Raw genomic sequence first — 144,179 nt, 5'->3', positions numbered from 1 at the left:
CACTGTGTCCACCTCGGCTGCCTTTCAAGAGAATTATAGAATAGTGCAGTACTGAAGGTCATTCAATTTTCTTCAAGAACAATATATCTGATGCATAGGGGAGCAAAGAAGGTTAAGACAGATTCTTGAGGACCAAGGTAAAAATGAAACACTACTCTATGGAATAGAATGGAAGATGGTCAAAACACTCAGGAGATCAGGGTGCATCTGTGGAAGGAGAAATTTAGTTAATATTTTGGGTTGTTGATCTTTCATCAGTATGATGGTAAAAAATACGCGTTTAGAATCAAGGGATTCTGATGTAGGTAGGAAGAAACTGTTTCTATTTGAAGGAAAACTAACAAATGTTAAATAATTCCAGGGTCGGATCTGTTATTGACTTAATTTATAAACCATGGATAGCTAATCTGTAGTATAGCTGGATGATGGTGCTTCAAGTATCTTGATTGTGATTAATTTTGTTGCCTTCAGGCACTATGGATAGGCTACATCACCTCTGTAACAGTGTTGTAATCAAGCATAATATTAAAAATAAATGGTATACCTAGTTATGCTAATTGAATGAATTGTTCAATGATAGTGCAATAGAACATCAGAACTATACGGACGTTTCAAGGCAGTAAATAGAAATCAATGAAATGATTATAACCACAAAGTAAACTAGCTGCATCTGGCACACTATATATTTACATTAGCCAGAGCATACATTGTATTAATTAAGTGTCAATAGTATTGTGGTAATAAACTCCAATAATATGACAACTTGCATGAATATCTAGATATTAATCTTTTTTTAATAAAAAGTATACTCTCCTCCCCCTCTCCTGGCATTTACTTATGTGACAAGTGATGATAGCTGTGCTGGTTGATGGTTAGCATCACCTGTGACTAATCGAACGTTTGTTTGTCGTGGGCAATGGTGATATCTGCTGAAACTGAACTAATAAATCTGCAGCATATTCATTTTCAAAATGACAATCATCGGGTAGAAAGGCAAGTCTTTTGCATTAACAAAAATATATTTGACAGCTGGCTGACATCAAAGGAATTTACACATAATCTTATCATAGGCTTGACTATCAGTCAGAATGGCTGGTTAACATTTGGTACTTGACCTATTTATGCAGTAATTCTAATGCAAGTGTTTGAACATGTTCAGAAGATTAAAGGTTTTGAACGTAACATTAAAACATTGAATGAATATTGTATGTGGTGATTAAATGGCAAAAGGATTTAAGAATGCAGTCAAGTGTTGACATCACGAGGGTAAATGGAAGTGGAATAAAAATCAAAACTCAGCTAATTTCTCATTATTAACCCTAATATAAAGCAGATCAAAAAAATAAATAATGGAAGCCTGCTTCCTGCAGTTGACCTTTGCCTGTGGTTTCCTGGGTCTGAGAACAGTGGTTAGGAAATATGGTTAAAATTAAGTGGGCATGTTACAAACCTTTACCCTTATTTTACTGGGTCCCTAGTTGATGGCAGTCATAACCAAATTGTGTCTACAGTACAGTGAATCAGCCCGTTTTGTATTAAGGATTTCATAAGGGGCAAATACTAGTCCCACAGAATCTACACAAGTTGAAACAGTAGGGATGGGTGTCCTGATTGATCCTGGATGCTAAAGTTTCCCACTTTAGATCAAGGTGGCCGGCCTGAATGTGTTTGGTGTCTAGAGTAATGAGAGAAATATGGAATCCAAGAACCACAAAAGCTACAGCTTGGGATGAGGCCTCTCGGCTCAGTCTGAGGTTTTTGAGCCCACAGTGTCTATGTTGCTTCTATACCCGGCTTTTTTCACCAAAGATGTGTAATATATTTTTCCTTTTAGTAATATTCAGTTCACCTTTGATTACTATAATTGAATCTGCCTCATTACTGGTCTTTTGGGAAAAGGGGAAGTACAATGGGATCTGTGGGTCCTTGTTCATCTGTCAATGAAAGTAAGCATGCAGGTACAGCAGGCAGTGAAGAAAGCGAATGGCATGTTGGCCTTCATAACAAGAGGAGTTGTGTATAAGAGAAAAAAGGTCCTTCTGCAGTTGTACAGGGCCCTAGTGAGACCACATCTGGAGTATTGTGTGCAGTTTTGGTCTCCAAATTTGAGAAAGGACATTCTTGCTATTGAGGGAGTGCAGCATAGGTTCACAAGGTTAATTCTCGGGATGGGGGGACTGTCATATGCTGAGAGAATGGAGCGGCTGGGCTTGTGCACTCTGGAACTTAGAAGGATGAGAGGGGATCTTATTGAAACATAAGATTATAAAGGGTTTGGACACGCTGGAGGCAGGAAACATGTTCCCGAGGTTGGGGGAGTCCAGAACCAGGGGCCACAGTTTAAGAATAAGGGGTAAGCCATTTAGAATGGAGATGAAGAAACACTTTTTCACACAGAGAGTTGTGAGTCTGTTGAATTCTCTGCCTCGGAGGGTGGTGGAGGCTGGTTCTCTGGATACTTTCAAGAGAGAGCTAGATAGGGCTCTTAAAGATAGCAGAGTCAGGGGATATGGGGAGAAGGCTGGAATGGGGTACTGATTGACGGTGCTGGCTCAAAGGGCCGAATGGCCTACTCCAGCACCTATTGCCTATTGTGGCGCTGTTACAAAGCCTACCATCACCTGCGCTGTAGATCTGCCACTGCTTGTGCTTGCCATTCCGGAGGCTTTCGGGGCTTTTGGACTATTCCAAATGTGATGATCTACAGGACATTCTTAATGGGAAAGTAGTGGGGAGAAAGGCATATCATGCGTGGTTTGAAGAGCAAAAACGTGTAGTTTACAATGCCAAAATTGAAAAGTTGTACAAAGTTGCTTATTGGTTACAATCTGAGGAATATGATGATGCCACTGATTATGATATGCCAATGTACCAGCAAGCAACTGATCTTCTCCATAAAGACTTGGTCTTGCTGGAAATTGTAATTTATTTACCTGTCTGTTATGGACTTACAACATATAATACAATAATATTAAAGTTCTGATCTTGAGAATATCACATTTTTGAATTTTCAAGGCAGTCTCGGTGTTTATTATTATTTCGGTCACAACGGTCAATTTTGTAATTAGCTACAATTAGGTAACTAACTAATCATATGCTTTAATTTCAGGTCATCCAAATAAGATGCTTCATATTTGTTTCAGAATATCTCTATAATTAAAAGTCTCATCTTGACCACTTCCTGTCTGCGCTGTATATTGATTTTAGAAAAATGCTACCCTATATCGCTGTGATTTTTTGGCCATCTTATTCACAGTCCTCCTCTGCTGAGCCACCCCTGTGGATTTTTCCCATCGATGAAAAATAAAAAAGTTATGAGTGTTTACAAAACCTTGAGATCAGCTGATTGGTCCTCTCGCCTGTCAATCACAGTGGTGAAGGTAGCGCCCCTTCCGGGGGGGGGGGGGGGGCAGGACTATAAAACCCCGGATGCCTGGACGTGAGTCAGTCACTCTGCAAGATCGCGAGGGAGAGGCCCCGACTGTCATTCTAAGCTGTGAATCAACTAAACTGTGGGTCTGCAATGTAGTTGCAATAAATGATTTGTTAGCCCTTAATGACAATGCCATGAGCTCTTTGGCCTGCTGCCCTGCCTGTGCTTAAAAGTGCAATGCTTAATTGGAAATGAAATGAAATGAAATGACGATGCCAAGAATTGTTTAGCCTGCTGCCCTGCCTGTGCTTGAAACTGCAATGCTTTATTAGGTCCAAATGTGTTTGGAAGGAATAAATGCTTTATTAGGTCCAATTGTGTTTGGAAGGAATAAATGGTTTATTAGGTCCGACTGTGTTTGGAAGGAATAAATGCTTTATTAGATCCGACTGTGTTTGGAAGGAATATATGCTTTATTAGGTTCGACTGTGTTTAGTCCAAAATTCCCGCTCATTACGTGACTTCCACTTAGTGGACAGGTCACTCTGACTGTGTAATTTCCAGTGAGTGCAGAGGTCGCGCTGATTGCGTAATTTCCGGTAAGTGCAGAGGTCATGCTGATTGCGGAAGTTCCGCTGACTGCGGAAGCTCCACAGTGGAGAGGCCATGCTCAGCCGTGTGAGTCGATTCAAGAAAGTTTACTGGCATGTGTGTGTGTGTGTATGTGAGTGTGAGTGTGTGTGTGAGTGTGTATGTGTGTGAGTGTGTATGTGTGTGTGAATCTGTGTGTGCGAGTGTATGTGTGAGTGTATGTGTGTGTGAGTGTATGTGTGTGTGAGTGTATGTATGTGTGTGTGTGTGTGAGTGAGCGTGTGAGTGAGCGTGTGAGTGTGAGTGAGTGTATGTGTATATGTGAGTGTGTGTGTGTGAGTGAGTGAGTGTGTATGTGTGTGAGTGCATGTGTGTGTGAGGTGGAGGGTGTGGTGTGAGTGTGAGTGTGTGAGTGTGAGTGTATGTGTGTGTGTGTGTGTGTGTGTGTGTGTGTGTGTGTGTGAGTGTGCGTGTGTTTATTGGAATTGTTGGAGAGGTGAAATATTGCGTTGGGGGACCAGCCCTCCGTGTGAAGCTGGGACCCGACGGGTTCCACTTAGTCTAGTAATAACTGAAAATGCCATTCAGTTCTCTTAATTTTTAAGAAAGTTATGGGCTTTTGACTGTCCTCGATCACAGCTTTTGTGTTAAGTCAATGGAAAAGCAATAGGGAACAAGATGCTAATTTCTGAGTATGAAAATTACCATCACTTTTTTAATACTGAAGATATGAAAGTGAATTAGGTATCAAATTAAAGTTATTTTTATGCTTTATCTGATGGGATAAATTACAGGCTTGATTTTTAAAATCTCAAAATTTTCCCATCTACCCTTTACTGCTCACTGCATCCACCTCCATGATAGTGTAATCCAGAACTTAACCATTTGATGTGGTTCTTTCTAACCTTGTTGTCAATTTTAATTATTTTGCCACCTAACTATTTCCACATGCAACACAAAGCAATATAACTTTTCCCACTCATTGTCTCCTTCACAACATTAGGTTATTCCAAAGAGCCTTACAGCCCAACAAGTTGCTCTTGGAATTATCATTCTGTTGGAAATGTAGCCAAATTATCTGCAAGATCCCACAGAATGCATTGTGTACATGATATATAATTCATAATGGTTTTTAATATTGATTGAGGGATAAACGGTCATTAAGACCAACTCCACTATGAAAATACATCAGTAAAGTGCCTAATTTACTTCACTATTGCTGCTGTTCTGTGACCTGTCCACTTCTGACTTTCCAGACTGGTCTGGATCGTGTAAACACAATAGATTATTTCAGTTCAGATGCTGGTTTAATCTTGACTCAATTTCAATTCTAGTTCAGTATAATGAAGCCTGAAGTGAAACATAGTGTGTCATTGTTCTTATTTTCTGTCAACACGTTTAGTGAATAAATAACACTCAGAATTTGGTTAACATCAGTCCCTTGGCTCAAGCTTTGAAAAAATCCCCACTGCCTCAGTCTGTTATTTCAATCTCCCCACTTACCCCCACCACACCTCCCCAGGGTCTGTATCACTGCCAAGGCTAATAAATATTACCTTTCCTGATTTCTAATAAAAAGGTGATGGTGAGCCACTTTGAAATGCTGGTTCTACTGTGGGGAAGACATTTATGAATTTAAACTTCTGAGTCAGTGGTGTGTGAACTGGAGGGGAACTTACTCTTTTAGGCTTATTAAGTGTTTTTGGAGTAGCCTTGTAGGTGATGCACACTGCAGCCATGGTATCTTGAGAGTGGAAGGAATGAATAAGTTAGGATTGTGATGAGGGCCAACTAATGCTGTGACCTTTCTGTATATGGTAGCCCATCTCTCCTGAACTGTGGACAATGATGTTGCAGACCAGTAATGCATAAAACGAAATTGTGTGAAATTGCATAGTTACAACCACGACTGCCGTCTAAAGAATTTCATTAGCTATAAAGTGATTGGGAACTATGCTATGTAAGAGCAAGTCCCTTATTATTTGCAGAGGTTACAGAGAGAGGATTGGTCCCCATCTATCTTGTTTGGATTGAGACACAAAGATTTTTGCCTGCCCTATGAGCCTGGCCATGTTTCAACCTCAACAACTCAGGACAAGGGAAGATTTAGAGTTGGCTGTACATAAGATGCCTTATGTGGTTTCTATTCTTTTCCTCTCTTACTGTTATCATGAGAATGGTGAATGAGTTAAAACATGAACTCACTTATTATATTGAATGGTTTGGTATGCAAATACATCACCTCGCATTTCAATAAGTACAAGAAGACATATATTTTCTGTGAACTTGCAGTCACTCATAGGAATAAAAGGTAGTGGAAGGATGACATAGCTTTATTGCTATGTGTGTCATGACCCATGTTTCAGTTAAGCAAAAACAAATCAAGCATTGAGGCAGTTTGAAGAACCACAGTGAGAATTATTTACAATTCATTTGTTGGGCTGTGACTTGCCTTTTTGATTTTTTTTAAAAACAGTGTGCAAAGCTACAATTTCTGCAAGCAAATGATAACTGTTCCAAAATCACCCGATCTCTGGGCAAGTTTCCAATGCCACTTGTGCCTGTTGGAACTTGAAATAAAACTCTGCCAAAAAAGAGAAACCAAGACCATTGTTTTCTCTACAAAGGTATTATTCGGTTTTGTTTTTGAGGATAGGCTGAAGAGAAGGCCATTCAACTTTGGGGTCTATTTCACCATTCAATGAGGTCATAATCATCTGTGCTTGCACTACTTTTTCCTGCATGTGTTTCACATCCTTTAATATAAGAAGTAATGGGTAATGTTTACAATTGCACTGGTGGCAATGTCTTTCATTATTATTGTCTCATTTTTCATAAGTACCTGGAGCCACATGATGGAAGTTTGTTCCAAACGTTTGCACATTGTGGAGGAACTGCAAGCTTTTTAACAGTTTCAAGTGAATGTTTCAACCCTTTTGTCATTTTGTTAGCATTTGGAAGAAAAGTTGGTCTTTGTTTCTCTACAATTATTAGTGATAGTGCAAGTCCAGTGAGCTAAGATTAAAAAGCAGGACTTGAGCCTATTAGAGCATGTCAAATTGGTTGAAGAGGGAACCCTGAACAGAAAAATTGAAGGCCAATTGTAGAAACTGCCAGAGGCAAGGAGAACAGACAAGGAAGGTAGGGGCTCAACCCAAAACATCACCAGCCTGTTCTCCAGAGATGCTGCCTGACCTGAGTTACCGCAGTACTTTGTGTCCTTTTGTGTTTTAATCAGCATCTGCAGTTCTTTATTTCAACACTATGGCATTAATTCCTTTGTTTGAAAGCATATAAAACATTGCAGTTACAATTTACTTTAAACACTCATCATATTCTCACCATAGGGGTCATAAATGCACTGGATTTTCAGTTCAATTCCTTGTTTGCAAGCTTTCCAAAGCCAAAGCATAGCGTTGTCTTGGAATGATTAGTTCTTTGGAGACTGTTAATCAGCTATTATCTGGGTTTCTGAGCTGATATTTATGCTTCACTTGTCTAACTACTTATGCAAACCTGCAACTGACAATCCGCGGGACCACCCTGTCTGAGGTCATTTGTTGCCAACCCAGCCCTGATTGATCCTGGTCTTTTCTCACCTCCAGTTCTTCAAATCCACCCACCCCCATCCTTTACTTTCAGTCTGAAGAAGAGTCCCAACCCAAAACATCACCTATCCCTTTTCTCCAGAGATGCTGCCTTAGCTGCTAAGTTACTCCAGCACTTTGTGTCTATCCTGCTTGCCCATCCATTTCCAAGGACACAATTCATTGGGATCCAGTGAATAATAAAAACGCTTCATTTGAAGTCCATTTTAATTAAAATATTTTTGATAAATACTGGCCATTGAAGATATACATTTTACCAAGCATGTATCATTTGTAAGTTTTATTTTAGTGAAATTGCCAGCCTGAGGAATGTATAATTGACATAAGCCAGATCATGAACTACCTAGCATATGGCTAGTCCTGTAGTTGAACTAATTTACAATTATGATAGTCACCTTTTTGAGGCTATTCATTTATTTCAGCTGTCTGACCACTTAAAAAGCCATAGTATCCGACTATGGATGATTTGAGTGAAATGAGTTTGGATACTCTTGAATCAATATTGCCAATAATAGCTCAGAAATCAGACTTGCAGCCCATTGGGTAAAACCTGATATCTATATTCCACACAGTTCTCTTTCAAAGAGATTCTATGTTTTATTTAAAACATCTTAAATATTTAAAGATATGGATGCATTTTCCAAGTTTATTCCCCACAAAATAAATGATCTTCCTGAATATCTCTCAAAGAAACCCATCAGCCTTGAACTTTGGATAACTCTTGCTAAATCATGAAAAAAAAACTCATTTAGATCCGAAGCATAAATATTTTAGCATTCAAGGTCTGATAATTTACCCATATCCTATTTTTGTGCTGGGAATGCATTGTTCCAATTTACATATATGTTACTGATGGTTTGGACCTAACTAGCTACAATTTAAAAAATAATTCTACATGTAAACTAGCCCCATTCACAATACCCTTATTAGATCTCCACTACACATTTGAATTCTCAATTGCTGATGTACAACGTTATGTTGTTTCAGAAAATGGAAATGCACCTATACAGAATTCGCAAAACACTAACTACATTCAGAATACTCACAACAAAATTTCTTGATCACATGGAGTTTGGTGCCAAAGACATTCAGCTCAAACTCAATCCCATGAAGTGCAAGTTTCGAGACCCGGACGTTACCTATGTCGGACATGTTTTCACAAGTGATGGTCTCAGACCAGACCCATCAAAAACTGCAAGCCTGTTTCATATGCTTCTCGCATATAATTCATATACTGATACTGAACAACGTTACGCCCAGATTAAAAAGAATTGCTTGCAGTGGTTTTTGCCGACACAAAATTATGGACTTTATTTTTGGGAAGTCTGTGACTATAGAAACAGACCACCAGCTGCTGGTCACCATCTTGAATAAACCCTTTCATGCTGTCCGGCCCGCCTGCAACAGATGATGATGCCGCTGCAGCGGTTTGATTTCAACATTGTCGATAAAAAAGGCAAGGACATGCACATAGCTGACACGCTATCAAGGGCCCCATGCAAAACCAGTGAACAACAACTCTCTGAACAGGACCAGTTCACAGTAATGTAGGTATCGTATATTCCTACTGATTGCCTGAGCAGCCTGACAGAACACACGGCTGCTGACAAAACTTTACAATTGCTGTCTGCAGTCATCTGCCGTGGCTGGCCGGATAAACAGCACAACACCCCGCTCGCAATCCGCCCTTACTTCCTGGTTCGCGACGAACTGGTGTTACAGGATGGGATTATAGTCAAGGGTCACAAGGCAGTTGTCCCAGCTGTCCTCCAGGACAAGTACTTCGACGCCGTCCACAGTGGCCACCCCGGCGTGGAGGCAACTCCACAACAGGCACAAAACATGTTTTACTGGCCTGGTATGACCAAGTACATGCGTGACAAAACTGAAGTCTGCACCATCTGCAAAAGCCTGACACCACATCAGCAGAAGCAGCCCTTACTGCCGCATCCGGTTCCTCCTCTACCGTGGTCCACGATAGCCACTGACATATTCGAATGGCATGGGAAGCACTATCTGGTTCTTGTCAACTCTTATTCGGGCTGATTTGACATCGATCTACTTCAAACCATCACATCTGAAGCGGTTATCCAGAGTTTGACCCAGCTAATTTCTGAGTATGAAAATGACCATAATTTTTTTAATACTGAAGATATGAAAGTGAATTAGGTATCAAATTAAACTTCTTTTTATGCTTTATCTGATGGGATAAAGGGGGACACCTCCCGCCCATGTTTTGAGAGGTGGGGACAATCCCCCCCCCCCCCCCATGTTTTGTAATCTGGAATTTGAAATTCGGTGAAAAAAAAAGTTACCATTAAGCGCTTGTTAAATGTCTCTATTAACATCGTATTAACATGATGTGTCACCAATTGTGTTTTGACCTTCAAGTATTACTGAAGGTATTCACGGAGAATTTCTTAAAGCTGTCTGATGCGGGTACAATTATCATTTGAACTAATTGGATGTACTGGTGGATGGGAAAGATTTAAACAGGTATTGGATTTAAACAGGTCAGGTCATTAAGGGCTCCGGTCAAAAGGGTTTCCTGGCTGGCTTACAGGTAAGTCCCTCATTCACGGTCACTCACGTTAGTATTTTTTTTTCCATCTCCCTCTCTCTCTCCCCCCTCCTAGGTTGGTTTTTCTGTTTGCCTTTATTTGCTTCCGTTTTATTTGTTTAAGTGATATTTATCACATTGTAGCCTTTGAAAGATTCAAGTAGGCATCAGACACTTTCTAAGGTCTGAATCAGCCCGTTCGCGGGGTCTTTCATCGCCCAGCGCGGCTTAAAATCAAACTGCTGCATCGAGGCGATCAAGGCTCCCAATGTTGAAGCCTCCACTAGCCAATTTTAAGACACGCCAGGCAATGAAAGGCCCCGCAAACGGGCCGATTCAAGCCCCACGATTCGGGGCAGATGAAGCTGCTGTTGCTGGAGTTTGTGGTCGGTCACCAACCAGGTCAGCTCCCAATGTTACCGTCCACAGGGCACACAGCCGAAGCCTCCAAGTCCTCGCATGTGTGTGTGTGTGCGCACATGCAAGAAATTGTGTCCCCCCCAAATTATGTCCCTCCCATGTTTTGAATGACAGTGCTGGCTCAAAGGGCCGAATGGCCTACTCCTGCACCTATTGTCTGTTGTCTATTAACGAACTTCTGTATAGCGGATTTTAGTTATAGCAGAGCGAGGATCCCGTTGCACCACCTATCCACTTCCACCAGTTACCCAATAAGATGATGTTACGTGACATACATCTGGTTATGGGAGCAGCATGAGGGTGTTTTGAGTACCAGACCCGCCCTTGGTGCACCGTGTGTGGGGCCATGGGCTCTGTGGCTCCCTGGCCTGTGAATTCCCGCTTGTTTAAACCACCCCGTAAAAAAAAACATACGTTTTGTCCCTCCCAGCCTTGGGTTAAACTTTACTCTCTCACTCAGTTACAGTTTAGTAGACATTCAGCAACAGCGGACACCATCCTACCCACATTTGGACAGGTACACGGATAGGATAGGATAAGTTTAGAGGGATATGGCCCAAAACTGGCAGGTGGGATGAGTGTAAATGGATCATGTTGGTTGGCATGAACATGTTGGGCTTGAGGGCCTGTTTCCATGTTGTGTGACTCTGACTCACTGTGAGTCTAAACAAGAGCAGTTACAGATCAGGATGGTCAAACAACTATTTTTTTAAAGCAGAAGAGAGATACAGGTTGAGTAAACTGCTGCTTGAATTCTAGATCAGAAAGCATACAACTTGAATCAAATTTTAAATTTTATGATTCCAAGTGGTCCAACATTTTATTCCTTTGGATTTCCAATTGTTTGTGGTACTACCCACCAGGGTAGTTTTTTCATAGTTTAACATAATAGAAGCTGATTAATTCTGAAAACTTCAGCAGTAGATAAGAATTTAAATGTAGATCAGATTGTTACTTATAGACTGACCTCTTTAAAAAATGCATCATTTATTAGGCGATAGGTGGCTTCAATTTTAAACTGTCAACCGATGTTGTTCTATCTTACTCAAAGGAATTTTAATTACATTTGGGAAAATAGATGCTGCAAATAAGAAACTTGTTTAAGTAGGTTAAATACAAGGACTGTAAAAAGATGCAATGCTAACTTTATTTCTGGGTCACAGGAAAATCAAGTTACAATGTAATAGTCTATTTTTAAGATGAAATAAAGCTAGTGATATATTTATAAGGAGTTGAGAACAGTTTTGGTGTGTAGAATCTACAATAAGAGAACATTCTGGAAATGGTTAGCAAGTTAGTAATGTATGAAGTGCAAAACAGAAGGAACAAGTAAGGAAACAAAAAGCTGTTTAATAAAATAAAATAAATTAAAGCAGTTTGCTATTCGTCTGGAACGAGTATTTTGGCATTCTGAATAGTGGGAATGGTAGGAGATAAAATGGTAAGTGTGGCATTTCCAGTTGCTGCATATGAGGAGGCTGTGGGGAGGGAAGAGAGGAAGTGTGGGTCTTGGTTGAGGAATGGTCTAACATTTCTTGCCCCTTTCACATCTTCTTTTGCTCTGCACCATCATGGTTTATTTGTCTCTGTCTCTACATCCCAGGGCAGGCCCCTCCTTTAGTTCTGTTCTCTACCACTTTTCATTGCAGCCGCATTCCTCATAAGCTGCTGCCTACGCTAACCTTTTCAAATTCTGAGGAAAACCATTGACAACCATTGAAAATAGTACTCCTGTTCCCTACACAGACTAAGACTGGCCTGGTGATTATTTTTGGTATTACTGTTAACTTCCAGTAACTGGGGTATTTTACTTCTGGTTCGTGATTTCAGACATGTTTCTTTAAAAAAAAGAATGTAAATTGCCAGCTGTTCACCAGGTAACACCTTGCTTCATCTCTGCTGATACATTATGTTTCATTTACTTGAATATTTTCTTATCTTTGCATTAAGTGTTAGATGAGTAACTGTTTGCCATAAGCCAGTTGATTTGGGTCATGTTGCAAACGGTGAAATTTTAGTTTTCTTCCTAAAGTAAGATCGACAGGTTTGTTTTCAAATGAGCATGCAATGAATGATAAAGTTACCCGTATCTTTTTAATTCAGTCCATCATGATAAAGTTTGCATATTAAATGTTAACTTTTGTTAAAGTACAATATGATATTCCAGTTGATCTTTGTAGTGTCAGCTATGACTCAGATGGTAGCACTCTCAAACTTGCAGTCAGTAGGTTTCAAGTCACACTCCAGAGACCAGGTTAAGACACTTAGTGTTGTACTGATGCTGAGGTATTGCTGCATGGCCGAAGGTAAAGGCTCTCAGATGGGAAGTTACATTGAGGCTTCAGCTGTTCTCTTAAAATAGTGCAGTGATATTTAAAGAAGGGCTGTAGAGTTTTCCCAGGTGTCATGCTTAATATATTTTAATGATCCAACATCTTTAAAAGCAGATTCTGATTGTTACCATACTGCTACTTCTGGGAGCTGGCTCTGCCCCAACTGGTTGTCCTGTTACTGCACCACAGCCAATAAAGAACTTTTGAAACATAGTTGCATTCATAAAGCTATTTGGAACATTTTGTGTGGGGAAGTGAAAGGTAACATGTAAATGCAATGTCTGTGTCTTTTGTTTCAGAAGCAAAATAGTGCAGATGTTGGAATTCTGAAATAAAACATGAAATGGTGGAAAGGGAAGTCAAGCTGGAGGTTGAAGAGAGATTTAATAGAAATGTATAACAGTTTCGAGTTTCCTACCACCCTCCAAAGATGTACATGTTTGTAGGTTAAATAGCATCGGAAAGTTGTAACATTTACAACTTCAGTCGGCTGAAGAGCCTGTTTCTGTGCTGTATATCCAGTCTAAAGTCTCAAGACTCTTAACGCCAATGCAGGGCTAATTTCCTCTTCAGTTTCATTGACCCACCTTGGCTTCAAAATCTTCAATGTGCCCCAAATGGTCTTGGTGTTCCAATGGGATGCAGCATCTGTAGAGAGAGATTTTGCAATGTCACTGATGTGCTTAATTTCATGGCCATGTAGATTTTCTCCAATGGTGTTAAAGTAGGATGAGTTGGATTCAGTCCTAACCAAGCCTGGTTGCCGAGGCTTACTTCCTTTACTCTTTGGTAAAAGTAACAAGTGAACAGAAAGTGTTGGAAATACTTAGCAGTCAGATAGCAGCTGTAGAGGGAGGGGAATTAATGTCTCTGGTCAATGAGTTTAAGGAACCAAAATGTCAACAACCTCAAATAATAAAACTGGTTCTCTTCCCTCATGAGTAAAGTATAATAATACAAATAACTGGGGAGGAGCATTATCAATAGAATTATTTTCAAGGTGAAATACCTAGTGTTAGGAGCTGATTGCTACATATTAAATGGGGAATAATGGATGCATGAGAGTGATGCTGCAGTGTAATGAAGGTTAAATATTATTGAATAACATAGAATCATAGCCATTTTGAGAACCATAGATTAATTTGAGCCTTATTATCCTTTCCTGATAATAAGGAATTGCTATTCCAACACAGGTTTCCATGAGGCATCTTAGTGCTAAAATCAGTCCTGATGTGAACCTTCTGTTCCAGCACTTTACAAACTCCAATGATGCCAGTTTCCTCTCTCAATGCCCTGAGTTGAGATTGCTTCCATCTGAGTCATAGCTGATGCTTTAAAGATCAACTGGAATATCATATTGTACCTTTACAAAAAATGAATATTGAATGTGCATGCATTAAAATAATGAGGTGAATTAAAAAGATATTTAAGTAATTCAACATTAAAATTTAGCTCATTTACATGCAAACCTGTCTGTCTTGCTTTATGAAGAGAACTAAAATGACATGATGTGCAACATGACCCAAATCGACGTGTATTCATATTGTTGCCCACCTAATACTCAATGCAACGATAAGAAAATATTCAAGTAAATGAGCACAATGCATTCCATTAGAGATGGATCCAGATATTATCAGATGAACAGCTGGCACATTTCATTATTTTTTGGGGGAAAAATGTTTAAAATCATGACACAGATGTAAAATACCCCAGTTACTGTCAGCATCCGCCCACGGTGTTCCAGATCATGTTTTGTTGCACACAGAGATTCCACAGAGAAACTCCATGTATCACTATCCGTTGTCTTCAACATCCAGATCTCACTACTGCAACACTGAAGTGTAAGTCTGTCTGTCGCTCAGATGCTGAAGTATTCATGACCTTGGTTAACATCCAACTATGGCTGATGGAAAAGCAATAAGCACATTGACTAGAATAGGATCACTGACCATCACGAAAACAACAAGTCTAGTCAAACTTTATATTTACTTTCCTTTATTTGACAGTATAATCCTACTTTTTATGGTAATGTGTTTTTTTTTAACTAAATTATTAGATGTCATCGTTTTTAATCTGTCCCACCAGTTTTTAAATCATCATCAAACAGTGAAAATGCTACAGAATAGTGATTTGTCAAAGGCTATCGGGACACTGCTCATGGTGAGGAAAGGGTTTAGCAGCCTGGGCATCATGTGTAATGGCCTGGCTTGCATTAGGACTGTGGTGTGGAGGCCACCAGGATGATCTATTCCAAGGATGATGTAACTTGCGAAAGCAGTGCATGCATGGTGGGTCGTATCTAATATGTTGAAATACAAAGCAAGGGCCTGCCAAGAGTTAACCTCTACAAAATAGAAATCAATGAATGTGGATCAAGTGTTCATCCCTATTGATACAAGGATCTTGCAAATTAGAGGACAGTTGGAGCCAATGGAGCTCGACCCTGGCATGGATCTGTCTTTGTGTGAAAATCAATGGAAGAAAGAAATACGGATTCAGTTAATTAAGGGCCTGTCCCACGAGCATGCGATTGCATGCGGCAATCGCGACCAAACCGGAAGCGGGGGCCGCGCGGAGGTAGAGTGATCCCGTACGAGTTGACGTGAAGTTCGAGCGAAGTCCACGGGAAGTTCGTGCTAGGCGTACGCCGTCAAGACGCTGCGTACGGCGTCGAGACGGTGCGTACGGCGTCGAGACGGTGCATACGCCCGTCGAGGTGGTGCGTACGGCCTCAATGTGGCTGCGGGCCGGAAGGCCGTTGCCACGCAGAATTGTTGAACAGTGTCAGTTTTTCGGAGCCTCGCGCGATGTCGGGACCAGCTCCGCACAACTCCATACGGCTCCGGCGATCGAATTGGGACCGGCCCTGCGAGGCCGTACGGCTCAAGCGACCACGTTAGGTCGCGCTTGCCGCATGCAGTTGCATGCTCATGGGACAGGCCCTTTACTCTATTTTCTTTCTTACAATTAATTTTGGTCTGGTTGCAGTTTGCACGCTCCTAAATTATCCCAAAGAAACAGTGAAAGGTTAACAATTTATTGAGCTAGAATACTTTATTCTTTTATATACAACAATGTAACTGTTTTTGAAGTCTCAAGAGTTACATAAATCTTGTTGTAAGTTGGGAACAGTAATAATGCGTTATGGATGGCAGAAGTCTGAAATTAGTTCAGACAATGCTGGAGTTTTTGGCAGGAGCTGTGAAAAAAAGCTAAGTGGATTGAATGTTTCAGGTCCTGAATTATCATCAGTGTTTAGCTTTGTGTATATGGTAGCTAGATGTGTAGCTTTGTGTACCAGCTCCAGCAGCTGAGGGGTCGTTCCACACATGCACCAAGGAGATCAAATCTGATTAAAAGCAAACTACAGTGCCAATGTTTTTCTTTGGTTGAGTTATTTTACCAGGAGGCACAATGTCCATGTGTACTTTACAGTGGAATTTCCCAGTCAAGAAGAGTGTGCTGCTAGAACATGCTAACAACCAGATATATCAGGTCAGACACAATAGGCCTATCCATGCAGTGTCCATCAAGATGCCACTTCCATTAACTTCATTTGCCATCCATTTGTTTAAAAGTTAGGTTTTGCTATGAATTTGAGGACTACTTTGTGTGTGTGTGTTTTGGGCTGGGAATTGGCTGTGGTCCCTAGCTACAATTCCTTGAAGGGTCTCATTCAATACAAACCCCCAATATCCAAATTCCTACCCCTCCACACCCTTCTTTACATCAACTTAGCTGCCTCTCATCTAATTTGTAGCTCTGGCCATACCCTCATTACATTCCACCATCTCCCCCATTTTGTCAATTCAATTCAATTCAATTTTAATGTCATTGCAAAGATACAAGTATGGGTACAACAAAATGCAGTTTAGTGTCAGTCCGTAGTAATAGTGCAATATAGAAATAAAAATACAGAATAAGCAAACAATGTGGACGGAGAGACTGGAGAAATCTATCGGCGGGACTCCAAGTTCAGCAATGTGATAGTGTTGTTGTAGAAGCTGTTCCTCATCCTACTAGTACGAGACCTGAGGCTCCTGTGTTTGCCCTCCTCCCTGATGGGAGGAGGGCAAACAGTCCATGGTTGGGGTGGGAGGGGTCTTTGATGATCTTCCCGGCCCGTCTCAGACACCATTTTCGGTGGAGGGCATCCATGGCAGGGAGCGGGGCACCGATGATGTACTGAGCGGTTTTCACCACCCGTTGTAGTGCCTTCCTGTCCGCTATGGTGCAACTGCTGTACCATACCGCGAAGCAGGTGGTCAGGATGCTTTCGATGGTACAGCGGTAAAAGTTGGTCAGGATCTGGGGGGACAGGTGAGCTTTCTTGAGCCTCCTCAGGAAGTAAAGGCGCTGCTGCGCCTTTTTGATCAGCTTGGAGGTGTTGAGGGACCAGGGCAGATCCTCCGAGATGTGTACCCCGAGGAATTTGTAGTTGGAGACGCGCTCCACCTCAGTCCCGTTTATATGGATGGGGGTATGTCTGCCCCCTCTGTTCTTCCTGAAGTCAACAATAATTTCCTTCGTCTTCTTGGAGTTGAGAACGAGGTTATTGTTGGCACACCAGGTTGTCAGGTGCTGGACCTCCTCCCTGTAGGCTGACTCGTCGTTGTCACTGATCAGTCCTACCACCGTGGTGTTGTCGGCAAATTTAATGATGGCGTTGGAGCCATTCTTAGGGATGCAGTCATGGGTGAAGAGGGAGTAGAGGAGAGTGCTGAGCACACAGCCCTGTGGCACGCCGGTGTTCAGTGTTATAGTGGAGGAGGTGAGGTTGTTGACCCTAACAGACTGTGGTCTGTTGGTGAGGAAATCCAGTGTCCAATTGCAGAGGGAGGTGGAGATGCCAAGTCTGTTGAGTTTGGTGATCAAGCTAGCGGGGATGACAGTGTTAAAGGCAGAGCTGAAATCAATGAACAGCATCCTGATCCATGCCTAAAACTGATTCTGGAGGTCCCCATCTTAGTCCACTCCCCCCCTCCCCATTCCATCAGTACTAACACCACTACAGCATTAAAGTTGTAGGCAGCTTGACAAAGCAACCCATCGTGCCTTAAGAATAATGATTATGAATCTTGGCCAACTATTGTCACCAAACTTTGGAATTACTTCAGCATCTCTACAATGACTTCAAACTTCACAACATATAACTATTCACTATCTTACATCTTGACAGTATAATCAGTTAGATGATGAAAAAACTGAGTAACACACCTGCTCTGGGTCATAGGCTGGGTGAGTGGGCAAATGTTTGGCTGATGCAGTATAATGTGGATAAATGTGAGGTTATCCATTTTGGTGGCAAAAACAGGAAAGCAGACTATTATCTAAATGGTGGCCGACTAGGAAATGGGGAGATGCAGCGAGACCTGGGTGTCATGGTACACCAGTCATTGAAAGTAGGCATGCAGGTGCAGCAGGCAGTGAAGAAAGCGAATGGTATGTTAGCTTTCATAGCAAAAGGATTTGAGTATAGGAGCAGGGAGGTTCTACTGCAGTTGTACAGGGTCTTGGTGAGACCACACCTGGAGTATTGCGTACAGTTTTGGTCTCCAAATCTGAGGAAGGACATTATTGCCATAGAGGGAGTGCAGAGAAGGTTCACCAGACTGATTCCTGGGATGTCAGGACTGTCTTATGAAGAAAGACTGGATAGACTTGGTTTATACTCTCTAGAATTTAGGAGATTGAGAGGGGATCTTATAGAAACTTACAAAATTCTTAAGGGGTTGGACAGGCTAGATGCAGGAAGATTGCTCCCGATGTTGGGGAAGTCCAGGACAAGGGGTCACAGCTTAAGGATAAGGGGGAAATCCTTTAAAACCGAGATGAGAAGAACTTTTTTCACACAGAGAGTGGTGAATCTCTGGAACTCTCTGCCACAGAGGGTAGTCGAGGCCAGTTCATTGGCTATATTTAAGAGGGAGTTAGATGTGGCCCTTGTGGCTAAGGGGATCAGAGGGTATGGAGAGAAGGCAGGTACGGGATACTGAGTTGGATGATCAGCCATGATCATATTGAATGGCGGTGCAGGCTCGAAGGGCCGAATGGCCTACTCCTGCACCTAATTTCTATGTTTCTATGTTTCTATAAACCTAATTGGACACTGAGCAAATATTTACCTATGAAAGTTGCTGAGTAACTATAATTACTGCAGTCAGCCAGGCTGATCCTCTGGATAGAGATGGGAGCTGCATGATGGACATTAACCGACCACTCATTCTGGATAAACCAAATGCTGGTTTAGACCGGAGATAGACACAAAATGCTGGAGTAACACAGCAGGACAGGCAGCATCTCTGGAGAGAAGGAATGGGTGATGTTTTGCGTCGAGACCCTTCTTCAGACATATGCAGGAATGCAGAGATGGGGCAGCTGGTAGTGTCGCTGCAGTTCCAGTGACCAGGTTTAATCCTAACCCCTGGTGCTGTCTGTGTAGCATTTGCACATTCTCCTTGTGACTGCATGGGTTTCCTCTGAGCCCTCTGGTTTCCTTCCACATCCCAAAGATGCTGTTTGGCAGGTTAATTGGCCAATCGCTCTTCATCTGTAACTGAGTTGCAGAATCCAGAGGGAGTTGATGGAAATGTAGGAAGAAAAAAGGAATTAGTGTAATGGGTACTTCATGGGCAATGCATACTTAATTACGTTCTATCAGTCTCTATGCCTAGCACTGAAGGAAGATGAAGAGAAGTATGGGGATGGGTTTCTGCACAGCCAAACAAATCATTCAGCTGTGAGTTAAGTTTTAAGTTAGACGGAAAGAAGTCACCCACAATTGTTGCACTAGTACGTGTAGCTTGACGCAAATGTAACGGAAAGTCAGTGGAATTCAGAATAAGATTGAAAAGATGCAGGTAATGAACGTGTATTCTTTAAGTAACTCAGCAAAACAAGGAAGTAGCAGTCTCTTTCAAAGAAAGGAAAAAGTAACTTACTTTGAATAAAATTAGATGTTGTTTACCCAGTTTATTGCATCCTTAGCTTTACAATCAAAGCCATGCAATACCAAATCAAGGATTTGTGTTAATCCTCTAATAATCAGTGGGTGAGACTCAGCTGAAGAATTGGGATGAGTCACATTTCTCCAGACAAGTGCATGCCTGCCCATCCCTCTTCTACATATCCTTGACTTCTGAATCCGTACTGCAGTGCAGAAGTACAGAAACATCTGACCTGCAGCGCTGCTGGGCTCACCACCAAGTCTAGAAGCAACTCTGGAATACAATGTACTGATGGTTCAGATGCATTAGGACTGAATGTATGATGGTACACTGATTATTTAAACAAGGCTTCTACCCTTAATAGAAAAATTGTTTTCATTTCACGGTATCTTTTAAATTGACAACACATGAATGCATGAATGAGTTTTAAACTCATTTTGGTGTTTATGTTTATTTATAAATCCATTTAAATTGCTTACAAATATCACTGATCTTTAGAACCATTTGAAAAGGTCTTTGAAAGCAGTGAGCTGTCAGAGGCCAAAATGGAAGCCTCTCGTCCTGTCTGCACTGGAAATATCTCAGCAAATAACCATGGGATTAGTGAATGCTGAATTGGAACAAGCATTATATAGACCATTTAATATATTTTGGAACAGCCCTTAAGTTTGATGCCAATGCCTTGAAAATGTGGAGAGAAGTCACCAAAGGTGATGGACTTACTGCACATACAACCTCAGGCACAGACGAGCGGACAGCATCGCCACAAAAAGAACACGCTTTTTTAAGAGCTTCTTCCCTGCCACAGTGAGACTCTTGGCCAAAACAAAATGAACTGATGTCCTGACCTACCTCATAGTATATCATATTATATCATATTGTATTGTCTCCTGGGCCTGTGCAATTTACAATGCAATCGACACTTTTATATAGGGTTTGTGCAAGTTACAATGCTCTCACTTTCCCCTTTATATAGGGTTTTAGGCACTTTCTCTTTTTTTATTTCTAGAGAAGCATATGTTTTTATAGATTATGTGTCTTTCTGTGTGTCTTTTTAATTTGACTTGACTTGACTCTCTGAACAACCGCACAAGAGTTCCTATGTGTGTAAGCACAAATGGCAAATAAGGTTTTTGACCTTTGACCTTTGACTTCCATTACGTGGAGAATTTGGTTAACATGGATTAATTTCTCAGAGCAGAGAACATTAAGGGAAGATTTATCAATACATCAAATAATTTAGTAATAGTAAATGAAAACTGTTTTCACCATCAGAAGATTAATAATAGAAAATACAGATTCAAGATCATTAGCAAAAAGTAATAGATAAAAAGCTGTTTTATATTCCAAAACACACGCAGATGATCCAGTGGCACAGCTGGTAGTGCTGCAGCCTCACAGTTGCAGAGACCCAGGTTGATCCTAACGTTGGGTACTATCTGTGTAAAGTTTGCATGTTCTCTTTGTGATCACGTGGGTTTCCTCCGTGCGCTCCAGTTTCCTCCCACAACTCACATCTGTGGGTTTCTAGGTTAATTGACCTCTGTAAATTAGCGCAAGTATGTTGGGAGTGGACGTGAAAGTGGGATAACATTGCATTAGTATGAACGGGTGATCGATGGCCAGCATGGACTCGGTGGGCTAAAGGGCTATTTCCACACTGCATCTCTAAACTCTGTAAACACTCTACAAAGGAAATGCGTGAGAATTGCAAAGGATGAAAACTACAGAACTATTTGGAGTGGAAAAGAGTGTTTGATGATTGGATAATTATTTGTCAAGTGAGTGTTATATGGCCATTTGTTCTGCCGAGCTGTAGTGTTCTATGACTTAATGGTAACCAACATGTCAACTTATTAAAGCCTGAATGTACAGATATGTATTTTCTGCTGTTGAAGATTTCTGAATAAGCAGGTGTTTTCAACAAATGCGTTTCTTAATAATATTCCTTTCAAAACCGATAGAGCACTCTCTGAGAGACTGTTTTCTTGAATCCAAATTGAGTAAATGCACGATGCCATGACAAAACAGTCTCTGCTGTACCATCAATTCAAAGTGTACAGCTGTTAATGGAAGACTTGTTCACAAGCCAGTGTGTTCTTATATCCATGGCAATGGAAGCCTGCTTCTATTAAGTATGCCATAAAAAGGAGAGATTTTGGTGGTGTATATTTTATTGTCTGCCTCTCCTGCTTCTCCCATCCTAAATGCTACTTGTTCATCTGTCTCCAACAGTCCGTTCAGTGTAAACATCATGCTTCAATCTCTTTAGCAAGTTCTGTTGTTGTAAGTATCAATCAACAAATTTCCTAATGAAATTGCCTCTGTACCTGAGCACATTGCATTTCTGGTCTCTAGACATGTATTTTCTGATCAACGCATAATGGCACCTAATGCTTTGTGAAATTAGCCTGCTGCATGTTTCCAGGTGACATTACCCACATTCTGTTTCTGAAACATTCGAAAGAGTTTTCTTTTTGGGTGTTTAGCACTCATGATAACCCAAGACGAGGGGAAAAAAACTAAATGTTGGATTGCACATCTGGGAAATTGACAGGATTCCACAGGAGAACCTGGAGAATCTGTGGGAGGTTGTTTTGACCCATTAACCAAGAGGATGTAATGACTATAAGCAAAAACAATGCATAGAGGTTATCTGTCAATACTGAACGAAGGGGTATTAGCCTAAAATAAAGGAGATTAGAATTGCTAATTAGAAGTTTGGAAAAATTCATGCAGGGATGAGTACACCAAAGTTCAGTTAATCTTTCAGGGGTAAAATACTGGACATTTCCTGTGGATGTTCCTGACAAGCTGGTGTGTGATGTGGGTAATGGGGATTAGGTGTTTCATCTGTTTACCTTTCATTGACGTAGGGATTTGGAATTATATATTTGGCAGTAACAATAATGTACAGAAGTAACAGCAAATCGTTTTCTTAGGCTTAGTGAATTCAATGATTGAAAGCCTGGAAAACCTTTGGCCCACCAAGTCCACGCTGACCATCGATTCACACAAGTTCCCTGTTTATGTACTTTTGTATCGGCTCCCTAGACACAAGGGATATTACAAAGGTCAATTACTCTTGTACGTCTTTGGGAGGAGGATACCAGGGTACTCAGAGGAAACCCACAGCCATAGTGAGAAAATGTAAACTTCACACATACAGCACCCATGGTCAGGTCTGAACCTGGGTCTCTGGCGCTGTAAGACAGTGGTTCTACCATGTATGAATGTTGTGTGTTTTTCTGGAATTTATGCAAAATCCCAATTTGAGTTAAATGTACTTTTACTTTTGTGTTGGGGTTTCCTAAGTAGGATTTCACAGTCAATTAATTTCTTCAGTCCACATAGCTACTTGTTTACATTAAATCAATAATTACTGTTAATGAGTTACGTGCCGTAGACGGAGGTTAAATAGTTTAGTAACCATTGATTAATTTAATTATCAAAGCAAGACCCAGACTCCAAATTAGTTCTAAAAGTGATTTACAAGCAAGAATCAGTTTTGAAATTCATTTAGTTTTGTAATACAGGAATCAGGCCCTTCGGCCTACTGAGCCCACACCAACAAGCGATCCCCGCACAATGAAGAATTTTGCAGAACTTGCATGCATCAGGAGACTACTTAACTGATATGCTTTGTAAACTGACAAGAATATACTTAATGTCTCAAAAGAGATCTACATCAAGGTGACTGTTACATGTGGAGATATAGCTAATACGTATTGGCCATGAGATATTCTCAGATGCAATGGCTAAATAAACTGAGAAGGAAGTGTGACATCTGTTGTTACTGAGAAACAATAAAGGTCGAGGCATTGGAACAAGGGGTTAGACATCTTGAATTGCCAAGATGTTTTGATCAATTCTGACATAGATAAAAGGGGGACCTGTAGATTAAATCCCAGAATGAGATCAAGGGAGGTTACAGACTGAATATTTTGCCACACAGAACATGAATCATGGACAAAGCAATATTTATTCTGCCAATCAACACTTTGGGTGTTTGTGTATCAAAGAACCACCTCCCACAAATCTGATAATAAAAAAGTTTTTTTGGATGACTAGATTTTGTCCTCTGTGATTTTAGAATATTAATGTAAACACCATATCTCAACAACGATGTTGGTATTGATACTGAATATGTGCTCCCATTGTTACTGTATAATTCTATGGAACCATTTGTTCACATACAAAATATTGAGGTTAAATATTGGAATTGCATTTGATCACATTTTTATTGACCTGAAAGTTGTTTAAACGGAAGTGTTTTGACTTAGGGAAGATTCTTATCATCTCCCAATGTGTCTGCTTCTGTTGAATAAAAGACATGTTACATCTACAGATCTAGACTCTGAGTAGATTTTTGAACCACAATTATCTTTGTGTGTGAACCTTGCTATAAATTGCATCATGTCAGGAATGTCTGAGAATTATTTGCAGATTATTCAACAATATATTTTATTTGAGTACTACTTCCTCCTTCTGCCATTTGAGGGTTCAGTAGATTGTAGTGAAACTGGGAATGTTTTGATGTTGGAGGATAAATGAATATCATCCAATAGATGTCTTCCCCAAAGTTTGGGACCAGGTACAGAGTGTCGTAGAGGTCATTGTATTTGATTACAGCCCTTAAGATGTAGCTGCAGTTCCATGGTAAGCTACAAAGATATGAACATTGCATATTTGCATAACATTAATTTTGTATTGCTTCTGATGACAATTATACCATCTGTTTATAATTCAATTAAATGAAAAAATGCAGTTGAAACGTTTTAATTAGACAATCGGTAGAATATGGAACTCATTATCATCTTAAGTGGTTTAGCTAGACAGGTTGTGTAGCTATTTTGGGGTATTTTGGGAACTTGGGGTATCTTTGGTGGAAACTTCAGGCCCGGTGCTGAGTCCAGTCTGCAGGTAAGGCGACGACAATGGGCTGCAGGAGGGCGGTGGAGTGGCAAGGGTCGGCAGGCAAAGCGTGGGAAGTCCCGGTGGGCGGATGGTCGGTGGGGCGGCGAGGTTCAACAGGTCTGGTGCAGCGGCGAGGTGGGTAGGCCCCAGTGCGGCGGTGAGGTTCGGCGGGGGAAAAGGGTTAAATAAATTACATACCTTTTGCTTTGTCCTGCACTTCCAATGATCCAAGGATCTGTGGAGCAAATTTCTCTCCACAACGAATATAAACCTCACCTGCGTTTTAATCCCCCCCCACCCCCCACACCACCAAAGCCTCCAGAATCGCAAGCACAGCGCCACCGATGGCAGGTTTTGTAACAACGCCACTATCACACAGCGCCACTGATGGTAGGTTTTGTAACAACGCCACTATCTCAAAGGTTTTATACACCTTGGTGGAGCGAGCAGAGGCCCCCATAGATCTTGAGGCCCTAATCTTAAACTAGTCCAGCTTATACGTAAATCCAGCCCTGGATTCCCTTCATTGGTTGAGGTATTGAGTATAAGCATTAGGAAGATAGTTGCAGCTTTATTGAAATTTTGTTTGGTTGCATATGGAGTACAGTGTGCAGTTCTGGTCACCCCACTACAGGAAGGATGTGAAGGCTTTGGCGATGGGGCAAAAGAGGTTTACCAGAATGGTGCATGGATAAGAGGGTATTAGCTATAAGGGGAGGTTAACACACTTGAATTGTTAACTCTCAAATGTCGGAGGGTGAGGGGAGACCCGATAGAGGCATATATAATTCCGAGAAACATAGCTCAGGTAGACAGTCAAAACCTTTCCAGGTTCATTAAATGTCAAGAACTAGAAGGCATACCTTGAAGATGAAAGGGGGAAAGTTTAAATGAGATTTGTTCAGGGCAAGTTTTTCTTTACACAGGGACCGATGATGCATAAAATGTTATCAGGGTAGGTGGTGCAGCCAAATAAGATAATGTGATTTAAGATTATTTCAGATAGGCACATGGATATGTAGGGGATAGAGGGATGTGGAGTACATGCAGACCTCTATCTCCTCTAAGTTTAACTTGATATCACGTTTGACATGGTCATCACAAATCAAAGGGCTTGTTTGTGTGTACTTTCAGCTGTAGTTACACCACACCCAAATAAGCATGTAATCCCAAGGCATTGCATACAATGACTATAATGATGGTGATCCCGTCTCCTGCACTAAAGTATTCAGTGTAGAGATGCTGCAATCTGAGCTGGTGATCACTGTGAAAAATCAGCAAATAAAATTGACTGTTGGTGTTTATAAAGATAATATCCTGGGGGAACTGTTTAATTCACATGAAATCTTGACATGCTGTGTGATTTGCTGCATTTTTACATTAAAAAGAAATAAGACTGCAAATCACAAACTACTTTTCCTTCACGTTGATTATAGTATTATGCACTAATGGAAATGGAGAAATTATATCCATGCTTGAATGTCTGGTCCAATTTCCCAACAAGCGTGCCTTAACCAGGAAGTGAGCGTAATACTTCAAAAATTGTGCAAAATGATTGTTGGGAGCAACTTAAACATGAAAAGCTTCTAGTTGGTCCAATTGCCAGTCAGTGGACTTTTTCCAATAGGTCCTTGGGATCTCCACCTCAATCAGAAAAGTCAGAGAAAATATTGCTGGAATTGTCTTCGGCAGAACAATTGAAGCATGGTTTGCTCTGTTGCACTAGCCAAGATATTATTTCGTAAAATAAGATTTAAAGTTACCATTAGTTTTGCCTAAATCTAGCATCTCCCCTAGTCCTGGTGCCTCGCTCAATAGTAGTGATCCCAAATTCTTCCAACGTATCCACTTATATTTTCCCCTAACTGTTCATATATCCTCACATTTGCATCTAGTTATAGCCAAATGACAAAAATAAAGCATATTTGTATAGCACCTTTTAATGTTACTAGTCATCCCAGGGCTCTCCACATCTGTGTTATTAAACAAAACAACAGCAGGTGCTGTTAATGCAAACGATCAAAAACTGGGTCAAAACTATCAAAATGGGCTTAAAGACACGAGGAAAGAAGTGGAACGTTTAGTGAGGAAATGCCAGAGCTTAATGCCTTGGCAGGTGCAGTGAATGATTCGACGATGATTTACTTTAGACATCAGCATTTGAACAGGGCACATATTTTGGCATGGCTTAGGCATGCAGGAGATTTTGATACCAGATGACATTGAGACCTTGAAGAAAATGGAAACAAGCTTGAAAGCTTTTAAATTGAGGTGAGATTTAACCAGGAATCCAAGATTTAGCGAAACCTGGGGATGTTGGCAGACACAGGGTTAATAAGCAGATCTTCATGAATATTAAAACATTTTGGGGAGAGACATCCCAACCACACGTTTTAAGGCTATTTTGAATAGTGATGTCTGGATTGAGTGAGAAGATACTAAATTGAGTATAGCAAATTACAACATTATTAGGCGGGATCTTAAGAGGCTGCTACATCGGGTAGGTCAACATCTGACGTGGTAGTTGTTTAAAGGCCAATTGATCAAGATTCAGGACTGGAATATTCCAGTAAGGAGGAGGAATATGAGCAGGATAACAGCAGTGCTGCACCTTATATTTCATATTCATATTTCGCTTGGGCAGCTTACAACTCAGCGGTTTTGATCTCTCTAACTTCAAGTAACCTTTCCATTCCTTCTCTCTCTGTCCCTCACCCACCCTAGTCCTCTTGCTAATTTCACCATTTGTATTCCCTTCATTATCACCTCATCCCCAGCCAACAATGGACCATTGTGGGCTCCGCGTTTCCAGAGTCATCGATGCAGGCTCTGTTTTGTTCTGGACCTTCCCATACCTCTAGTTTCCTACTCCCTGACTCTCAGTCTGATGAAGTGCCTTGACCCAAAACGTCACCTATTCCTTTTCTCAAAAGATGCTGCCTGACCCACTGAGTTACTCCAGCATTTTGTGTCTATCTTTAACAAAATGATTCCTGGATTAGAGAGTATTAGCTACAAAGAGAGATTAGACAGATTGTTTTCTCCGGAATGCTGGAGGTTGCAGGAGACTTGATAAAAATTATGAGATGAATAGATCGGGTGGACAGTTGAATCCTTTTTCCCAAGACAGTAATATATCAAATAGTAGAGGTCACAGGTGTGAGAGGTCAAGCTTAAAGGTGATCGTGCAAGGGAAGTCTTTCACACAGAGGATGGTAGGTGCCTGCAACATTATTCCAGGATGATGGTGGAAGTAGATACGAACATTCCAGTGCTGCACTGTTCTTAGTTTTTTTCTATTATAGTATAAATACCAAAGGATTTAACTAAGGTATTTGGAATATTCAATTCTAGAGGTAACAATGGCTTGGATGATGGTTCCAGCAACTGTTAAACTGAAACAGAGTAGTCTTTATTTGTTGTAAATGTGGAAAGAGCAGCGTTTAATGATTGTGCTGATATTAGGTCAGACCTCATCTCAGAATCAAAAACGACCAAGGTTGCGAACGGACTTATTCAGTGAGTTGCCAGGGAGTGGGATGAAACAAAAAATTGATCGGGGAAATGTTGTCAAGGAGAGTGACTTTGGCCTCCTCAAGATTTTGTTGTGCCAATAATGAATAAAAAATCAGATTTGTCCTTTCTATTTTCTTCGCCCCTCAGTATTCTGAAACCAATCATTAATCAATAACACACGTCCACATAGTAATACATTGTTACTCTGATAAAAGCGAGCAAGAGACCATGTGATAGAGAAAATGCAAAATAAGTGAGAGAAAGAAGATACATTGCTGTCAGAAGAAAGATGTAGCATTTTTGGTTTTGGGTGTTGCCATGGGGGATTAAGTATGTATGTTCCAAATGGAATACTTTACTTATAAACAGTGTATCCTCGGGCTCACCTTCTGAAATTAAGTTGAATACAAACAAGTGAGAATTGGGTCTGTGGGTAAAAACATAAATGGCTAAAATTATGGTTTCATAATCCACTGACTGGCAGCCATACCTTGAGGACATTTTCGTGATGTGCAAGTACAGAGAAAATTGCCTCTCAATTTAATTATAGTCATACTGCATTAATGTTTATATGCAATAATCCTGCCAAAGACATCAATTTCCTGGCTATCAAGGACATCCTGGAGATAAGATTTCAATAAATATAGCAAGCGATAAAAGTCATAAAAGGTTAATATTTTACATCATCATTGGCACAATGTTCCCTCTAGCCAAGCTTAAAGTAAATCCCTCAATACAGAACTATCTATTGAAAATCAGCATACTCATTTGCAGTTTAATATAATTTCATTTCAGCAGTTCTTCATTATGGGTTTGTTTTACAATAGAAATAATGGCACAAGGTACATTTTCTGCCACTAGATGTCACTGAAACTCATGAACAAATGTGATTGGGAGTCTTACCTAAAAAAAAATGTTTATATTGAAGAAAGCCTCCATCAAGGCATTAATCCTTTTGAACCTATCCTTCTGGTGCTCTTCATGTTCGCAACCTAGTCAATTTTCAATGTTAGATGCTCCATTTCATGTAACTCACCCATTGCTTTGTTTCATCGCTTTATCATTGACTGAATAAACCAATTGCTTTCAGTAAGAGGACAGACAGACGTGATAACTAGGACCAGATTACAGCCCCTTGAATTTGCTCTGTTGTTCAATAAGATCATGGTTGATCTGATCTTGGTCGAAGCTCCATTCCCCTGCAGATGATGTGCACCCATTGACTCCACTGCAGCAACCATTTTGAATGAAGTTAATTTGAAACTGAATAATTCAGCTTCACCACTGCCCATGAAGCTTGAATGGAGCCAACTGGTATAAACACCAAGCTATGTTATGTCAAACAACAACATCTCTATCAGGTTTCATAACACTTTTTAACTGCTCCTTTACCCAGCACAGGAAATTCATTGAAAAATGAAAGGTATATTTTAATTTAAAGATAAATTTACCATTGATTCATAATGTTACTTACAAATCTAGGCTGCAGCAAAAAGAAAAAGTGGACAAAAGATAATGACCAAGACAATGGAGAGGTTCTGATGAGTCCTTGACCTGAAATATTAACTTTCTTAATCTTTCCACAGATACTGCTTGGCCTTTTGAATGTTTCCAGCAATTGGTTTTCATTGAGGAGTTTGTTTTAATATAGTCATAGAGTCATAGAATGATACGGGTTAACAGGCAGCAGTGTAACAGGCCTGCAAACACAATACACACAGATGCAATGCACACATTTTAAATATTATTACTTGAAAATCAATTACATTTTGGAATATTGATCCAAAGATGTTACAATCCACACAGATGAAGTTAGCATTTTAAAGTCAGAGATATGGTTCACAATAATAACAGCATGCCATTAAAAATGCTCTTCCACCCCATGCAACAACCCCAGTATTTTTACAGCCTTTTCACTGCGACTGGTTCGTGAAGTTCTTGGCAGATTATTGATTTCTGAAGGTTATGTTGGAAAGAATCGCAGAACAATGCAGCACGTCAAGGAACTGAGAATCATTAACTCCATTTTATAGATTTCCATGTTTAACTGTGCGTGTGTACCACAGAAGGTACTGTAGAATGATGGCAAACCGTAACTGTTTTATCATCATTGCAAGTATGAAATCTGGGCCAATATCCCATTTGAGAATTTTAATGCACATTGACATCTGTTATCCCTAAGATGATGCTTCTACTTGAGCCAAGAGGGACTAACTGTTGAGAAATTATTGCTCGATTGGTGGGAAAGGGCAGCCAATGTTACTGGTGCCCATATTGGTGAGAGGGGAAGGTGTTAAGAACGACAGGTGGCTATTCTGCAATAACTAGCCTACTCATAAATAACATAACAAAACATAAAACAATAATGCCAGTGTGTAATATTGAAATACTGAAATAGAAATGTGTAAGAAGTTAATTGTAAAGCTAGTTCTTGACTCTACAACACAAGGACTTGAAACATTTCTGCATCAGCTACATAAATGGGATCCAGGTTTCTAAATAGTCACACCCTTATAAACAATTCATACATGTAGAACAATCCCCTTCAGATATTTTCAATTACAAATCTTTGTTATTCTGGAGAGCTGATGCCAAGTTCTGTTCAGGACAGTTCTTTACAATTAAATACTTAACATCCGGCTCTTAAAAGCCAACGGTTATATATCTGCAATTATAAAAACCATTATGCTTGAAATTATGTTGTGCAGCATTGGTTTGAAACCTGTATGAAATTAATTTCAGCAATGTTTAATCTATTTACTTTAAATGAAAAAATGCCTTAATTAAAACAAAAAACGAAATTGGACTGCAGTAAGCAATCATATACCTACATTGTAAAGCTTAATTTCAAGTTCACTGTGTTTATTTTACAAACTAATATCAGCCTTACAGTTCAGAGGTTCGAACAACAGAAGAATATAGTGATATTTTTTAATAAAATGCATTCACAGTTGATCCCATTTGCGAATGCTCGGATTTATGGAACACCCCTATTCTGCAACCCTCCCTCACTATCCCTGCCTCTGCCTCAATATTTACATAACACAAATTGGTTAACTATTTGAGAATATGCAAGTTTAATTGTTAATGATTCTGATAATTCAAATATAAACTATTTTGGGGATTGAGTCACACTTAAATGTAGCATATGATCAGTAAGATGATTAATTGATTATATTAATGTATATAGCTTTAATAAAGAATATCTTAACATTTTAATTCACTGACTGACAATAAGTTGCTCATGTATTGATACAAAAAGTAGACTTGCATATATTGGATGCCCTTCAAAACCATTAATAGTGCAAAGCATTTTAGACCCCTATTAAGTACTTTTTAAAGAGTGTCCATTGGAGTAACATAGGATCAGAGTTATTAGCGTGGGTTTTCTCCGAGATCTTCGGTTTCCTCCCACACTCCAAAGACGTACAGATTTGTAAGATAATTGGCTTGCTATAAATGTAAATTGTCCCTGGTGTGTGAAGGATAGTGTTAGTGTGCGGGTATCACTGGTCGGCGCAGACTCGGTGGGCCAAAGGGCCTGTTTCCGCACTGTATCTCCAACCTAAACACTTACGAACATAAGACAAAGGAGAATGTGTGTGTCATATGACTCATCCAGCCTGTCCTGCCCTTCTAAGTGAAGACATTTCATCTCAATTGTAAGTGTCCAAGTCCTTATCCCCTATGTCCTTTAATTCTAGGTTATTTGGCCAAAAGGAATCTATAGGTAGATGCTTAAAAAACGGTTCATGTTTTAAAAACATTTTTGTGAGATTTCATCTAACTTGCAGAGGTTATAGACACATTCCAGTCAACCTCCCTTCCCAGGGTGATCTTTTATTTCCAGGAATGAAGACAATGAATCTCTCGAAAGTAAATATATCCCGCATTAGGTAAGTGACACAACTCCTGATGTGGTCCCACTAAAGTCCCATGTAATTCCAGCAACACTTCCTTGCTCTTGTACTGTTATGTACAAAGGAAACAATGGAAGCCAAAGTGGAATGACAAGAATATCTTAAACAATGGCCTCACCATTGACCATATGGAACCACAACTCAGATTGGGTAAACAAGAGACCGCAAAATCTTGAGCAAAAAACAAATTGCTGGAGAAGCTCGGCGGGTTAGACAGTATCTTTTGAAGGAAAAATCGACAGGTGACGTTTCAGATTGGGACCTTTCTTCATTCTCAGGGAGTTTGATCCTCTGAGTTCCTCCAGTACGTTGGCTTCACACAACTGAGGCTAATGACCAATTCCATTCCTCATTCATTCCCTGTAACCTTGATTTTCTGCTTTTAACTGAAGTGTTGGTGTGGAGAATCACATTCAAATTATTTGTCCTATTTACATTTGGCATGGAAGGAAGCCATGTAGCTTCTATGGAATCTATGCTGGATCCAAGCATTCCAATCATTCCCATTTCCACACATCTTTCCCTGTAATTCTCTCTCATTTGCAACAAAAACAGTGGGAGTACACTGCAGATGCCAAGACACCTCTGAATATTCAAACACCTTTGTTGCGACATACAAATTCATAAGGATGGCTTAAAAGCTGAGGACGGAATGCAGACACCAATGTTGAGGGGTGGCTTTCTAGATTTACAACCAAGAGAATATTAAATTACCAGATAAACTATGTACTGAATTGCAGGGATATGATCTTAATGATATGTTAACCTGCAAGATGGCAACTTAATGGTTTTCCAGATCTCATCCTGGTATTTTCAATGAGAGGCAATAAACGTACACATCCATCTATTTTCCCCAATGGTTCTGATTAGAGTGTCCCACACCTAATGACTAGCTTCAATAACCTTAAAGTCTCCTTGCAAGTTAACCTGCAAATGGGGTGTTTTGCTATTTTGAGATTTGCGTTTAATTTTAATGTATCTATCCACATAGTTTTTTAACTCCTGAATATTTCTCAACATAAACATAATGAGATTTGACACATCTTTACTATAGAGTTAGTTTGTAAAGTCATACAGTATAGAAATGGACCCTTTGGATCCAAATAGTTGTTCAATAAAATGCCCAATTAACAAATTTACCTTGAACAGGGTAACATTTTCACAGTCTCCAGTTCATGCAGTGCAACAATGAATTTGTCTAAATATTGCTACTATTACAAAGTTAGTTTTGCCATATGTATACACAAAGCCTTATCATCATTGTTCTCAAAACATTAAGGCTAAACTATATACAATGAATGGTAGGAGCAGAGGAGTATGGTGTGCATCTCAAAGGATCCATGAAGGCATTACGACAGGGAGATTAAGAAAAAGCCCCAACGTGCTGCAGTAACTCTTCAGATCTGACAACATCTCTGGAGAACATTCTGAAGAAGGTCCTGCCCCAAAACATCGCCTATCCATGTTCTCCAAAGATGCTGCCTGACCCACTGAGTTTTTTTTGTAAACCAGCACCTGCAGTTCCTTGTTTCGTCAACAGGCAGATAAGATGGTTAAGCAATAACCAAAGTTATCATGCAATAAACATGATTTCACTAGCTGGGGGAGATGAGCAGGGAGGGCACTACAGTTATAGTCCAATTAAAAGCAACAGCCTCTTTGAAGATTTGTTACTTCATGTAATGGCAAGTGCAGACATTAATTTGATTTGTTTTTGCTATATTTTACAATAATAATGTTTAGCCTTAAAATATAGAATTGCATTTATTTAAAAGGGTAAGGAGAAGGTTGAAGAAAGGTTCCAACCCAAAACGTCGCCTATTCCTTTTCTCGAGAGATGTTACCTGACCCACTGAGCTACTCCAACATTTTGTGTCTAACTAAAGAGAAGACATGCAGTTCTGCAATTTGTGTGATTTACAGAAATGTTTTTTGAACATTTCTCATGCAACTGGCACCCCCCCCCCCCCCCCCCCCCCCCCCCCCCCCCCCCCCACACCCATTCCCCATGGATGTTGGATAGCTGAGAGTATACTGCATGTAAATCATTAGCTCAGGCACAGCTGTATTGCTGTTTATCGTTTTGGTTGCAAACACCATAGGAAGGCCATGAGAAATTTCTCCAGGATTTCAGAAATGGAGAATATCAGCTTTGAGAAGAGATTGAATATTTTGTTTTCCTTGGAACAGGAAAGGCAGTGGAGGACCTGTTTGAGGTACTCAAAATTGAGGAGCAGTGCTCGTGCCAAATTGCCAACATTCCTCCCCCCCCACGACCGCATTTACCTATTGCAAAGCTGCATCTAAAGAATAAATTTATCTGCTGCAAACCCGTGCATTACTTTCTTTCATGGCTTTTGTGACTCAGCTTCTCTGGGCTCAGCACCAAAAATATACAAGGGTCTACATTGTCTCTTTCACCATTCCACTTCTCGCATGTTAGCTCACCAACAAGTTAGGCAACCTACCATCAGCTTCTCTACAACAAAATAGAGATGATGGGAAGCACTCAGAAGGCACTGCAGCCCCCATGGGGAGAGAAACAGATTGGATGATTTGGGTACTTTTTCTTCAATTCTGGATTTAAATAACTGGATTTGCACCAAAAGCCTGTTGGAGTGATAATCTAGATATTTCATAATTTCCTATCCTTTCCTCTCCATGCTACAAAAATGACAGAGGATAGCAACTCTCAAATTTCCTGACCTCTCAGTATCAAATATTATGTGGTGCAGACAACGGCTGAAATTCTGTGGCCTTTTCTGCTTACGATAAAATCCAAGCACTTTCATCACATTTTATTGAACCCAAATAAATATATTTGTACATCCTCGTTCATTCTTTCTGTGTTATACACAATCGGAGGTTGAGACAATTAGTGTACCAAATTGTTCTATGAAATACTTGCAATTTCTAAGGCAGAATCCTATTCCACTGCCTATCCTCTTTTGGCTGCTGCATATCTACTGTTTTCACGATTCAAGAATTTCTGGCACCCATGCTAAAAATTCTTAATACACCTTGATAATGACTTATTGTGAGAACAGCCAATGTTGATGAGCTGCATCGGTATTTGTTCTTCCTTTGTAAATCAATATGCATGGTCCTGACGATTGAGCCACTGACCTATTGTAGATGATATGTAGCAAGATAAAAATAACACAGTCTGATGACCTTATTAGACAATACATTTATAATATCCCTCTGGGGTGCTGAATATAACAGCAAGGGATTTAATGAAATGCTCTGTACTAGATCCCAGGTTTTGTACAATGGAGGAGCATACTTTAGTGGTGATTCATAGAACAGAGTAGGCTTTGTTTCTGGTTACATCCACTGGTGTCAGTACCATGCACAGGCACCAAGCCCCATTAATTTAGTCAACCAGCCACAAGAATGTGCCAATTTTCATATTTTATAAATTCATGGTTTCACTGATGCCTCAGAATCTAATCATAATATATTGTTCCATTTTTGGGCCATCTTTATGCACTAATAATTTCAATTTTGACCCACCTTCATACCTTTATGATATTATATTTGACAACCTCAAGTGGACCGTATACCATTTTGGTTTTCTGAAGAGGATTTGTGTAATGCCTCTTCTGGTCTACAAACTGACCAGCGATCCCCACATATTAACACGATACAATACACACTAGGGACAATTTTTACATTTACCAAGCCAAGTAACCTACAAACCTGTACTGTGTGTTGTATAGTGTTAATATGCGGGAATCTCTTGTCAGCGCGGACCCAGTGGGCCGAAGGACCAGTTTCCGTGCTGTATCGCTAAACTAAACTAAACCTTAACTGCGGTTGGTCAGGAAAATTAATGAATCAGCAGAGGCATTTTGTTTTTAGTCCTGAAATATATTGTAGAGGCATTGCACAAATCATCTTCAGAAAACCTAAATGGTATACATAGGAAACCGAAGATCTCGGAGAAAACCCATGCAGGTCACGGAGAGAACGTACAAACTCCGTACAGACAACAACCATAGTCTGGATTGAACCCAGGTCTCTGACGCTGCAAGCACTGTAAGGCAGCAACTCTGCCGCTGCACCACATTAACACATATCACTCTAAAGAATTTGAGATCCTATTGATTCCATGTGAAGAGGGTCCCTACCTGAAATGTCATCTATCTGTTTCCTTCCACAGATTCAACTTGACCTGTTGAATTCCTCCAGCTGTTGGTTTTTTTGCGTAAGATTCCAGCGTCTGCAGTCTCATGTATATCCTAGCACTAATTATTAAGCATTAATAAGATTTAGTTTGACTTAACCTGAAATTTTCTTTGACAATATTTGGCCATGCACTGAAAAACCTGAACATGTCATTAATAAAGGAATTATACTGGTAAAGTCAAATCCACTACTGTTAAATGATAAGCCTAAGAATTCTGGTGTATTTCTTTAGGAATACATAGCTTTGATGAATGTGTGGCTATCAAAATAAATGCATAATAACGGAACGGAGTTATATGAATTAAAGTACTGTAAAATGTTTTCAAACAGAACTTTTTCTATTTTATATATGTTGTTTGTGACATATATAAATGACTTGGATGTAATTGTAGATGGGTTAGTTAGTAAGTTTGCAGATGACACCAAGATTGCTGGACTTGTGGACAATGAGGAAGGCTGCCAAAGTATACAGCTACAGAAATAGGTTTTGAAATGGCAGATGGAGTTTAATCTGAGCAAGTGATGTTGCACTTTGGGAAGTTATATATCAGTGGAAAGTATACAGTTGGTGGCAAGACTAGAGGGCATAGCTTTAACGTGAGAGGGGCTAAGTTTAAAGGAAATCTGCAGGGCCATTTTTTTTTATGCTGAGGTTGGTGGGTGCCTAGAACGCGTTGCCAGGGTGGCAGTGAGGCAGATAAGATAGTTGTATTTTGGAGGCTTTTAGATGGGAATATGGATACAAAGGGAATGAAGGGATATAGATCAGACAGGTGAGATTAGTTAATCTTGGCATTATACTCAGCACAAACATTGTACCAAAGTGCCTGTTGCTGAATGGTACTTGCCTACGTTTTATGTTCTCTTCTTTCCTGAAGAACACATTCCAACTGGAACCTACAGATGTGGATATTAGGTCTTATTTAGTCCACCATTCCACACATTCAATCAAGACATTGTCACAAAATCTCCCATATTGCCTTACATTTTGAGTATTCAGGAAAAAAATAGATGCAAGTTTTTTCCCCCCATGCATTCCTTTAAAAATGAGCAAGGGGAGAGAATGAGAAATAAACTGTACATCGAACACTGATTTACATCAGACTTATATCCAGTTTCAAAGTGTGTTATATCACCACTTTGATTCACAGTCCATGTAACCGTGGTTTCAGAAAAATGATGATGACAATCAGTTGAAAGTATGGTTGTTATACCACCAGGGGGCAGTTTCAGCAATCTTTTACCATCGCACCCCATGCTCACAGAATCAAAACACCTTCAACACTTGATATTCTTGACAAACTATGAGAAAATACTTAAGTTAGCTGTCTTCCAAAAGAAAATGGGTTATTATTGGAAAGTAAATACTTAACTTGCAGTTGAAGAACTGGGAATGTGTGCGTGTGGACCAGTCATGCCACAGATATTCACTACATTTCTGCCCTGTATTGAATGCCTGCAAGAAAAGCGGCCAGAGGAAAGGATTGTGTGAAATCTGTGCCTTTTGCTGCTGCCTGCCAGTGCAACAAAAAATAATGCAGCATGTGAGATTTCTCCATGCAGCCAGTGATTTGTCTTTCAAACCTACACCCAGACACAAATAGACCCAGAATCTCACATACACAGACACACCAACATGGTTCAATCTTCTACTACTCATTCTTTCAACATTGCAGTCATGACCACTGAATTACTGCCAAACAGCACTGGGAAAATGTTGAATTGTCTAAAGCTTTGATTGTCCACATCCATTTGGCATAGTCTCCTTCGTTTATCTTTCAGATGTTATTGCTCTGTCTTTTCTCTCTTTCACACCCAGACTGACCCACATCTCCCTTCATCTCCTTATTCATTCCACTTTATTGCCATTGTCTCCCAGTCTATGTACTTCTATTGCTACCCCCTCTTCTGCCTGCAGGTATTTGTCTCTTTGGCTTACCCTTACCCTTACCCCTATTGTCTCCAGACTCTTGGAGGAAATTTCAAGGGGATAAGGTTTTGTCCTGCATCATTAAGTTGAATCCATCATCTGTACAAATTTCCTTCCATCCACGTAAGACAACAATTTCCCCACACTTACATCGCCCTAAAGAATGGTCACGTAACAAATAGAATGGACCTCGGTTTAAAGGCAGCTGAGAAACTCCTTTAAATGGAGTACATTTCACTAATTCATTCTACTAATTTAAAAGATGGTGAAGAATGTGAGGAATGCAACAGACAAGGGACAAAATATGGAAAACACAGTTATGTAACCCCTAATCAAATCCTCGGTGATTTGACTTCAATGGTCAAAGCACCATTGAACCATTATATAATCCCTAATCACATCCTCAGTTTTATCATGACACCGTTACATTTGAAGACCAGGCATTGTGCTAGGAAAGCTGCAAGTTCAGATGCATATTTCCAAATCTACCTTATGTGGTGCCACATTATCCTATGTACATCAAAGAGTACCCTCCCCTCCTCCCCCATCAGTTTCTTCAGGGATGTAAGAGACCCCGTTCTATTAAGGAAGCTTAATATTTATTCCCAGGCAAAAGCATCAGATCTGGTTGTTCATCCATTTGTTGTTTGCAAAACCTTCCCTGTCTTCATTGTTCGACATTCTAAAATGAATCCGTTTCAAAAGTAATTAATTGGCTATGGATTCATTTGATTACCTTCTGAAGCATAACTAAGTTCTTTAATCCATTAAAAACAACAGCAAATGACCATGACCTACAGTTTTTAGTTCAGTTTCAATGCAGTTAGCTCAGCTGGCAGCAGTCATACAAGTGGAGGTAATCTCTGTGTCACATGGTTTGAAAAGGTAAAGAAATTATATCTTCCTCCAGACTCAGCAATGGCACTGAATGCAGTGTTCGCAGATTTCATGTGAGGATCATAAGGTGGTTAAGTTGAAAACTCTCCTGCCATCATTGAAAACTAACTCGTTGAGTGAGTTCTCAAAACAATGGAACTACATTTGGGCTCCATCTCTGAGGAGGGATGTGCTGGCATTGGAGAGGGTCCAGAGGATGTTTACAAGAATGATCCAGGGGATTATTAGTTTAATATGAGATGAGTATTTTATGGTTCAGGGCCTGTGGTCGCTAGAGCTTATAAGGATGAGAGGGATCTTCATTGAAACTTACCGAGTAATGGAAGGCCCAGATAGATGTGGATGTGGAGAGGATGTTTCCACTGGTGGGAGAGTCTATGACCAGTGGGCACAACCTCAGAATAACAGGACGTACCTTTAGAAGGGAGATGGGGAGGAATTTCTTTAGTCATAGAGGGTAGTGAATCTTTGGAGTTCATTGCCACAGGTGGCTGTGGAGGCCAAGTCATTGAGTATTTTTAAAGCAGAGATTGCCAGATATTTGATTATAAAAGTGTCAAGGGTTATGGGGAGAATGCAAGAGAATGGGATTAAAAGGGAAGGATAGATCATCCATGGCTGAATGGCGGAGTAGACTCCCAGCATAAAAATTAAAATGTAACAAATTTCTGGCAAAATCTCCCATTTTATTTCATACCAATGGATAAAACAATTCAAATGTAAAATGAACAGAATCAGTCAAATAGGGCACATTTGCAAAGATAGCCTTGATGATCATGTTCAGGGGATCTGGTTACTTAGGGTTCGTTCCTACAGTCAGAAGAGTTTTAACAATGACACACTGTCCAGGGGTAAATTAATAAAAACAATACCTTTTAATTTAAAATGAGCATTACTAATTTTATTTCAGCTGTTGATCATTCAAAATTAAGTGAAAGCACATGACCTTCCTTTGATTGCCCTTGGACCACATTTCTGGGAGGATAGATAGTGCCAGGCTATGTTAAGAGCATTTCCCGACAAAATCAGAAGAGTCAGATGTATTCTAATCACATAGTTGTAGTTACTCTTTAGGTTAGGAGACTGGAATCAGCAAAGCAGAAATATGTGACCATATTTTAGCATATTTTTATCAGAGGGGTGAGCACAGGGAAATGTTACTGTGGGATATGAAAGATGTTTTCCAAATAGGGTTTGTGAATCCCTTTAAAAGAATGTCTGAAAGTGTCTCAGCACAATATTCCCTCCAGTCTGGGCACTCGCAGTGAAAAACAAAAAATCAATTACATTAAATCATATTTTAGCTGGAAAGGCGATAGGAATCAAAACCATGGATGGGATCCAATGAGAACACCCGTCATTCAATAACTCACTTTGTTAGGAAGCTCAGCTGCTGACAGTTCTGCGGAAGAAATGCTCCCAGAAGAGAATTCCAGCACAGATCTGCCCAAACCATTAGGCAGGAAGTTGGGAGGAAAAAAACAACACTGCATGTCTTGATTCTAACTCCCAAGACACAGACAAGCACCTTGGCCAAATTGCTGTCCATCCCTGTGACAATGTGTTAGCACAAGGGTATTGTGTAATCTGTTACAAGTTGGGTATATGGTTTTCTCCATTAGGAAGGTCTTCTCTTGCCCAGGTCTCTCTAATCCCTCGCTTAAATCTCAGCAGTAAATATGCTGAGTTCTGAGTGGAATATGAAGTGCCAAATCAACCAAAGTTTGGAATTCATAGTATATCTCAAATTGCAGTCTATCAACACATTACAGGTTGTGTGACACTATACTACACAGCTGCTGTCTGTCCTTACCTATCTTAGGGGTCCCACCAGAATGTCTTAATTTGATGTATTTTTCAAATGTCTGCCATTACTGTCAAATGTCTGCTATTACTTCTTAAGGCAAGTAATTAATGCTACAATGTCTTCCATTTTGATCCACCGTATGTCAGCACTTAGACACAGCGCATTTCAGCTCACGTGAAATATAAATTCAAATTACTGCTGCTTTGCCTCTATCCCAGGAAAGTAAGTGATTTTACCATTTTTATCCATCACTATGTCCTGTGGTGTCTGAATCAACCTACCCATTGTGCTGTAGACCTAATAAGAACCCAAATGTGACTGCGTAAATTCACCCAGAATTGGACACTAACATCACCGAGAAGACATATAATACTATCTTACAATTAGGCAATCCAGAGGTTGCTTATGTAAACTCTGGTCCTAAGAAAGTTCGTAATGAATTCAACTTTGCCCAACTCCATAAACAAAGATCTAAATCACCAATATCTGAAATTATTTTAGTGTGTTTTCTCCATTTTGCCCCATATTAACACTAACCTGCTTAGCTTTGTAATATTCTATGCATTCAATAAAATGAGGCAATTTTCATCCACTACATTGTCATCTTAACATCAAATTAATTTGAGATTTTGATATTCCAAATGCGCTTTACAACCTCTGAAACTCGGAAAACCAGTTCAATTTGCTCTAACCTGTCTGGTCTGTCTCTTTGAATATTGGAGGCAAGACTTTCAAAAAGTGTTTATTTTGTTCACAATTAGATGTGTGTGCATTGTGAACTGTCAGTTGTCTGATACTAGTATTGAAGAACACTAGTATCAAGAGCCCATTTTAAATTATGCTGCTTCTCATTTCTTCTCAGTAATTCCTTAACAAGCCTCAAGTAATCACTTGAGATCTGCAGGATCAGCTACAGTAGTGCATTCCTTATAGATATCGGGAATTAACCCTACACACTAAATACTCGATGCCCTGCAGAAATATAATGTCTACATTCAATGATGGCATAACACTGAAGAATAGTAGAAGAGTTGAGGAATGTAACAGAAGGCATGTGCACGAAGAAAGATATTGTGGATCTTCATGGATAGGGTCAAAAGTTGTAATAGTGGAAGGAAGAGGTTCAAGTGGATGTAAGGATTGGAGCCATAAATCATATGATGCAGATAGGTTGGAGCCCAGCCAGTGAATGGAATAAATCCATTGTTACAGGAAAACGGAATAGAAACGAGTACTAATAAAGAATCAGGACATGGTTTAATATGTGTACTTAGAATTTGATTCAGAAGAGGTTGACGAGGAAAGGGCAACGCCCAAAGTTGAGGTTATTGAGTGGTGTTATGGAAATAGATGTTATTGTTATGGAAGGGCTCTTAGAGATGGAGAGAACACGGTGTCAGGGTCAAACACCATACACAACTTCACATTGTGACTGCGAAAGACATTCAAACATTATGACACTGCGAGTTAAAATCAGAGAGAAAGAAAATCCTCATAAGGTCAAGCCACCACATGGTGAAAAACCACAAATTGTACACTGATTCACCCTTTTCTATGTAAAGAGAGTTAAGCAGGAAAGAATGGTGAGTTTGATCATTCCACGTAGGAGACGGTCTTTTAAATCTGACTCACAAATACACATTCAATCCTGCCCATTGATTCAACAATTACTCTGAGGATTGGTGTTCACGTCTCGTCTGCATGGCTGCAAGTCGTTTCCTTGAAAGGGAAGAGGCGACGATAAGAGGCAGGAAATAGCTAGTCTTCCCCGGCTTGAAGGAGGTGAATCAAGCATTTTTCTGGAGCGGGTCAGTGTGGTGCTGACGGTTCGCCCTGACGTCGGGTCGGGTCTGCCTGGGGTGGGCGCTGCCCGGCTGGGTGGCAACAGTTGAACCTCCCACCTCACGGGGAGGACGGAGGTCCACACTCCCCTGCACCTCCTGATTCGCTCTCCCGGCTTCCGAAGCCCTGCCCTCCCACTCAAATTAAACCACCTCTGCACTCCTGGTGCAGAATTGAACTGACCCGTGGCAACGTACACAGGGAGTGACTACTCCATAAAGCCACATCCAGGCACTATCTACACCAGCACACGTGGAGGTGAGAGGAGTCACAGAAGTTGATAATACGATTAAATAGGTGCCGTTTACAGACTTCCACATGGATCTGAGCACGGAGATGCAGAAGGTAAGACTCGGTGGTTGAACGCTGTTTGCCGCCAGCAGCCGAGGTTGTACAGGAGAAACTGGAACAAACTGTTTAATTGAGAGGGGAAACACAAAATGCTGGAGTAACTCAGCGGGACAGGCAGCATCTGTGGATAGGAGGGGAGTTGAGGGGGGAGTTCTGTGGCATTCGTGTGTGGGTCAATCTCCGACCCTTGTTTCTTGTAATCAGGGTGTAATCCATCCACCAGTGAAAGGATTTTACATACATTTTACTAGTGGGAAGACAGCATGGTTGAAAAAAAAATTCTGATCACTTTATTTAGACGGGTGTTTTTTCTCTTCAGTTATGTTTTTAAAAGTTAATTACTGAGGTAAGTTTGATCGCGAAAAGAGTCCGCTCACCTGATCAACTCCAAACTCATCTCCCCGCCGCTATGTGTGAGAGGGCTCGGGAAGGTACTGACTGGAGGCTGGTGACCCTATTGCCCGCGCCTCTGGTGCTGGCAGCTTCCCCGTTACCGACCGTATAACCGCGAGGCGGCTCCGTATGGCGGGAGTTAAGGCTGTAAGACTTTGTAAGACTCTGTCCATGTCTAACTGCCCGTCTAACTGCTTCTTAAATGTTGCGATAGTCCCTGCCTCACCCTACCTCCTCCAGCAGCTTGTTCCATACATCCAGTTCCACCACCCTTTGTGTGGAAAAACGTACCCCTCAGATTCCTATTAAATCTTTTCCCCTTCACCTTAAACCTATGTCCTATGGGCAAGAGACTCTACCCAATCTATTCCTATCATGATCTTAGACAGCTTTATAAGATCACCCCTCATACTCATGCGCTCCAGGGGATAGAGTCCCAGCCTTCTCAACTTCTCCCTGTAGCTCACACCCTCTAGCCCTGGCAACATCCACGTACCCCGTGCGTGCGTGCAGCGAGTGACCGAGGCGCCGGAGTCTCTGTTGTCTTCTGTCAAAGGCATTCCCCTGGTCTTCCACGGGTCGTCAAGAGGAGTTGCTGCTGCCCACGGTCTCTTTTCCCCTCCAAGGGATTGTTCCAACGAAAGTTTTGCTTTCGATCGCTATTTCCCGAGCCAGACAACTGGCTGGGAGTTGGTCGCTGCTTCGCCACATGCAGAAAACGGTGTTATCTGAAGAGAGGGTTGCGACCCGAAACGCTATCCTTTTTCCTCAGCGATACTGCCCGACCCACTGAGTTACACCAGCGTGTTGCAACTTCGGTGTAAACCATCATATGCACTTTCTTGAGTAGATATAAAATGCTGGAGTAACTCAGCGGGACAGGCAGCATCTCTGGAGAGAAAGAATGGGTGACGTTTCTGGTCGAGACCCTTCTTCAGACTGCACTGCTGCTCTTCTCCTTCTGCACTTTCTTCCTACACACAGTGTTTTGTTTCATTCGGTCACTGCCATGAGGTGCTTGATAGCGAGGGGAGGGGGTATGTGTGGGGTTGTTCAAATGTAGAAGGTGTTCGGTTTCTCTGTGTTTTTTTACGCCGACAGGACAGAACTAGCCCATGAACAAGACCAAGTGTTAATTACGATAAAACGCAAAGTGCTGGAGTAACTCAGCAGGTCAGGCAGCAACCGTGGAGAGAACGGACCAGCCTGTCCAATCCCTCCATGGATGCTGCTTAATCTGCTAATCTACTCCAGCACTTTGTGTTTGCACAAGATGCCAGCATCTGTAGCTCCTTGTGTTTCATGTTATTTACAGCGGTCCGGTGATCCAGATTTCTTTTTAGTAGTAGCAAAATTTATTAAAGATCAAATCTGATATGGAAAGGCTCCCTACTCCGTACCTGTCATTCAAAACAAGTTCATGTTGACTCGTGTTCAATGACTGGTTTGTTTCTGAATCGTACAGAGAGAGGGTTGATGTATCGTGCCCCTTCCGCAGACGTTTCCATGTGTACTGAGCGAACACGCCAGTATCCATTCCTTAAGTAACTGGGAGCTTGACCTGCTGTCGATATTCATATGGCATTGCTCAATGAACAGCCCGTTATCCAATTAACATGGACTGCATTGCAACCGTCCTCTTTAATTAAAACAACCACTGAAGCAACGGGGAAGCATTAGATGCAAGTTTTTCCTTTTTTGAGATCCAGGCCATTTGCCTTTTTGGGAAGTTGCAAGATGTTTTTTTAAATTCCAGATTTAAAGGAATAACTGATTAAATTGATAGTTTTGGAAATGTTTTATTGATGAGTATCGTGAATAAGATTATTGCGATTTAATAAAAGCAAATTGACTAACATAGCTAATAGAATTTTGTTTAAATTAAAACAATTTAGATTTTGATGAGTTTATGGAGAGACCTGTATTATGATTAGTCTCCAAGAGTCACATGGAAATCAACTCTTGTAGCCTCAACCTGAATATTTATTTCAGGGCAGGAAAACACTACCGATTTGCCAGATATTGAAAGGGTTGTGTGTGTTCTTGTCCCCAGACAACTGTTTGAATATTGTGGTTAAGCATTTTAAGAGCGTATGTTGGGATAAAAAGAATAATTAAACAGTCAGCAATTAATTGGAAATGGTAACGAAACAGGCATCAAAATAATAGGAAGTACTGCAGTGATTATTTTATGTAATAGTCAGATAGGATTGGACTTCAGGCCCCAACTGTGTTACAGCAGGGCATGGAACATCATCTGCCTTTGTTGTACTTCATTGCAAAATGAAATATGGAAAAATAAAATGGATAAATTAAGTTTGGCTAGATTGTGATATAATGTAAATACAGTGAAATAAGTGTTATAATTGGGGGGTTTTTAAATAACAATAATAAAAACGTGAAAGAATTCACACTCGCAATAGTGTAATCAGCACACATGCTTTTGTAACATTTAGAAAGTTAAAATTTCCCATTTGTGATTGTAGTAAGATTTAATTTGTATCCTCTGCTCAAATACAGTACCTGCATGCCATTTACAATGCCTTTCAATGGTAAACGAGACAAGAAATGATTACAAACCCACTGACTCACATGGCTATCTGGACTACACGTCTTCCCACCCTGCCCCCTGTAAAGACTCCATCCCCTACTCCCAATTCCTCCGCCTACGCCGCATCTGTTCCCAGGATGAGACATTTCATACCAGGGCATCGGAAATGTCCTCGTTCTTCAGGGAACGGGGATTCCCCTCCGCCACCATAGATGAGGCTCACACCAGGGTCTCATCCATACCCCGTAACACTGCTCTCTCTCCCCATCCCCGCACACGCAACAAGGGCAGACTCCCTCTGGTCCTCACCTTTCACCCCACCAGCCGGCAAATACAACACATAATCCTCCGCCATTTCCGCCACCTCCAACGTGACCCCACCACTCGCCACATCTTCCCATCTCCCCCCATGCCTGCCTTCCGCAAAGACCGCTCCCTCCGCAACTCCCTCGTCAATTCTTCCCTTCCCTCCCGCACCACCCCCTCCCCGGGCACTTTCCGTTGCAACCGCAAGAAATGCAACACCTGCCCCTTCACCTCCCCCCTCGACTCCATTCAAGGTCCCAAGCAGTCGTTCCAGGTGCGACAAAGGTTCACCTGTATCTCCTCCAACCTCATCTACTGCATCCGCTGCTCTAGATGTCAGCTGATTTACATCGGTGAGACCAAGCGTAGGTTGGGCGACCGTTTCGCCGAACACCTCCGCTCAGTCCGCAATAACCTACCTGAACTCCCGGTGGCTCAGCACTTCAACTCCCCCTCCCATTCCCAATCCGACCTCTCTGTCCTGGGTCTCCTCCATTGCCAGAGTGAGCAACAGCGGAAATTGGAGGAACAGCACCTCATATTCCCTCTGGGGTCCTTGCGTCCTTATGGCATCAACATTGAATTCTCCCAATTTGGCTAGCCCGTGCTGTCTCCTCCCCTTCCTTCACCCTCTAGCTGTCTCCTCCCACCCTCCCATCCGCCCGCCCTCGGGCTCCTCCTCCTCCTCCCTTTTTCCTTCTTTCTTTCCCCACCCCCCATCAGTCTGAAGAAGGGTTTCGGCCCGAAACGTCGCCTATTTCCTTCGCTCCATAGATGCTGCTGCACCCGCTGAGTTTCCCCAGCAATTTTGTGTACCTAAGAAATGACACTTGCTGTGCTGTACAAGCAAACCTTCTGAATTGTTGCATTTGAATATGCATCAATTTCTGATCTGAAGCATCATTTGCACATAAAAAGCAAGCAGCGTTAATCACTTCCATATTCTACCTGTCAAGAATAATTGCAGTTCTCTCTAAGTTGCTATAGTATGCTGAGCTATATATCAATAATAATTAATTGAAAATTGGTAGGAATCTTTGAATGCAAAACGATTTTGCTGATCTGTGCTGGTAATCTGGTTCACTTCCTGCACCAGTGGGAAGATCTGACTAGCTCCACTCCCTTAGAAAAATAGAGAATAGGTGTAAGAGTAGGCTATTCAGCCCTTCGAGCCAGCACCGCCATTCAATATAATCATGGCTGATCATCGAGAATCACGACCCCATTCCTGCTTTTTCCCCATATCCCTTGATTTTATTAGCCCTAAGAGCTATATTCAACTCTCTCTTGATCTCTTGTCTTCAGTAGCAGCTGTGAAATCCATCTTTTCTCTCTGATGGATCTTCAAACGCTTGATTTATTTGTTGCAGTGTTGGCTTGAACAAGAGATTTTTGTTGTTGATATCATCAGGGTCAGGAAGTTGTGGAGTAAGTAGAACGCAAGCTAGCAGAAGCAAGTAACTACTGGAAGAAGATAATCCACTATACACCACCTCTTGGAAAGTAGGCAAGGCGAGAGTGATGAGAGTACAGTTGACTATCCTTTATCATCTGTGGTCACATGAGAGAATGTTTGATAGTACAGCTACTCAATAGATCCTGTTTGTTAGCATGGTTGCCAATAATCACCGAAAAGGTTTCATTTTTACAAATCAAATAACAAGTTCATCTTTTCCATGTTTCAACACACAGTGTATACAGTATGCTATGGAGATATTGATTATTTGGGTGCTCACTTTTTTTTCGTTTACTGCAAATAATTGGAAAGTTTGAATCCATGATTTAGTTTAGTTTAGAGATATAGCGTAGAAACGGGCCCTTTGGCTCACTGAGTATGCTGACCAGAAATCACTCTTACACTAGTTCTATCCTACACACAAGGGACAATTTATAGAAGCCAATTAACCTGCAAACCTGCATGTTTTTGGAATGTGGGAGGAAACTAGAGCACCCAGGAAAAGCCCACACTGTCACAGTGAGAACATACAAACCACATATAGACAGCACTAATAGTCAGGATCGAACCATGGCCCCTGTCACTGTAATGCAGAAACTCTACCGCTGTGCCACTTTTCCAACCTTTCCAACCAATCCATTGTACAGGATACTGAGTTGGATGATCAGCCATGATCATATTGAATGGTGGTGCAGGCTCGAAGGACCGAATGGCCTACTCCTGCACCTATTTTCTATGTTTCTATGTTTCTATTCTAGCTGCCTCTGGTTTTGATTGGCTAAAGAAAACAGGCCATTTTGATAACGGGTACTAGGTCCCATCCAATAAATGAGTGATTTCACTAAAATGTAGTTATAATTTTCTGAATGGAAGGTACGGATGTTTACTGTCAATCTGGAAACATGGCTGAAAGTTGCAGATTATAGAATTCCAGTGGGGTACACTTTGGTTGGCAGGCAAACAAATAATGTACATGATAGTACACAGATCCCACATTATCTGTGGTTATTTTGTGGTCTATGAAAAATCATAGCATGGAAACAGGTCTTTCAGCCCAGTCCACATCAATCATCAAACACCTTTTGCTTTAATGCTAATACTTCCTAATATCTCTCTATTCTCTTCTCATTCCCATAGCTCCATCCTCAATTCCATCACTTAACTGCACAATTGTTGCAATTTACATTGGGTACTTAACCAACTAATTTGCATATTTTTGGAAAGTGGGAGGAGACCAGCAAACCAGGAAAAACACTCAGTCACGGCGATAACGCACAAACTCTACGCACACAGCATTAGGGGTCAGGAATTAACTTGAGTTGTAGGAGCTCAACCAGTTGCACCACCCCAGAGTGTAAGGTCTCTGAGATTCTTGCTTGAGCAAGGGAATAGGGAGTAATCACTAATTATATGGAGTTTATTTAAACCAGAGAAGCTAAGCTTCAATCATGTAGCAGCTCTTTACCCATGTGTTGAAGTATAGATATTTTGGGACACTTCAGTCTGGTATGAGAAAGAGCTGTTGACTCATCTTGTTCTTTTCAACACCTTTCAATTCAGCTGTTGTAGTTAGTTATACATCTCTATTTATACCCATAACAGAATTTATTTTTTAATAAAAGATAAATCAAACTAAAAGGTCACGGTTGAAGAGGCAGCAAAAACATCCACCAAGTTAAGAAATTGAAGAACAATCAATTTTGGACTGTAAAGCTAAACAATGGTAGCAATCCGAGCAAAAATAAATGATATAAAAACCAGGTAATAGTTCTTCATTTATAGACTAATGGGAAGAATGTGTGAAGTTACGCACAAAATGCTGGACTATCTCAGCGGGACAGGCAGCATCTCTGGAGAGAAGGAATGGGCGATGTTTCAGGTCGAGATCCTTCTTCAGACTGAGTCAGAGGAGAGGGAAACTAGAGATATGGAAGGGTGCGGAGGACACGTAAGGTGTGAAGAGGACAGATCAAAGCAGATGATGCTCAAATAAAATGTACAATTGTTCATTGTTGGCTGAGGGGAAGGTGACAAGGAGGCATACAAATAGTAAAACTAATCAGGAGGACAGTAAAAATATTTGGAGAACTAGGGTGGGGGAGAGATGGAGTGAGAGGGAAAGCAAGGGTTACTTGAAGTTAGAAAAATCAATATTCATGCTGCTGGGTTGTAAGCGAAATTTGAGGTGCTGTTCTTCCAATTTGCATTTGGCCTCACTCTGACAGTGGGGGAGGCCCAGGACAGAAAGATCAATATAGGAATGGGAGGGAGAGATAAAGTGTTTAGCATCTGGGAGATTAGAAAAATATGTTGCATTTGAGTTATGGGGAAACAAAGGGTGTAACTGAGGGTGGGAAGGCTGTGACGGTAGAATGTCAACAATTATTGGTGACTAAAGCCAAATTATTAGATCATGACGGGTTTTCTCTGCCCCTCTCTACAGGTATGTGAGTAATGGGTGAATGGAAGGATATGGTGGCAATACGCAAATTGAGAGATGAGGAGATTACAGTGTGAAGCGGAGTTCTCTCTCTCTCTCTCACACACCTTTTGTTTATGGCAAGCTCCTAGCTGTGAAATTGAATGTGACAGGAATGCATGATGGTGGCGAATGATGGGGCACATACCTTTCATTCTGCATGCATTTTAAAGTGATGTAACTCACCAGGTAACTCCAGGTTAAGAGTACAACTAAACTTGATCTGCACCAACACTTTCTCTCTGCATCTGAATCTTGTAATCCTCCACTCATTTACCATTATTAGTTTTTTGGCTTTAAGGAACCTGAGGAGTAAATTGTTTAGTAATTATGATTTGATAGGATAATTCTGGCATAATTATTAAAGGACCCTTTGGTCATTTTCAGTGTCTACTAATCATTAACTTGATAAACCACTTGGTGAATCAGATATTAATCGGAAACTCATCATTGGTTTTGAACATCTTTACATCAACATTAAAAGCAGAAGAATGATACAACTGGATTACCTGAAGCATTAAAATCTCTGATTTTTATGGAATTTCTGAGAATTACATGTATATAAAGTTTATATTCACAGTTTATACCACCGTGTGATCATTGCCTGATTGGATTGCAGCTACCTTAACCTTTTTTATTTCAGTGTTGGGATGCCAAATTGAGCAACTGAATGCATAGAAACATAGAAACATAGAAAATAGGTGCAGGAGTAGGCCACTCGGCCCTTCGAGCCTGCACCGCCATTCAATATGATCATGGTTGATCATCCAACTCGGTATCCTGTACCTGCCTTCTCTCCATACCCCCTGATCCCTTTAGCCACAAGGGCCACATCTAACTCCCTCTTAAATATAGCCAATGAACTGGCCTCAACTACCTTCTGTGGCAGAGAATTCCATAGATTCACCACACTCTGTGTAAAAAATGATTTTCTCATCTCGGTCCTAAAAGACTTCACCCTTTTCCTTAAACTGTGACCCCTTGTTCTGGACTGTGACTGCTTGTTCTGGATTTGTGTTCTGTATTAAACAATGAACATTGTACTCCTCAATTAAAAAGGAAGGGGGTAAAATATCTGGGGGAATTTTGCTCTTGTGTTTGCAATGGTCATCTAGCATGATTTAGACATGCAAGCAGGTTGAGAGGATTTGGATGCAGCAGAACTGGCAAGTTAGGATACTTGTGTGCACTTCATCGAACACAACCAGATAGATTGCTCGTGAGACATTGGCTAGGAAATTCTAATGTATCCAGTGTTTGACAAGCACTGAAGTGAAGTACCCAGGTTTACATCTGCTTTTTGCCTGGTCCCTTTCCCACTTCCATTCCTTTAGCTCTAATATTTGCATCCAAACCATAAGTTGTGAGAGTTATCTTATCCCTGGTCATTTCAAAAATACATTAGGTATTCTCTATAAGCTTTGTTTTTGCAGTTGAGCCTTTCCTTATGAACCTCATTTGCTTTCTTACAGTCTTGAGCTACTTATTCATGAGACGTGGTAAAGTACTCGCATCCCTTTATAATTTTGCTTCAATATTGTGATCCTATAGATGTTTCAATCACTTTTATTTTCTCTCCTTATCTCTTAGAGTGTGTTCTGACCCTAATTGTCTGGTTTCACACTTCATAAGGTCCTTTATAGATGTGATCTTGTTCTGTCCCTTGTTTATCTCTCCTCCAACATAAGATTGTAGTTTAATTTACTACTCTTCCCTTCACAGTGTGCAAGTTCAGAATATAATTCGAATTATATTTAGAGCATTCTCTTGCAGTTGGCATTGCTCTCTGATTACCATCATGCATCATTTCTCAACTTTGATCTTTGTAGATGCATGTTACATTTGTTCACTGCATGTATCTATACAATGTAAATGGCACAATTGTAATCATGTATTGTCTTTCCAGTGACTTTTTCACTATACCTCGGTACACATGACAATAAACTAAACTAATTTGCTTTAACAATCTATAACTTAATGTTGGCAATGTTAAACAATCTATACCTGACTAGTCTGAAGAAGGAACTCGTCCCGAAACATCACCCATTCCTTCTCTCCAGAGATGCTACCTGTCCCGCTGAGTTACTCCAGCTTTGTGTCTAGTTTCAAACTGTACAAGATCGTTCCATTATACAACAACAATATTGACACCACCATGTTGGATGACATAGTGATATAGCATTTAGTGCCACTGTCTTCCAGTTCCAAGGATCCATGTGCAATCTTGACCTCAGCTGCTGTATGTGTTGAGTTTTTATGTCCCCGTTTCCCCCTGCATCCAAATTCTTTCTCTAGTATGTCACAGCTCATTATGGCAATCAATGTGGAGATAGTGATGGAGTGGTTGTTGCATGTACCAGCATCTGGCTTCCAACTCGTATTGGATTTATTTCTTGCATTTGATGTGTGCGTGAGTCATAGACATGGTGAGGGGCGAACAGCAGATAAGGGATGGTTCCCTATAGTCTACAGTCAACTTGGTTTGGGGTGTCATTTCCAATGAATCCAAACTCATTGGAGCTGCCCTTTAGTTTCACTGATGTTGACCTGTACACTCCATCTCATGAATAATAGTGGGTTAAGGCTGTTTTAAAATAACCAACTTTGATATGTGTAGCATTATACTGATTCAAGGTAGATTAATGTGTTTGCTAAATAAAATTAGGAATTCTAGGGGACAAAGGAAGGAAAAATATGTCAATTTTTGCATGTGATTTTTCGGAATGATTCACTGTAACAAAATATCAGTCTATGAAACACTAGCCAATTACTTGGGGACAATTTTTTTTCCGAAAAGCCATTACGTTTGTGTTTCCAATAGTCGGGGGGAGTTAAATCAAAAAATATGTTGTTCAAACCTCCATCTCGAATACAATGCACTTTTGAACAGCTGTTTGAAAAAATATTTGCTTTTTTTCTTTGTGAATTGCAATTGGACATGATGGTTATAGAGGTTGTTGATATGAAAGGTTTAGATTTTGTAGAAGAGGCTTCTTTGGAAAGACCCTTTTTTTTTCTTGGTTTGTGGAAATTGAATCTGACAAGATGTCTCTATACGTCAAAGGATTGAAATATCAAATGACAGAAGATTAAAAAATATGGAAACATTAGAAAATTGGGAAAACTGCCAAAAATTTACAGTAATCAAATAACCCAGTGCAATACATTATGATGGGAAGTCAAAAGTATGAATGGGTTCCAGCAGTATTAAATGTGTTTTTCTTCAGAGATATACAAAGAGGGCTCTAAACCAGTGGTTCCCAACGTGGGGCGTACGCCCCACAGGGGGGCAATTTGATTTTTAAGGGGGGCATCAGGTAAACATATGTAGTTTATGTTTCAGATGTTATTTTGAGTAAATTCCATTTTCTGAGAATTATTTCTTTGTCTGCTCGTGCTAAAATATGTGGGTGGGGGGGGAATCAGGATTTTAGAGGTGATTAGGTGGGGCATGGCCAAAAAAAGGTTGGGAACCACTGCTCTAAACCATCTGAAGAGTAATCTTCAGAATCTGCAAGAGAACGTGCAGGAATTTAAATCTGAGGACATGTTAAGCATATTGTAGACAGTTAGCTCTATCAATACATCAACTTGCGACAGAAGTATTGCAATAAACAACCATACGTTCATCATTTAAACATGAGTGCCTGTGCCATAGAACCAAGTGAACAGATGAATCCACAGCCTTTTGTGCACTTGGCCGAGAATGAATGGTGCGGGTGCCAGCGTACAAAAGGGGGAGCAGAAATATACATGCCGAATTCAGCACCCTGCTCGGCTAACACAAGTTAGCCTGATAGCTAATGGGGCCAACCTACCCACAGGTTAAAGAGCAGTCACCTGCTACTTCCAACCTTGTGATGAGATATCAGACACTAGTGTTCCAGGGATCACCTGGCTATTTTGGTGCCATCAGTCTATTGCCTATTGTCCTCTGCTCTCCATTTTCTCCATTGTTGTTGTTCTTATGCTTAATATGCACTTGGTTGGGGAAACTTCAAAAATGAATTTGAAGAAATGACTGTACAAATGTAAAATATTTTCATGCTGTGACTAAGCATTAGCAGGATACTGGACAGAAAGAGAACACAGTATTGCTTCTTGCTGAATTTTGCTCGATTAGCTTCGCTTTTTTACAGGGTACAATAAAAAGTAAGCAATATAATCTAACATCTCAATGTGAATTCACATTTGCAAGCACTTTGGCAGAAGTATAGTTGAGTTTAAGTTTAGTTTAGTTTAGAGATAAAGCACGGAAGCAAGCCCTTCGCCCCACCGGGTCCGCGCTGACCAGCGATTCCCGCATATTAACACTATCCTACGCCCACTAGGGACAGTATTTACATTTATCAAGCCAATTAACCTACAAACCTGTAGGTCTTATGGGAGGAAACCGAAGATCTCGGGGAAAACCCACGCAGGTCACGGGGAGAACATACAAACTCCGCACAGACAGCACCCATAGTCAGGATAGACTACGGGTCTCCGGTGCCGGATTCACTCTAAGGCAGCAACTCTACCGCTGCACCACCGTACCGCTGCGTTCATTCAGGATTCACTGAAATGTAATCATTCAGGATTCACTAAAAAGACCAATTTTTCCTCACAAAATTAGCTGTCGTCTGTTTAGAAGTGAAATTACATTGCTAACTCCAATCCTGAAAATCAATGATTATATTAATAATTGCAATGATTTAAGGAGACGTTTGATGGAAAAGATAGCTTTTTGCAGAAGTTTGTTAATATTGATCCATTGACAATATATTTATTTCTGTCAGAAATCTCAGCACCTGTAATAAACCTGATCTCATTCGCATCACCTCGCCTGCAACTGCAAATTGTAGACCTTCTCTTATAAAACAAAGTGGGAGCTGTGACTTTAACCTTTCTTTGAAAATGCTGCACAGAAATAATCCAAAAGTCCGTGGGTCTAGTCCAATGACCACAGGCAAATTCCACACTGATCAGAGAAGGATGAAATCATGTGTCTCTCCCAACCACAATGGGATTCCAACACAACTGCTAAAGCAATCGAGCATTTTTCCATATTATTATTTTTCTTTGAAATAGTCTTGCATCAGAGTATGAATGCATCATAAATATTAATTTACGGTCGGATCATGATAAGATTAATTGAATTCATAACATATAAGATTAACAGCTAATAAACAGGGCGTTGTTCAATTCTTAAAACAGACTATTTGTACAATGCTGGGATCTTTTTGTTTTTTCAATCTGCAGACGTTATTTGGATCAGATATTAAGTCCGCTAGCTATTGAGTTTATAGTGTCCATAAATGGAAGGAGGCACAAATGTGATTTGTTGATTTACTGGATAGAATGCAGAAGAAAGTTGTTGTTTTTTTCACTGTATCTTGCCATACATGACAATAATCATAAACAAATATGCCCAATGTCTACCCTAGACACTTAAATGCCTGCACGTTTTAACTGAGTTTGAGAAAATATGTTTACTTCAGTTTCTAAATGGTGGCAATAGAACTGGTTCAAAGAAGTGCATGTATTTTCGACGATGATTGGGGATGTCCACATCTGCAATGATAGACACTAAATCCTGGAGTATTTCAGCGGGACAGGCAGCATCTCTGGAGCGAAGGAATGGGTGTTGTTTTGGGTTGAGACTCTTTGTGGCCTTGTCCTCAGTGCCACCCCAATCTGGACACCACCAGTGGGTTTGTGATCTGATGGAAATGTCAGGTACTTATAAAATATTCTCCCTGTAAAGCTCCTAAGAACATTACACTTTATTGGATGAGATGGTTGCGTTTTTCATGACAGACTAATTTATGATTACTGCTTAACAACCTCTGTAATCATAACAGTTGATATGTAATAATTTGTCTTCTTGAAGAAAAATACAGTTTATCCCATTTTCAAATCTTTTATTTTGAAAAATTAAAAATTAAAATGTCCTGCAGATGTCAGAAGTCTGAAATAAAACAGAATATTCACCATGAATTTTGAAAGTTCAACATGAAAGTTGCAACTCCAGGGATTTAGCTGTGGCTGTCTGGGCAATGAGCACATTCAAGGCTAGGGTGAATTAAAGATCAGGGATATGACCAGGGAGTCGGGTGAGAAAATAGAGGACCATCGCTGATTGAAAGCAATTAATGGAAAGCAAAAAATATTAAATGCAGAAAATTATGGATGTAGTAACCCAGTCATATGCAGTATCTGTGGAGAGAGACAGGGTTATTAATTTAGGGTTAAGACAGAGGAATTCTCTGCCTTATGGTGAGAACTGGAGGTGGAGGCCGGTTCTCTGGATACTTTCAAGAGAGAGCTAGATCGGGCTCTTAAAGATAGCAGAGTCAGGGGATATGGGGAGAAGGCAGGAACAGGGTACTGATTGTGGATGATCACATTGTTCAATGGATGATCACATTGAATGGAGGTGCTGGCTCGAAGGGCCGAATGGTCCATTGTCTATTAATGTTTCAGCCCCCCAGTTAGTCCACAAATTGACTGCCACTTTTGCATGAGTGACTTTGCATCAAAAAAACTTCAAATGGCTGTAGGTGGTAATCAAAACAAAACCTGTAGATGCTGGAAATCTAAAATAAAACCAGTAAATACTGAAAATGATCAACAGATCACGCCACAACTGTGGGAAGAGAAACAGAGCCATTGTTACAGGTCAAAGATTCTTTGTCAGGGAAACATGAGCACTGCTTCTCCTTCCGCACATGTGGCTTGACCTGCTGAGCATTACCTGCATTTTCTGCTTTTAAAGTGTTTCGGGGTGGTAGGTACAGCAAGCATACACGCTGGAACTTGCTTATTAGTCAAGTGTTTGGAGGACTGAGCTTGTGATCTGAAGACGCAAGTTTAAATACCATCATTGCATTTGGGTGGATTCAAGTTCAAGTATTCAAATTCAATTCTAAAATAAAGGCTGGTGCAATGGTTACTGACTGTATGTAAAAATCCTTCTGGTTTAGTAATGTTCTTCAATGAAGAAAATCAGCAGTCTTTAGTTGATCCATGTGTTCTCTGATCTGAGAATGTGTTGACTCGTGAAGGAATGTAAGTCTCGCCACCAGTGCCCACATCCAGTCAATGAGTATACTTTTAAAAGACACTTCATAAAGTGAAGAATGATGGAAGGATTTTAAAGCTGACAGATTAAATTGGAACTGGTACTGACAACATTGGACACCTAATTCATATTTCACATTTTTCTTTGAGTGGAAAAAATGCTGATTTCTTTTCAACCAGTTTCTCTTTTCATCATCATCACAATTCCATCAGCACTAGACTATTGCATCTGTGCAGTTATTGTGAGCTGTGTAAAACTGCACGATTGCGCCACCGATTGAATTCTTCCATGGAGAAATGCCTGTGCTTTTGGAAACAACACAGGGTCCTATATCAAAGCTGTTTAATTGTGATTATCTTACTGTTGAAACCTTCACTTATCAGTGTTACTCTTCTGATCAGTGCAGAGTTGATGTTCTTTGTACTATGCATTTCAGAGATAGTACCTTTAGTGATTTGTTGCATATGTTCTGACTGTGTAATCTTTGTGTTCCCACATCTGCAAACATCTAAGGACCTACTGAAAGGAGAAATATTCCTCACATTTGAAAAGCAGTTTCTTAAAATATCATGGTTTAAAACATTATTCCGCTCTGCCACGAGCAATCAATCTGTAAGATTGAATAGAAATATCAAAAGCACAATAACTACTTGCTGGAAAAAAGAATTGAAAATATTAAACACAATATTCAGCCCTTTATCAATGGCAAAAAACCCCGAAAATTAAACATCATAGTTTCAAAATTGACCATCACAGTTGCTCAATCTGAAAAGGTGAGGGGATAGGGTAAAAAAATAAGGGGAAATGGTTATTTTATTTATCTTCTCCCCTTTTTTATTTTATTTAGTACAGCTATCTCACCTTGTTTACTAGTTATTTTAAGAAGAACATACATTGATAATAATACCTATCTGCCTTCCCATAGATGCTGGTGAACCTGCTTTTGGCTGGTGCTTGGGAGAGTAAGCCCCCGATTTTTGGATATGAATGCAATTCCAGCATAGTTACAGACTCCTGAGATGTTGTTGACATCCTTCTGGTTTAATAATTTCTGTTTCAAATGTAGTTCTGATTGATGAGCAGAGAGTGTTCCACAGTATTCTCACACAAAATATTGTACAATGTTGGAAACTTCTAGGACTTTCTTAAACTGAGACTAATGCAATACTGATCATGAATGGTGATTAGTGTTTGGCTTATCACATTTGCAGTGATTTTGTTTTTAATGCAAGCCTTTTGTGAAATGTAGTAGAAATGTCAGAAATGTTAATTGGGGGCAATAGGTGTACATAGTTGGACTAATTTTAATGCCCTGTGTAAATATGTTCAGACCCACAAGTCTGCCTTGGCACCATGGTCTCTTTGTGTACATCATAAAGTAGATATTTCAAATTGGTAAATGTATTGAGCATGAGTTGCAGACTGGCCTGTATATTTAAATTACACAGTGTCTGCTGCAGTACGATATCTGAATGGTACAGAGAAAGAATGTAAGAAATAAATACAGGACTGGGCATTTGAACTGCTCAATCATTTAATAAACTAGATTGGGAACTGCCGGCAGTTGGACCTTACAACAGTAATAAGTCGAGGTCTTTCACATTTGAAGACCCCGCTGATTTCAATAGGGATTGCAGAACTGGGAAGCAAAGAGTAAGTTGCTTAATTGTTTTTAGTTACCTCAATTTTATTTATGGGTCTCTATAACGGAATGTTCTTTGATTTATGATTGTTACATTCCTGGAAAATGTTTCATTAAGCAAAAGTTAATAAATCTTGTACCATCGAGTGTTTTGGTGTGGTGTTTGGGAGGTGAGGGGTGTACTTTTCATTATAGTGAAGAATAGATTCAAACAGGATGTGTACTCTTAAACCAGTCAAAGACGCTATTGCAGAAAATGTATAGATAGAATGATGGTAAATTGAGAAATGCCTAAATTATAAGCATTTTAGTGTTGGTTTGATTATTGCATTTAATAGATTTAATGACTTTTCAAATATTTCAATATCTAATATATTTAAAATAAATTCTTAGGTGTTACAGCAGGCAAAGGTGGAAATGGGGCTTTTCAAACAAGCATAGCTGTTTTTAAGGCAAGGTTAACAACAAAACCCTGTACATTGTGACAAGCTTAGAAGGGGACAGGGCAGTGATTCTAGCCAGGTGGTGATCAAGTTAGCATTTTGGCTAGGATCATGCTGTTTTTGCACTGAATCCAGTTATATTCTGGTCTCCATTTCCTTTAGTGTTTTTAAACAACAATCTGTCCAATATTTATCGATTTAGAACCTGGTCATTCGCAAGCAATAATTGCGCAAATTTGCAGTGAGTTACAAAAACTACACAATCACTACTTTGTGCAGGGTTTGAACCCAGTCCCAATTTGAAAGGACTTTTAAAGAATCTCGCTCTCATAGTTCCGGTCGTCCTGTAAATCAAAGGCTTACTGGCAATTCCTGTTGTACCCAGTGTAAAGGGAACGACAAGTAATTGGCAAATTGGGAAGATCCAAAACCATTGAACTGTAAGGTGTGGAGAATAAAACTGGAATTTGATGAAGAATGCTCTTCTAAGGATAGTTTTAGCAACAATGCTGGGACAAAGTAGGAGGTTTAATGCACACCTGAAGCATGTTCCACTTTAACTTTGTGAATTGCCTATTTTATTCCTCTATCTTCATTGTGTCTTGATTATTTTTTTTTTTAGATTTGTTAATGGTGTGAAACTATATTCTATAATCATTGTTGGCATGCATACATCGGTGAATATCGATGGTATTGAAAAATACATTCTGCCTTGCCATAAGCCTTGCCTTGCACATAGTGCTAACATGTCTTTGAACATTGATTAATGAGTTAGTGTGAGGGTTCGTTAGTGTGAAGACAAATATAAGTCCCCTACAATCAGAGACAGGTAAATTTATAATGGGAAACAAAGAAATGGCAGAACAGTTAAACGAGTACTTTGGTACCGTCTTCACTAAGGAGGACATACAATCCCCCAGAAATACTAGGGGACCGAGGATCTAGTGGGAGGGATGAACTGAAGGGAATCCACATTAGTCAGGAAATGGTATTAGGTAAACGGTTGGGACTGAAGGCAGATAAATCCCCAGGGCCTGATGGTCTGCATCCCAAGGAGATGGACCTAGAAATCATGAACGCATTGGTGTTCATTTTCCAATGTTCCTGTGGACTGGATGGGAGCCAATGTAACCCAATTTTTTAAGAGGGAGAAAACAGGGAATTATAGACCAGTTAGCCTTACATCGGTCGAGGGGAAGATGCTTCAGTCGCTTGTTAAAGACGTTATAGCAGCGCATTTGGAAAGCAGAGACAGAATGTCTAATCTTCTGGAATTTTTTGTCTAATCTTCTGGAATTTTTTGAGGATGTAACTAGTGGAATGGATAAGGGAGAGCCAGTGGATGTGGTGTAACTGGACTTCCAAAAAGCTTTTGACAAGGTCCCACACAAGAGATTAGTGTGCAAAATTAGAGTACATGGTATTTGGGGTGGGGTACTGACATGGATAGAGAACTGGTTGGCAGACAGGAAGCAAAGAGTATGAATTAATGGGTGTTTTTCAGAATGGCAGGCAGTGACTAGTGGGGTGTTGCAAGGCTCGGTGCTGGGAATCCAGTTATTTACAATATATATTAATGATTTAGACGAAGGAAATGCGACATCTCCAAATTTGTCGATGACACAAAGCTGGGTGGCAGTGTGAGCTGCGATGAGGATGCTATGAGGCTGCAGGGTGGCTTGGATAGGTTGGGTGAATGGGCAGATGCATGGCAGATGCTGTATAATGTGGATACATGTGAGGTTATCCACTTTGGTGGCAAGAGGAAGGCAGATTATTATCTGAATGGTGTCAGATTTGGAAAAGGAGAGGTGCAGTGTGACCTGGGTGTGCTTGTACATCAGTCACTGAAAGTAAGCATGCAGGTACAGCAGGCAGTGAAGAAAGCTAATGGCATGTTGGCCTTTATTACGAGAGGATTTGAATATAGGAGCAAGGAGGTCCTAATGCTGTTATACAGGGCCCTGGTGAGACTGCACCTGGAGTATTGTGTGCAATTTTGGTCTCCTAATTTGTGGAAGGACCTTATTGCTATTGAGGGACTGCAGCGTAGGTTCACCAGGTTAATTCCTGGAATGGCGGGACTGACATATAAAGAAATAATGGGTCGACTGGGTGAGAAGGATGAGAGGGTATCTTATAGAAACATAAACAATTCTTAAAGGATTGGACAGGCTAGATGCAGGAAAAAACGTTCCCAATGTTGGGGGTGTCCAGAACCAGGGATCACAGTTTAAGAATAAGGGGTAGGCCATTTAGGACTGAGATGAGGAAAACTTATTTACCCAGAGAGTTGTGAATATGTGGAATTCTCAGCCACAGAAGGCAGTGGAGGCCAATTCACTGGATGTTTTCAAGAGAGAGTTAAATTTAGCTCTTAGGGTCTAAAGAAATCAAGGGATATGGGGAAAGCAGGAGAGGTATACTGATTTTTTGATAATCAGCCATGATCATATTGAATATGTTTCTATGCTTCTAGTTCTCATTTTTCTATGTTTCTATGCTTCTAGTACTCTTTCCCCAAACCATTTCAAGTTACTAAAATTTGGTAAAAATTGATGATCCGTGGTGGGATTGTAAGAATCCATCCCCCCATGGATAAACATGGATTAATTTTGTATTTTGCTTTTGGAGACGTGTTCGAGCCTCCACCACATTTAATCCTCCTTTTTTTTAAATTGAGTTTCACTCAAACTAAACACAAGAAGTAATTGGCGTTTTATCATTTCACCCCTTTGAAAGGATGCCTTGGTGCAGACTTCCTTAGTTCTGCAAGATGCATGGAAGGTTGCCAAAATTGGAGGCGTTAAGCCAAGTTTGAGCATTCCATTATGGATTGTTGGCTGTTATCAACATTATTTTTCTTCACTATTACTAACCAATGCCTTTGCGACTCATAGCAAGCTTTCACACTTTTATTTCTCTGAACTTGATATTTATGATAAATTAAATACTTTTCAGCCCAGTCGATAGTTTATTTTCCTCTATTTTTGCCAATGTTGCCTGCCATTTGTTTTATCTTTTTTATAAAAAACTGTTGACTTTGCAACTTCCAGAATACCGTTGGACTTTAGTGGACATTATGTTGAGTGCTTGAAGTTTATGGACTTCAATGATAAAATATTGTAAACAGCCTAGTCATGGGTGCAGCTAAGAATTGCATAGAGGAATTATGATTAATAGATTCTGGCCAATTTTTAAGTAAAACAATATTCGTCTTTGTTGGACTCGGAGGGGTGTAAAGGACTTGTATCTCCAAGGAATATGAACTATTCATCATTCACTTCAAACATTTTGAATACATTTTATTTTTGAATGCATTGTCAGCAGGAAATTGAAAAGCTGCACAAGTCTTTCTTTTTAAACCATATTGGAAAGAGATCTCAAACTGCTGATGATTTGGGGGAAATGCAGTAAAATCATTGAGCATGGTGAACATATTTTCAGCCTTGTCTCAACATTATTTTGCATTGATATCTTGGTTTTCTAGAACAATTGTCTATTTGCTCTAAAATAAGTGTCCTCTGGATAGGACAAGTTTGGAGGGAAATGGACCAATCTCAGGCAGGTGAGACCAGTGTAACTGGGACATGTTGGCCGATGTGGGCAAGTTGGGCTGAAGGGCCTGTTTCCACACTGTATCACTCTATGACTCTATATATCGACTGGAGTTCCATTCAATGTAATGGTCATTTGATCAAATGCAAGTATCAGTCTTGATACCTTGTGAAGGGAAAGGGGCTAATAGGAAAGCACTTTCAACGTGCTAATATAAGCATAATGGGCAAACTAAAAATATCTAATGTGGTATCTATATTTGTAACGGGGTGAATTCTATGTAGTTACGTCAGTCTGAATGTGTATTCAAGTGGATAATTATCTTAGTATTTGTTATTTGGCCTAAAGAATAGGAATACATTTTGAAGAAGTATTTCTCGGGAGATTGGTTAGGCAGATATGTGCTTGCCATGCTGTCATTATTTATTCCCTTGTTTCATGTATTACTTGTGTTTTCTTTACAGATGTCCATTCTCCATCAGGCAGGAAAAGGAACCCCGTGCCTAGGATGCAGAGGGATGTGCAAGGCATTTGAGCCACATCCTTGGAGGTAAATGATCCATGTATCTATATTACTAAAAGTCTGATCTTGACCGCTTTTGGCTCGCTGTGCTGCGATTTCCGAGAGAACGCCGCCACCTACGGCCGTCATTTTTGGCCACCTCGCTCAGAGTCCCCCTCCGCCTTCCGGGACCTGAGGATTTTTCCCATCGATGAAAAATCAGAGAGATATTAATGTTTTTTAATAATTCACCGTTTTTTTCGCTTGCTGCCCCTGCTGGAGGAAGGGGGAGGGACTATAAAACCAGGAAGTGGTGTGCCTCACTCAATCTCTGCAAGATGGAGGAAGCCAGAGGGTCACGTCTCTCTGAGCTCTGAATAACACTGAACACATGTCTACTCAACTGTGAGTGCCCTTAATGTGGTTTGAAAATGAAAATATGGTTGGTTTGAAGTAAAAATGCACTGCAAATGGTTGTTTGGGTTGAAGTAAAATTGCACTGCAAATGGTTGTTTGGGTTGAAGTAATTGGTGGATAGGTGGAATTGGTGGAGAGGTGGAATATTGCGTCGGGGGACCAGCCCTCCCGTGTGAACATGGGACCCAATGGGTCCCACTTAGTCTAGTAGTTCATAAAATCTCACAGGTCAACGGAAACCCATTTGGCCCAAAATGATTTCTATAAAAATCTATTTTCCTTGTATGTCCCCCAGATGACTTATCTTTTTTCATCACTACTGTATATGCAATTTCTGTTTGAACGTAACTATGAATCTGCTTCCTTTACCTCTTCATCCAGTGACCTGCAGGAAGGATACTTGCTCAAACACTCTTCAAGGAAGTAATTCATTACTTTATGAGTGAATATTTGTCATATTTAAAAGCATACCAGAGCACTCCCAGTCAATTAAATTTCTATTCACTTTGGTGTCCAAAAATAAAATACCTTTTTATTTGGCAAGGCAAAATTACACATTTTTTGTAACCTATTAATAAAGAAATGTTTAGACATTTAGGCTTTGTCTATTGACTGCAGTCACGTATGAGATGTCTTTTAGACAATTCCTGCTTCATTCTGTCTGCCAGACTCTGGCATGAACCATATGCAAGTTTAAATATGAATTATTTTAATCTGAATTACAACTATTTTTGAGGTATTCATTTGCCTTTGTTTTTTTTTCATTATTTCGTAATTCATTATTTGATACCACACCAACATACATATTCATTCCTGTTCTTAATTGTTCTGTGTCTGCATATTATAGTTGGATTATAGTTCAATACCCTAGTGAATACTTTGCATTGTTGTGATTTCATTATAAGATGCATTGTAGGAACAATAAGTGTTTGTGGGATGTAATGCACTGAAATGTATTTCAAAAGACAAGTTTGCCTAAACTGTTTGACTATTAAATAGATATAGAACCACTTAAATCCGTTTTGAGTAAACTTAATACCATTCATCTGAATTTTTTTTTTAAGTTTGAGACCTGGGTAGTAAGAATTTATTGTTTTCCTCGAAATAAAATGTAATCAATACCCTTTATGTGAGGCACATGAAGGTGGGAAAACCCTCAGGGCCTGACCAAGTATATCCTCGCATGTTGATGGAAGCAAGGGAAGAAATATATGGGTTATGGCAGAAATATTTGCATCTTGCTTAGCCATTGATGTGGTACCAGAAGGCTGGAGTGCATTTTATTTAAGAAGGGCTGCAAGGACATGCGGTGAGTCTAACATTAGTGATGGGAAAGTGAATTGAGGGAATTCTGAGAGACATAATCTACCTGCATTTCGAAAGGCTAGAATTGATTAGGGATAGTCAGCATAGCTTTGTGCAAGAGAATTTTTATTTACTAATTTGATGTTTATTGAAGAGGTGACCAAGAGGATTGATGAGGGCGAGGCTCTAGGCATCTGCATGGACTTTCTCAACACTTTGAATAAGGTCCAATGTAGTAGGCTGGTGTAGAAGATGACATCACATGGGATCCATTGACATGACGGAGGATTGTTTTTTCAGACTGGAGGCCTCTGACAAGAAATGACCTCGAGAGATCAGATGACTATGTGAGAAATTGGCCAAGCATGTTCAGTTTACAAAAAACCAGGACAAATCGATTCTGGCTAATTATTGATCAATGAGTCTACTCTCAATCATCAAAGTGATGCGAGCTATTAAATGGCACTTACTGATGCCCAGTATAGGTTTCAGCAACATCACTCAGCTTTCGTCCAGATCATTGCCTCAATCCAATCATTGGATTAATTAGTTGAATTGAAGTCATAAAGTTATATTGGGGTTGTTAAGTTGCAGCATTAATGCAAAAATACAAATTTGAATCACACCATGGCAGCTGGGAAAGTTAAATTCAGTTAATTAAATAAATAAAATGCAAATCTGTATGTCAACAATGGTGATAATCAAATGTTGGTCTGATTTTAACAAACTCATCTAGAAGAGAAAGTACTTCATAGGGTTGCAGTAGTGTTGGTTGGTCAGGCTAGTGCAGGTCATAAATGTTACATTTTGAAGACTAGGAGCCTCCACTTTCCTTTTAGATTGGTGGTGAGAAGCAGTTTACTCTGTGGGAATCCTGAATAATGAGTTTGAATCATGCAACCAGTGATGGATCACAAAAATCACAGCAAGCAAAGGGTGCGGGAAATTGAAATTCCCACCCAAACAGAATTCAGTCATGTGGTCAATAGAATTCCTCAAGACTAAGGACTTTTCTGAGGAATATTTAGGGCTAGAGCAGGAAAACGGTACTGAGGTAGATCATCCATCATTGAATGGTGAATCGGGCGTGAGGTGCTGAATGGCCTGAGTTTTATTTTTCAGATTCTTAAAGGTATTAATTAATTTAGGCCAAAGAACAATAGAACAATAAATGATGCTGAGAAGCTAATCAACCATGACCAAAATGCAAGGCAGAACTGTCTCGAGGAACTCAATAGCTGACCCCTGCTCCAAATTATTAACAAATAATTCTAATTGAATTTTACTTTCATATGGCTGATTAGTGTAAGATTCAACTGAGATACAAATGCATGGTGGATTATATGCACACATGGATCAGCATGTGTAACATTGCAATTGCACGAGGCGGAACTTCTTTAGTCAGAGGGTGTGAATCTGTGGAATTCATTGCCACAGAAGGCTGTGAAGGCCAAGTCAGTGGATCTTTTTAAGGCAGGGATAGACAAATTCTTGTTTAGAACGTGTGTCAAGAGTTATGGGGAGCAGGCAGCAAAATGGGATTAGGAGGCAGAGATCAGCCATGATTGAATGGTAGAGTAGACTCGATGAGCCGAATTGCCTAATTCTACTCCTATAACTCGTGAACTTGTGACATTGAAACTTGGAAACCTTGTCTCTCCCATTCACAAGGAAACCAGTGATTTTGGAAGGGTTGAAGATTAAGTGTCTAGAGAGACACGGGTTGCTTCTCAAAAATGTTGGTCCACTAACACTGTGTTTGTAAGCAACATCTGTCCTTTCTTTTCTGATTCTAAATGCTTAAAGATCAATTTAGTATTATTGCAGCTGAAAGTTTCTCTTTTCTCTTGTGAATAGAGGATTGTGGATGCCGCTGAGGAGGGAGGCCTTAACAGATTGAATAGGAATCGTTATATGAAATAGATTTTTTGGATTTGATTATCAATGTGGTTTCTGTTTTTCTGGTTAACTTGCTCCAGATGGGGAATAAGAAAGTTTTCTAAGTCCACGGTTGTTTTCTTAAATTGTAAGGGCCTGTGGGGTTGGCAGTATGGAAAACCTGGCTGGCCAATGCAAGATTCAAGTAATACTTCCACCCAGTCCCAAGTGTGTTGACATCTGTGCTGGGTGTGGGGTTAGGAGTATGCAGAAAATCAAAACTCCAACCCACCCTCCCAGGGACTCTGTTTCTTGAAGAATCTATGCAGATTAAAATTGGGTAATACGTCCTTTTCATCAAGTTAAGCTTAGATAAAGTCGTACAGAACAGGAACAGTGTCTTCGGCTCATAAAGTGCACACCAATCTTTTTGTACATCTGCTCCAATCCCATTTATCTACATTGGGGTTGTATCCTCCTATGCATTGCTATTTAAGTGTCTGTCTAAATGCCTCTTAAATGTGAATGTATCTCATTTCACCACCTCTCTGACAGCGAGTTTTGGAAATGAACTACAGGCACCTCACATTTTATGTGCGGGCTACATAATTGAAAAACAGCATGTAATTCAAAAATACGTACACACACATACACTGCACCGCCAAGTGTAAATTTGAGCGAGTTATTCCAAAAATATGTGCGTGTAAATCAGGCTTTAGTATTAATTGAAAAAGAGTGTTACTTCAAACAAGTGTAAAATGTGAAGGTACACAAAAATGCTGGAGAAACTTAGCGGGTGCAGCAGCATCTATGGAGCGAAGGAAATATGTAACGTTTCGGGCCGAAACCCTTCTTCAGACATCTAGTATAAAATGTGAGTTGCCTGTACTGTCTATGTGGGGGGAAATTAAAGCAAATTACCCCTCAAATTCTCTTTTAAAAAATTCTTCCATCTCATTATGTCTATGTCTATGTCCATTCTGATTTTGATATGCCTACTATGGGAAAAATACTTTTTAATCATCTAACCTATCCACACTGTTCATGACATTGTACATATATCTCTATCAGATTGTCCTTTGGCCTTCTTCACTTCAGGGAAAACAAACTTGATCTATCTAATCTCTCCCCCAATACTAAAGTTCTCCAATACATTCAATGAATCTCCTCTAATATCTCTCCAGTGTTATCACATCCTTACGTTTGTGTGATGACCAGAACTGCACACAATTATTCAAGTGCGGCCTAACCATTTTGTAATGTTGCAACTTAATGTCCTAACTCTTGTATTCTATGGAAAAAAGATACACGATGCAGGAGTACCTGAGTGGGTCAGACAGCATCACTGGAGGATATGGATAGGTGTCATTTTAGGTTGGGATCCTTCCTCGGACTGATTTCATAGGTCAGGACACATTCTCAAGTTCTTCAGCATTCTTCAATGCCCTACTGTATATGACCTACCTCTATTTTGTTTCCCAAATGGCATCACATGCTTGGAAAAAATCAATGTATTTGAAATCCATGGAAATTAATAGTCTACTTTATATGCCGTAATTTTTTCTAAATTCCAAACTGCCTTAAATCGATACTTGGCTCATAGAAAGAATACAGGGTTGTGGAGAGTTTCATGGGATAATGATTAATGCAAGTGTGAAAGATACATCTTCTAGATGCGCTGGGATGCATCCTCAGTGATGTGACCTGGGGTCATCGGGTGTTTCAGGTCTCACAACATCAGACACCCTCGCCCAGGCGACCCAGCCGGGGTTGATCAAGCCCCGACTTGCGTCCCAGCAGCAACCGCCCACGGATCAGCCCTCTTAATTCAAAGCCACCTAGTGGCTTTCTCTGTGGCTTCGCTTGCGGATTGAACTTCTTTGCCAGGTTGAGGGCTTTGCAGAGTGAGAGTCCTGCAAAGCCTCTACAGCCCACCTCTATGGAGAGTATCCTACAATGCTCCAGTTTAAACATCCATCTTCAGCTTTCCTGTGGTCAGTTTCTAAACAAAATTCTGAATTTTAGTTTCGAGTTGAGGCAAGTATATCTTGCTATGTTCCTGTCAAAGATCATTTTTAAAATGGCAATGGACAATTCCCAATAATGCCAATGAAATATGAGCTGGACAAATGCCCAAAATTCAGTGTTAGTTTTAAGTCGAGGAATATGATTTGTTTGTTTCTCGATTCATTGGTGTGGATGATCCATGGGAATAAGAAGTCATGATTTGATGCAGGGATTAGAATAAAGCTGTTTTCTCCTTCACATGCGCATACACAGTCCATATAGGGTTGGTCTGAGTTAGGTTCCTATTACACGATGGGTTCCTCTTTCTCAAATCTGTGACTATTTCAGGTGATCCTGTAGTCAACATGCCCAGGGCACAGGGATTTGTGTTTCTCACTCAAAACCTGGTACAAGGGGAAACTGAATTTGGGAAATGGGGAGTGGGGGTTGGTGAAAGAGGGGAGAGGCAGCTTAGGAAGGTGAAGAAGCGAGAGACAGGGGTCAGTGCTATGGGAAGGAGGACAAATCACCTAAGAAACAGGGCAGTGACACAGCGGTGGAGTTGTTGCCTCACAGCGCCAGAAACCCAGGTTCGATTCTAACCTGGGTGCTGTCTGTACAGAGTTTGCATGTTCTCCCTGTGACCACATGAGTTTTCTCTGGATGTTCAGTTTTCCTCCCACATTCCAAAGATATGCAGGTTTGTAGGTTAATTGGCTCCTGTAAATTGTCCCTAGTGTGTAGGATAGAACTAGTATACGGGCGATCATTGATCGGCATGGAGTTGGTGGGCTGAAGGGCCTGTTCCCATGCTGTATCTCTAAGTCAAACAAAAAAATATATGACTTGGAATAGAAAAGGAACACTGGATATCACTGGCAAGGTTTTTTGGGCAAACTCTGATTGTGAAGGCAGTGGCGAAAGAGGATACCAGCAAGAATTCATTATGGAGAGGGATCATTTGGATGGGAAGGAAGGTAGGGAAAGGGAATAATTCACTCTTGCCTTTCACCTTTGGTGATATAGCTTTGCAGCTTTGGCATTTGTGTGGGCACACTAATGTTGAACAACTGAATGATTTGTTTACGTATGAAGCCTTATCTACAATAAGCATTTTTCAGTCAGGTCGACAGGGTGATGCTGCCCTGCTCTCTCAGTACCATTGCTGTTATCTCCAACTTCAGAATGGCTCCATTTATGACACTGCAGTTCTTGAGTTACTACTATAGTGAGCTCAGAGGTGTTAGCAGATTGCTAATGTAATGTTATGCCAAGTTTAGAGAACATTTGTGCTTATGGGCTCTTTCTGCCTGCAAAGCGAATTGTGAACTTGCCAATTTCTTGTGACTCTTGACACCAGGATGGAAGGAGAAACCCTTTTGCTCATTTCATTCTGGCTTGAATCCCAAATGAGTCCCCAGGCTTTACTGAAGCAATGTTGTTAGACACCACCAGTCCTATTGCTCAATTATTTGTTCATAAGGAGAAGAATTAGGTCATTCGGCCCATCAAGTCTACTCCGCCATTCAATAATGGCTGATCTATCTTTTCCTCCACCCCCCATTCTCCTGCATTCTCCCCATAACACCTGACACCCGTAATGATCCAGGATCTATCAATCTATACCTTAAAAATATCGATTGACCTAGCCTCCACAGCTGTCTGTGGCAATGAATTCCACAGATTCACCACCCTCTGACTGAAGAAATTCCTCCTCATCTCCTTTCTAAAGGTACGTCCTTTTATTCTGAGGCTATAGCTTCTGGTCCTAGACTCTCCCATTAGTGGAAACATCATCTCCACATCTACTCTATCTATACCTTTCACTATTCTGTAAGTTTTAATGAGCTGCCCCCTCATCCTTCTAAACTCCAGCGAGTAAGGGCCCAGTGCTGTCAAATGCTCATCACATCACAGCATCCTTGGGATCATTCTCGACATTGTATAGAGATTAAACAGTCTGTCCTCCATAATGCAGTCTTCATTGTACTAAGTGCAACTTTTCCCATCAGATGCGTTCATGCTTACAGGTCCAGTGTTCTAATTCTGTGGCATGACTAATTCACTGCTCTACCAGCTGATGGTCATTCCTTCACCGGAAAATGCAAGCAGTCTAATGTTACATTCTTTCTTTTAACACAGAAAGATATGCAAGTCATGCAAATGCAACCAAGAGGATCACAGCCTGCCCTCTGATGCGGAGGATGATCGGAAAATTGGCCGGCTTTTGACTGATTCTAAATATTCCAATCTGACCGCCCGGGTGAAGGGAGGAGATGGAGTTCGCATTTATAAAAGGAACAGAATGATCATAACCAACCCTATTGTGTCGAGGAAAGATCCAACTTTTGACACGGTCACATATGAGTGGGCTCCACCGGGTCTTGCCCAGAAACTGGTAAGGCGATCTACCCAGGAGAGCTGATGTGTTTAAGAAAGATGTTTAAGAAAGAACTGCAGATGCTGGAAAAATCGAAGGTAGACAAAAATGCTGGAGAAACTCAGTGGGTGAGGCAGCATCTATGGAGCGACGGAATAGGTGACGTTTCTGGGTGAGTCTGAAGAAGGGTCTCGACCCGAAAAGTCACCTATTCCTTCGCTCCATAGATGCTGCCTCACCCGCTGAGTTTCTCCAACATTTTTGTCCACCTGCGCTTTTACAAAACGTGTTTTACTTGAAGTGTAGACGCATTAGTTTTTGTCACAGGGAGAAATTCCGAAAATACAACCAAAAAATCAGAATGATTGTATCAAAGTAAAATCGTTCGAGACAAACAAATGCAAAATGTTGCTTTTACACAGCTCAACCAACCCAGGTTCAATTTGACCTCTGCTGCTATCTGTTGAAGTTACACATTTTCCCTGTGAACGATTTATTTTAGGGTTTCTTCTGGGTGTTGTTATTTCTTCCCACATACTGTAGTTTAGTTTAGTTTATTGTCACTCTACTGAGGTACAGTGAAAAGCTTTCATTGCATACTAACCAGTCAGCAGAAAGATAATACATGATTACAATCGAACCATCCATGGTGTACAGATACACTGAATAACGTGAATACATGAATGCATACCAAACACGTGTGCATTAGTAAGTTACTTGGCCTTTGTACATTGTCCCTAGTATGTGTAGGTTACTTGTAGAATCTGGGGGGAACTTGATGGGAATACAAGGGGAGAATTAAAATGGGATTAGAGTAAGTGGGTGCTCAATGTTGAGCAGACTCGGTGGATTGAAGGGCATTTTATCACGTTGTTCGACTATTAGCAGTTTCTGAAAGGTTGGCCTTGACTAATGCTGTTTGCTTGCGATTGGACTACCTGCAATCACCCTGTCCTGACCTACCCATGTAGGACAGGGGTTACCGTTCATAAAGGACAGGCCTGGACAATCATTGTTTATAAAGTACTTTGCAAACATGCTGTGATTTCATTGGAGTGGCGGGAAGGGAGTCACAGTTGATTTCCACCCCTGGGTCAGAGGTCCCATCCCTGTACATTGCAGCCTAGTAGAGGTCAGTGGCTAATGAAAAGCCTGATTAAAATAACAAGCTTGACTGGATATCAAGATGAATTATTGACACATTGGGTAAACTTTGGCAGAGATAGTTTTCTGCTTCATTCTCAAGCTGAAATGCATTTTTTTTTTTACAAGAAACTGTATTGTACTCAAACTGTACTCTGACTTGTACACAAATGTTCTGTTAATGAAATATTCCGGGGGTTTTCGGTTCCCTTTTTTTGAAGAGTGAGGTTATATGTTTAAAATAGCAATTCAAAATTTGTGACACTTAGCAGTGAATGGTAGAGAAAGTTTCTCTTGCAAAACTTGTTTAAAGCAAGAATAAAATTTCCCAATCCTCATTTTCCACTCCACCAGCCTCCACATACAACAGATTACCTTCTGCATTTTCTGCCACTTTCAACGGGATTCCCTGTGAACAACTTTCCCTCCGCTCCCCTTTCAGTATTCTTAAGTGGCCTTTACTTTTGCGAAACCCTGGACCAATCTTTCACCTTCACCCACCATTGCCCATTCCGCACCACTTTCTAAAGCAACCACAGGAGATGCAACATTGGGCATTTGATCTTCTCTTTTCCTACCAAACAGAAATTCAGAAAAACCTTTTGGCTGTATCAATGATTCTCTTGCGCCTATTCCGTTCTAGTGTATGGAATTCAGTGCCCATGGTGTGGTCTCTTTTATACTAGAGAAAATTAAAGCAGAATAGATGACTGCTTTGAGGAGCACTTTAGTTCAGTCTGCAAGGATGGCCCTGAGCTTCCATTTGCCTGGAACTTCAATTCTCCATCACCCACCCAGACTATTATCTGTCTGTGGCTCCCATTCCAACAAGGTACTACTCCTCATCTTCAATCTGGACAACAATCCCTAACTTGCTTTCACAGCTTGTATTGGAGCATGCAAGTTCTGCTGAAAGATTATCCACATTCCTCCCCATTCCACCTCCATCCAAAATTTCTAAACGGGAATTTCAGCACTTCACAGGGGATAATGTTACTTTTAGTGTGTGTAATCAATGAAAAATGTTGATAATGATCAAACTTGGAGGTTATTTGAGAAGAATAGAAAGCTGATAAGGTGCCACACAACTGGTTATGATGCAAAATTGGAGCAAGTGGTACTAAAAGTATAATGTTCCAGTCATGGATTGATGAGTGATTAACTGACAGAACATGTAAATTTGGAATAAGATAATGTTTGAGTTGAGAGGAAGTAGGCTGCTGGAGGGGTCCAACTATTCATTCCAATTTGCATTGAAAGAGAGGAATCAAATGTAATCTATCCATGCCTGCTGATGATTCAGTGTGGGAAAGAGGTGGGAACATTAGGCAGGTTAAGAAAATGGGTGAGGACATGAAGGATCGTGTGGCGTTAAAAATAAAGGCAGAGTACATTTTAAACGGGGTGAGACTGAGAAGAGTTCATCTTGGGTGTCCTTTTCATGAATCTGTAAAACTTAAAGTGCAAATGTGACAAGCAATGAATATCTTTGGAAGTGAAAAGAATCACTTAAAATGTGAAGTTCTTGGATAAAGAAAAAGCTGTTTCCATGAGCTAAAAAGTTAATAAACACAGGTAGGTTTAATGTCACTGGCAAAAGAATTAGGAATGATTTTCCGTTGTGCAAAGAATGATTTGAATTTGAAATTCAACGAGGCAGTAAATGCATGATTGATAGTAGCCTTTCAAAAGGTAAACAAAGAGGAAGAAAAATAATTCAGAAATGTTTGAAAAAAATATTGAGATAAACTAGAATGCTCTTTGAAAGAACCCACATACTTGATTGACCCAAAGGACTCCTACCGAATAGTTCACTGCAAAAAGACTGAACTAGAATAATAAAGCTTGAGGCAAATATAACAGTTGTTGAACCTTGCACTTGACTTTGATAGTTAATGACTCTAAATTGGAAAACCGGAGGGTCAAATTCCATTAGGCAATTAGACTTTGAGTCATGTTTGTTGTCTGTTCATGTGACCAAACATGGTTTTGACTTTTGAACTTGTTTCTTCCTGTTAAGTACCATGTATATCAATTAGAAATGAATAAATGCTGGTCTGTTAATCCTCTCAGCAGATTGGAATGGGGCTAGGAATATGCTATCTGGTAATAAAATGTTTTCCTCTGGGACATCAGAGATAAATTGTCTGCATCGGTTGTCTCAGGCACTTCAGGCAAAGCTTTACTAAAATAATGTAATGGCCCACAAAGCACTCATCAATTGCAGGATCATTGGATCAATCAAATAAAGGCATTGTATAATCTTGGCTAATTATATACCCAAAGTCGTGTTTGTCTTTGGTCTGCTATTTCCCTTCCCTTTACTCATTTCACACTCACTTGGCTATTATCAATCACTGGACAATAGACAATAGGTGCAGGAGTAGGTCATTTGGCCCTTCGAGCCAGCACCGCTTTACTGTGGAACACACAGCAAGGTTAGGAAGATGGAAAGGTTGCTGAATCTGATGCTGTGAAGCAAAGGTGGGATAAAATGAGAGGGAGCTTAACCTACCAGCAGTAAAGCAAAGGATGCCGGAGGCTCCATGCCTTTGACCTGGCAATCATCTGGTCTTGATTGGCAATTATTTGTGCATTGATTTTCTTTGGAAGTTAATGTGGGTTTTAACTGAAGGCAACACTCATCTCTCTCAATTCACTTTCCCAACTTTAAACTACACAGATGCCTGATGGGGCATGCATCCAGAAGAGCCCTGCTGAAGCCCTGCTCCCAACCATCTCCGGTTAGAAGGCACAAGCAGAGCCTTGGTATTAATTAAATATGAGGGGTGGTGGGGTGGAAGGTAAGGACCAAGGGAACTCTATCCTTGTTCCATCTGAGGGAGGAGGTAGAGTGAGAGCAGACCTGCATGTCACAGAGGAGACGTGGGTGAGGGATCCATCCATGACAGCATGGGGAAACTGCGTTTACGTAGCTGTGTACCCCTACATCCAGACCAAAATGTGTTCTCCACCCATCGTGATGTTCAGCTCTTCCCACGATTCCTCCTCCTCCACCCCTTTTACTCTGGAAAGGAGTCCTCGCCTCACAATGAAGACCACTGCTCGCATCTCCAATGCTCCTCCTCTTCCTCATGGACACCACAGGCTGCTGGCATTCTGCCTTCTCCCTTCTCTGGACCATTTTATTTCCAACTAAAGGCGCATCATCAGCCATCATTACTTCTCCACTCCCCTTGCCCACTCCAAACCCACACCTTCTGAACACACAGCCCTCCGCTCACTCAGTAACAATCCAGATAGTGTTTCCAAACCTGCCAACAAGGGCAGTACTTTTTGTACTCTGGAAGGCTCACCTCCACCATGCTGAGGACAGGTGTTAACTCCTGGACACTTCCTCTTAATTACCCCTTGATCATGACCGCATAGACGAACACCAGGCCACCATCTCCCAGACTGTTTCCAATCTTAATCTGAACTTCCCTCTGCAGTCTCTGCTGTAGCATCGTGGCACAGTGGTAGTTTAGCTGCTTTACTGTGCCAGAGACCCGAGTTCGATCATGACTACGGGTGCTGTCTGTGTGGAGTTTGTACATTCTCCCCATGACCTGGATGGGTTTTCTCTGTGTGCTCCAGTTTCCTCCTACACTCCAAAGAAGTACAACTTTGTAGGTTAATTGGCTTGGTAAAATTGTAAATTGTCCCTAGTGTGTGTGGGATAGTGTTAGTGTGTGGGGATCGCTGGTCAGCGCCGACTCGGCAGGCCGAAGGGACTGTATCTCTAAAAACAAAAGTTAAAAACTAAAAAAAAATGTCCAACCTCATTGTGCTGCCCGCTTCTATCTCCTTTCCTAAATCCACAAACAGGCCTGCCCTTATAGACACATTGTTTCTATCTGCTCCTACCCAATAGAACATCTCTAAATACCTTAATTCCATCTTCTCCCCTCTTGTCCAGTCCTTTCTGACCTATGTTTGAGACACCCTTTAACTCCTCAATAACGTTAAATTCCTGGGCCCTCATTGACTTATTTTACCATGGACATCCAGTCCCATTACACCTCCATTCCCTATCAAAATTGTTCTTCCTTGAGCAAAGGGCCAATTAATTACCCTCTCCTAATGCTCCCATCCACCCTGGCAAAACTGGTCCTCACCCTCAACAACTTCTCTATTTGACCTCTCACTTTCATCAAATAAAAGTTTAGCCATGGTTCCCAGCTATGTCTGCCTTTTTGTTGGTTATGTCAAACAGTCCTTGCTCCAAACTGGTACACTGGTACCATCCCCCAACACTTTCTCCACTACATCATCGTCTACATTGGAGTTGCCTCCTGCTCCCGTGTCGAACTTGTTAATTTAATTAACTTTATCACTAACTTCCACACTGTCTTCTAATTTACTTGGACAAATTCACATCTCTGACACCTCCCCATTCTTGATCTCTCTGACCATCACAGGGAAAAGACTATCGACTAACATCTACTATAAACCCACTGACCCCCACAGTTATCTGGACCACACCACCTTCCACCCTGCCTCTTGCGACGACACCATTCCCTACCCTAAATTTCTCCATCTCCGCCGCATCTGCCCCTAAGATGAGGCTCTCCATTCTAGAACATCTGAAATGTCTTCTTTCTTTAGTAAACCTGGTTTCTCCACTTCTGGCATGGATAGATCCCCTTTTATGTTGCCTCTGTACTGTAGTTCTGCTTGTGCTTCCCCTCTCCCATGATGGAATAGGAATAGCCCTCCTGTTCTCCTGGTTCTTACCTTTCATCCCACCATCATATCATTCTCTAACATGTCCACAATCAGTCACATCTTCCCATTCTGCTTTCTGCCAAGACCACTCCCTCCGCACCTCTTTAGTTTACTCATCCCATCTCCCCTAAACTACACCCTTCACAGGTACGTTCCCCTGCAATCGCAGGAGGTGTAAAGCCTGTCCCTATACTTCCTCCCTCACACCCATCTAGGACCCCAACAGCACAGCCAGTGGAGACAGAGCTTCATGTGTGCTTCCTTTTCCTCATCTACTGCATTCTGTGCTCCTGATGTGGCCTTCTTTAATCGGTGAGACCAAGTGGATACTCAACGACCATTTTGCCACTCTGCCTTCTCCCTCCACCGCCCCTTCCCCACCCCCGACTACATTCAGTCTAAAGAAGGATCCCAATCTGAAAAGTTGCCTATCAATGTTCTCCAGAGATGCTGCATGACACCCTCGTTTACTTCAGCACTTTGTGTCTGTTTTCAAAGTGAATATTGGATTGTCGCGAGGGACTTCATGATCAAGTCTTGTTGCTATATTTTTACGCAATACTTGATAATTCCTAAGCTCAAAGGAAGCCTGCATTTGCAGGGTACCCCCCCACCCCCCATGCCTAATTCAGGACATCACAAATACTTTATAGATAGTGAATTCGCATTTTAGCATTCAAACAATGAATAAGGAAGTCAATTCATAGAAAGCTCACAAAAGGAATAAAGAATGGATAATTTGTTTTTAAGGACGTGAAAGGGATAACTATTGGTTAAGATACCAAGGATGCTCCACTATACAAGTTAATTTGTGTTCATCAGGTCTCAGAGATGACCATTTGGTTTAGTTTCCAATATGAAAGACAGTACCTTTATCACGACAGCATGCCCTCAGTACTACATTGCAACATTAACCTTGAGCTTTGGTGCTCAAGTTCCTGATATGGGACTTGAAACTAAACTTTTTTTCCGTTAGAGGCAAAAATACCAGCATAGCCACAGATGGTGTCCATGAATAACAATGAGGAGTGGAGCACTTGGGGTTTGTTTTCTTTTTCCTAACCCAAGTATTTTGAGACCGTTTGAAACACCTCAACCACATTTCCTCAAAGTGATCAGCTAACTTAATACAGATGGTGGGAAAAGTCTGGGGCCTTTTGATCTCCATTGTTCTAGACTAAAAGAGACTGCATTAATTCACCACAAGCCATAACATTTTGTCTACATAACCACGCTTAGAGGCTTTTCCTGCTCTATTCTCACGATTTATTTTAAAGAATTTAACTCTGTGATACAGCTGAGCTTAAAGCTTGAAGCAGAGAGATTTGACTTATTTGATTATTTATATGTAAATACTTTGTCCTAATATATATATATATAAAATATAATATATTTGTCCTAATATATATATATATAAAATATATATTTATATGGAACATACATGAAAATGAATTATTATAAATTTTTAACAGGCCAGATTCTACCTGTGAAGAAAGAAACATAATGAATGATTTGGGTCAATGGATCTTCGTTAGAACTGGATCAGTGAGAAAACTGGCTTGTTTTAAGTTGCAGAGAACGGCTAAATGGAGAGAACAATGGGAATACCTGTGATAGGGTGGAGGTCTAGGTCATACATGCTTTCTGAGCTGAGAACAGAAACAACAGATAGCAACAAAGGCAGATAAGAGGCTTTCAGATTGGCACATAGTGAATGGAGGGATAGCATGCAGGCAGAGGAAATTAGTTTCACTTGGCATAATATTTAGCACGGACATAATGAGCCAAAGGGCCTCTTCCTGCGCTGTATTGTCCTATATTCTAAGACAAAAGAATGTACTGGGACTGTAAGATGCCAAACACATCAGTTATTGGAAAGCCAAAACAAAGAAATACCCAGCAAATTATGAGAGAGGAAAGAAAAGTTAAAATGAATTGTTATGTGAAATTGTTGAGTTCAGTATTGAGTCTCAAGGTCAGCAAAGTGCTTTGTTGTTGTTCCTCAAGCCTTGTATTGGGGTTCATTGTTGCGAAGAGTTACAGCATGAACAATGAGAACTGCATTTGGAACAACAAGGAACATGGAAGGAACTGCAGATGCTGGATTACACAGATGATAGATGCAAAAAGCTGCAGTAACTCAGCGTGTCAGGCTGCATCTCTGGATAAAACGAATCAGTGAGATTTTGTGTCTGAAGAAGGGTCTCGACCTGAAACGTCACCTATTCCCTTTCTCCAGAGATGCTGCCTGACCCGCTGAATTACTCCAGCTATTGCTCATGTTGTCCTCACAGGCACAGGGCAGCTTTGAAGCTAATTTGTGAATGCTCGGCTTATGGAGCTAAGTCTGGATGTGGAGCTGTCCTGAGATCCCTCTCGTCAGTGCGAGAGCTGACGTCTGGATGAAGAAAGACTGCCTGCAGCTTCTTTAAATTTATTCAAAGCACCACATTGGGCAGATGCCATCTGACTTTGCTCTTTATGAGACCCTGTGGTGGTTGCTCTGCTTATTGAGAGATTATCAGGATCACTGCCGCAGTGCGCGCATCAAATCTGCCGTGATTAATAACTATCTAATACTACCATGAATTTCTGAAAGAGATCAGTGGTATCAGTGAATCAAATGATCACACTGAGTGATAGAATGTCTGGTGCCATTATCAGTAAGAACCTTCTGTGACTGATTTGACAAAATTGCGGAGTTTCGGATCATGGGGATCGTCCTTCTTAAATGAGCTGCAGAAGTTTTAAATTGAGCTATAGCTGGTGATTCCCATGGATAAGTTTATGTTTTCACAGCTTGCAGTGCAGTCGCCTGCTCGAGTTTGAGGCCCCATGAGGCCTATATGCTCTGATCACCATATTATGTTTGCTAGGCAGATTAATAGTAACCACTTGGATAGTTCCTGTCAAAAGTAAGTCAGTGGAAAAGCAGGCACAATTAATTGTACGACTTTCTTGTTATTTTCTCTCCATCATTCTCTCACTTGTTCCTATTCTCTTGTTCACTTGCTTTTATTCTCTCGTTCACTTGTTTCTATTCTCTCGCTTGCTCATGCTTTCTTTCTCCCTATTGGTTTAAAGTCATAGTCTTACAGTGTGAAACCAGGGCCTTCGGCCCATCTACACTAGTCCCACCTGCCTGCATTTGGCCCACATCCATCTAAACCTGTCCTATCCAAGTAAATGTCTAAATGTTTCTTAAACATTGCTATAGTATCTGCCTCAACTCCCTCCTCTGGCAGCTCGTTCCATACATCTTTTCTATTTTTTTTCTCTCTCACGATAGAGCCTTTTGCTTTCGTAGTTCTAGACTCACCAAGGTCTTTACTTTGCTACTTCTGGTTTAGCATCGACCGTGCTTGTGTCATCTTCTTTCCTGCTGTTTGCTGTCTGTTTTTGCACAGTGAGTCATTTTGGGCTGCTTATTTTAGTGATGGGGATGATCTGTATCTCCGCTTTGTGTAATGATTCCCAGCTGACACCCCACTTAGCTGCTAGACAATAATCATGGAACATTTTATTCTGTGTATTATCTAGTTATCCAGCTATTTTCAGACATGACAAAAATGACTAGCCAGCTAAGTTAATTTATCTGGTCATTTCCTCAAAGAGATGTCACTTGTAATATAATAACATCTCTTGATTGGCAGGAACTTGTACAGTTCCTCTTCAATCTTCTTATCTTTCTCAAAGTGCATTGGAAACTTATTCTACAAATTGAATAGTTTTGCTCATTTACTCACTTGCTCAGGGCAGCATGGGGTCGCAGGGGTAGAGTTGCTGCCTTGCAGCGCCAGGGAGTCTGGTTCTATCCCGACTAAGGGTGCTTGTCTGTACGGAATTTGTACATTCTCCCCGTGACCTGCGTGGGTTTACTCCGAGATCTTCGGTTTCCTCCCATACTCCAAGGATGTACGGATTTGTAGATTAATTGGCATTGTATAAAAATATAAATTGTCCCTAGTGTATGTGTAGGATAGTGTTAATGTGCGGGGATTGCTGGTCGGCGCGGACTCGGTGGGCCGAAGGGCCTGTATTTCTAAACTAAACTAAACTGAAATTTAGATTTTTTGTGTTATTTATGCATATGATTTCTTAACTTAGAATTGCTTGCAAAGGAGATACATATTCAATCCCGTCATATGTAAGCACGTTGATTTCAGTATGCTGCTCACGTTCCTTCAAGGTGTCAAAACAATAGAAAGAGAAAGTAGTCCTTTTGGGAGCTAGATATTTAAACATTTCTGACCAATCCATCCTGAAAGCTTCAATTAACCACCAAAAGGTATTTTTGAAAATTACAGAAATTAAGCTTGATAGCCTTGTGGCTATCCTTTTAAAAAGAAACTCATCTGGCTTAGTAGCAGAGAATAATGGTGTGTATTACACATGCTTACATTGCTGTTGCTAGGATAGAGTACACAACAAGCCTTCATACTGCAAGAGCTCCAGTTCGTGCACGTTAAAAATGCACGGTGTCATTTGGTCTGAGTTATCTGATCACGGAGGTCCTCCCCAGCTTATGTACAATGCATACAAATGAATTAGCCTTTGGGAGACCGAGTTGACGGATTTGCTGACTGATGTAGGACTGCAGAAGTCTTCTGCAATTTCAGAATTCGGTTTGTGACCGCATTTCTGACTTGCAAACTGTCCGGGTTATGAACAGTTCACAGGAACGATACCTGCTGTATCCTGGGTGTTGCTGTAATTTTCCAAAGGCTGCTCGGTTCAAATCATGGCCTCACGACTTGTCCTTAATGACTGCTAACTATGGGGATTGGCAACACTGTTAGGAATACCAGGACTAGAATTGTGATGTCTCATAGCCAATGGTTCCCTTCAGAATTGCTCCCCATCAGATATTTATACCTCAATGTCTCCAGGAATTCTGTGCATGCACAGTTGAAAGGTTGTAGTCCAAGATACTGGCACATCTAACTGTTGGTTCCACTCGGCATTGGGTCCAGTGACTGACCATGGTGGCAGTGATATCCTGAGTAAGGGTCCAGGTGCACCTCAGCTTATCCCAGGAAATAATCATTTTAAGTGGGTGGGAGTAGTGGGGGACTAGGAAACCAGATGATTAACACTAAACTGTGAGACCAAAATTGGAAAGTTGTGGTAAATCCATGACTCGAGACAAGGCCAGGAAAATAATTATTAATATAGAAATAATACACAGGATAGAATATAAATTTTATTTTAAATCGGCAGATAAAAACAATAGAAAAAAATCCAACGGCTCAGTATCCAAATACACCTAACACCAGAAAAAAAATGATGATTTGAGAGTGCAAATAAAATTAAGTGTGATCTCTTATTCATTACAGAGATAGGGGTGTAGGATGACAGATTGAGATTTGAATGTAGATGTTTATATGACGTTTGAGAAGGAGAGGAAGCTAGAAAAAGGTGCAGGAAGGATTCTGTTATTAATAATGAACTTTACACAATAGAGGAGTGACCTTTGTTCAGGAAACAGGATGTTGGGTGGAGATGAGAAGCGATCAAGGCAGCATATAATTTGTGAGAATGGTGTTCGGTGCAGTAACTTCAAGGTAGGGCAGGACAAAGAGGAATAAATAACATAAGGTTTTCAGAAATCATGGGGGACCTTAGACTACATGTAGACTGACAAATCAGATGAGCACAGACAGCCTAGATGAAGAATTTAAAGTTTCTAGTATCGTTTCTTGTAACAGCATATTCTGGAGCCAACTGGAGAGCAAGCAATGCTGCATTTGGTATTATATTAAAAATGGGTTTAATTATTGTTCCCATTGAGAAGACATCTTCTCACCAATGAATCATAATATGATTGAGATTTAACTTCAATTTGAGGGAGAGAGGAATGGCTCCATGACTAATATTTTAGATTTTTGGTGCAATCATGGGGATGTAAAAGATGAGTTGAGTTTAATTTTGTGTCACATGTAACGAGGTACAGTGAAAAGCTTATGTAGCGTGCTAACCAGTTAGCAGGGAAAGAAAATAGTGAACTAACAAATTAGGTTAAAGAACCAGTCAGTCATCAGGAGATGTCAAAGAGTATCTTTAAGAAATGATAGCATAGATAGATTCCATCCATATGTACCCATGATGATATTAAACTCAATTAAACTTAAGGATAGCAGCACACTCAAAAGAAAAACATATGTTTGTGCAAAAACTTGGGGGCAGGTCTGAAGAGTGGGAATAATGCAAACAGCTTTGAATGACTGCAAGATTAATAAAGAAAGAAACCGTGCTAAAAGCTAACTAGAAAAGTAACACCAAACAGTAAGAGATATTTTTGAGAGTTATCAAAGTTGACCCTTCTGGAATAGTCAGAGGAATTAATAGAAATAAAGAAGATAGCAAATGAATTGAACTGGTCCTTTATGTAAGGTTTCACTCTTGAAGATAAAGTAACATGCCAGAAATAGGTGAAATTGGGAATTGGAAGGAAGGGAAGAAGAAATGCAATCACTGGGGTAGGGGCACTGAGCAAATTGCTGGAGCTGTAGACTGACAGTCCCAGGATCTTGGTGGACTTTGTCCTTGTTTTGAAAGGAATGGTAAGATTGCTGACTTGTTGGTTTTAATTTTTCAATATGTTTTCAATTCTCAAAGATACCGCCGGACTTCCTGAGTAGCTGCATTTTCTGCTTTTATTCCAAGCCCTTGGCTCAGCAAGTTGCAGACCCCCCCCCCCCCCCCCCGGACTTGGTGCAGGTTCAGAGGTAGAACAAGAGGCATGATCTTCCTACATCTGACCTCCAGCCAGTTTTGTACAACGCTCTGATGCACAAGTTGGCAGTGCGGAGCTCACTGATCTGCACACTGCAGCTGGCTAGAGGTTCTCCACACAACCATCAGCATGATTTGGTCCAATAAATGGTTTAACCATGCATCTTGTATCAATTTCTTCAAGAGGAGAAGTGAAACAAATTGGTACATTTTATAAAAGATGCATAGTAACTTTGAAATAAAACAAAATCTGGAAAGACTTATGAAGTTGGGTTGCATCTGTGGGAAGAAAAACATAGCTAACGTTGCAAGTCAAAGATCCTTCATTCTTTTGATTTTCACAGTAAATCTGAGTTTTCTTCAGCCATACAAATTAAGCCAAGCACTGTGATAAGACAGCTTGAAGAGATTTTCATTCCTGCTTTTTGCCTTTGGAGATTATTTGCACATGGTTTATTTGTTTCCTTAAGTCACCAGGAATTGTAAATCATGGCTTGTTGCCTCAATTTTATATCCCACTGAATTCAAGATCTCTGTGCTGACTTTTATAAATGGTGTATGTTAGTGTGTTTTATCTTTTGGAGGGGAAGAGGCAAGATGAAGAACAATTGTCTTTATCAGCACTTCTATCCGATTTATTTTAAATTCCTAGGGTTTAAAAAAAAGTTTTGATGTACAAGTGACACACTTCAGTAGATGTTAACTGGCCGAGAGTTTACAGTATATTTCACCATTGGGCCTTTTGCTTCTTTATCTTTTGGATTCTGTGAAGACTTTGGAATAGTGCAGAATGATTGAAACGCCTCAGTAGAATCATATAATAGCGCAATGTGGTTGCAGAATGTGTAGTTAAACAAATTCCCTCCAGGATGAAGTTTGTTGGAGTTGTTTTTCAATACAGTCTGCATGTTTGGTCCTTGATAGCATCAAGTATATTCTGACTTTGGTTCACAACCATAACAATTTGAAAGAAGTCAATCCAACATCTTTTTTTGGTTAGTCAGTCTTTGCACACAGACCAGGGTGTGAGATATTTAAAGTGAGCTGCGGCAAACAGTGTCGTGCCTGAACACGCACCACTTACAAGGGCGCTACTGTTATGTATAGTGAGTGCTGAGTCTCGGCTCCTTTTGTCTGGTGCTTTCAGTGTGGATTTTGCACTTCCTTTCAGTGACCACATGGGTTTCCCCCGGGTGCATCCCCCAGCTTCTTCTCACATCCCAGTCATGCTGGTTGGTGGGTTAATTGTTTCGTTTAGAGATACAGCGCGGAAAAAGGCCCTGTGGCCTGCGGCAAGTTCACGCTGACCAGCGATCCCCACACACTAACACTGTCCTACAAACACTAGGGACAATTTTTTTTGAAATACAGAAACCTACAAACCTGTACGTCTTTGCAGTGTGAAGGAAACTGGAGATCCCGGAGAAAACGCACGCAGGTCACGGGGGGAACGAACAAACTCCTTACAAATACCAGACGTAGCCAGGATTTAACCCGGGTCTCTGGTGCTGTATCCTACGCAACCATGCCGCTCTGGTTTCTGTGAAATGGGTAACCAATTCTGTGAATTGATAATTGGTTATGTAAATCATCTCCAGTGTAGTTGGCTGATAGAAGAATTGAGGGAAGTTGGTGGGCTTGTGGGGTAGACCAGGGAACTAAGTGTAGAAATGAGACTGTGCTAGTAGGAGGCATAGACTTGATGGACGGAAGGATGTCCTTCATTGTTAAGGTTTGCTTTAAATATCACACTATGGATCTGTGGTTTTCTGCAGACATTGGCTAAGCAAAATAAGTTGTATTGACTTATTTGGTTGACAACCATATAAAATTCAATGTCAGAACATTAAGAATTAACCATTAGACACACAGATTTTATAGAAAAAATATAATGCTGCTTTTAATCCCAACCAGCTGCTTGGTTTTAAGTAGGCATTAGGTGAAGCCCTAGCCTCTTTAACAGAGGTATTTTATGATGCAAACAGCACCTTAGCAGACCTACAGCTGCCATCTCCAAGAGCAGGCTTCAACCTATTCACCAACAAGGCACTATGTGCTGATCAAATGTGTAGGGAGGAACTGCAGATGCTGGTTTACACCGAAGATAGACAGAAAATGCTGGAGTAACTCTGTGGGTCAGGCAGCTACGAGAGGTACCCTCTCCCCTGACTCTCAGTCAGAAGAAGGGTCTCGACCTGAAACATCACCTATTCCTTTTCTCCGGTGATGCTGCCTGACCTACCCTGGTCCCATTTGAAGCCTTTTAATGTCTATCCTACATGGATCTCCCACTAAACAAAGTGGAAATAGCTGCAGCTTAAAGGAAAAGGAAGTGCAGACACCTCGGGGTGTAGTTTAGAGGTGGGTCTGTATTTACTGATTGGCGTGCAGCCAAAGCAGGGACGGTGGGATCTATGCTAATGCTGTGAATTGCGACTTCAGAAAGAAGGTGGAGAAGGGGAGGAGATTGGGGGGAGTTGGCAGAGATTACTGATGCAGAACTCTTGGATGAGGAGTGTTGCATCAGTAACTCTTGGATGAGTCACACAGCATGAAAACATGTCAGCCAGCCCAACTTGCTCAAGCCAACCAACATGCCCCATCTATAGTGGTCCCACCTACCTACTCTTGGCCCATAACCCTCTGAACATACCTTATCCATGTACCTGCCAAAATGTCTCTTAAACGTTACGATAGTACCTGCTTTAATTACCTCCTACGGCTGTTCATGCTAAATACCCACCACCCTATGTGTAAAAAAGTTACCCCTCAGGCTCCTATTAAAACTTTCCCCCCTCACATTAAACCTATGTCCCCTTGTTCTCAATTTCCCTACTCTGGGTAAAAGACTCTGTGCATTCACCCGATATATTCCTCGAATAGATTATGTTAATTATTGCACTAATATTACCGGGTTCCACACAAACATGTCTGGAGCTACGCATCTGTTCAAATCCCACCACACCGTTAGCAAATGGAAATTCAGCTCATCTAATAAGCTAGATATGGAATCACAAAAATTGCTATTAAATGCTGCCTTCAAACTATTGCATTGTCAGTCAAAAAAACAGACTAAATTCACCAGACATCTGTTTTATATGTGTCTCCAGGTCAGCAGCAATATGATTGATCCTGAAATGGCAAAGTCATTTGGTTGCACCACACTCTTAGACAAAACATAAGAATAAAACCAGACAGATCACAGATTACCCAAATGCTGGCTCGAAGGGCCGAATGGCCTACTCCTGCACTTATTGTCTATCACCAAAGCCACTGGATCGAGAACCGACAAATTCATTCTCACCTGGTTAATATTGCAAAGCTCCTGTGTAGGAACAGCGGATACCTTGTGCTAAATATGAAAAGTTGTTTCACACATTATTTAACTTTCAGCCTTACACTCGGTCATGATCAGAGGTACATGTAGTTATAACATAGTTTCCAGCCAATAAGGTCATAAGGAATAGGAGTAGAATTAGGCCATTCACTCATCAAGTCTACTCTGCCATTCAATCATGGCTGATCTATCTCTCCCTCCTAACCCCATTCTCCTGCCTTCTCCCCATAACCTCTGACATCTGTACTAATCAAGGCTCCACAGACTTCTGAATCAAAGAATTCCACAGATTCACCACCCTCTGACTAACGAAAATTCTCCTCATCTCCTTCCTGAAAGAACGTCCTTTAATTCTGAATTCATGACCGCTAGTCCCCTCTTCATCCGCTCTATCCAAGCCTTTCACTATTCTGCATATTTCAATGAGATCCCCCCCTCATTCTTCTAAACTCCAGTGAGTACAGGCCCAGTGCCAACAAACGCTCATCATAGGTTAACCTTCTCATTCCTGGGATCACTCTTGTAAACCTCATTTGGACCCTCTCCAGAGCCAGCACATCCTTCCTCAGATATGGTGCCCACAATTGCTCACAATGTGAAAGATCTCTCCATCATGATCCCGGGATATACCAAATCCCACTGGCAGGACGTGCCAAAAATAAGAATTATGAGTTGGGAGAGACTGGCCCTGGGAATACCTAACATGGATTCCAGAGCATAATAGACCCCACTGCATCAGGTAAAGGAAACCATTCATCATAATCTACTGCTTTACATGACTAATGAGTCAAGAATCCCCAATGCTGAATTTTGGGGGAAAAACAGCAGTGGTGGCAAGATTGTGTTCAGGTGTAGAGGTTTATGGTCTAGCATGAAGATTTGCTTCAAAACATTAACCCTGACCAAAGTGGCTAAATCTGGAGGGATATAGCTACTAGGCTGTCGCCAGCAAGTACTGAGAGGACCGGCACAAGAAATCTATTTACCTTAATCAATATAGTTGTCCTTTGTAGCAGTCGGGAAACCAGCTCACTGTCTTGCTGAAGGTGAATCACTAGATCTGGTCTAAATATATATCCTGACTGGAATAGTGCCAACGCATAACCAGGTATCTGTGAAGCGCTGTAGGATTTCACTGGCGTAATGTTATTCTCTCACAATCGGTAACCTTCACCTCAGCATGACCTTCCCTCTGTCACGTCGTTAAGCCAGGACACTAGCCCTGGTTTAGTAAGGAATGCAACAGAGCATGCGGGGGAAAGCACCATGCATAGCTAACAAAGAAATATCAGTCAGAGGACGCGACAATGCAGAACTATATGAGCTAAACAGTGGAAGCAGTACACTCAAGATCAAGCTAAGCAATCCCAGAACCAAGTCTGACCAATGCTTCGAGGTTCTGTTACACCTTCTTGTGAGCAATGGTGGAAGATTAAATCATTATTAAATATTAATTTTAATATACCTTAAGTGTTGAAATATATATCTTAAATAAATAAATGGTGGGAGAAGAAGGGTACCGACCCACAACATCACCTATCCATATTCTCCATATGCTGCCTGACCCTGAGTTATTCCAGCACATATCTCTATATCTCTACTGACCTTGCCTTCCTAGGTGGTGGAGATTTACTATCTTGGAGGTACTGGTGAAAAATGCCCTGGCCAGTTGCTCCACAACTGTGGAGGAAGCAAACTTTCAGAGTCATAGAAGAGATGTCAATCACCAGGCAATTATCCTGGTGGTGTTGAGTCTTTGGAGAGTTATTGAAGGTGCACTCTCCCAGGCAAGTTTACAGCAGGCAAATAGAAACTGGCTATGATATGAAAAGCTGTGAATGGAACAGAACAGAACATTGTGCAATGACTTAATTACCATATAGCTCCTCTGAGACGTACTCTATCCTGATGGAGTCATCACCACGATGAAAATATCCTGGAGCTTCTTTCCTAACAGAGCTGTTACTATCAGAACTGCAAGGGGTTAGGGGGGCAGCTTGAGAAAAGCTAGGGATGGCCTTTAAGCATTGGCCTTGTCAATCATATATGAATTTTGCTCTGCTGCTTGCCCTATACCCAGTGGCAGGGGTTATGTCCTTGTGATGAGGTTGAACAGCAATGCAGCAGATAACCAGGCTAACACGTAGAACAACACCTACAATGTGATGCAGCAAAAGATTGCACCAAACACTTGAATCATTTCTATGCAGTTGATGATTCCGTTTAGTAGTTTTGGAGAGAAATCCTTCCTCTTTGTTAACGTGCTCATGTGTGCAAGGTTAAGCAAGGGCATTTACGGGAATGTTGAGCACCAAAATGTCAATGCCCTCACCATCTTCCAGTCCCGCCTCAAGACTCATCTCTTCACCTCTGCATACCCTTAGTCCCATGTCCCCCTCCCCTTTGCATCTCTGTCTTACTACTCTATTTTGTTTTGTTCTTGACTCACCATGTAAAGCGACTTTGAGTCCTTGAAAAGCGCTATACAAATAAAATATTATTATTATTATTAATGCAGATATCATTTTTTTTTTAGCGTTGATTGGCATCACTATATGCCAACACAATGAGATCCCAGCAGACATCATGTGTATTCTACTGCCTTAACTAATGTGCCTTTAAGTGTAATTCATGGAAAAAGTAAGTGTGTGAATATGATGTAATAAAGTCACCTGGTTAAACACACAAATCTGTAAGTTTCACACTACTCAAAAGAAAGTTGCTGTAGAGTTGAAATTGGGCCAACAGAGGAAAAATAATGTTATGACTATATCTGCATGCAGCCATAAGGAAATTCATGTTGATTTATGAACACAAGATTTGTGTTCCCTCTAGCCCTTTTTATCAACCATGAAATTTTCCCAGATGCAGTGCAACATAAAGAATTGTCCACAGTCTGAATTTTCAAACTGACTGGTCTAATAAACACAAATTCTTATTTCCTCACAGGACAATCAGGTTTTCTAAATTTGTTTCTCCTGAAGTGACTTTGTTCATGTCTTTAAGATATCCCCCTGGCAAATTCATGCCAGGATTGCCTGTCTAAGGCGTTAAGAGCCTTAATAACTCCCATGCACAAAGAACATGTCCCTGTGTAGACTGAAGATAGACACACAAAGCTGGAGTAACTCAGCGGGTCAGTCGGCATCTCTGGAGAAAAGGAATAGGTGACATTTTGGGTCGAGACTCCTCTTCAGACCGAGAGTCAGGGGAAAGGGAAACAAGAGATCTAGAAGGTAAATAGAACGAATGAATGAGAGATATCCAAAAAGCAACGATGATCAAGGAAAGGTGGTGCCCACAATGGTCCATTGTAGGCTGTGGAGTAGGTGATCATGAATTATGCAGAGAGTAAAACTCATCAGGACGACAGTGAAACTAGTACAAAGACTAGGGTGGGGGGAGGGGGGAACGGAGAGAGAGCGGTTGTGAGGGTTACTTGAAGTTAGAGAAATCTGTGGTTCACCAAGTGTCCAAGAACACTCCCCAACTCCCTCCCATCTATGTAGCATCTGTTCTTTGAATAACAATGCTCAATAATTCCTATTGCTAGATAAATGATAATGTAGTATAATTAAGAGCTGACTGCAAAGATTGCATCTACTGTGCTTCACGCTAAAAACTGCGAGAACCTGTAACTGCAGCTTCAAGTTCTTAGGTAGCCACATCACCACTAACCTTATCTGGTCCCTTCGCACTGATGTGGTGATCAAGAAAGTGCATCAGTGTAATTACTTTCTTAGGCATATGAGAAGGTTTGACATATTCACGAGGACTCTCTCGAACGTCTACAGATGCACCATTGAAAATATTCCAATGAAATGCATCTCAGCCTGGTATGGCGACTGCAAATGCTCTTGACTGTCTGAATCTGCACAGACTGGCAAACACTGCTTAGTTCATCACAGTTGTTGCATCAGAAAGGCTGGAAGTATCACCAAAGATGCCAGTCACCATGGCCATTCCCTTTCCTCTCTTCAGCATTCTGTTGGTTGAAAGCTCAGACATGCAAAATTAAAAATAGCTTACGTAGGAGGAACTGCAGATGCTGGTTTACACCGAAGATAGACACAAAAAGCTGGAGTAACTCAGCGGAAAGGGAAAAAAGGAATAGGTGATGTTTCAGGTTGAGACCCTTCTTCGGACTGAGAGTCCAGGGAGAGGGAATCCAGAGATATGAAAAGGATTAGAGAACAAATGAATGAATGGTATGCAAAAGGACAAATCAAGCCAGCAATGATGATCAAGGAAAGGTGGAGCTGACAATGGTCCATCGTTGACTGTGGAGAGGGTGAGAAAGAGTGATACAAACAGTTAAACAAAGCAGGCCGACAGTAAAACTAGTAGGACAACTAGGGTGGGAGAGGGACCGAGAGAGAGGGGATGTAAGGGTTACTTGAAGTAGGAGGGTTCTCCACTACTATCAGTCTCCTGAACTAATCACCTCTTTTGTGCTCACTTCCTAGACGTGCTGCCCCATACATTTACTCTTAACTCTATCTCACTCGATTATTCTTTTTTTATATTTTAATACTTTGCACTACTTCAGATTTGCACTACGATCTTGTACCATCCTGCTGCATTGCTCTCATCATTATATTTTTGGTTGTATTTATCATTATGGAATGTTTACTCGGTGAGCTGCATGTGAACGAGAAATTTCTTTGCACCCTGGCGCGTATGACACTAAACTAATCTAACAATCTAATGATTTCATTGAGCAAAGTCAGTGCAATATTACACAATGGAACACAATAACGCTGCTCCATGAATTGTAATTGTAATTAAGTTATTAGCCAAGTATGTAAAAACATACAAGGAATTTGATTTGTCATACAGTTATACTAAGAAAGCAACAAGACACACAATCACATAAAGGTTAACATAAACATCCACCACAGCGGCTCCCCCACATTCCTCACTGTGATGGAAGGCAATAAAGTCTTATCTTCTTTCCTCCTTATTCTCCCGAGGACAGGGCAGTCAAACCATCTGCATTCAGGGCAATCGAAGCTCCCACAGCCGACGATGGAAGCTCCTGCGTCGGGGCGATCGAAGCTCCCGTGATCGGGGTGGTTAAAGCTCCCGTGATCGGGGTGGTCAAAGCTCCTGCGGCTTGGAGCTCCCGAAGTCGGTCCTTAACCAAGGGACCATGAGTTCCAAGATGTTCAGTCCGCAGGCTCCCGCTGTTGGAGATCCCGAAGTCGATCCTCAGCAAGAGGCCGCCAGCTCCTCGATGTTAGGCCACAGCGCGGACGGAGATACGATACAGAAAAAGTCACATCTCCGTCGAGGAAAGAGATATTTAAAAGTTTCCCACACCCCCCTTCCCCCCCACCACCCACATAATACAAAACTAAAGATACGCTGAAACATACATTTAACAGCAGAATAAAAACAACAAAAGAAAAAAAAGGACGAGACTGTTAGCGAGGCTGCCATCGTACGGCGCCACCCAGTGGTTGGCTTTCCATTGAAGGTGTCCCTGTGTTATATGTACAGACAGCATTACGTCACCAACATACTATTATCATAACATGAAGCAACATCTCAGGCCCAATTTCACACCCATGCACAGTATATGCTAAGTTTTTTAATGACCAACAAAAATTCAGCAGAAAATACCTGGCATATTTTAATCATTCCACAATTATAATATTTCATACCCCTTAGAAATGGTTGTAAATTCAGCGCATTTGTGCTTTTCTTTTCAATAGAGGAGTTAGGTAGAGTTAATATGTGGGAAATCAGTTTCATCAAAGGTTTTCTGGAAATGCTGACAATGTTCAGGAAAATTTGGATAAGTATTAAAAAAATTCCAGTTACGTTTCCATGAGTAATAAAATGCGAGGAAAAAATATCCAAGTATTTCTTTCTCATAAATGTTCAGGAGATTGGATAAAGATAGGCAGCCAATTTATTCACAATGTCTCTTTCCACTTTCAAATATGTTGCTTTGACGCAACCATCTTTATAGCTTTAATTACGGACAATAATGGGGTTTTTTCACCCCGTATCCAAACACCACATAATTCCTCACAGTCAAAATTCGAGTCTTACTCCCAATACTCGCCCTTTCACTGCCCAGATTCTTAGAACCACCACCCCAACAAGGCCAGGGCCAGCGAACAGATTTGCCTAGTCCTCTGGTCTGCTCCAGAGTGTTTACTTGTCAACTTGTAGCCAAGCCTCCCCTTTGCAATGACCTCCAGGGGGGAAAGCACCCAGAAGCAAAAGAACAAACAATTAAGACATCTTGGCATGCAGTTGTTCAGATTTCCCCTGATAACCTCAGTGCCCGCAATGCCATTTTAAGCAGCATTTGAAGTGAGAAGGAACTGGATTTCAGTTTATGGATGATACTTCATAACTTCTCCTGGAGGATTATTATCAGACTGTGTTTCACAGAGAGTCTCACCTGCAAACTCAGAGAAGGTCACTGAGCCATTGCACTAAACTGGTTTCCCCATCAAACACATCCAAGCACTATCTGCAAACTTCCCAAACTATTTATCTTCAGCCTTGCATGCGAGACTGAGATTGAGAAAAGTGTGAATTATTTTGGTCTGTTTTTGTACCCACTTTGGTGCTGTGTGCGTGGAGTTTGCATGTTCTCCCCATGATCACGTCGGTTTTCTCTGGGATCTCTGGTTTCCTCCCACATCCCAAAGACTGCAGATTTGTAGGTTAATTGGCCTCGGTAAATTGCCCCTAGTGCTTAGGGAGTGTATGAGAAACTGGGATAACTAGCATACGGACAATGGTCGGCATCGACTCAGTGGGCCAAAGGGCCTGTTTCCATTCTGTATCTCTAAATTAATCTAAACCTGCCATAGGTCATAAGGGATAGGAGCAGAATTAGGCCATTTGGCCCATCGTTTGCTCCTCCATTCAATCATGGATGATGTATCTCTCCCTCCTAACCCAATTCCCTCCATCACCCCTGACACCGATACTAATCCTAGTCTTCCGCACTTGTCCTTCATGTTACCCTGTGACACTGAGAACCTGCAACTTGGATTCTCCTGGAAGCAATTCTGAGTCTGTATCCTTTTACACCCTGTCACCATTCTCAGGATGTAGACAGACATTTTGGAAGAGGTCAGGTCATAGTCATAGTCTAACAGCATGGAAACAGACCCTTTGGCCCAATTTGCCCACACCGGCCAATATGTCCAGGCTACACTAGTCCCACCTGCCTGCATTTGGCCCATATCCCTTTATACATGTCCTATCCATGTACCTCTAAATGTTTCTTAAACATCGCGATGGTACCTCAACTACCTCTACCGTCAGCTCGTTCCATACACCTACCACCTCAGTTTCCTATTAAATCTTCCCACCTCAGCTTAAATCTATGTTCTCGGGTTCTCGATTCCCCTACACTGGGCAAGAAACTCTGTGCTTCCACCGGATGACACCTAAAGAAGCCAGGAGGTCAGAATCTTCATGGAGAATAGAGAGCTGCTAGATTGATTGATTTCCCCTTTCCCAGGAAAGCCCATGTGGGAATGGGAATTCTGCTGCTTGATTTAGTTATTCCGTGAACATGCCTGGACAGCAGCCAAGAAGGATATTTCCTGATATTGTATCAGTAAATTCATGTCCATTTACTATACTCGAAGTCCATGAAATCTTGGGCAAACCATGTGTTCTATGTCTGATGATTCACTTGGAGCCAAAGAACTGTCTGGCAAAAATGATAAGAATTATCTTTAAATCTTTTACTTGTAATTGATCTATTACGGCATATCTTTATTTTCAGCAAGACGCTTATGCAAGTGTAATCAGCGAGAACCTACAGAAAATATGCCTCAAGAACCAAGAATGCTTGAAGAGAAACTGATTTTTCATTTAATCGGAATGGACAATGTAATCAGCACAAACTGTTCCAAATAACACAATATTTGTAGAATCTATTAATACGTGAGAATGAGTAATCTGCAAGCACCACCACTGGAAATAATTTATGACCATTTATAGTAAAATTTCAAAAAACACTTATAAAACACGAAGAGCTGGTAATGAATGAAATCGCTGTTTTATACTCATGCACATTGTAGTTGAATCCTGGCTGTAATTAAAGGGAATTAAATCCATATGTTTGTTGTTATAGATCACACTCTCTTTCTCTCTCCCTCTCCCCATCAGGCTATTCATTATATGGATTTCATTCCAAAGGAAATGCAGCCAATTGCTGGTACCGAAGGGGCCTATTATCGCCGCAGGCAACTAATGAGGCAGCTGCCTGTCTACGACCAGGACCCCTTTCAATGTCACGCCTTGTCAGAGAGTGAAATGAAGAGCATGCAGGAATTCATCAGGAAGTACAAGACTGACATGCTGGGCGTTGGAGAAGTGGCGCTGCCCGGCCAAGCAGCCGGTACCAAAGACAACGTCAACCAAAGACAGACGACAGAAGCCCAGGGACAGTTTACCAATGGAAAAATAGTAAAGGAAAAACCCCAGGATAGCCCAGCTGCACCCAATGGGACGTTGGCAGAGTCCCAGCAGGAAGACAAATATGTGAGTGGTTAACACAAATAGTATGTTTTTAACTAAAAAGCTTACTCAGCTATATCAAAAGAAAATAAGTGTGGACCTTATGCACTTTCATATCTGTTTTAAATCTATTTCAACCTCCACTTTATAAAAAAATACTTGTCTTGGCATATGTGTAAGAAATTACTCCTAGACAGAGCAAGATAAATAGCCCTGCCATTCATTACAAATGATTACATATTTCATTCCTTAGATTTTCATCTTCTATGCAAATAATATGCAACCACAGACTATAAAATGTCTTTTCTCATCCTTTATCTGCCTATCAAATTATCTGCCTTTCTCTTGTTTCTCTTGTCTTTTCTTCCTCTTTCCCTTCTCACTTTTTCCACTGCTGCCTACAATAAATGACATGTTCATAATAACCTAGTCTGCAGGAGATGTAAGCCAAAGTCATCAAAGGATAACAAAAAGGCCATCATTTATTCTTGACTCTTTGATATTGCCTTGTTATTCGGTTGCACAATTGACAAACAGCATTATTTGACTGATCTATGTTCAGACAGTGAAACTGATAGTTTTAAAAACAAGACGCAAAGTGCTAGAATAATTCAACGAGTTCAGTAATCCAGTCTGAAGAAGGGTCCTGATCCAAAACATCACCTATCCATGTTCTCCAGAGATGCTGCCGAACCAGCCGAGTTACTCCAGCACTTTGTGTCTTTATTTATAAACCAGCATCTACTGTTCCCCGTGTCTCCCGATAATTTTCGAATAATTCAAGTTTATTGTCATTTGGATGAGTACGGTATGGTTTTGTCACAATGAAACATCTTACCTGCAGCAGCATCACAGTCACATGGACTCGGACAAAAACACATAAGACTGTGGGGAAAAAAACATAGAAACATAGAAACATAGAAAATAGGTGCAGGTGTAGGCCATTCGGCCCTTCGAGCCTGCACCGCCATTCAATATGATCATGGCTGATCATCCAACTCAGTATCCTGTACCTGCCTTCTCTCCATACCCCCTGATCTCTTTAGCCACAAGGGCCACATCTAACTGCCTCTTAAATATAGCCAATGAACTGGCCTCAACTACCTTCTGTGGCAGAGAATTCCAGAGATTCACCACTTTCTGTGTGAAAAATGTTTTTCTCATCTCGGTCCTAAAGGATTTCCCCCCCTACCCTTAAACTGTGACCCCTTGTTCTGGACTTCCTCAACATCGGGAACAATCTTCCTGCATCTAGCCTGTCCAACCCCTTAAGAATTTTGTAAGTTTCTATAAGATCCCCCCTCAATCAAACAAGATATTAATACAAAAACATACTTGGGATAAAAAAATCGTCCATAGTGATATGGACTGTTTGAAGAAGTGGGCTGTAGTGTTCCATTGTCAAAATAAGATTCCTTTTCTCCAGAGATGCTGCGTGACCCACTAAGTTACTCCAGCATTTTCTGTCTATCTTCAGTGTAAACCAGCATCTGCAGTTCCACCCTACACATTAGGATTGTGTAGGTTGGTCCAAGAACTTGACTGTTGAAGGAAAGTAGCTGTTCCTGAACATGGTGGTGGGGAACTTCGGGCTTCTGTGCCTAATGCCCGATGGTGGCAGTGAAAAAAGGGCATGGCCTGAATGTTGGGGATCCTTAATAATTGATGCTATATTATTAAGGATGCTTTTGATGCAGGGAAGAGCTGTGATGTTGATGTGCCAGATTGCTTCTACTACTCTCTGCAGCCTCTTGCATTCCTGTGGGTGAGAATTGAAATATCAGACCAGATCGCAACCAGTCAGGATGGTTTCTACAGTACAGCTGTAAAAGTTTGTATACGGAGACATATCACATTTCCCATAGGTTTGGAAGGTTGCTTGAGGGATGAGAGGGTGAGGGTTTCATACACAGACGCTTCAGTCTTACCTCCTCAGCAAACATGTTCTCTAACAACTGAAAGTTTCCCCTATGCATCCAGCTTTTGTCATTCTGTGCACTGAATCCATTGGACCCATCAGGCAATCTTGAAATTGCTAATTTAAATGTCTGAAAGGCGCACTATTTACTGCTGTAGATGTGCCTGCAGGTTTCAGTTTTTAAAGGTCCTAATGCTTCCAGGTGCTGTGCTTGCATTGTGGAGATGCCACTGAATCTGTCAGGTCTGTGAAGTCGATAACCTTACAATAGGATGAGCATTGTGATGGCAGGAAGTACATGGTTAAGCTCTTTAATCAAGAACCATCAAGTTCAAGGTCTAAGGAGTTTGCATCTCTAATGTTGAAGACAGGTCATTGACTTTATTTCTCCTTCAGTTGTTTTAAACAGTGTGGGTTCAGTACCAGGCACCTTCCATGAATTTCATAATCATATCATTAAAGTATCTTTCAAGAAAGCTATTCAAATAGAATGGAGGAAGGCAGTGAACTGGGATTTCCCCTTGGATGCCCAGGTTGCTCTTTCTGCTTTCCGCAAAGACCGTTCCCTCCGTAACTCCCTGGCCAATTTGTCTCTTTCCACCAAAATCACCCCCTCCCTGGGGACTTTCCCTTGCAACCACAGGAAATGTTACACTGGTCGCTTTACCTCCCCCCTCGACTCCATCCAAGGACCCAAGCAGTCTTTCCAGGTGAGGCAGAGGTTCACCTACACCTCCTCCAACCTCATCTACTGTATCCGCTGTTCCAGGTGTCAACTTCTCTACATCGGCGAGACCAAGCGCAGGCTTGGCGATCGCTTCGCCCAACACCTCCACTCAGTTCGCATTAACCAACCTGATCTCCCGATCAGCACTTCAACTCCCCCTCCCATTCCGAATCGGACCTTTCTGTCCTGGGCCTCCTCCATTGCCAGAGTGAGGCCCAGCGCAAATTGGAGGAACAGCACCTCATATTTTGCTTAGGTAGTTTACACCCCAGCGATATGAACATTGAGTTCTCTAATTTGAGATAGTCCGTGCTTTCTCCCTCCTTCCTCTCCCCATCCCAGCTCTCCCACAAGCCTACTGTCTCCACTTCTTCCTTTCTTCCCCCCCCCCCCCCGACATCAGTCTGAAGAAGGGTCTTGACCTGAAACGTCGCCTATTAATTCTCTCCATAGATGCTGCCTCACCCACTGAGTTCCTCCAGCATTTTTGTCTACCTATTAAGTATCATTAAGTCTGTTCATATCCTTCTATTTTGTTTTTGTAAACTCTTCAGGCTAGTAACTTCATTTTGTACACTTTGATTTGCCCTACTGAGATAGCAAGCATGTCAGTACTGCATAATGACTCCATCAATGGAAGTTGGCCTTTCACAGTTTTACAGAGGGAGGATAATAGTAACTTGAAACAACTACTTGAAAACACTTATAATGATGAATGGAACACATTTAAATTTGAGAATATCCAGCTACAACTAATGCACTGAGTAGCTGCAAGTGCATTCTGATAAGGCAGCAAAATCTGACCCCCACCTGTTCTGTACCACTAATTACAAAATTGGAGCTGCCAGGGTTAAAATTAATTGAGCTCAGATATCCGCGCTTTCACATAGTACCAAGATTAATTGCCAGCAAATGTGTAAGTATTTCAGTATCACATAGCAAAAATGCACCTACAATTCTATTTTATGGACTTACCAACTTCAGCTCAGGAATTCAAATGGATAGCTCTTTAGTGAAAAGTACTCAGCAAATTATTTGTCCTTGTGAATGGAGCAGAGTTATGAATCTTTGCTGTCACTTGTCAATGATGAGAACATATAGATCCTTTCAAAGCCATCTTTTGTCAGTGGGGTGAAGTCTGTAACAGGCTGGTAATTTGTTTCATCCACAGAAACAGCAGAAATCACCCATCTGACCTCTTGGAAAAGACAGATCAGTTGCTTAAAGTAAAGCTAATGTTTGTGAAAGCTTTAAGATTCAGAGATTCTACTTATAGCAATTATTCAGCCTTTGGAAGTTTTACAGCTCCCCAAGAGCAGTACAAAAAGACTCCCCAACCTAGTTTCTGTTTTGATTCTAATCAGATTAGTTGACTTATTATGTTGAAAATTGTGACCATGTATATAAAAAAGCTAGCCACGATAAGCAGAGTTCACAGATGCCCCAATCGTGATTAAAACCAGCTACATGGGCTGGTTCAAATTAATAGCTGGTTGATGTATCCCAGAACCTGGCCTCTGGTGTGTGAATTTATTTACATCTGGTGTATGCTTTGAAAAGCAATCACTTCTTTTTGTATGACAGCAGCACCAGAAGAAGGTAAAAGGTGAGTACTCATCATATAATTGAGGGCCTCGTTTGAACAATGGGAACAATCAGATATGAGGATATGAAAGCATAGGGTGCAGATTGATTGTTGCAGTGCCTGATGCTCAACCCTGTGTCATTGGCTGATTGACTGACTCTCTTGGTGCTAATAAAGAGCTGTCCATTAATGTAGAAACAATGAACTTCAGATGCTGGTTTATATTGAAGATAGACACAAAGCACTGGAGTAACTCAGCAGGTCAGGCGAGAGTTCTGAAGAAAAAGGATAGGTGATGTTTCGGGTCAGGACACTTCTTCAGACTGCCTGTAGAACGGTCCCGACCCAAAGTGTCACCTCTCCTTTTTCTCCCGAGATGCTGCCTGATCCACTGGGTTACTCCAGCTGTCTATTAAATCTGATGGGCCGTTTTGGAAAGGTTTATTGTACCTATGGCCACCTTTATCAGAATAAAACAGCCCTGCCCTCAAATTCACAAATATTCATTTAGCTGGATCTTGAAATTTTGGATATTTGAATACACAACCTGAGAGGCTCATAGCTGTGACACAGAAAGCAATGCATTATCAGATCCATTGAACAATTATCAGATCCATCGTCTGATCCATTAAACAACCACTAGAAGACTCCACTGAGTAACAAAGATTCCATGGTCTCTTCCAAAGAAAAGCATTGAGCTTTCCTGAATCCTCCCTCAACGTCTACTGCTCAAAGCAGATTAACTGGTCATTTGTCTACATGTAGTTTATAATTGACCCATCTGTAGGTCACTGCTTGCCAAAGTATATCACTGTTGAAGATACTCGAGAAAAGTGACATTTTCTGGAAAGAGTGGACAAGAATTTAATTTAGTGAATTCCAGACAACAGCAAAGCTGATGAAAGTCAGGTTAACCCAGTGAAAGCAATTTGCCTGTTCATGTTTTTGACAGATTTTTAATTTCACTACTTTTTTAAAAAACTGTTTTTTACTCTCTTGAATATGTAAAGTTCAGATGCCAAGATTTTCAACCACGCTGGCCTGCAAAACCTGCCTCTCCAGGCCCATCCGAGACAGCCTCTCCCATCATTGCACCATCCACTTATTCATTGTCAACATTCCCGACAGCTTCTCTTTAAAAGTTCACGATTTGAACCATATCTGCTCTGTTTAATATGCCAGAAGTATTGCATGAATTCTATTCTTTACCAATGTAGAGGCAGCACAGTGGCGCAGCGGTAGAGTTGCTGCCTTTTCATGCCAGACACCCAGATTCCATGCTGACTGCGGTTGCTGTCTGTACGGAGTTTGTGTGTTCTCCCCGTGACCGCATGGGGTTTCTCCAGGTGCTCCGGTTTCCTCCCACATCCCAAAGGTCGGGAGGGTAATTGGTTGCTGTAAATTGTCCCTATTGTGTCGGCTAGAACTAGTGTAAGGGATGATTGCTGGTCGGCACGGACTTGGTGGGCCAAAGGGCCTGTTTCCATGCTGTAAACTAAACAAAACTACACTCGTTTACCTCTAGATTTCAGTAAGTACTTGAGAAGGTCGATAAACTGGTCAAAAGTATTTATTAGAATCCACAAAATCTCAACTGCGTGACAATAATAAACCTAAACAGTTTGTTATAGTGGAGAAGAGCATTCCTCACTGATGATTGTGGCCTGCTGATTAACTAAAGTATTATTTACCACTGCTGATGGAAATGCTGACCTTTTAATTTCCCCTCTGTTTGTTTTGTAAAGTCTTCTAATTTCACGAGTTTCGTTGGCTGATTTGTTGCTGCATGTTGAAGTTTTTAATACTTCTTTAACTTTGATCTGGTTGCGTTGACGTCAGGTTCTGCCAGTTTCAAAAGTAAATGCTCTTTTTTGTAAACAGTAAATGTCACGCAGACCAGGGGTAGATGGGGACTGTGGATAGAACTGAACGGTTAATGATTTGACTAATGAGTTTCTTTGCAAGCAAGGGATTTGGGTGGAGGTGGGGAAAATGCATTTACCCAAGTCTTTCTCTTGGTATTTCCTGAGAGCTTTATTATCACTTTAAAGAATTAGCACATTGGACATTACAGCATTGAACATATCAACCAACTGATCGCATCAGAGGGGAATGTTTGTAATGATAAGGAATGTAGGAATCTCTTGCTTTGAAGTGATATTTGCATTGAGGTGATAACATTTTTCTTAGAACTAAGTTGTATTTGGTAGCTGATAATTAGAAACGTTTGGACTGGGGTTATTAAGCAAGTTTCAAAATAGAATCTGTGATTTATTTTATATTCTCATCACATCCCAATGCATCCATCCACCCCATCACTGCTCTCAGGCAGCTCAAAGAATTGTATTACTGGACTAGAATTGATTCCAAAGCCTGGGGTGTGTGGAAGATACAGACATAACAAATTCTACTATCCAGTTAATTTCTTCCATCTTGTTTGCATTTCATTGGTTTCTAAAGAAGCCTTAAACCTGTTTGGCTCAAAATGAGATATTGTGCCACTGTTTTGTGAGGTAGGTGATTGTGGGGGTTGGGAAGAGGGGAGGGGGAGTTCTCCTAAAACTTGTCCAATATTCTCTCAGCCAATGTCATTAAGAGACACAAAAGAAAAACAGCTGAAGGAACTCAGTGGATCAGGCAGCGTCTGTAGAAGGGAATGAAGAAACAATATTGCTGGGCCCGCTAAGTTGCTCTAGTTTTGCTCGAGATTCCAGCATCTGCAATCTCACGTGCCTTCATGAAGAATGAAATTAAGTAATCCCTTGCTTCTTTTTCTCTCTACTCTTGCTCTCATTGGCTACTTTTATTTTATACACCAGTGGTCATTTCGCTTGATTCCCGTCTCCAGGCCCAGGCTGTGCGGAACCCTACAATAGGCAGCTGGAAATTCCATATTATTAAGCACAATTTTTTTTCAATTACTGAAGGTGAAGAGTAGATGGAAAATGTTAGCAGAAGATCAAGAATTTTGGACCTTGCGCAGCTAGTTGACTATGAGGTTAAACATTTCCATCACGCCTTAGAAAGTGATTTAAACAAAAGCCGCATAAATGATTTTTAAAAAGGTGTTTTTGAATTATATTTTGTTTGACTGGTTAGAGAAGACTCACAACAATTTCACCTTGGGGAGTATAAACTGGAATGGAATCAATGGAAGAAAATATTCATTCTTGAAGGTGGGATATTCACCTTTGAAATGCAAAATCTGCAGCTTCAGTCAAACACAAGGCAGCTTTTGGATGGGGTTGTGTCTGGAGCCAATTTGCCCAAACAGTAAGCTGTTGTCATGTGTAAAATGATGATGCATACAGACCTCCCATCAACAATATTGAAATTCTGTACCTGAGCTGTGGAATTTGCTTTGCAGGATAAATTCCACATCAACATCTGCCTACACAATTTCTCCTTCCATCTAAAGCACATAAACTTAAAAAGTGCCAACATAGCTCCACACCGACAAGTTTGTGAGGTAGCACTAATATTTCCAGCTTTGGGTTTGAATCTATCCATGCTTTAAACATTTATTTTCAATTCATAAATAGCCTTGGCCTGCATTAAAATATCACATTTCTAGATTGTTGCTCAGCTACATGTGGTTTGGTGGAATTACCCTGTGATCATAATGAGTCCTTTTTACTTGGCTTTGGGCTATAATGTTTGCATTAGAAGTGAACTTCAGAGGTCAACTGCTGCACAACCTTTGGAACTTAGCCCATTAGTAGCATTCCAGAGTCCAAACAACCCCCCCCCCCCCCCCCGACCCTCTCCCCATTTAATAGAAAATTGGTCCAGTCTTCTGAATGCAGTACATGTGAAACGGAAATGCTGGAAATGGGTTGGCCTCATCTTAAAGTCAAAGAGTATTGTTTCAAGAGCGAGGCACACCTCAAGGTTTGAAGCTGTTTTTTTCCTGATGGAAACATTCTTGTGTGATTTTTTTCTGCTGATCTGATTTTTGATCTCTTTTTTTCTTGGCAGCATTGTGAGCTCTGCAAGCAGACAGTCGGCAGTGAGTGCCCTGTGGTATATAGCGAACGAGCAGGGTATGCCCGCCTTTGGCACCCAGCGTGCTTTTTATGCACCTGGTGTAAAGAACCCTTGGTGGATCTCATCTATTTCTGGAAGAGCGGCAGGCTGCTGTGTGGGCGCCATTACTGTGAGAGTGAGAAACCTCGCTGCAATGCCTGTGATGAGGTGAGTGTAGTTTATTTTACAGATACAGCATGGAAACATGCCCTTCGGCCCACCAAGTCCATGCCGACCATCGATCGTCCATTCACACTCGTTCTGTTATCCCACTTTGGTATCCCCTTCCTACATACTAGAGGCAATTTACAGACGGCAATTACCTCAACCCCGCACGTCTTTGAGATGTGGGAGGACACTTGAGTACCCGGAGGAAACCTACGCAGGCACAGGGAGAATGTGCAAACCACACACAGGCAGCACCTGAGGTCAGGATCGAACCAGGGTCTCTGGCACTGTGAGGCAGCAGCTCTACCAGCTGCATTATCTTGCCGCTCTTTGTTGGTGGGAGAATGATGTTCAGTGCATTACAAGCCCAAGCACGAAGCAATGTGTATTCACATTGCTGTCAACGATAGACACAAAATGCTGGGGCAACTCAGCAGGTCAGGCAGCACCTCAGGGTCTGACCCGAAACGTCACCTATTCTTTTTCTCCAGAGATGCTGCCTGACCCGCTGAGTTACTCCAGCATTTTGGGTCTATCTTTGGTATAAACCAGCATATGCAGCTCCTTCCTGCACATAGCTGTCAGCATCGCAACCCAAGAAAAGGCTGGGTGACAGTGCATAATAATTCAACTGGGTGTCCAGCATCTTATTAATGACACCGGTGGGCTGCAGCCTTGATGTGGTGAAGTCATTCTGGATGCGGTGAATTGAAATGAATATAACTAAACTGTGATGTTCACTCCTTGGGAATGTCAAAGATAACACCATCCATCCTGGAAGCCAACAAGCTCTGTAATCGTCACAGCTGCACTGAACTCACTACATCCCTATAAAGTTACAATAACTTGCCCCAGAATCATACAACTACAAACAACTAACCGCTTTAAGATATCTTATCTAAGCAGCAAGGAGAACGACTCATCTGAACGATGCAGACTATTTCTCCACCAGCTTTGCGTCTGCATTACAAGCAGGATTTTCCATTTAAATATAATTTTAAGTTGTTAGCCCCTAAGAACACCATCCTGTGTCATCTCTGAGTATAATCTATATACTTGTACATTTTGATGATGCCAAATGCATTGTGCATTAATCTGGAAGCTAATTCACATCCACTAAGATGAAAACACAAAGTTCCATGTGAAACAATGTGTTCTTGGTGGAAATGGCTGTGAAAGTAAAATTGGTTTTAGGTCAGCAATGAATGTTAATGTCTGATGTTAAAGATTATCATAATCATTGTGTAGGTGCACACAAACCACCTGAAAATTTAAGGTGTGCTTACAATGTTTGGAAATGCACTGATACAACTAAAGTTAATGGGAGCATTTTTTTGCAGAACATTTAGTCACAGAGAGCTGTAAAAGGAAAATGTAATGAAATTAAATTCTAGATTATTGTTAATCAGTGGGTTATACAGCACAGAAACAGACCCTTCGGCCCATCTCATCCATGCTGACCAAGATGCCCAGCTGTGCTTGTCCCATCAGTCATAACCTAATGCCATTCCTTTTGCTTTTTTTTCCATTGCCCTCTTGTAAAATGCTTTGAATCTTCACTCACTTTTTCAGAAAAGACTAACAGAGAACATGAACATTCAATTCCAGTGGATGACCTGATCCGAGCCCCCATAGTCAATATATTTTTTTTTAAAGGGAATGATTTATGTTTTGATGCTTTTTGTTACATTCGTCATGTTCCCTGATTTTAAACTTGCTTTTTCCAATCATGGCAGTGACTACCCAGGAACATATGACATGCCCCTTTCTCACTGTATATAATATTGTCTCCAAGGAATCCTTTTTGTGTTCTGGAGATAGTTATTTTTAACAATCATTCAATATCTTTACATTGTTGCTTCAAAAATGAGGAAATTTAAAAAGCTGTCCGCAGGTTATATTTCATTCAATAGAAACATAAACAGACCTTGGATTTGACGTGCTAATTGCTACAAATATTGCTTTAAAACATAAGAATAAAAACTCGGCTAAATAGTGAATTGTATTCCCACATAAATGCCATATTCAATTGGATATCAATGCCTCATAATATCTCAGAAATTGGACTCAATAGCTGTATCAAAATGTAACCATAATTTTCAAAGTGAATGCTGAGATCCTTTTATTACATAAATCGTTTCTGTAATCATCGATCAAGACTACTTACTGGAGATAAACTGTTGGATCTCCAAAAGTAGACATGGTAGGTTAATTGGCTACTGTAAATTATCCCTGGTACCGATGGTGGCAGCAGAATCAGTTGGGTAAGGAGGGCAGGGGAGAGGTACTTGATGGGAGGGAATAGGTTACAAGGAATTAGTGAGGAGTGGGATTGTTGCAATTGCTCTGCATGCTGGCATAGACTCAATGGATAGAATGGCCTCCATCTACGTCAAAAGTGAAGATGGGAAATGGGATAGTAGATTGTGTCAGTATTTATAAAATCAAGCTTATATTTGTTGGAAAAGATGAGTGGTGTTTTTACTTGAAAGAAGAAGTCCTCTCTGTCTTCATATGTTTTTAGTCCCAAGACAAAATTGGGATCTCGTTGGAAGTTCTTTGCTGGACCACAATTAAATGGGGTTAAGAATTAGCCTGTGAAGATGGAGAGTCAGTGGACAAATTATAACCATGAACAATGAAACAGAAAAGTGACGCAAATAAAACGTTTTCAGAAATTCAGTAGGTTGCATTTATGTAGAAAAAAATGGGCAGGTACAGTCTTGATGGGTTGAAAGGGTTGAATATGAACATGAATGTATCCCTCGATTCCTTTAATATCCAAAAATAATATCTATGAAGGTTAATTGTCTGCTATGAATTACAAATCGTGTCAAAAGGGAGTTCTTGGACACCTGAGATAATAAATTGCAAGTCTACGGGGAAATAAGGAGGAAAAAATTGAACCAATGTAATTGCTTGGTGGAAGCCGGAGTGGATCCAATAGGCCAAATTTCCTCCTTCGCCATCGTAAAGAGGTCACCCATGTCGGATTTGCATCTCTGAGTCGGAAGATCAATAGTTGAGGATCTACTCTAGAACATAGGACATAATGTGGAACTTTACCTTCATACTGTGACATGTTTAGTTCAGAGATACAGCGTGGAAACCGACCTTTTAGCCCACGCCAAACAGCGATCCCCGCACACTAACATTATCCTACACACACTAGGGACAATCTACAATTTTACCAAGCAAATTAAACTACAGACCTGTACGTCTTTGGCACGTAGAAGGAAACCGGAGCTCCCGGAAAAAAACCCATGCAAGTCATGGGGAGAATGTACAAACTCCATACAGACAGCACCCGTAGTCATGATCGAACCTGGGTCTCTAGCACTGTAAGGAAGCAACTGCGCCACCGTGCCGCCCTTACATTTTCTTATTGTAGATACTGTATTGAAATGGCATCTGGGGTTTAGTCTTCAAGGAATGGCAGGGAAGGGGATAAGACGTGTAATAACTCGTGTTTGATTGCGATCTGTTTTTTCATTGCAGTTAATTTTCTCAGAAGACTACGTAGAATGCAAGGGACTGACATGGCACAAGAAACACTTCTGCTGCCTGGAGTGTGAGCAGCCATTGCAGGGAAAGGCCTACGAGCTGGACCAGGTGAAGCTGCACTGTCCACCCTGCAGCAACAGGATCAAGAGAATGTGAAAACCTTTCACTGGAACCAAGACCATGCCACATATATAAATTAACTCATTAAACTTCAGTCAGCTAGATCATAGAGTGCAAATCTAACATAAACTGGTAGGAACCCTCATGAGTGAAATACTCCCACATAGTGGACATTCTTTAAAACTATGTAAGATTCATTCAAAAGGCTGAATTGATGTATTTGTTATTGGTTCAATATTTTGCAATGATCCACTGAAAGAAGATTGTAATTTGGTATCCTGTGCCCAATTGCAATGAAGTATAGCTGCCTTCAATCTCACACTAAGTTTTATTTTGAGGATTGAAAAAATGACATTGTTTTTGCAGTACATAAATATTTTTGAGACACCATGCTTCAATCTTTGTCATGCTTATCTATTGACTATAGGATACAGTAGCATGATAAGCACATGATTGAAGGAAGTTCATCTGATCTATCGCAATGGCATCTTTGTGAGGGTTTATTTCAGCTTAAGCCAAGTTGTTATCAAGTTGTTAGATCTATGCGTTAATGTAATGGTGAAATGCATTTAGATTATAAATAGCAAAGTATTTGAAGTTAGAATTAAATCCATCCACAACATCAATATGTTTTGCAGTTTAAGTTATTCAACGGAAAATGAAATCATTTCCAGAGATCCCCAACTGGCAAGCAGGTACAAACAGTGAATATATAACCCACAGAAACCCCTCAATCCCTGGATTTGATAACCTGAACTGTTTTGGTATTGATATAACAGCAAAAGTGCTTCTATTAACGTTGGTACCCCGTGTGCATTGAGGGAGAAGTTAGCTAGATTCACTTGCTAATTCACTGTCCAGACACCCCATTCTTAAAGGACTTTTTCAAGTTGAAAGTGAAATTGGACTGTATTATGATGGACAATTTCAGATGCTCCTGTTGATTGAGCACTAGAATAAGCTCCGACACCCTTGGAATGCACCAACTAAAGAGAAAGTATATGGCCATGAGAGCTATCAGTTTTCAGCACTAATTTAAAGTTATGGCCTTGTAGAGTCAAGATTTATCTTTTGTCATAATAGACTACAAAATATCAGAACAGCAGATATTTCAGATTTGGAAGTTGAAATAACTCTCGGGTAATTTAATTTGTATCATATCTTTAGGGAGGGTTTTCAAGGACAAGACTTGCTGCCTTTGATGTAAAATTGCTCTGATTTAAGACAACACTGCAGAAATGCCAACGCAATATCCCCTAATCCATGTTCCTCTTGCATCAGATGACTGCATTACTGTCTATCTATGACTGCAATTGAGCAACTACTTAGTGATTAGATATGTCTTGTGTTGTTCAGTAACAATTGTTTCCTTGAACGTTTGGAAGGATCAGGACAAAAGTATGAATAGCATGTTGATTATTTCAGCATTGTCCAAATTCCGCATACTCTGCAGCAGAGGGAGGTTACCAAGTTGAGCTTTTTGACACTTATATGATTACTTGCAGTAGAGAATCTTGTTGCTTGACGGAAGACTAACTTTGTTTTCAAATTTCAAAAGAATTGATTGTTCATTGTGTATAAGTATGTATGTAGTGTTTAGGTCTATAAGGTAGATGTTACAAATTTGCAAGGCTAACAATGAGATTCACCAGCAGGGAACAGATACTGGGCATTTGGAGTGCAAGGGCTGGGGGTTTGGGAAATATGGACTGTGGTTTCAATCTGATCACTCTCCATAAGTGTACCCTTTCCTTTAAAATCCTGTTCTACGTACTCCATTTACTTGGAGTTACTTTGACCTTCTCAACCACCAGAGAAATCAATAGCATGGTGCAATTTCAGCTTTATGGTCTTCCCATTATGACCAAGCAGTGATTTCAATGTTAAGCACAAGACTTGCTTATGATCCAGTTATTAGGTTCCCAATAGGCAGGCTAGATTAAAATTAACATCCTGATTATAGAATTCAGTGCTTATTCTTAAGCAAGTCTACAGTGGAACAGTTTAACATTGAAGTGGGGGATACGGGAGAAGATCTGATGCTGTCCTTCTTGGGTGAGTGTGAAGGAAGAAGGGAACATTAGGATGGGGCATTCAACAGCAAGGCCAATGGATCCAGTATTTGCATTCAGCATACCTCTGTCCCTCACCCATTTGTACATCATCATCACAGATCAAAGCACAGAAGGAAAATGTTAAACATTTTTTTATGTGGGAAGAGGCTTCTATTTGTGAAAATTATATAATGATATAATTAGCATAATTACCCATTTTGGGAAGCAGTGAATGACTAGTCTAAGTGTAGACTTCTGTAATTACCTTTTGAGAACATAAATAAAAATTAAAAGCAAACATTTACATTTTGTTCTGTGGCTTTGTACTATATCTTGCTCCCATTTTTACAATGTCTTGCCTCATTCTGGGAATTATGTTTAAGGTTTGATGTTTATATTCTAAAGTACCCAATGCTAAGTTCCAAATAATATTTGAAAAGGAACTCTACTCATGTTAATTCAGGTCAAATTATAATCAATACAAAGAGACTCTTCAGCACAATTAGCTTGTTTCATAGCAAAATTAGATGGATCTAAAGACCTTTGGGATCCCTGGAAGCTTAAATGTGGTATTTTCTCCCAGTGATGGAGCTCAGCTTGATCAAATTTGTTGATTTGTTTACACATCCAATGCTGTAGGTGTTGGTAATGTTTCAACCCACAGTACCACTAGGTGGTAGGATGTGTCTTCATGACAAGACATGCTTCTGAGCACAAACTCTCCAACCTGACTGCGATGAACAAGGCCAATAAAGTTTGGATTGTGGACTCTTATTGCACGTTTGATGGGAATTGGCCTGTAGGACTTTAGTGAAATGGATAAACTCTATATATACATTTAACAAAGTGGTTATATGAGCAGGAAATGCTGGAAATACTCAGCAGGGTTGGCACCACCTCTAGAGGGAAGACATGATGGGTCAATACATCAGAATTGTGGAAATTAGATATTTTACGGATAAAAGGAGGGGGAGCAGCAGGCAGAGGAAAAGAGAAGATCTGAGATGGAGTTGATACCAGAAGTGATTTAGCCTCACTCACTCACTCTAGCGCAGCGGATCATCGGGACAGAGCTACCAGCCTTGGAGGGCATCTACAACGGCATTAAAATATATATTATTAATTATATTATATTATTACAAGGAGACCTAGGCAGAAGGTCTTGTGTTGTAGGAATGGACAGGAGAATAAAGTGTCTGGCAACTGGAAGATCAGGTCGGTTCAGGTGGGCTGCGCTGACTTACATCATTTCACGCTTTGCCCTCTCAGTTGATCGTAGGACTTGTAACAGCCATTCACTTTCTTTCTACGGTTATTAACCCTAGGTCTAGAGACTCAGAATTTTTATATTTTTTACTGTGTAATGTCTATTCTGTCAGATGTCCCAAACAAAAAGATATTTATGTATTAGAGTCACGTTTGTGTCAGGAAGGTGGTGATACAATATTTAACAAGTCAAACCAGACATTGGTTTTCATAATTAACCCTGTGGGTGTTGAATTTTGTTCCATCTGGACTTGATTTGTAACCAGAGAAGGAGCTTTTCAAATTCCTGGTGTTAATTAAAACAAAATCGAATGTGCATTTTAGGTTTCATTTTGAGCAGTTGTCTGGTGAGGAACAATCATTCCATTTTCCTGAACTCGTATACATTTTTTACCATCCCTTTCAATCTTGCCCATAGAAAGTGTAAATGATGTGTCGTATCCCACGGCAACCTCTGGCTCCTGCAAATTGGGCCATTATTGGTGCTGCAAAGAGTTATCATTTTCTTTTTGACACAATTTTGTCTCCACACCTCTGCAGAATATTCCATGGATGCAATTACTTTCAAGCTACCTACCACCTCATTTTCCTTTGTGTGGGCAGTGACTGCAATCAAGCACAAAGTTCATGCAGCCCTGTATCTATGTACTTGCACTCTGGTAGCAATAAGTTATAGGGAAACCTGGCTGATGTTATCCCTTTTCCTAACTCCTGGATACTATGGCTATGTGCAAAGCCCCAGCCAGCTCATCACAAACTCAGACCAGTTCTGATGTGCAAGGACAGATGTTTACTGATGGCTTTCAGCATTCTTATGCTTCCATGTATCCATCTAAATGTCTCGTAAACACCACTATTGTATCTGCCTCCACCACCACAGCTGGCAATATATTCCAGTTCCCCACCACTCTGTGTAAAAAACTTGCCCCGCACATCTCTATTTAACTTTCCCCCTATCACCTTATAGCTATGCTCTCTTGCGTTGGACATTTCTACCCTGGAAAAAAAAGGTTCTGACTGTCTATCCCATCTATACTTCTCAGAATTGTATATGATTCTATCAAGTCTCCCCTCAACCTTGGACATTCCAGAGATGTAATCCAACCTCTCCTTATAGCTGAAACACTCAAATTCAGGCAGCATTCTGGAAAAACTCCTCTGAACCCTCTCCGCAGCCTCCACATCCTTCCTGTAATGGGATAACCAGAACTGGACACAATACTCCAAATGAAGCCTAACCAAGTCTTATAGAGCTGCGTCAGGATTTTGTGGCTCTTATACTCAATGTTCCAGAAATGGTATACTGTACGCCTTCTTTAGCACCCTATCTACATGTGCTGTCACCTTCAATGAGCTATGAATTTGGACTCCAAGTTCCCTCCCCAATCACCCTAACAGATTTCAGCACCTCACCTTTGCTCGAAGTACACTCCATTTCTCCACCCATTTCTGCAGCTGATCTATGTCCTACTGAATCTGACTGCCTTCCTCACGGCAATTCCTCCACATTTGGTATCAAACTTACTCACCAACCCATCTACATTTATGTCCAAGTATTATTGTACATCCAAGGTTATTGCACTTCAATAATCAGAGATAGATCCCATCAGCTCCTGGGAAGTTATCCACCTTAATGTTCTTCAAGACCCTCAACATGCCCTAGCATATTTGTATTCTCCCCGCTGATCTCGCTGTTCTCCAAGACCTTCTCCTCAGTGAATACAGATGCTCCTCACTGACATCCTCTGACTCCAAGCATAGATATCCTCCTTTATGCTTGAGCAGTCCTTCCTTTTCCCTGGTCTACCTCTTATTTTTAACATTTGTATAAAACGCTTTGGTATATTCCTTAATCTGGGTAGCCAATGACATTTCATGGCCCCTTTTGGCCCTTCTAATCGCCCGCTTGAGGTCTTTCCAACTCGTTTTATATTCCTCATAAGCCTTGTCTGATGCACCTTCTTGCTTATTTTTTCTTCCTGACCAAGTTTGCAACCTCCTTGGTCATCCACAGTTCCCTCATCTTGCCATCCTTATCCCTCCTTTATACTGGACCATGCTGATCCTGCACTTTGATCAGCTGGCCTTTAAAAAACCGGCTCATAACTCCAGAAGGAGGTGTACTCAGCAGAGACAATTATAAATTACACTCCCTTGAAAGCTTTTTATTGGCAGTGACAATGTGAAACATAATCACTGAAGATAATTAAGGTTGATTCGCTCCGTGGATTAGTTTATAAAAACAGTACTTAACAAAAAAGCATGGAAAATAAAGGTATAGGGTTGCCTGCCTTAAGCCAAGAAGATAATAAAACAATTGCAGTGGACCACCGAGATTCAAACTAGCACTTCAGCCAGAGATTCGTCCAATGAGAATATGGTCTGGGGTGTCTTTGGTTCCCAATGCCTTGATTTTATCATGATTCTATTCATAATTTATTGATTGTTAACGGTAATGTGTTAATCAAAAAAATAGTGAGCTAAACATGGAACAGATTACAGTTTATGAAATTCAAAAGGGATTGATAACATTAAACCCTCATTATAACAGACGGGGGGGGGGGGGGGTGGTTGGACGGGGGGGATGGTGTTGGTTATTGCCAATTGTCCCCTATTACTGAATAAGCTTTTGTCCTTGTATAAGCAGTTGCTGGTTAATAAACAAAAGGACACAGATTGCTGGAATAACTCATCAGGTCAGATAGCATCTCTGGAGAATATGGATAGGTGACGTTTCGGGTCGAGACCTTTCTTCAGACTCTCAGCCCAGCACTGGGCCTGGAATCCGGATGAGTTGACGGCCCCAGCCTGCTGGCAGCCGGGTGAGAAGATAGATAGATAGATAGAAAATAGGTGCAGGAGTAGACCATTCGGCCCTTCGAGCCAGCACTGCCATTCAATGTGATCATGGCTGATCATCCACAATCAGTACCCCGTTCCTGCCTTCTTCCCATATCCCTTGATTCCGCTAGCCCTAAGAGCTCTATCTAACTCTCTTTTGAATGCATCCAGTGAGTCGGCCTCCACTGCCTTCTGAGGCAGAGAATTCCACAAATTCACAACTCTCTGTGTGAAAAAGTTTTTCCTCATCTCAGTTCTAAATGGCCTAACCCTTATTCTTAAACTGTGGCCCCTGGTTCTGGACTCCCCCAACATTGGGAACATGTTTCCTGTATCTAGCGTGTCCAATCCCTTCAGAATTTTACATGTGAAGTGGGAATCGCGGAGTCAATGGTCGCCAGAGACAGGTACAGGTCGGCAGTAGTGGTGGCGATAGCAGGCGCATCATGGAAGCTGCTGGAGAGCGGGTGGGAGCCAGGGTGGTCTGGAAGTGGGAGGTGGGTGACGTTGGCAGACCAGCCCAGAACCGGCCAGAGAAGGTGTGGGGGCCATGGATCGTATTGATCCTCTATAACCAACATCCGTTATGAAGAGATCCAAAAGTATTATGGATGCAATCAAGCCAGGCAATCAGGCTGTAGCCTAGCTTTTAGAAAGACCATTCTGAAGCCTGATAACAGAGGAGAAAAGCAGTTCCTGACTCTGGTTGTGCATGTTTCCAAGCTTCTGTATCTCCTGCCTAACCCAAGTGGGGGGAAGAAGGAATGACCATGGTGGGACAAGTCTTTCATTATGTTGGCTGCTTTTCTAGGGCAGCCTAATCAGACTCATATGCCATGAAAAGTTAGTCCTTTTTTTGCAAGTGAGATATTAAATCCGAAATTATATTTCCATTTTAATGCAAATATCCAGAAAATCAGATACTCAAAACAATATATAATTATGGGGATTTTTGAAGTGAATATTGCTGTTTTATAAATAAATATTGCTTCCATTTGCAGTTTAACCTGACCTCCAAAGGTCTTGATTAGCATAACAATAAAAGTAACATATCCATGGGCTACATCATAATTTTATTATAATTCTTATTAAAAAGCTGTGGAATATTATTGGGACTTCAAAGTGTTCCATGTTTTCTTTTCAAACACTGGGTTTCTGGAAACATTTGCTGAGATATTCTTCAGAGCTTTGAAACAGGCTGATGCAGACAGATGAAGATGACTTTTCACACAAAGGGTGGTGGGTGTATGGAACAAGCAGCCAGAGGAGGTAGTTGGGGCAGGGACTATCCCAACATTTAAGAAATAATTAGGTACATGGATAGGACAGGTTTGGAGGGATATGGACCAAACATGGGCAGGTGGGACTAGTGTCACTGGGACATGTTGGCCTGTGTGGGCAAGTTGGGCCGAAGGGCCTGTTTCCATACCGTATCACTCAATGACTCGATAACTCTATGACTGTTGCCGCCTCAATGAATGATTGTTGAACCAATAGCCAGATATAAAATACGGTGGATTTCCTGTGTAAGGCCCGTGAAGAAATATTGACCTGGGAAGAAAATACGTGCAGCCTACAGACTGCTGTTTGTAAGGGATGGCAAGTTTGTTTATCCTCCTTAACTAAAATATATAGTAGAATATGTAGTAGCTGGTAAAAAATGAAAGATCATTCTTGTTGAAGCAGCTGTTTGTTATTTTCTTGGGGGAGTGGTGGTGCGTGGTTGCTGGAGCTAGAGAGTCTGGAGTAGTTTTAGAAAACACAATACTATGTGCAGTGTGACTGGGGAGGCAGCAATTGACATGATTTCCCCATCATTTATCTACCCCTCCCCACCATCTCATGCACACATACATACAACCGCATACATACAAAAACACACAAACACACACATTAGGCTGAACCATCCTACCAGCAACTAGAGAGCATTCCTGAGCTACTACCTACCTCATTGATGACCCTCAGACTATCTTTGATCGGACTTTACTGGACTTTATCTTGCACTAACCGTCATTCACATTATTCCCTTTATCATGTATCTGTGTTTCGTGGATGGCTAGATTGTAATCATGTATTGTCTTTCCGCTGACTGGTTAGCACGCAACAAAAATTGTTCACTGTACCTTGGTACATGTGACATTAAACTAAGCTAAACTAAACACATGCACACATGCAAAAATATTCATACTCACACAGTAATAAGTACACACGCACACACACATGCACACGCACACACACACACACACACACACACACACACACACGCACACACACACACGCACACACACACACACACACACACACACACACACACACACACACACACACACACACACACACACGCACGCACACACACACATAAAGCTTGCTAAAGCCACCATTAGCAACAAGACACTCAGGTTACTGAATCGAGCGATTGTACCTCTGCCAGCTTCACACTGATTCTTTCCTTCTCAACCCCAGAAAAATCTATTAATAGCTTCATTGACTGCATAACTTGAAAACTACTTAAAAGTAAGTAGGATGTGGTCTTAACTTGGGCTGTGGTTCATAAATGATGAATAAATATCTAGTCTTTTTTTAAATTGAACCATCTAGGATCTTGTTACTACAGGAGCAATAACTACCCGAGCAATTTGCATTGGGGTTTATAGGAATTTTCTTACTTTATTAATTTAACCCTCTTCTCCTACTTTCTTTGTAAGAGAGCATTTTCTGGAAATTATTTTCCCTCATGGTTTCATGAACACAAAGCATAAAGGCTCTGTCCCACTGGGGGACCTAATTTGTGAGTTTAGAAGAGTTTGCGCTTGACTCAAACTCGCATCATGGTCGACACGTGGTCCTAGGAGGTCTATGTAAAACTCCTTCATGCTCGAGAGAAGTTCCCGCATACTTGAGGCCTCAGTTTGGTCGAGGAGCATTTTTTAGCATGCTGAAAATTGTCCGTGAGTAAAAATTGGTCGACATGGAAAAAATCGATATTTTTTTTACTCGTAGGTTTAGTCGAAGTAGGTCGTAGAAGGTCGTCATGTTATTCGTAGGTCATCGAAGGCAATCGAAGGTAATCGAAGGTAATCGAAGGTAGTCGAAGGTAGTCATAGATAGTGTTAGTATAATCGAAGGTAGTCGAAGGTGGTCGTCTTCACTCTCCACTATTCGGTGTCCAATTTTCCTGAAGCCAGTTGAAGCTAGTCTTCAACATAGTCGAAGGAAGTCGAAGGAAGTCGAAGGAGGTCTTCTACATAGTCGAAGGAGGTCTTCTACATATTCATAGGAAGTTCTCTACATAGTCGAATGCGGTCATAGGAGGTGTTCTACTTTGGCGATACAACAAGACCATGACACTTTTTTAAACTTTCCTAAACTCTTCTAAACTCGCAAATTAGGTCCCCGCAGTGGGACCTAATTAAGTGTTTTTCGGCAGTGACCTTCTTAAGAAACAGTTCCCAAAAGCAACCTGATTTGTTTCTAAATAAACTGTGTCTAAAGTGACTGCAGGAAATTGAAGTTTCTTGACATCAGTATTATAGTCATTTCTGTGACATTTGCCACTTGAAAACCAAAAGCACAACGAGCTGAGGATCTACATATATATTACACCAAACTGTTGCAAAAGACGTTATTTATCAGGCAGAATTTTAATGCTAAATGTTGGAACACACCATCATGAGCTCACGCATTTCATCAGTTGCTGTGAAACTCTTTGAATCTTAGGGCACAACACTGAGAAACATGGATCGGTGCCCTGGGGTGAAAAGAGGGAACTTAAAATGGATTGCCTGATGCACATTTGTCACTTTTCATACATGACTAATTTTGGTCAAAAGACCTTTGTGTGTATTTATAATGAGCTGCATCAAATGTTTACAGCAGCTTTTGAAAATTTTATGTCTGTAGGGATCCTAATCCCATGAATTGTACAGTTCTGAGTATTAAAACCATCAATCTTCCTCCCAGCTAGTTCCATTAAAGGAGCTTTCAAGCATCTTCCCAACTAGATATTCATCCATTGGTTTGTATCACTGCCTTCATGATGCCAGTTCTCTTTGAAACAATTTCTACAATGTGAACAAGAGTCTCATTCTTCCCACGAGACAAATGTTTTTAAGCCAAACCCAATTTTGGTTATAACCACTAAGGTGATCCCATTGTTGACTTTATTAGGACACAGCCTCCTTTAAGAATGGTCTGTAGTGGAAGAGGTTTTCAGTCTTTGCTAGTAATTTTGCAGACTGTACATTATTGACTGATAATTCATTTAGTTTGTGCTGAAACCTTGGCAAGAAAAGCCTTCGAAAATATATATGGCCTGCCTATTAAAAGTTGTTTTTCTTTTTCAGTAATCTACAGCTATCAAAAAAGAACCATTTTTAACTCGTAGTTTCTTAGATGTCCCAGAATTATAATGGATCAACTGTTTAATGCAAATATGTGTGCCAAGTTCTGTGTGATTTATGGCCAGCCACAGCCAGATGCAGGAAAAAAGTCACATTTGCCACCCCCTCCACCCTCCACCTCACTCACTCACCCAACTCCATATTCAATCCTTCTTGAGGATATCAAGTGTAATAATACCTGGAAATAAAATTCTATTAAGACATAAATCCTTCCAGGCTTCATCACAATTTAAAATGCTCAAGGGTTTATTGTCAGTGTTCTTCCATTTTTTGTGGAATATAACTTTCTAATGAGAATGTAATCTGTGGTTAAGATTGCAATTTTTTTGGCCAAGCTTCATTATGTTTGAGCAAGGGCAACAAAGCATGGCATAGATCATAAACAAGCTGCCTACAGCAAAATGAAATTATCTTATTAAATGTAATTTTCAAAGCTCTTGGATTTAGTAAAATAAAAGGACTTAAGAAAAGAAGAGCATAATTTTCTCTTTAGCATTGCTTCATGGTAAGATTTGCCAGGATCACACCGGGGCGGCATGGTGGCGCAGCAGTAGATCTGCTGCTTTACAAGCATGGGCCGCGGAACCGGGAGGGTTGGGGGGGGGGGGCTGACAATTTGATAGAGCTCCTGAAACAAGGATGTGTAGATTTATATCTCTGATCCGCAATTTTACTAAGCCAATTAGCCTACAAACCTGTACGTCTTTGGATTGTGCGAGGAAACCAGAGCTCCCAGAGAAAACCCGCCCAGGACACGGGGAGAAATTACAAACTCCGCTCAAACAGCACCCATAGTCAGGATCAAACCCGGGTCTCTGGCGCTGTAAGGCAGCAATTCTACCGCTGCGCCACCGTGCAGGATGAAGTTGGATGTCTGGAGACTTGTAGGAAATATACTAAGCTATAATTTCATCATAATAATTTGATTTTGTAATTTTCAAACCATCCCTTTAACATTTTCTCTCAAACAAATAAATACTTTTCCTGGCACAGTCAATAAATGCTGTTGTAAAATACTGCAGAAAATAAGAATGTGAAATAAAAGCAAGAGATGCTGAAAATACTCAGCAGGACAAGTTGTGGCAATGAGGAGAGAAGCGAATTACATCTCAGATCAATGACCTTTCATCAGAACTTGGGAAAAATCAGAAACGAAACAGGTTTTAAGTTGCAAAGTAAGGCAGGAAAAATGAAAGAAGTAAATGGAAGGTCCATTGCAAGTTGGAGACCAGGAAAGACTGAGCGAGAGAAAAGTGTCAGCTGAAAGATTGACAAAAAGAAAGCAAGGAGAAACCAATGACACTTATTGCATTGCAAAAGGAAAAATTATGCTTTTCTTTTCTTAAGTTATTTATTTCCATCCAGCATTTCGGTTTTTGTTTCAGATTCCAACATTTCAATTTTATTTATTTTCCGCTGAAAATTTGATTGCTTCATATTCAGAAAAGCTGAAGTACAAATATACTGCCTGTCCTTCATTGTCACTGGATCTAAATCCTAGGACTCCATACACTGCGGTACCAAGACAGTTTGAGATACTGGCTCACCACAGCCTTCTTAAGGGCAATAAAGGTCTTAATAACCTGTTAAATGAATGAAAATTGTGATATTTTCAGCTTCTTTCAAAGTTGTTCACTTTGATGGCACTTTATGATGACAGTGTTTTATCACATCTGATGAATATTTTGAATCAACTCTTGATGACTTATCAAAGTAGCATGTACTAAAAGTTATTTGTTCACAGTCTGAAGTACTACGTTCATAAATAGGCAGGCTAATATGAATGGAAAGACCTTTACCTCGATACAGAGTGTTTGTTGCTGCACAATCGGAAAAGTGTGGTTGATGCTGGTCATGGGAATTTATGTAAGCTACAATGTGCTGCCAGCTGCCAACCATTTTAACTCCCCTTCCCATTCCCATATAGACCTTTCATTCCTGGGCCTCCTCCATTGCCTGAGTGAAGCTGCAGACAAATTGGAGGAACAGCACCTTATCTTTCACTTGGATAGCTTCCAACCCAGTGGTATGTACATTGAATTCTCTAGTTATAAGTAACTTCATCTCAGTCTCCCCTCCCATCCCCCCTTCCAACTTGCCCCCTTCCCCACCCTAGTCATTTTACCAGTTCCACAGTTCTCTGCATAGTTTCTCTTGAGATCACACTAGCCAACAACACATTGCCTGATGTCCCTTGTGGCTGGCTCTGATTTGTCCCGATCTTTTCCCAGCCTCATGCTGTTCACCCACTTTCAGTCTGAAGTAGGATCCCAACCCAAAACATCACCCTCCAGAGGTGCGGCCTAACCGACTAAGTTATTCCAGCATTTTGTGTTTACGTTTGGTAAAAACCAGCATCTACTGTTCTTTATTTCTTCAAAATATATTTTATATGGGCTTGTAATAATGGAACAAAAAAAGATCAATACATTCCTGCAGGTTGGCTGAGCTACACCAACCATTATTCTTTATGCATAAAGGAAAAATATAGAATAATAATAATAATAATAATAATAATAATAATAATAATAATAATAATAATAATAATAATAATAATAATAATAATAATAATAATATCTTTTATTGTCATTGCACATCAGTGCAACGAGATTTAGTATGCGCCTTCCAACCGATGTAAAAGAAAAGTAAAATAAATAAATAAGCTGTGTGACGTGACCATCCGAGGGAGACAGTCCAGGGAGGGTGGGGGGCACTCAGCAGGGCCGGTTCAGAGCCGCTATAGCTCTGGGAATAAAGCTGTTTCTGAGTCTGGAGGTTCGGGCGTAGAAGGCCTTGTAAAGTCTGCCGGAGGGAAGTAGTTCGAACAGTCCGTTACAAGGGTGTGAGGAGTCTTTATGGATGCTGACGGCCTTCCTGAGGCACCATGTGTGGTAGATGCCCTCCAAGGCTGGTAGCTGTGTCCCAATAATCCTCTGCGCTCTGTGGACGATGTGCTGAAGAGCTCTCCTCTCCGCCTCCGTGCAGCTGAGATACCACACAGAGATGCCATACGTTAATATGCTCTCTGTGGTGCAGCGGTAGAACGTTGTCAGCAGCTGTTGGGGCAGACCAGTCTTTTTTAATGTCCTCAGGAAGAACAGTCGTTGCTGTGCCTTCTTGACCAGCGCAGCGGTGTTGGTGAACCATGTGAGGTCCTCTGAAATGTGAGTGCCCAGAAACTTAAAGCTGGACACTCTCGCCACACTTTCCCCGTAAATGGAGATTGGGGCGTATTCTCCATTATGGGACCTCCTGAAGTCAATAATCAGCTCCATGGTCTTGGAGGTGTTTAGTGACAAGTTGTTACGTGCGCACCAGTCCGCCAGGTTCTGCATCTCCGCTCTGTAACGCAAGTCAAAAATGACAGAGTAATGTAGAACATCATAATACTGAATCTTTTTCTATAGCTCTTTCCTTGTTGACTCCCCTGAAGATTGACAGCCGCAATGAAGTGGATTGTCAGGACAAATAATCCTGACTGGCCCCAGATAACCTTTCATCATGTGTAAACCTAGATGGCTTTTATCAGATACAAGTACATTTGAGGACGAAGCATGAACTAGTGGTGCAGCAGTACAGTTGCTGCCTTACAGAGCTTGCAGCACCCAACACCCGGGTCCGATCCCAACTACAGGTGCTGTCTCTATGGAGTTTGTACATTCTCCCCGTGGCCTCATCGGTTTTCCCCGAGATCTTCGGTTTCCTCCCACACTCCAAAGACGTACAGGTCTATAGGTTAATTGGCTGGTATAGTGTAAATTGTCCCTAATGTGTGTGTAGGATAATGTTAATATGTGGGGATCGGTGGTCGATGCGGCTCAGTGGACCAAAGGGCCTGTTTCCATGCTGTATCTCTAAACTAAATTGAGATCAAATCCGTCCTCTTCCAACCTTAACACATGTGCACAGGTTTTGGAAAGAGTTACTGCACAGTGATTAGAAGTGGAGACTGAGTCACCTTTCCCTGCTCTCTCATTCTAGGATTATTGATGATCATAACACCACACCAACTGTTACAGTTAAGCCTGAGTAAATCGGTACAGAATGAGATTTGGATTCTCCTGGTCTGTATTGGTAGCTGCCATGCAATGAATGCACATATCTGCTCAACAACCCAGCTCCCCTGTCTTTGATGGCCTTGCCCTATAGAGAAAGAAATTGAATAACTCAACCTAAAAAGGCTACAAAGTTATTAATGCTCAGTAATTGGACACACGCCCATTTGGGATAAATAATTCGTATATGAAAGCATAAGTATTTGTAATAACATCTTTTTCAAGTGTACATTTGCCCGTAGTGTAATACATAAGCACTCTCAAGTCACTTCCAGGCACTATTTGGTACTTTGTGGATGTTGCTTTCCAGGGTTTATTTATGCACATGATATCAAGTTCACACCTGACTTTCTGTCAGAAACTGGAATAATAATGTGCAATCTATGACCTTGTTTTAAACATAAAGTAAAAAAGATGCTAATCACAGTAGATTGGCAAAGAGATTAATTACATGGAGGCACGAGAGACCGTAGATGCTGTGAACTGGGGCAAACTGTCCAAAACTGTCCTGCTGCAGGATGTCAGGCTGCTATGTTGATCATCCCTCTGTGTCCGCAGGTGCTGCCTGTCCATTGAGTTCCTCCAGCAGTTTGTTTTTTGCCGCGAATTAAAGCTACTGTTGGGGAATATTCCAAGGGAGATAGAATTATGTCGACAGGAGATATTTATTAAAATAAGAACATATCTTCAAAATGGCAATGCACCGTGTTTGCAAGTGAATACTTTAAGGCTTTTGAAACCAGTCATTGTGTGGGACACACAAAATAGAAGAGGAGAACTCCTCGACCCGAAATGTCACCTATTTCTTTTCTCCACAGATGCTGCCTGACCCACTGAGTAACTCCAGCATTTTGTGTCTGTCTTCATTAAGTGTGGGATATACTGGTCAGCACCATTGAGGACTATAGATGAATGTTCATATTAATTGAACCTCATTCAAACCTCCATGATAAAATCAGGGAAACCCTTACAGTTCAATCTCATGTATTGTTTAAAATCTCATATTGCCTATCCCTGACATTCAATGCACATTATCTCTTTGTTTAATATTCTGGTGTCTGTGTATCCAGGGAGCCATCCCTCAACACGGTAACAAAAGAGGCATATTTGAGATATCTGGGTTCTGTTCTCTGAAACTTCTGGACTATCCTTATCAATGACTTTGTCCCATCAAAGGTGTTTGAATATTCAGAGATGTCTTGGCAACTACAGTCCAGTCTTATTGTCTCTAAGTAATACTGCAATGTTATTTGTTCACACTCAAAATGTTAAAGCTGAGCAGTTAATTACAGCCATATAAACTGTAGTTCATCATTTATTGTTGTCTTTGGGTTTAAAAAAATACAAAGACTCTATGTACTTTGAGATTGAAGATTCTACCATGAAGGTCTCCAAGAGAATATTTGTTTCGCGTCGAATAAAGATTTTTATATCCACCATCCTTAGTCTCTGAGTGGCTAAGTTCACAACAGGGACCTGGCTAAGAGTTGTGTTATTGATGTATTGCAATCTGCAGTTCCTACAGAGGTTTTTAACATTGAACATTACTTTGAATCCAATTCGAGCCTAACAATGATTATTGTTGGTTGTCAAAGTCCGGCATATGGCAGATACACTGCAATCACTGTCTGAATAACGAACCCAGGCCTCAAAATGATGAGCGACTCCAAATGGCATCAGTATCAACCCATGATTCCATAATCATCGAAGGGAATGGACACATGGGCGGCACGGTGGCGCAGCAGTAGAGTTGCTGCCTTACAGCGACAGATACCTGGATTCGATCCTGATTACTGTTGCTGTCCATACGGAGTTTGTACCTTCTCCCCGTAACCTGTATGGGTTTTCTCCGAAATCTTCGGTTTCCTCCCACTCTCCAAAGACGTGCAGGTTTGTAGGTTAATTGACTTGGTAAAATTGTAAATTATCCCTAATGTGTGTAGGGTAGTTTAAGTGTGTGGGGATCGGTGGTCGGGGCGAACTCGGTGGGCAGAAGGGCCTGTTTCCGTATTGCATCTCTAAACTAAACTAAACTAAATGTAAACGTGCACTGAAGACATGTGTTCCTTCCCCTGCCTTGCCTTCACCTGCCTTGCCTTCCCCTGCCTTGCCTTCACCTGCCTTGCCTTCACCTGCCTTGCCTTCCCCTGCCTTGCCTTCACCTGCCTTGCCTTCACCTTCACCTTGGGAACATTTCAAATTACGATTCTCTAGACTATTGAAACATTGCTGATTTATGTTTATTGATTCAGGCCATTCAAGGGGGCAGGAGTAAATCAAGCAGCATCTCGTATAAATGCACATTCGATGAGGGAGTTGACAGAATTAAAGAGATGTGGAGTGAGAGAGGTGGTGATTAAAAGCAGGCACGACTCTTGTGTGAGGTAGCAATGTCGAAGAGAGATGGGAGCAAGTGATTGTAATCCCACTGGGCTTGGTGATGACCACCCGCAACCCAGTGTAGTCTTATAGAACAACATCACATCATTGATAGATGGAGCAACAGTGCAAGCAGAACAGTTGGACATTATTCCTGAATCCTGTTTATTTTGTTTGGTTTAGTTTAGTTTAGTTTCGAGATACAGCAGAAATAGGCTTTTCAGTCCACCGAGTCTACGCCAACCAGCGATCCCCGTACACTAGCACTATTCTACACAATAGGGACAATTTATTATTTTTACCAAAGTCAATTAACCTACAAACCTGTAAGTTTTTGGGGTGTGGGAGGAAGCCGGAGCACCCGGAGAAAACCCAAGCAGGTCACAAACTCCGTTCAGATAGCACCCGTAGCCAGGTCTCTGACGCTGTGAGGCAGAACTCTACCGCTGCCCCACCATGTCGCCCTCTCCAGAATTCACCAATAACTCCAGTTATTCTCCAGTATGTGTTCCCTCATTGTAAAATGTACACCAGGCCACCTTGTGCCTGCAAGGGTATCATCAAGCTGAATTGTTATTTCCCCAGTGGTAGCTAAACCTGCTGTATTTGCTCATGCAGAAAGAATATTTTTCTTGGGCAACTTACTAAAAGGCTGCTGGTGCCTATATGAAAGCATACCCTGTATAAGCCCAGAGGGAAGTGGAGAACACAACTGTTGGTTTGTTCTATTTTTGCCAACAAACTGGTTTACTTTGCATTTCAATTGTATTTTGTTCTTAAGAGTCGCTGTTTGCACTGCATATGTTGGCATTGTTCCACAGTGACTGAATGCAAAGTGGAATTCTGCAGCTATCTAAGAATAGGACCCCAAGACCGAACATGAGTACAAGGGCAGTGCTCAGTGACAGAACACACTAGAATGGAAGGTTATAATATAACATACTCACCGTTTTCAATCAGTACATGAGATAACAGCAAAGTACTGGAGTGGTAACAAAATAAAAAATACTGTAAATACCATGTACCTCAGGCAGCATCAGTGGGACAAAAAAATGTTAATATTTCAAGTCTTCAGAAATGGGGAAGGTTAGAGATCGATAAGGATATAGATAAGATAAGAATAAAGAGGTGGATAAGATTGCAGAGAAAGTGGGTTGGAGCAGAGGAAACAAAATGGAATGTGCAGGAAGGAACTGCAGATGCTGGTTTACACTGAAGATAGACACAAAATGCTGGAGTAACTCAGTGGTTCAGGTAGTATCTCTGGAGAAAAGGAACAGGTGACATTTCGGGTCGAGACCCTTCTTCCGTCCGAAGAAAGGTCTCAACCTTAAACAAAACAAAAGGGAATTTATTTTATAAGATGGAGGGCAGGTGAGATTAAAAATGTCAAGAGGGATGATAGGTGGGTGAATGTTAGAATGAAACAAATAAAAATCAAAAGCTTGGTCTGAGGAGATGGAAGTGGGAAAGGAAGCGACATTTTCTGAAATTAACAACGGCAAATAGGTCGTTTACAGAATCAACACCACTTCCATCAAAAACACCCTTTTCCCACTGCATCTCCCTATATATATTCAGCACTTTTATCTCTATCCTTCCTGCCATCAAGCAAACCCTCCTTCCATGTGAAGCAGCAATTCACAGTAACAACATGTAATGCAAGTCCATAAACGTATGAGATGTATACATAAGGTAAACAGTCAGAACTTTTATCCCAGGGTGGAAACGTCCAACACTGAAGGGCAAAGCTATCAGCTGAGAATGGAAAGTTGAATGGAGATGTGCGGAGCAAGTTTTCTTACATAAAGTCCAGTGGGGGCATGGAACACACTGCCAGAGTGGTGGTGGAGGCAGATGCGATGGTGGCATTTAAGAGACTTTTGGATAAGCACATGAAAGTGCAGGGAATGGAGTGATGTGGATCATGTACAGGCTGATAAGATCTGTTTAACTTAGCAACATGTTTGGCACAAACATGGCGGGCCGAAGGGCCTGTTCCTGAGCTGGACTGTTCTATGTTCTATGTAATCAGCCTTGCTAGCACTTTTATTTCAGATTGCCAACATTCAAAGTATGTTGTGGATGTATTGGAGGAGAAAAGAATGCATTGTCAAATTTATCTAAGGTTATCTATAGCTTAGATAATAAAGTAATTACATAAACACTAGCATAACAATTCAATCCAAATATTAGTATAAAATACTCTTCAAAGTTAACTGGATACCTTTGTGCAGATTCATCTCGAAATTACTGCAGTTCAACTAGTAGTAATTCACAAAGAACACTGCAGCTAAGGTTAGAAAAATAGAAAAAAAGATAGATTTTCAAGTTTAGTTCTGACCATTCTAAACAAAACAGAATCCGGTGAATGGGGATAATTGTGGCCTTGTGGGTTGGCAGTGTGGATGCTGTCAGCAGAATATATTCCAGTATCCAGCAATAATAGGTTCACAGTCAGCTAACTAAAACCTGCCATATTGGGTGTGATGCCAAAATGCAATACCTTGCAAAATTATTTTGGCCCGAGAGAACATTGTACTGTGAAAATATGAAGTGCCAGGTAGAAAATGTGTTCATGCGATTAAATAATCCTGGTGAAAGGTTGTTTCTGGTTACAAAGATTATTTACTTTAACATAAAAAAGACATATATTTCAAAATACTCAGATAGGACCAGGTTTACTTGTTCCAAATCATTTTCCAGCTCACTCCTGTGTCATGAGATCACAAGCTCACACATTACATCTGTGTTCACTTCATCAGCTAATCAAAAGCATACACTTTTTCAAAACAGTTGCTGGATGGGGCTCTTTTCCCTCTAAACTGAAGAGCTGCATTTTTGAGGTAAAATAGGTTAGACATCGTGCTGTTTCCTCATCAGGAATTTTGAGACATTGTTTTAATTTGTCGCGTGTACCGAGACATTATGAAAAACATTGTTTGCATGCTATTGAGTCACGTAATGCTGTACACAAGTTGTATTGTGCATGAGTACCTTATCAATAATTAATTTAAGTATGTTATCAAGAATTAAACAGAAACATGGAAACATAGAAAATAGGTGCAGGATGAGGCCATTCTGCCCTTCGAGCCAGCACTGCCATTCATTGTGATCATGGCTGATCGTCCCCAATCAATAATCGTTGCCTGCCTTCTCCCCATATCCCTTGACTCCACTAGCCCCTAGAGCTCTATCTAACTCGCTCTTAAATCCATCCAGTGATTTGGCCTCCACTGTCCTCAGGGGCAGGGAATTCCACAAATTCACAACTCTCTGGGTGAAAAAGTGTTTTCTCTCCTCAGTCTTAAATGGCCTCCCCTTTATTCTAAGACTGTGGCCCCTGGTTCTGGATTAATTAATTTTATAAATTATTCAGGAAAAATTAGTTACCCTCAAGGGCCTGTCCCACTTACGCGACCTTTTCGGCGACTGCCGGCACCCGTCACCCGTCATAGGCGACCACTGGCGACATGTCGCGGGTGTCGCGGAGTGTCACCAGGGGGCATGTCGCCAGGGGGTCGCCTGTGTGGTCGTGAGAGGTCACCAGGAGTCGTCTATATGGTCGTGAGAGGTCTCCTAGTCACCCAAAGAGTCGTAGCGTCTTTCTGGTCGCCGCTGAATTATCAACATGTTGAAAATTTTCGGCGACCTATGACGGGTGCCGGCAGTCGCCAAAAGGGTCGCGTAAGTGGGACTGGCCCTTTAGTGTGACTGTGTAGCATTGGCTGCATAGTTAATTTCAAAGAGAAACAAAGAACAGCTGGTTTACAACAAAAACGATACAAAGTGCTGGAGTAACTCAGCAGGCCAGGCAGCATCTCTGGAGAATTAGATATGTAACATTTTGGGTCGAGACCCTTCTTCATACTTATTTTTAGTTAACCAGACAATTTACACAGATATATTAAGGGAAAGCAAGATAAATGCAGAAACGAAAAATAGTCTTATTGTAGTATATTGTAAAAATAATATATTGATTTGTTGAGAAGTAGTTCAAGTTCAAGTTCAAATTTATTGTCACATGCACCGATTAAGGTACAGTGATATTTGAGTTACCATACAGCCATTCTAAGTGAAAAACAACAATTCACACAGCCACATAAAATAAAATTGAACGTAAACATCCACCACTGCGGAATCCACATTCCTCACCGCGATGGAAGGTAATGAAGTTCAATCAGCTTCTCCCTTCTTCACCCATAGTCGGTGCTGTTGAACCCTCCGCAGTCGCTACTGCGACGGTCCAATGTCTGAAGCCCTCGCGTCGGGAAGATCGAAACTCTGGCACCGGGACGGATTGGAACACTCGGCGGCATGGAGCTCCCGAGTTGGCCTCTTGTTACTGCGGGCTTCACGGTGTTGAAGTCCGCAGCCCCCGCGCTTGGAGCTCTTTTCACAGGTGATCCTCGGCAAAGGATCGTAGGCTCCACGATGGTAAGTCCACGGCTTGAAATGCCGGGCAGGTCTTTAGGAAAGGCCGCACCACTCCACGCTTATATTCATAGCTCCTTTTTTGTCTAGCTCATTCGTGCATTTTTTAAATTTCCATGTGTAATAGATCCACCGTAATATGTGTCAGTGTCAATGTGACCTAACCAGGAACACGTTGAATTGGTGTAAGGCAGGCGTTTAACCTCAACTAGAATATTATGTTCAATTCAATATATTGCACTTCAAGAAAGAGGCCAAGATCTTAAAAACAGTGCCAAACAGATTTACTGATATGGTCCAGGGATGATGTAGTTCAGTTAAGCAGATAGACTGGAAGAGTTAATGTTACTTTCCTCATAACACATTGCACTGAGAGGTGATTTGGGAGAAGTATTCACAAGCACAAAGGGTGTGGAGCAAAGTGAGTAATGGGCCTGTCCCACATGCGATTTTTTCGGCGACTGCCGACACCCGTCATAGGTCATTGCAGGTCGCGGAAAACGTTGAAAATTCAGCGGTGACCAGAAAGACTCTACAACTCCCTGGGCGACTGAGGAGACTAGTCACGACCATACAGGCGACACCCTGGTGACGTCGCGGGGTGAATCCTGTATGGTCGTGAGTAGTTGCCCAAAGAGTCGTACCTTGTTCTGGTCGCCGCTGGATTTTCAACATGTTGAAAATGTTCGGCAACCTGCTGCGACTATGACGGGTGCTGGCAAGTCACCGAAAAAATTGCGTAAGTGGGACAAGCCCATCAAGATAAACTGCTGCAATGGCAAAGTCCAGGACAACAGATCTCAGGCAATTGATGAACAAAACAATGATGGCATAAATAACAATGTGAAGGTGAGAAGCATATTCATATTTGCAGAGCATTTTTTTTAAAAAGTTTTTTTTTCTCGTGAAAGCAATAATCATATAAGCTTTAAAAAAGAAAATATAAACATTTGAAAACAGTGGAAAAAAATAAAATTGTTTGAAGGAACACTGGGGTCTGAGTGGCGAGGGTTTATACTATTTACAATTAACTGCATCAATACTGCTGAAAAATTGTTGACGTGGAACTTGCACAAGGAGAAACGGTTGCAGTGCACCCAGGCACTGATTATTGATAACACTGCATGACTTGAAAAAGATTAATTGATTGTGCTAAAAGGAAATCAGAACATTTTATCAGAGGATCAGCAGAATCTTTCACTGTCAATGCAAGAGACTTGCCCTATCAGTTCAGGAGTGTCTGGGCTCTTTTCTTTATTGCTTTCATTGTTACCAAAGCAAGAATTGGTGGAGCAGAATTTGATTGAGGACCAGTTGGAGAGCTGCCACAAACCTCAGAAGAGATACTTTGGCCCTGAAGTTACATTCAGTAAATTGTCATCCGCTGAAGAAACATTTTACTCAGTCTAAATATAATTGCAGTATTCTTATCGAGACTGAACAAATATCATAGGAATTTGACCTGTTGTATTTTTGAATGTGTTTCTCATAGTAACATTCAATTGGAAACAAAACACTGCCTGGCTTTATTTTCTAAATCGTACTTCTGTACCAATGAGCATTGCGTGCCGTGGGATTGGTTCCGCCAAAATCAGAATTACATTGAAAGGTCAGAATGCCAGTCAGTACAGAAGGCTAACATCATTTTTAAGTGAAAACATAGATAAAAGCAAATAAAGCCGACTGCTAACAGCACGCATCAAAATGGAGTCTTTGGATATTTTCAGTTTGGTTTACAAATACCCTCTGACACTGGGAATTAAAGTGCCCGCTTTAGTTCCAGGATGATATATTAGTCACAATTTAGAATAAACAATGTTCTTTGTTCTTCACTATTTATGCACCTCTCAGATGCATCATAATTGCCAATGCCATAGATAAATGTTCTGTGACTAACAGAGGAATCCTTCCTTCTGATGGTGCAGTGATCAGTGCACACACGCTGAACAACTCGACAGGGCGATGCAATGGATTCAATTTTCATAAACCATCAAGTTTCTGCATATCTCCACATATCTCTACATATATTTGACTTATCTCCCCTCTGCCCTGTCTCAGTCTGAAGAAAGGTGTCGACCTGAAACCCATTTCTTCTCTCCAGAGATGCTGCCTGTCCCACTGAGTTACACCAGCATTTTGTGCCTATCTTCAGTGTAAACCACTTACTGTAATTTTCTGATGCTCTGTTGAATTTACTAACAACATTATATTATATTAGCAGTGTGAACAGAAGCTTTATCGGAAACAGAGGAACATGTTGCAGTGTGTGATTGTTACTTCATGGTGGTTGACTTCATGGTTATGTTGTGGGAGTCCAGAACCAGGGGCCACAGTTTAAGAATAAGGGGTAAGCCATTTAGAACAGAGATGAGGAAACACTTTTTCACACAGAGTCTGTGGAATTCTCTGCTTCAGAGGGCGGTGGAAGCCGGTTCTCTGGATACTTTCAAGGGAGAGCTAGATAGGGCTCTTAAAGATAGCAGAGTCAGGGGATATGGGGAGAAGGCAGGAACGGGGTACTGATTGGTGATGATCAGCCGTGATCACATTGAATAGCGGTGCTGGCTCAAAGGGCCGAATGGCCTACTCCTGCACCTTTTGGCTATTGTCTATTGAGATTGAGATCTGTCTGGTGATAGTCTGGGTGCTGAACAATGAAGTAGCTTCATCTGCTTATTCTTTCCAATTTCTATACTTGACATTTTTAGGTGGCACGGTGGCGCAGCGGCCCGGGTTAGATCCTGACTACGAGTGCTGTCCATACAGTGTTTGTATGTTCTCCCCGTGACCATGTGGGTATTATCTGGATGCTCCAGTCTCATCCCACACTCCAAAGATGTATAGGTTTGTAGGTTAATTGGCTTGGATCACAATTGTGAATTGTCCCTAATGTGTTAGATAGTGCTCGTGTCTGGGCAGTGTGGACTCAGTGGGCTGAAGGACTTGTTTCCACGCTGTATCTCCAAACTAAAATTTCAGATAGCTGTATCACAGATTATGTGACAATTAAATGACAGGACCCTATGATTCATTGTAGGTGCTAACCTCTGCAATCAGTGCAGGGCTTGCTATGCAACCTTTGTATTTTTCCAATTTCCTTGCCTTTTTACTCATTCCATCTCCTTAAAGTTTTTCAGGAATTCAATCCCTACCTTCACATAATAAACATTGGTGAGCCTAGATAATATTGATTAACCATGCAAGATCTCACAATAAAAGCCCAACTGATATTAATTAAAAGCCACACACGTAAACTCCTCGCATTGGTGACCGAAGAGAAATCAATAACAGAAATATTTTCTCATATCATTCACACATTTACCCCAAGACCACTGCCAGCATTCCACCTGCTGTTTTAGCTAAGATCTGCAAACTATCAAGCCCTTGAGATGCTATATATGAAATCACACTTCCTTGCCACATTTATCCATTGAACACAAGCATCCAGAGCTCTTTTTCTTACAAACACAACAACCCTACAACATTACAGCCCGACAAGGAACCAACATTCCCCCCTGATTAGTCCTGGGCCCAGCACATAGAAGTAATCATGAAGGCACGCCAGCACCTCTAGTTTATGAGGTTTACAGACATTAGGCATTTTAGTTTCAAGATACAGTGCAGAAACAGGCCCTTCAGCCCACCGAGTCTGCGCAGAGCAGCAATGGACAGGTCGAATGGACAGTCTTGTTCCCATGATAAAGAATCAAGAACCCAAGGGCACAGGTTTAATGTGAGAGGGGAAAGATTTAATAGGAACCTGAGGTGCAACATTTTCACACAGTGAGTGAGGGGTATGTCAAACGAGCTGCCAGAGGAGGTGGTTGAGGCACATACTAAAGCACCATTTAAAAGGCATTTGGACAGGCACATGGATAGGAAGGTTTAGTGGGATATCGGGCAAACGCGGGCAGGAGGAACTAGTGTAGATATGGTACCTTGGTCAACACGGGCAAGTTGGGCCTAAGGGTGTGTTTCTGTGCTGTATGACCCTATGACCCAAACCTCATGTTGGCAATGGAACACTATGGACCACATCTTGCACCACCATGGACCTGGTAGTGTCAAGAATGAGCTGTCAGAGGACTTATATTCTTTTTGTGTAGTTTAGTTTAGTTTACGTTAGTTTGGTTTAGTTTAGTTTAGTTTAGTTTAGTTTAGTTAGGGTGAGTTAAGTTGAGTTTAGAGATACAGCATTAAAACAGGCCCTTCGGCCCACGAGTCAATGCCGACCAGCGATCCCCGTACACTTTACACTCTCCTACACACACTGGGGACAATTTACAATTATACCAAGCCAATTAACCAACAAACCTGTATGTCTATGGAGTGTACATTTGTGCTACGGTCTTGTTTTATTTAGCAGTCTTTCTTTATGTGTAAATGATGTATAATGACATGTTCTTGTGTATTATCTATGTGCCCATAATGTTGCTGCAAGCAAGACTTTCATTGTACCTGTATGGTACTCTTTTGTGTACAGGGTAATAAACTGGACATGTCTTTCTCCACGTCTAGCCTCTTGTGTTGTAACTTTGGCTGTCAGGAATTATTTATTTCTTTGCCTCTCTATCAAGATGCTCCTTAAAATAATTGCTGTGATCCAAGGATTAAGTCACCCATGCTAATAATTACATTTTTGTCTGAATAGGCGTTCAGAGAGTTTCTACATTAAAGAATGCAAGATGTTAAAAGTTGCTCATGGAAAACAGCACTGAGATCACACTGACCTGGTAAAACAAATGAACACTGATGGATACCCATCGAAGATGATTCAATCCCTTTAATATAAACATACTTAACACAATCCAAAATTTCCGTTTGTTTCAGTCTCTCCTCAGAATTTTGTATAAAAATGGAGGCTAAATCCTTTTTTTGAAATAAGAATTGTACGATACTACCTGATGTTTATCACTGAGTAAAAATAAAATAATCTGTTTTACTCTGAGATCACTGATATTTGTTTGATTGCTACTCTCCAGATTCCATTTTCATTACAGGGGGAGGAATAAATCTTTGTGTGACAACGCCGAACTTTGTTGGCACCCTTGACGTGGTGACTCTTTGCATACCTTGTGTGTGCAAAACATAGAATATCACTGTGACACCAGGGAGCGCCAACGATGGCTGCCCAGCCAACGGTCTGTCTGTCTTTTCTTTCTGTTTTGTTATTTTAACTATGTGTTAAAAGTATGTTTTAGTGTTTCTTGGTTTGTTTTGTGTGTGGTTTGGGGGAAACGTTTTACAATCTCTTACCTCGACGGAGATGCGTTTTTTTTCCATGTCGTATCTCCGTCCCCCATTGCGGCCTAACATCGTGGGTCGGCGCAGCCTTTCCTGGAGACCGACCCAGCGTTTCAACGCAGGCGCAGCACGGACTTACCATCGTGGAGCTGCAATCTCCTTGCCGGGGATCGACTATGGAGAGCTCCAACCGCAGCCCTGTGGACTTTAACATCTTGGAGCCCGGTTTAAACATCGTGATCCCTGGTTAGACACCGAGTTGGGGCTCCAAGCTGTGGTGAGTTTCATCTGTCCCGATGAGGGAGTTCCATCACCCGATGCGAGGTCCTCAGATCGCCGGCTGCAAGAGCTTTGATGGCCCCGACCGCAGATGGTTCGACAGCCCCGACTGCGGAGAAGAAAGAGGGAAAGTTTGGACTTTATTGCCTTCCCTCACAGTGCAGAATGTGGGGAGCCCCTGAGGTGGATAGTTATGTTAAATTTTATTTTATGTGGTTGTGTGTCTTACTGCTTTTCACTTGGTGTGGCCGTATGGTAACTCGAATTTCACTGTACCTTATGGTACATGTGACAATAAACCTATCTTGAATCTTGTCACATGTGACAATAAAGTATCATTCATTCATTCATCCTTAGTACACCCCAAGCTGCTTCATAGATTGATAGATGCCCCTAAAATGGAAGATGAATGAGCAATTAATCTAATTTTGGAATTAACGCTACTGTTTTTCTGCAATTCATGCCATCCAACTTACTTCACTTGGAAAAGCGCAGTTGTTATGCCTCATTTGGCAAGCAGCATCTCCTCCTGGACACGAATACCAGCACTGATTCTGTGGTAACATTATAAAGTCCGGACCTTGATTTTCTGATTCAACAGTGTTACCAAATGAGCAAAAAAACAAGCTGATGGAGAAACAAACAGCTTGTTTTTTTTGCTCCAGTCCCCAGCATCTGCAGTCTCTTGTGTTACCAACTGCACTGCAAATTATTCAACCAAGACCATAGAAAGTATGGGTCAGTCAGATTGATGAATAGATTAGAATGTTGTATCAGTTCTCCATTTAGGAGTTCTCCAGAGATGCATGTTCACAATTTTAAAAACTTCCTCATATTGTTGGAAGGCAGGACTAAAATTGTTTTACAAAACCGCTTTAATGCCATGTTTATAAACTACACGCATTCTGTTAAAATCCCTGCCGGAATTTGTGTTTGCAAAATATGTTTTAGATTCTATTTTAGGTCAAGTCATTGGTTATCATATTCAACGACTTGGTTGAATGAAATGACATTTTTTCCAGTATAACGGAGTTTCCAGTCCCATTGCTGTCAGCTGTGCCATCCACTCAATGTTACCCACTTGTATGAAGTGCCTTAGTTCACCTGCCAACTGCTCTTGGACAGACACAACAAAGAACATGATGGCTACCAAGGTGCTGCATCTCATTAAAGTGGCTATGTTTGTCTTCCCTTAAAGGTGAAATAGTAAGAGGCAACATTATGGGGTGGCACAGTGGCGTAGCGATGGAGTTGCTGCCTTACAGCATCAGAGATCCAAGTTCAATCCTGACTACGGGTGCTGTCTACGTGGGTTTTCTCAGAGTTTTCTCAGAGAGTTCTGGTTTCCTCCCACACTCCAAAAGACGTACTGGTTTGTAGGTTAATCGGCTTCTGTACATTGTAAATAGTTCCTAGTGTGTAGGATAGTGCTAGTGTACAGGGTGATCACTGGCCGGCACAGACTCGGTGGCCCCTGTTTCCACACTGTATCTCTAAAGTCTAAAGTAAGTTATCGGTAACTCAAGTCGTTAAAAGAATTAAAGAAGTTTACAAAATACATTTCCTTCAATGCAGTCAATTGAAATTTTAAAAAACTGAGATCAGTGCAGCTGTGTTAGGTATGAATAAATGGAATTAATGTTTGGATCATCTTTGATCCAATTGAATAAGCTTGAAGGACTAGTCAGCCTAAAGCACAAATCCAAATTTCAAGGACAAAATCTTGTTTTCTATAGAAACATCTTCCATTATTTATTTTGCATGACTTAGCACAGGTTATTCAGTGTTGGGCTGCACTTGCATCCAGGGTGCTGGGAGCATCTGAAGTCGAACTGTGAAGTGCAGAGGATGTGAAGTGCAGAAGTGCTTTAATGGCTGCGGGACATTTAACATCGCCCGCCAGGGGCTTTGACTCTGTCTTTGACTCTGACATGGGGGGGAGATGGGAGTGCAGGGGAGAGATATGTTTTTTTTTTTTTTTTTGCCTTCCTTCACAGCGAGGAGAAGATGCGCTGTGAAGGATGTTTGTGTAAATTGTGTTGGGTCTTGTGTCTTTTTTGTTTTGTATGTATGGCTGCAGAAACGGCATTTCGTTTGGACCTCAACGGGGTCCAAATGACAAATAAATGTATTGTATTGTATTGTATTGTACTTGGGAAGACTTTTGAACATAAAACAAGAACAGTGCTGCACAGGAACAGGCCCTTTGGCCCACAATATCCATGCCAAATATGATGCCAAAATAAACTAATCTCATCTGCCTGCACATGATTCACATCATTCCATTCCCTGCATATCAATATGCCTATCTAAAAGCTTCTCAAATACCACTATCATATCTGACTCCACCAGCACCTCCGGAAGCATGTTCCATGCATCCACTATCCTTTCTATAAAAACTTGACCTGAAACACAATTGTCGTATCTGATTCCACCTCCACCCCTGGTACTGCCTTCCAGGCATTCACGACACTTTGTGTAAAAAACTTGTTCCTCACATCTCATTTAAACATTGCCCCTCTCACCTTAAAGCTATGCCTTTAGTCTTTGACATTTCCATCCTAACAAAAAGGTTCTGGCTGTCTCCCCTTTCTATGCCTCTCATAATTATATAATATTTCTGTCAGGTCTCCCCTCAACTTCCGGCGTTCAAGAGGAAACATATGCCTTCTTTACAACTCGTTCTACTTGTGCTTCCACTTTTTTTGAGCTATGGACCTGGACACCAAAATCCCACTGCACATAAATGTTGTTAAAGGTCTTGCATCAACATTATATCTTCCCCTACAATCGACCTTCCAAAGTGCAAAACCGCACAATTGTCAGATTAAATTCCTCCTGCTATTACTCCACCTATTTCTGTAGTTGATCCATATCAAGCTGAAGAGTTTGATAGCCTTCCTCACTCTCCACAACTCCAGCCATCATCATGGCAACACTTTAGCTACAGTTTTCTTCTGCCATCCATTAATGCAGCACCTCACTTCTACATCGCGTCACCCCACGACAGTACAATTGACCTTAAGGGATTGATTGCAGCTGTCGGTGGGATCAGTATTCAGGATGAATTTGCACATTGCTAATGGATGCTGATTTATTGACAAATGCAAGGCTTCCCGGCGAGAATGCTGTTGTATTTATTGTCATTCCAGTGTGCCCCCAGTGTTCACTTTCATTCTGATCCAACAGTTGTGGAAAATTGTTCCTCCTGAATCCAAATTAAATATGATACAGATGGCATGCCTTGTCATTAACATTTATGTACACAGCTTCAAGTCAAAAATAAACGAAACTGTACTTTATGCAGTAATACTTCCTTATGCTCAGTTTGGATTACATAGACTGAAGCTATCATTAGAGAATGTTGTAGATGTTAGAAAAATAGGTTTAATTCTTAATTCTTAGATTATGTTCTGTGAAAATCCAAAGCAAATGAATTTGATAGGAATGTCAAATTTAACACAATATCCAAGTGGAAGAACAACAAACATCAGTGTACGATTGCATACAATTATCTGCAAAGACAAAAACACAGCAGAGCAAAGTTCATTGCAATTGTAAAATGATATAATGGAAATATGTCAAAACCACTGCTGTATTAACAACGGGATGTAAAATTCATTTAGAATTTACAACATTTGTCAGAGTTGAAACATTTTGAAATAATTAAAGATAAAAAATGTGTATTTAATACTGCAGCATATACCATAGCCCATTATTAGCTCAGATCTGTTATAAATATTAAATGTAGAGTTTTAAATTGTGTACCCTTAAGGATTCTTAGAGAGACTGAGACTTTGGCCTCTTAGTTCCATATGAACAAAAGAACTGATGGAAAGGAAAGAACCGGTGTTTGTAGTGTTTGCAGGCATTATTAGCCGAGCATTAGATTATTGTTGATAGACACAAAACGCTGGAGTAACTCAGCAGGTCAGGCAGCATCTCTGGGGAAAAGGAATAGGTGACGTTTCAGGTCGAGACCCTTCTTCAGACTAGGTGTTCTGATCAGGTGTTGCTCATGTAGGCCAACGCTGAATCTACTTGTTTAGCCCCCCTCCACAGTGTGTGCCATAGTTTGATCTGTACCACATTGCAAGCTGCAGTCAGGCCACAGTGCTGTTTGCTCATTGACTGCACCATGTCCTTGATCAGTCTGGAAATATTTAATGAGAGCACAAGACAATGTGGCAGATGGAATCCAGATTTATCAAGGAATGGGGTTGTGACACTTGCCAAATACCAGCCCTCCTGCTTCAAGATCGTTTCCAGATGTCCTAACCTTGCAACACCATAGATACAGTATGCAACGAGCAAGATGAATGGGCGAATGAACAGAATGAACAAATCTACACTCATCTTCATTTAATTCTCCACATGATCCCATCAGCGCTCTCCAAATTCTGCCACTCACTAACACTAGGTAAAACCTACCAACCCGCAAGTCTTTGAGATGTGGGAGGAAACCGGAACACCCAGACGAGCCCCACATGTTCACAGGAAGAACACACACACTCCATGCATGGATCACATAGGTCCATGCTTGGAGGTCAGAATCAAACCTGATTCACTGGACTTGTGAGGCAGCAGCTCTATCAGCTTCATCATTGTGGCATACTTCTAGAGCCGGGTGTTGTTTGCATTGTGCCTACACTTTTGAGAAATATAAAAGTGGATAAGTCTCCAGGTCCTGACAGGATATTCCCTTGGACATTGAGGGAAGTTAGTGTAGAAATAGCAGGGGCTATGACAGAAATATTTCAAATGTCATTAGAAACGGGAATAGTGCCGGAGGATTGGCGTACTGCGCATGTTGTTCCATTGTTTAAAAAGGGGTCTAAGAGTAAACCTAGCAATTATAGACATGTTAGTTTGACGTCAGTGGTGGGCAAATTAATGGAAAGGATACTTAGAGATAAGTATCTCTAAGCATCTGGATAAACAGGGTCTGATTAGGAACATCTGGATAATATATAAGCATCTGGATAAACAGGGTCTGATTAGGAACAGTCAACATGGATTTGTGCCTGGAAAGTCATGTTTGACTAATCTTCTTGAATTTTTTGAAGAGGTTACTCGGGAAATTGATGAGGGTAAATCAGTGGATGTTGTATATTTGGACTTCAGTAAGGCCTTTGACAAGGTTCCTCACGGAAGGTTGGTTAAGAAGGTTCAATTGTTGGGTATTAATGGTGGAGTAGCAAGATGGATTCAACAGTGGCTGAATGGGAGATGCCAGAGAGTAATGGTGGATGGTTGTTTGTCAGGTTGGAGGCAGGTGACTAGTGGGGTGCCACAGGGATCTGTGTTGGGTCCACTGTTGTTTGTCATGTACATCAATGATCTGGATGATGGTGTGGTAAATTGGATTAGTAAGTATGCAGATGATACTAAGATAGGTGGGGTTGTGGATAATGAAGTAGATTTTCAAAGTCTACAGAGAGATTTATGCCAGTTGGAAGAGTGGGCTGAAAGATGGCAGATGGAGTTTAATGCTGATAAGTGCGAGGTGCTACATCTTGGCAGGACAAATCAAAATAGGACATACATGGTAAATGGTAGGGAATTGAAGAATGCAGGTGAACAGAGGAATCTGGGAATAATTGTGCACAGTTCCCTGAAAGTGGAATCTCATGTAGATAGGGTGGTAAAGAAAGCTTTTGGTGTGCTGGCCTTTATAAATCAGAGCATTGAGTATAGAAGTTGGGATGTAATGTTAAAATTGTACAAGGCATTGGTGAGGCCAATTCTGGAGTATGGTGTACAATTTTGGTCGCCTAATTATAGGAAGGATGTCAAGAAAATAGAGAGAGTACAGAGGAGATTTACTAGAATGTTGCCTGGGTTTCAACAACTAAGTTACAGAGAAAGGTTGAACAAGTTAGGGCTTTATTCTTTGGAGCGCAGAAGGTTAAGGGGGGACTTGATAGAGGTCTTTAAAATGATGGGAGGGATAGACAGAGTTGATGTGGATAAGCTTTTCCCACTGAGAGTAGGGAAGATTCAAACAAGGGGACATGACTTGAGAATTAAGGGACAGAAGTTTAGGGGTAACATGAGGGGGAACTTCTTTACTCAGAGAGTGGTGGCTGTGTGGAATGAGCTTCCAGTGAAGGTGGTGGAGGCAGGTTCGTTTTTATCATTTAAAATTAAATTGGATAGTTATATGGACTGGAAAGGAATGGAGGGTTATGGTCTGAGCGCAGGTATATGGGACTAGGGGAGAATACGCGTTCGGCACGGACTAGAAGGGTCGAGATGGCCTGTTTCCGTGCTGTAATTGTTATATGGTTATATGGTTAATGAGATGGGGAATATTATAACTGAGAACAAAAGGGCACTGAAGTAGGACATGAAAGCATTTGGCCTTTAAAGTTTGACCACTTTTCATTAAGATCATGGCTAATCTTCTACCTCATCTATTTTCTTGCGTTATGTCCACATTTCTCAATTCATTCAATATCCAGAAATCTATGTTTCTATTTTGAACAAATTCGGTGATTTTTTTAGCCTCCATGATGCAGCATGGTAGAGAATTCCATCTTATGCATGAAGAAAGTTCTGCTCATGAAAGTTCCTCTTCTGAAACTGTGACTCTTGGTCCTGGAGTCCTCAGTCAGGAAAATTTGCATTTAGTCTGTGAACTATCTTGCTGTGAGAATATGTTGTTTTAGTTTTAGAGATACATCTTGGAAACTGACCCTTCGGCCCATCGAGTCCGCACCAACCAGTGACACACTAGTTCTATCCTACACACTAGGGACAATCTACATAAGCTAATTAACCTACAAGCCTGCACATATTTGGATATGGAAGGAAACTGGAGCACCTGGAGTAAACCCACGTGGCTACAGGGAGAACATACAGACTCCGTACAGATGACACCCATAGTCAGGATGGAACTCGGGTCTTTGGCACTGTAAGGCAAAAACTTTACCACTGCACCACTGTGCTGCCCATTGTTGTTCCTTCATTGCAGCAGGGTCTAAATCTTGGAACGCCCTACCCAAGCATCTACGCCTTCACCAGGGCAAGTAGGGATGGGCAATAAATGCTTGCCTTGCCAAGAATGCTCAGATGCTGAAACTGAATTAAAATTGACCTTAAATGCACCAAGGAAGGAGAGAAATTAGTTTCTGTTTTTAGAGCATAGTTTATAATATTGTATCATCCAATGTTTACCGAGGTACTTATAAAATGGCATTGTAGTCAATACCAAAAATAATTGTTGTAGCAATCTGCATTTAATAGAAAACAATTATTACCTGAATTTTTCCAACAGTCATTGTAGATTGGTTGAAAAACAAACTATACAATCAAACAAACTCCCACCAAAGTCAGCATAGTCTATAAGGAGTCTAGATTCTAGAAGCTGCAGATGCTGGCTTACAAAAAAAAGACACAACATGCTGGAATAACTCTGAGTCAGGCAGCATTTTTTAAATCCTGGTTGGGACCGAACTGGGAGGCCTGGTACCGACGTTGGAGCCACATGGAACAAGATGGCGATGAAGGCAAGTGTTGAGGAAATGAGTCCAGGTCAAAACATGTTTGTGGAGCCCGAGAGCGGTAGGGATCTGGAGCAGTGAGAGAGGATGTCACAGAACTCCCATTGGAGAGAGGAGGAGATTTCCTTCAAAGTAGACACACCTGCAGGAGATTTCGCAGTGGAGCCAATAACATGGAGGTACAAGGAACTGCAGATGCTAGTTTTGCAAAAAGGAAACAAAGTGCTGGAGTTACTCAGCGGGTCATACTGCCTGAGCCACTGAGCTACTCCAGCACTCTGTGCCATAAAAAAATCTAATAGCCTCTTTATATGATGATATTTACACGTTGTTCTATTATTTGAAGCTGTTCATTGTGATAGGGAATAATTATTTCCATCTGAAAAATTGCATTCCATTCCGAATAGGCCGTCAAAATACAGTTTAGGCACTCGTGGTTATGCTGTTTCTCCCCATTAGCTGAACTCAGCAAACATCATGTCTTGCATGCATTTCATGAATGGATAAAGTTCAACTAAAATATTATCCATTCTGTCATATTTGTATTTTCCTGAATCATTGCTGACTTTGGAAGGTCTAACCACAGTGGAATAGGCTTTAGATGTTAATCACTGGCACAGTTTATTCATCTGTGCATTTCATCTCCAAACAAGTAAACGGTTTGAAGGGGTCACCTGCATAATATCAATTACATTTCATTTTGTTTTGTGGCAAACATCTCCAATAAATACCGGAGAGTTAAAAGGATCCAGATTGAAGAAACGCTATATATTGTGAGTGAATTGAACTGATACTTTGCAGAATGCAAACTTAAGACAGCACTGCTCTGACTCCAGTAAAAACAATCATACACTTGCACAAACACGAGCTACTGAGCAGAAGGGAAACGTCCAGGAATTTAAACGCGGCTGCTTTTGAAGTGACATTGTACACATACACACATATTAAACGTCCTGAATGTGGAATGGGGGAGATGGGGGGGGGGGGGGGGAGGTTGTAACCCCCAACCTCTTCTCTGTTGTTTATGTCGCTGCTGAGCAAGAGAAGACATTCTGCTTACTTCTTCCTTCCTTCACACAGAGGCCAAATGCAATGCACCAACGCAGACAAGATGAATCAAGCCTGGGACCACCCAGGTTTCTCTAGTTTAGTACAGTATTAGAAAATGGCTTCACTCAACTGAACATCAGCACAAGTGGTGACCGTAGCGGAGAGTAGAGCAGCCTTATTTCCCCTACACCTTTAACAAGACTGCAAAGTAGAAATAATCAGGAATTAATGACATGGTTTTCTGGTCATGCAAAGCAAACAATCTGCACATAATAAGCACACGAACAGGCTTACAGTCCTTGACTTAACTCAGGGAGATCAGATACATAATTACATAATGCCCGACTCTAAAATAAAATATTCACTGCAGACCATTCCGAGGTTTAGACCAGGCACTGGCTGGATATGGATCATGTCCAATAACGTTTTCTCACATTAGTGACAGTAGTTCCTGACCATGTGACCAAATGGTTAAAATTCAAAGTCTGTGAACCCATCACAGAGGAGATGTCAGTGTGAGGTCAGTTACCCCGATTCATGTACTTCCCATTCAGAGGAGCATATCATTAGCAATTTTTACACCTTGATTTCTAAAC

At 41.0% G+C, this 144,179-nt stretch overlaps 1 protein-coding gene across 1 annotated transcript; it reads left to right on the top strand.

Annotated features, from left to right (window-relative positions):
• The first annotated feature begins 42,779 nt into the window (after positions 1-42,779).
• Positions 42,780-110,434, top strand: lmcd1 (LIM and cysteine rich domains 1). Its single transcript, XM_033036751.1, has 6 exons — positions 42,780-43,197; positions 63,559-63,644; positions 71,346-71,601; positions 95,678-96,052; positions 104,237-104,452; positions 107,951-110,434. The coding sequence occupies exons 1-6, from the start codon at positions 43,171-43,173 to the stop codon at positions 108,110-108,112; spliced, it is 1,122 nt and encodes a 373-aa protein (XP_032892642.1). The 5' UTR covers positions 42,780-43,170; the 3' UTR covers positions 108,113-110,434.
• Positions 110,435-144,179: the final 33,745 nt, after the last annotated feature.

This window comes from Amblyraja radiata, chromosome 18, assembly GCF_010909765.2.
Source record: "Amblyraja radiata isolate CabotCenter1 chromosome 18, sAmbRad1.1.pri, whole genome shotgun sequence".
Taxonomy (NCBI): Eukaryota; Metazoa; Chordata; class Chondrichthyes; order Rajiformes; family Rajidae; genus Amblyraja; species Amblyraja radiata.
Note: the sequence above shows the minus strand (reverse complement) of the source record. Positions and strands in the feature narration are given on the sequence as shown.

Bases quoted from the DNA above. Each gene is read 5' to 3' on its own strand.
- lmcd1 (XM_033036751.1), top strand. From the start codon at position 43,171: ATGGATCTGAGCACGGAGATGCAGAAG. The intron at 63,645-71,345 runs GTAAATGATCCA...CTTTTAACACAG, and splicing joins TTTGAGCCACATCCTTGGAG to AAAGATATGCAAGTCATGCA. The intron at 104,453-107,950 runs GTGAGTGTAGTT...TTTTCATTGCAG, and splicing joins GCTGCAATGCCTGTGATGAG to TTAATTTTCTCAGAAGACTA.